Genomic DNA, 115,941 nt, shown 5'->3' on the forward strand with positions numbered 1-115,941 from the left:
TTACTATCATGGGATCCTAGGATATTTACCCAAAGTCCCTTGCCCGAGTTGGTGACCGTCGGGGAAGGAGAAAATGTATCAAAAACTCGACGGAGAGGATGATAGAGCTGCTGAAAATGCAGTGAAGCAAGGTGACGAATTTGATTTGCAAAACCTACAAACCTTCATGCATGTGGGAAAATGTTGGATGGATAGAGAGCTAGAGAGGTGAGAATGTAATGGTAATACATGCATACCTCAAATCCCAGTGCTTGAAGGGGAGATTTGAGGGAGAATGAGAGAGGGAGAGGAGAGCAACAGCTATGCTCTTGCTGCTCAGTTGGGTGAGTGAGGGAGAGAGTGTAAGGAACCGTCTAGATAGTATTCTAATTAATCACTAAGTCGATAATTTGCATAATCATGACTATAATAATTAACCAGAATACCACGTGTTTTGTGTCCAAGATCGTAACACATACCTCTCCAACATATAGTATCATAACACAGTTTAAGAAAGAGTAAGTAATTAAACTTATATTACAAGTTCTTAAGTATTTACCAAGTTACTACAATTTACAACAAAAGAGAGCTAGAAGGAGATAAAAACATACTCAACTCCTAACCAACGCAGCGGAAGACTAAAGACTATACAACAAAAGAAGGTTGGAGCCATATACCCTTAGACTCTATCACAAATGCACGACCTCTAAGTAGTTGCCTACTTATACCCGCCACCACCCTTGGCGGGCATAAAGTAGCCAAAGACCAACTCCTCTTCGCCAGTAGCACCTAAAATAGCAGCATAAGTACGAATGTACTCACAAGACTTAATCCATAATTGGCACTTATAAATAGTCCGACTCTAAGGATTATGCATTGAAATGTTAGCAAGAATACGTCCACATGGTTAAATAAATTCATATGCGAAAGCAAATTTGACAAAAAAAAGTGTGAGCATCTATACGTGATCAAAGTAACAAACTAGCCCATCAACATCAACTGAGCATAATGAAAAAAGAACTATAGAAATAATATCTGTAAAGCACCATCTTAACCCGTCCACGCACATCATCAATATTCAAGCCCAAATGATAACAATTACAAAGGTGTTTGGCTTGTCTTACCATTAGATCGACATGTGGTAAGTACGGTAAGTGCTAGAGCCAACTGTAATAACGATCGGTGCTTAAGCCACACAAGCGGTCTACGGTGTCCAGTTCCTCTCCCGACCTACCCAGGGGAACTCCACATCCAAAGACATTTGTGGGCTAGGGATAAAGGATCTGGATATCTAAAACACCTCTCTTCTGTGTAAGTGGCCTTATAAGTTACTGACAAAAGAGATGCCTTGGCAAGATCTGCTTCAAAACAAATATATAGAGACAAAAACAATTTCACAAGGTAAAGGAAAACTAGATGACTCGTATTTCTATGCTGGTCTAATGAAAGTGAAAAGTATTCTATTTCGATATGGTACTTTTAACATAAAGGACGACTCTTTTGGATTCTGGGAGGACATCTGGCTAGGCAACCCGTCGATGTGAGTCTGATTTCCTTCATTATATAACATCGTGCAAAATAAAAAAAAAAGTCTCGGTAGCTAAGGCAATATAGTCATTCCCCACAAATATCTCTTTCAAGCGGAACCTGACTGGCTCCAAATTGGTGGCGTGGAATATATTGACGACACGCCTTACCAACAACACTTTGACAGGGGACCGAGATGTGTTTAAATGGAGCTTAAACCAATCTGTAAGATTCACGATTAGTTTCTTGTACAGTGCCTAGTGCAACGAAATGAACCAATCCAGAATAGTCAAATGTGAAAATTAAAAATACCTTTGAAAATTAAGATCTTCCTTTGGTATATGAACAGTGGTGCGTTGTTAACAAATGATAACCTAAGTAAAAAACTAGCATGGTGATCAAAAGTATTGCTTTTGCCACAAACCCAAGATAATTAAGCACTTCTTCTTTGATTGCCGCTTCGCACACTCTACATGGTTAATAGTCCAGGTAGCATCGAATCTTTACCAATCACGAATTGTTCAAAATATGTTTGGGAATTCGCTTCGGGGTCTTAGTAAAATTTTGAAAGGCTACTTACTGGCAGCGATGACCACATTTTGTTAGTCTCTATGTTTATATAGGAATGAAATTGTCTTTAATAAGAGGAACTCTTTTTCTCCTTTACAGGTTATTTTTACTTATACATATTGGCTCCATATGTGGTCTGTACTGTATCAGCATGAGCATCGCGAGATGGTTAATACGGCATGTATCAGAGCGGGAGCCAAAGAGCTCTTTAAATTACTCAATTTTGATGATAGTTTAGACTCCGCGTCTAAACCTAAGTAGAATAACTCCAACTGAGGAGATGTAATTCTATCTTGTTAGACATTTGCTTTGTGTGGACCTTATGTATTGGGTTGATATTTGTTAGAACACGATTGTGTGCATCATATTTATGTAGAAATGAAGTAAATTCTTGTATGATTATATCAGTTTGAGTAATAATGAGAGGTAATAAAGCTCCCTTAAAAAAAAAAAGCCTGCGGTCTCTAGGCTGTCACTGTGTCAAACTCTGTCCATTCAGATATGACCAAGGGGGCAGATCCAACACATGCCTCAGTATTCAATTCAAGGTTTTCTGAATCTGAAGTCATGAGCAGACAAGGGGAAGTGTGGGGCAATCCGTGAGAAAATCTGCAGGACCAGTGCTTCAAATCCCAGTTGTAAATTGTGAGTTACAGCCTACAACCAGAAATCTTGGAGCACATACAGTATTAGTATGTTTTCAACGTATTTAAGCCGACGTGCGTTTAAAACATTGACATCGGGCAAATTAAAAGAGAGTGATCATGAAGATGTATCTTTTTCCAATGTTTTCCTGGAAACTGGCTATGAACTCGAACCTTGCAAAACTTCTGGAACTATTCTGGTTCTGGTATCTAAAACCCTAGCCATGACTGATGTTGAAGGACCTAAAAAATAGGACTGGTGATTCATGAAGTCATGACACGAAATCGGAGTAACCGTGTTGCGGTGGTAAGCAAGCTTCGCCTCCTCTGGAGCTGTCATTTCTACCAGGTTGATATGGAGTATGCATCGCAGCGCCCCTAGCTAGGCAGGCATCATATTATTCTGCAAGCATGAGATGCCCTTGCTTTATCTCTGGCAATGCAACCATGCAAAACATCATCGCAACGATCAAACGAACACAAACAACAACCAAATAATTACCAAATTGCAATCAATCAAATGACCAATAAATTATTTATTCCTGCATAAGCCCTAACTACCCTAGCTGTTGTGTCTCTGAACTCTGAAGAAGAGGCCAAACTGTCACACCTACTGTGATTATCCATCCGTCCATCAGTGATGCGCCACGCGAACCCCTCCTCTCTGTCCCGGGGTGACTTGTCACTTACGCGCACAAACTAATCATGCATCGAGGACGAGCCAGGGGGCTCGGTTGGCTAGCGGCTTTCGGTGTTAGCGCTGCTACCCGAGTTCGATTTTTGGATTGAAGTCGGGTCTCATTGGAGTTTATTCTTATAATTAATTAATTTCATTACAGGTTTCTCAAATGTGTAATGTGGACTTATAATAGGATTATGATATATTTCTCTAGAGACGTTATTGTCTCTGTGTGTAGTCTATAAGTTTAGATGTATATGTAGGATGTGTGAGAAAGACGTTATTGTCTCGGTGTATAGTCTATAAATTTAGATGCATACATAGTGTGTGTGAGAAGGTTAGATATGTGTTTATGTGTATGTTCAGATACTATAAGTTATACCTAAATAAGAGATGAAAAAAAAACAATCATGCATCTCAAGGAAAAAAAAAACCTTCATCAATCCATCCATGAGTTGTTCATGGATCAACAGCGCAACAAAAAAACGGAGAAGAGAACGAAAAGCGAAGGCGAATGGCGGCCCGTATGGATTGTTTATGTGTTTGACTTTGAGTGCAATTTGGTGCTCAAATAATTTAGTGTTGGTACTAGCAGTGGTGGCTAATTGTGCGGTTTGGTGAGCAAGTTGGAGTTTTGATTTCTTAGGCAGGTCCCTGTTGGCTAGGCTAATCAGTGAAGTGATGATCGGACAGGAGAAAAACACGTCTACCCTAAAGTGCTCCATATGAACCATGCTTGTCCTAAATAGCTCAGATGCTGATATATAATATATAGGTGATAAAGATCATAAGCCAAAGTAAGTTTCAAATTGATGTCAATGTGTGACTGCAAGGTCAATACCTTTCTAGCTCAGAGCATGATTGAGGAGAGGTGTAGAGAACTCTGAACAATAATGTAGATCAAAGCAGGTTAGCCCCTATTAAGTTACACTGTAATCTTGGCGGGGCTGCAATTGTATAGTCAAACTGTAATCAGATATAGATATATACTACACAAAAGAAGAGAATACATAACCGGGCAGGTATGAGAAGACCAGGAAAGAAGAATCTCGTAATGTTCTGAAGAAACAGGCACCATACTGCCGAGACATTCATGGAGCAGAGCTACCTAAACATCCTCCTCCATTACGTCTAAAAAACTATAATGACATGCACGCAAATGGAACATCATTTAACTCAAAACAGATTAACATATTTACACATTTCATCGCCTGCAACTGGAAGTACACATTACAACGTCCTGAACTCGTAACGGGACTTGAAAAATGTGAAACTAGGGCAGTGCCAATAAGTATGCGAGTTCAAATTGATTGGCAGGGGAGAATAATTACCCAGACTCAGGATCGTGGTAGTGATTTGATATGTATACAGGAAAAACAGTGTAGAAATTTATTCTTCAACTATGTACAATCTGAACAAGGATATATCTATTCGAGTTCGTTCAATCTCTCCTAGGACACAATTTTTTAGGAAAAAAGGATAACTGTGTCCAGATTTGAACCGTGCCTATTAATGTGCACATCTAACATGTGCACAGCCTGATGAAGCGAGTCAAAACTTATTTACATTACAGTCCAACAGGTCCCATCAAGATGATACACTATATAGCATACTATTTTCAACGTAAGGCAAATGATAGCTGATTACACCAGGATCAGAAGTTCCTGAAAATGGAAATGGAAGCGTCAGTTTTCACTAATCATTTCTATAGTTTATACAAGGAACACAACACAAAAAACAACCGACTCACATTAGGCCTCCTTTGGAACTTCCGCGATGAAAACATCCTTCCGAATAGTAAGTACTTAATAAATTATCATTTGAAGTAGGGTAAACTGGGATGCTGCCAAGGCATTTGTAACATATTTACTCCATATAATCAGGTCTAAACTTTGCCTTCCTTTTGTAATCACTAGTTTGGGTGTGGGAACGTTTACATGACCCTTTTCATGGCTTATGAACATTTACTTCACATTCATTGCAGCAGCCATTTTCCTCAACCTTTGAGATATATCAGTGAAGGATGGCCTGTCAGCTGGATCACTGCCCCAACAACTTTCCATCAACCCTTTCCACTCAGGATCACACCACGAAGGGATCTGAGGACGTAGAGAATCGTTTACAATGCCCCCTAGAAAATGGCAAAAATGGCAGATAATTAAATCACTTCAGTGACATATTAACAACAAACATCGATGATACATTTATGACCACAGATTCATAAGAACATAAATCCCCTCTCTGTAGTAAATCAGTACTGAATATCACATGTAGTCATGTAGGACGAGTGCAGAGCTAATATCTTGTCATTGACTAATTAACTTTCACTATTAACAGGGAGACAAAGTCATGCTATCACAGGTAAATTCAAAAGGAATAACAAGATCCGAAAGTGCACCTACACGGCTACACCTAGATGGCTAGATGGTTATATACTTCATGAATATTGCAGTGCAGTTACCACTTCCAGGTTCAGCACCACAAAGTACAAAATGAGACACCAGACCTACATCTAGCCTTTTATTGAGGTCCACCATTTAATTATTATATGTTCCGCCTTTATTACTTGAATACATCCCGAGACTTACGTCTGACTCATTTTCCATTAGTTCGGCCTAAAGAAGTCTTTCAAAACTGCATCCCAACACAGAATAAATTAAAGGAGGAAGAAATTTCATTGAACAGGTCTGAAGTCCACAGGTTATTCGAACTAATATATGTACCAAAAAGGAAGATCTAAACATGGTGGAACGTGTCGTTAGAAATCAAAGCATAGTATTCTATGTTACTATGGAAAACTTTGGACATTACCGATAATTTCGGCAGCACGCATATCAGAGTATGGCTCTTCCCCAGTAAGCAACTCCCACATGACAATACCAAATGAGTAGACATCAATCTACAAAATACATCAAATTAGTTTTTCAGAACACAAAAAGTGTAGCATTGTTTACAGTTCAAACAAATTATGATTTACAAAAGGTGTTTATAGGACAAAGCATTCTTACCTTCTCTGACACCATATTACTTTTCCCACTCAGAAGCTCTGGTGCCATCCATGGTAAGGTTCCTCTGACACCACCAGATACCAAAGTATGCTGTTTAACCTTTGATAGTCCGAGATCACCAATCTGATCAGAAAGTATTGAGGTGGGGAAAAGTCAGGAGAAGATATCCACCATGGCAACGAAAGTTCCCCATAAGGAAAAAAACAGCAAGAAGGAAAGTTGGGGATCAAACCTTGCAGATTGGTCGCTGAGGATCTCTCATGTTCACCAGTAGATTCTCACACTTAAGGTCAAAATGGACTATATTCTTCCCATGCAAATACTCCATGCCAAATGCAGCATCCATGGCTAATATTACTCTCTTGCGACGATCAATTGTCCTGCACAATTGTTTTATTTTAGAATTTGATACTGGAGATATAAGAAATCAAATTATTCTTTTAATAAACAAGAAATACCTGTCTTTTTTCCTCAAGAACTGTTTGAGAGACCCATTGACCATAAACTCAGTAACGGTTGCTAAGCTTCCATCCGGACCATCACGAACTACACCATAAAATGAAACCACATTTGGATGATGAACTGAGCTCAGGATCAGAGCTTCTTTCCAAAAATCCGCAATCTGCAAAATCAGATAACTCTGAACTAGAATCATTTTGCACAGAATCATAAGATCGAACTTACTTTTTCCTTTGTCCAGGATAGCTCAAAATATTGTTCAGAAAATACTGTGAGGGATTGTGAGGAAGGAATACTGTACAAGGTGACTGCAAACATCCAAAAGTACAGATCCTAAAGTAGAAAAAGTGATAAGGAAACATACCAAACGTTCTCTCTCAGATGGTCTTCCAGCAAAGCAACTAGCTTTTATTCTTTTAATGGCGACATCACATCCCCTCCATTTACCATGATAGACCGCCCCATAAGTACCAGAACCCAGCTCTCTAATTTCCTCCAAATCATCATTTTTTATAGTCTGCATGGTAATACACAGTATAAATGGGACATAAGCTAAATTCTGTAAAATGCAAACAGTACTACATAGGAAGAGATAACTAAAAAGACCTGTAGTCCTTTAGACAAAGCTTCAGCTTCAGCAGTAGTAGACTCAATCTTGGAACTTTTCTGCTGATCACCGCTTCCATGCACATCAGAGTTCTGATTTGCATCAGTATTCTGCAGATCAAAAGAGTTTGAGTGGAGAGTATTAAGTAGTTTAGTAGTTAATATGCTCAACCATGAAGCATTACTTACAGCAGCAGTTGCCTCATACAACTTCTTTCCATTATCGTCATCATCCGGAACAGGTGAAACAACAGCATTAGCATTTGGTTGAGCTGTCCGTGTGTCAGCAGCATCTTCCAGTGCAGCCTTTTTAACAGGGGCAATCAACTCAGAAAGGAAATTCAACCTATCCTCTGAAATATCCCCACATTCCTGTAGTGCTGTAGCCCTAGCTTCATGTTGCTTTGTTCTGCGTTCATGTTCTGTTGGCTTCTCCTGCTTAAGATCAACTTCATGTAGAGCTCCAACATGGTGGGGCAAGGTACTTGGTTCATCCACAGCATGTGAAGGAGTTATTTCATTCACATTTCGAGTAAACTTTTCATCCTCTGGACCTTCAAATTTCTTCATTGTGTTAGTATCCAACCTGGATAATTGATCAGCGAGGGGCAATGCAGAAACAGCCACTTTGCCATCAACAGATGACATCATGGGTTCAGCATATGTTCTTTCAGGATGAACCTCCCTCAATGGACCTCCCGGTTGATGCTGGACTGATTCTGGGGCAACGAGAGGCTGAACATACTGAGCAGTAGTTGGATTAGACCTAGGACCAAGAGCACAAGCATTTTCCATGGCAGCAGGAACATCATGTCCAACAACTCTATATGATATGTTGCCATTGGGAGAAGTCCATGGGCTTGGCATTCGATCATATGCAGGTAGACCTGGTATCCTCGGGCTTACATCATCAGTATTTCTGACAAAGTTGGTGTTAATGCCCCCATTTGGTATTGGCAGGTGTGGTGAGTCATATGGTGAGCCAGTGTGAACAGGGCTGTTTGCTCTCCTCCTCAGAGATTGAAGTGGTGGCAAATTCTGCTGCATTTGGTAAAAGGAATCCGCACCATACGTTGAAGAATGCTTGTAATGCTGACCGGTGGATTCTTCAAACCCTGATGGCTGCACATATGGGCCACCACCAACTTGTTGGTTGTGATATGTATCATTTATAAGCTCACTACTGCCATGAAAATAGTGGGGACTTCCATGGCTAGAGCGACCAAGAGATGCTGAATGCATTTCGTACACATTGTTTGGTGCAAACGCAGAATTTACAGAATTGCTATCAACGATGTATGGCTCAATCACTCTACCATTGCCAGGAAGATGCAGCCTTGGATCCTCATATCGCTGATGACTTTGGCTGGTATGAGCATGCCAAGCTCTATCATGAGAATGTGATTCATTATAAAACATGGGAGGGTGAACACCATTTTGCTCTTTGACATAAACACCATTTTCCAGTCTAACATCTTGAACTTTCACATAATGCTCACCAGGGTGGCAGCAATCTGGACAAGAATTAGCAGGGTGACCAGGATACTCATTAGTCATGCTTGATTGGTCGAAATGTTGTTGGACTGGCCGAATCCAACGAGGATCCATATAGCGAGGATCAGTCACTGAACTCTGACCCCTCTGGAACAGTGAACGATCACATACATTGTTTCCATCCAAGAAATTGTTAGAACGGCTCAGATTACCTGGAAACCCTGCATTTTGCTGAATTACAGCACCAGGTGGAAGCCAAACTAAATTATCCATATGCAGTGGCGAATGAGTCTCATAATGCCGGTATTTTGGTGACTGCCTTACAAAGTCATCAGGAATCCTCTCATCAAAATCCTCCGCTCCGACTTGAAACCTTGCAGAAGATGGTGAAATGGGAAAATCTCTAGGATCATGCACTCCATACTGACCAGGTGAGACATAAGCAGGGCTCCAAGGAGAATCCATCTCTCCATACCTCTGACTATGTGATGGACGAGGAACATTCAAATGCCTCAAGCCAGCAATATCAGGAATTCCTGACTCATTGCCGCTGATGCCAAAAAGCTGTTCCACTGATACAGGAGAGGAAGGTGACCTAACGTCACCAAGGCTATTGAGCGCATCTACATACCTTCTCTCTGTTTCCTGCTCGTCCACATTGTAATGCACAGCCGCTGATGCAGCATCATCATCCAAGTGCTGCGAAAATAAGAAGATCCTAAGTCGAGTGAATGCCTCACCTGTAGCAATGACCTTGTCATACTCCTCCATCATGTTCACGACATCATCATCGTTCACAACTGAGACCAGCGCATCTAGATCCTCATCAGGTTGCTGATATTTGATGATATCAGCTTCCTTGTAGAGCTCTCTCATCCGCGCTGCTAGATCAGCATACGATATATCACGTGGCAACATGACGATCCTAGTCTCACCACCGACATAGCGGAGACACCCATCACATGGACGGGGCAGGATACTGCCTCCAAAGCTGCAGAGGAACTTGGCCATGCGTGGTGCCCCCTCAGCCTCAGCGCCGCCTGCAGCAGCAGCTGGGGGCGCCATACTTGCGGAGGTTGTAATCAAGTTGGCGTGATTAGGATCAGCAGTGAAACTAAGTATATCACAGTATCACACGACTCAAGTCCAGCAATTCCTATGCACTGCACCGATCAGCCTCTTCCTGTTGAACAAAAAAAAACGATTATGAATGCATTCAAGAAAGGCGACAAAAAAAAAAGGGTAAATCTTCCATCAGACAGAAAACTGATTTACATAAAATTCCGTCAGAAAATTGCACAATTCCCACAGATTTCGCACGTCCATCCAATAGTATCTTAGGTAATCCTACCACTACGAAACACCCAAGTTTCCAACGTTTTTTTAATAAAAAAAAAAAAAGAACGACCACAGAAGGATTCCAAAAATGCAGAAGTCCTCTGATGTTCAAAAAAAGGAAGGTAGCGCCTTCGATTCACGCAGGGTGAACCCTCACTAATGACCAAATTTCCTAATTCAAATCGAGTAAGAAACAAAGTTGATGCATGCTGAAGTTTTATGAGAAGCACCGGGCTGATGCATGCTGAAATCGACGGCCAAAGGTGTTAGAATGCAAACTCATCAGTATAGCTCCAGCGATTTCCCTTGAGCACCTTGAGCAGAGCAGAAAAACTGCATGCTTCAACAAAGCAAAACGATTCCCCACGAATCTCTCGCCCTCAAAATCTCAACCGCCATCCGTATTAAAAATAACTCCTCCTTTTTTTGCCCCGAAGTAAAGGGAATGATAAGGACGAACAAACACACAAGCAAAATAATTTAAGCAGAAAAAATAATTCAGAGAAACCACGAGAGAGAAAGTGAGGAGCGAGCGGAGAGAGAAAGTCACCTGTCCAGCGATCCGGGGCTACGCAACCGCGAGCAAGCAATCGCGGCCGCCTCGGGGTGCTTCCGGCAGTGCGGGTAGAGAGAGATGGGGGAGAGAGAGAGAGAGAGAGACAGGGAGGGAGGAGTCCAGAAGGATTTGCGGTGGGGAGGCGAGGATTGGGGTGGGCTAGCTGGAGGGGCGATTCGGGGGCGCGCGGATATTCCCCCCACGGGGCTAGGGATCATGTCACGCGGACGCCAAGGCGAGGAAGGCCGCCGCCATTGGGGGCTGAGGCTCGTCGGCGCCGGATGGGTTGGGGCGGGACGGGGCGCGGAGGGAGGCAGGGCCGTGCGCGCGGCTGCGGTGTGCGGCGCCGTACGCGTGCGGCGCGGGTGTGCGGCTCCGGTCCGCGCGCCGGCTCGGGTGGGGTCGAGGGGTGGGAGGCTGGCAGGGAGGGGGCACGCGGCTGCGGGCGGGAGCGGGATGGCCGAGCCGGGCTGTTCTGTTCAGTTGGCTGCACCCGACTCATTTATCTCGCCACTGTCGCTTCCCAACTTGGGTGTTGGGGCTCGTTGCCTGGGCGGCTGGGTACTACAGCACACACGCATGGAACGAGTCACGCACGCCGACGTGCAATTAGGGTGTGTTTGGTTGATTGAACGAAATTTTGTATGGTTGTATCGTATATTTTGGATGAGGGAAGTAAGATGGGGGAGCTGTATTTTAGAAAAGAAGATTGTTTGATTGTTGGATGAGCGAATGCAGGTTAAATTTGAGTTTATATTTGGTAGGCTAAATCTAAGACTGTATGAGGAAGTTTGCTGTCGCTGACGAGTGAGCTCAGCTCTACAGTAGCTGTATCACCGGGCCTGCACAAGAGCTACGACGGTTACCCGTGTAGCTTCCATGCTGCACGAGCGGAGCCAAATGCACCAACGGATGCAAGCGCACGAGACTTATCCTGGCAACCAAACGGTCGTCTCCTGAAGTTTATACGACTGAGTGAATGCAAGCCAAGCGAAACAGTCCAACCAAATACACCTTTAGTGTGCAGTCCATAGCCACAGGGCGTAAGATTTAGGGCACGTTTGGACTATGCCTAGCTTGCCTGGCTAGTCGGTGGCACACCAAATCGTACCTGCAGTTCGCCCAAGTCCGAGCGAGAAAATGAACTATGGGGATTGGGCGAGTTAACATCGGGAACTGGGCGAGCCAACATCAAGGGCTGGACAAGCTAAAACTTGATGTCACTTCGAACAACAAATCAACCGAGCTGAACGAGCCAATTTTTAGAAAGGCAAGCATCGGCTTCCATCTAAACGTGCCATATACCCGTTGTCCGTTGATGAGTAGTCATTGGCTGGCCATTCTTTCGGGTGTGATGGCTTGTCTAATTCTCACGTCCAATCAAAATGTATAAAACTTAAAGAATATCTAAGGAAATATTATAAGTAGTAAAACTGTCTACTTTTCACCTGTTTTTTGTTCACTTTTCTCCAAATACTACTGGTAACAACTAGATGGGCAAACGGATATTGGATATCCTTTTCAACATTCATAATTGGGAAAGTACGCAAGAGAAGTTTGGAGACATATACCACCTAAACTACAGTCCATAAATCACTGCAGCCCGGGCCTCAACAACATCATATGCTCTACATATTCCACACGAAAAATAGGTAAAGGTAAAACCAAATTCTTCCCAATAATGCAAAAGAACAGACAAGCGTCGGTAATATGCCCTAATGAAAGAATTATACCAATGTCTGTCGCTCAAAGTATAGAGTGATAAATGTATGAGAACCAAGCATAGCGTAAAGAATATATATATTCTTCAGGTTTGTTTGGAACAGGCTCACTAGCTAGCGCTCCCACTTCGGTCTGGGTCGAAAAGGGCAAAAGGAATCTATTGTACTTTTGAAAAGAAAATACTGAGATAATGCTCGATCATGAAAAAAACATTATGTCGTACATTCCGTGCCGCCGGAGTATATGTCTTTGAATAAAACTTTGTATGAAATTAACAAGTTGTAGTGGAGCTTGCATGTTTCTGCACGAGTCACTACTCGCTAGTGACATGTTCCTTATCAGGCCGGATAAGATTAGTTGTTTTTCTAACTCGCACTTGCCGGTTTGTTTATCTCGGTTCGTGCATTCTCCATTGTACAATCACAAAATAAGATGTCCAAAAAGATCAGAATGCACTTTCACACGCCTGAAAATATATTTGCACTGTCATTTGTAGATCGTCCTCATTAAAAAACTATTCTAGAAATCTACTGTGCTATTTTTTTCTGCAAACAAGTGGCAAGGGCTGTCCTCGGTCTAATTTTGGTTTCGTGAATGGTGAATAATCCTATAATTGGTGAGAAGCCATCTAGCACTCCGCTTGTAGGCCTTCGGTCAATTTCGCACATCATCGACACGTAGCCCTACATCCCAATCATCCGTGTAACTGTGTAAGGATTTACGGGCACGTACACCAAGGACCGCTGCATCAGCCATCCTAAAAAAATCAGAGCCAATGCCACACAACCATTGGCCATTGCCGAGGCGTCGCTTTTCATGGCGTGGCGCACGACAAAAGAGTTGCATCTCCCGAGCAAATCAAGTCCCAACGGCCGTTCCGCGGGCACGTAGAGGCGAGCTATCCTGCCATACCTCTTTCGGGCGCCAACCAACCGTGTGGTTCTCCCGCTGCGCCTGCCTGCTGCGGCAGCATCCGCGTGCGGCCCCTGTTGCCTTCGCGGAGCCGCAAGGCGGGCAGGCACCAACGGCGCGGCGCACGAGTGATGCATGGGGTTGCGGGGCGACCAGCACGGAGACGTTTCCTGTTCCAACGACCGGCACCACACGCGGCCTGCAGCCTCAGATGCTCGGAACCGGCAAGCCAGGTGCCCAGGCCAGGTGGTGCTCGGCTGCTCGCCGTCCTGGGGCGCGAGCGCGAACGTTCGGGCGAGGCGGAGCATGTGCCGGCACGTGAACGCGGGCCGCCTCGGCGTTCCAGTTCAGGGCTTCAGGCAACCTTGGTGCCGCCGGTCCGTCGCATGGCGTCTCGTTGTCGAATAATAGCCGGGGAAGTCGCGTCACATGATTGGGCGGCTTGGCTGCTTCTGCTCGAGCGCGTCCTTGCTTTCGGTTCCGCGCGCGATGGCGTTGCGATCACCTGTCACACATCACCCTTCCGGTCCTCAGGGCGCCACTCGGTTGAATTCTTCCAAGCTCGACGCCTCCATCGGGTGCGCCGGTCCAGGCGGAGGATGGCAACGGCTGGATGGACGAGGGGATCAAGTGGCTGGGAAGAAAGATGCTCGAATCGACGGCTGGATGGACTCACAGGTCACGAATAGTTGAGTACACAATAATGGCAAGTTGCGTCTTGGATGTTGCCACTACCATCACTTTACAGATCGCCCCTTCCCATGTGATGCAGTAAGTGTCGATGAGCTGATGCACGGTACAGTCACCGCTGCTGTTGGCTCTCGCCATCAGATTGCCGATCAGATGGGCAATATCGCTTACTGCTAGTGTCAGGAAAAGAACCCAAAACGGCGCCATGGCGTTCACGAGTCCACGACAAGAAAGTGGCAAGTGGCGAAGCCCAACAAGTCCACGAGAAAATTGCACAAGCGACGCGGCGACCACTGAGCCCTGACTACTTGCGAAGTAATAGTTGCGAAAACCACCAAACTACTTGCGAAGTAATAGTTCAGGCTTCAAGGCGTCGTGGAGGCTCCGAATTCGGCTTTTCAGGTATTCGCCGTCCGACATCAGTATTGCCCATGTTGACGACTACCATACAGCGCAGGTTGCTTCTGCTTACAATGGCCACGACACGTCAGTGCACAGTGTACTGCATATACATTGCGACAGCAGTAAATATGATAGTGATGGCCAACCATGTATAACTTGTGATAACATGACCTAACATTTCAAGTTTCATACACTGGTGCATCTTGTAAATTTATACATTTGTACGAGCTTGTAACGGATTAGCTAAAATTGTGCAACACAGTGTAGATGAGCGTACAAGACTATCAAAAATTTATACATATGCTTATGTACCTACTGTCAAAGCAAAATAAACTTCCTATTACCGTAGAAACTAGTTCAGAAATGATGAGTTTCCCCTCCAGGGTACAATGTACTAACTTGCCAGAGAACAAGGGAAGACAACCCCATCCGTTGTACGAATTCCACCTGCAGGTTAAGGTATTTCCATTAATTGGCCAAGGTAAGACAGATAGCAGTATGATATGTCAAAATTGCAGCTAAAAGCAACGAGTAATGCATTTGATACTGGGACATGAAATTCCTAGCATTTACAAATGCCACTTTACAAAATATTTCAAGTTTACAAGAATATCAATCAAGAGTTATTTACAGGTAATCAGCTTTAAACACGGTACTAAAGACCAAAAAAACAACTTGTTACACATAATTGGTATATGCTTTACAATGTTAGAGTGCAGCGCATACTTACAGTAAGGCGAAGAATGCACACTAAACTCCGCTGCAACAAACTAATGATACAACAATATGGTGCTTTTTTGTTTCACAGCACAAAAAGCTGCCATAGCCTGTTGGGTATTGCTCTAAGGGGGGAAAACCTGAATAATTCTATTTACATTAGATTCCCCGTGCTTTTCTCCATCTAACCGTATGTGTTCAATTCACACAAGGCTAAACTGCCACATTCAATTTCAATTCGTATCATTTAACATTCATGACAACGGTCCATTTTGCAATGTCAGATCAGAAACAGACAAAAGCTGCTCCTCCAAGACATTAAGAAGATCGAGGTACCCTCTGAATACATCATGCGACTGCAAGTTGATTGCAAGCTTGTTAGAGACACTTAAAAAGTTAATAAACACAACAAAACAAGCACCATTTGGCTGCTAACCTGTAGAGTAATGCTATATGCTTTCCACAATCGCAAATCATGCCGAAAGAGATCCACCAAAACCTAAGGAAACATAAATACAGCAAGGATGAGTACTTTTGCTTAACCAAATAATTGGCAGCAAAAGAAAACCTTCTAAATAATTGCACCTTCAAAAAATAAATAAAACAAATAAAATGCTATTTTCGCATATCAGTGTACCAATGCTATTTTCACATATCAGTGTACCATCCAGACTTATCTGATCACATGAACAATGTCAAGTACATCAATTTGGATTAAGTAGCTTGGCCGTTTTGTAATCATATAGCTGCTTAAAATTTTCCAATTTTGGCAACTTCTAGAACACAAGGACCTTATTTGCAGAAGCTGGCATTTGTCATCTAGAAGCTTGCAGGGGATGCTTTCACATGTCAAAGTGTCCTGCTACAAGTTCTCTCTTTTAAAAAAAATGGCATGTAGATAGTCTGTAATTTGATATCTAATTTTGCTATGCAAGTTCGTTGCATTAGATGAATTATTCAGGGGTTGTTTGGATGAGCGGTATTTCTTTGGGAAAATCTGCTCAAATCCAAACTTTTCCAAAGAAATACCCCTAAATCCCTAATCCAAACAGGGCCGCACTGGTATGAAAAAACCAGCAATCACAATAAAGATAGTGCACAGATAGCATATGATTGGATCAATTTGAAGCAATTCGTAGCACCACAGGCACCAATACTGCCTGCTTCTGCTGCTACCGACCTCCATCAAATTGTCACTCCTGTCTCCACCTCAACCCCAACTCCTCCCCGATTACATCGACTGAATTCTGGTCTTTAGTAACCAAAAAAAAAACTAGTCCAGGTAGAAAAGCCAGCAACAGATTTATTTCATGAATACAACAACAAAGCCTTTTGTCCCAAGCAAGTTGGGGTAGTCCTAAAAAAAAGCAAGTTAGGGTAGGTTTATTTCATGAATAATGTATTAAAAACATTAGCACATGTACAAGAATTGTTAACCATGTAAAAATCATAGAACTATGCAAATTTTACCTCTGCACGTCGCAATAAAGTAGCTAGCACCACGATCCATTCCTTAAACTTGACTGAACACATATGGGCTAGAAGGAACTCAGCATCAAGCCGGCTTTGAAGTGTATCCATTTGGAGCTGTCATCAGAATACCAACATGTAAATGGGAAATCAGATTCAAGAAAAGTAGAGGGAAACCAAAAACAGTTCCTTTTGGTCTGGGGCATGTAAATCCACCAAAGTACAACAAACTTACAATATGCATCTGCCCTCTTTAATAATGTAAGGTAGACAGATTCCTTTTACGGTTCCACGATTTTAAGTGATTAGCTGGAGTAAGCATCTTAGTGTGTAACAAACACACATTCACAAGGACAAAATTTGCTCAGGTTCATATTACATTATGATGTGCACTTAATTCTGTAGATTCAAGCGTTACTAAATAGAGTAGAAACCAGCCCTCTTGGAGTTCACTGGCGTCCGCCTCGCCGAGGAACGCCTGCGCTCGCGGTTCATCAAGGTGGACTGTTGTCGACGCCGACGTGGTGTCGTCGTTCAACGCGCAGACCTACACCATCAGTAGCGCAGGCTCGTAGTCGTCCTCCTGCACGAGGTGCGCCTAACCTCGCTTGGGCTGGTGGCAATCACGAGCCCAGTGACCGATACGTCCGCAATTGCGGCAGACGTCGCGGTCGTTGTTTTGGGCAGCGTTCTTGCCATCAGCCGCGCCCTTTTTGCGCGAGCCACGAGAGCGGTGATTCTTGTCGTCGCCTTTGGCAGGCAGCGACCCCCCCTCGCTAGCTCGCCTTTCCTTCTGACGCGCAAGCCACTGCTCCTCAGTGAGCAGCAGCTTGCCATCGAATGTCGATAGCAGCACCTGGTCCGGGTTGAGGCGGTCCTCCGCCGCCTTGAATCGTCTCGTGACCTCCTCGATCGTCAGCGTTGAGATGTCGAGGAGCGTCTCGGTGGAGAGCGCGATCTGCGCGAACTTGGGCGGGACAACCCGCAGGTATTTGGCCACGACCTTGGCATCGTCGACCAGATCACCGAGTACCTCCAGCTGGTGGACAATCCCGGTGAGGCGCATGGCGAAGTCGTCGATTGACTCGCCGTCGCGGAAGGAGATCGCCTCGTAATCCTTCCTCACCTTCTGGGCAGTTGCCTTGCAAGAGCGCTCGGAGCCGACAGGCATCGTCTTGATCGCGTTCCAGGCCTCCTTCGTCGTCTTCTTCGCAAGGGAGGTGATCATCTGCGGCGGGACTGCGCGAAAGATGGCCTTCATTGCCAACCTGTCGTCGACCCTGTCCACGTCGCCCTTGTCTACGGGCCTCCCAGAGGCCGCGGGCTTCAAGCATCACCTCCATTATCACCGACCACTCGGCGTAGTTGTGCTTGGTGAGCAACAGGTACGCGCCTCCGACATCTCTCACCACGCGCTGTACCACAGGCGCAGGAGCTGTAGAAGGGCCATCTTCACCCGCCATGACACCCTACTGATACCAATTGAAAGGCCTACAGCCTCACAGATAGCCCAGGAACTCACCCAAGACACACGTACACTAGCAGTAGTATTTTTTTGGTGCTGCAATAGCTTACTGCCTTTTCTGTATTTTTCTCTGTTTATACACTGCTGACCACTACAAAAATCTCTGGTTCAAACAGCTAATAACTACATCAATTACTGCTTTAATTGGCCATTATTCTCCCTAATCTATTAGCTGGAAATCCCTGGTTCAAACAGCTAATAACTACAGCCAATACTGTTTTAATTGGCTATTATTCTTCCTAATCTGCTAGCTGAAAATCTACACACATCAAGGCTTATTGCTAACATTAGCGGCTACAGGTTTTATTAGATGACGTTTTAAATGGGATTGTGTTGAGAACTGAGTGTTAGCTCAGTTGGTAGAGCCTCCAGTTGAGAGGTTGCCCACCCGGGCTCGAACCCGGGTGCTCGTAAAAAGTGGGTACCTCCCTGAGAATTGATTTCAATGAGCTTCCTAGCCAGCCAAGGTTCTCCCCTCCTTTAAGACGAAGCCCAGGGGGATGTCTTCTCCCAATAGTAGAGTTTTTCTTTTTAAATGGGATGGTGTTATATGATTATATTACAATGAGATGCAACTGTTCGCAATTAATGTTTCTAATAGATGAAAAAGGCAATACTATACCCTTGATAGCGGATCATCTTCTGCCCAATTCAAACATACAACGGCCACATCGTGTGATTCTATAATTCTTAGCATCTTCCCATTCTGCAATCAGCAATCCCTTCAGTTATAAATGCATAAATCGGTAAATTAAGACAAAAGTAACAAGTAGATTTTGATAACATGAGAGATTATTTTGATTTCAAGAGTAATTGAAAATGGCAAATTGGGCAGAACTCAAAACATAAAATAGGTCCGGTACTCAAACTTGAGCTGCAATATGAAGAATAATAACAATTCTAATTTTGACTTCAATATGATAAACTTGCAATAGACTGCAAATTGGAAACTGTGCTCAATGGAAAAAGGAAACAATGGGAAATATGCCCTTTGTCTGAGTAAAGTGTATTAATCACCTCTATCTCAGAATGTTGCACTAGAAGAAAAAATTTGGGTAAACTTCTCCCAAGTTATTTTTCCGGTACTTTCAGCTTATGACAAGAAAATTATGCACTAGAAGATGGTCACAGAAAACATTAAAAATTACCTAATGACTAATCCTGGATGAGGCAGTAGATTTGTAGATTCCTTTTCAAAATACATTAGTCTTTTAAATAAACACTTTTATCAGCTATAGAATGCCAGAATGGACACCATAACGTACCTAGATTAAAGAGCTTATAGTCGCAAGAAACTAGTAAATATAAAATCCTATACTTTATTATTGACATAGACTATCCCATCCATTAAATCCAGAGGGGATCAGCCTTTAGAGTCAAATAGATTAAATTATAGGCAGCAGGTGGCAGGATGAGAGCAGACCATGCAATCTTCACAGAGGATGCAAAAGACAGAGAGAACATCATGAAAAAAAGGAGTATGTTTCAGGAAAATATAATATATTAAAGGTAAGATCTTGAGAGTCCATATAGATGAAGAAGCAGTAGCTGACACAAGGGCCTCAAGTGTATGCGGCCAGATGAACCAGCTGTTGGAATACACAGTCGGAAATGCCCGCACACAAGTCTGGTGTCTTTAAGGCGTGCTTTCACATGTCTGATGTCTCTATATACAAACATAGTTGGGCCAGTGGTCCATGGAGCATGTGCCCCAATTGTCTCTTAATAGTTCCACTTGTGAAGGCTAGTTAGGGTGAATGTCAAAATGAGAACTGAGGCACTAGCAAATTATTAAGAGAAAATAGGCACTGGATAAGGTTTTTATGAAGTATAACAAATGTTCAACACAGACAACAAAAGGCGTCAAAAATTTGTATTCACCGTCAACATTCACACCTCATGGTCATGCAAAAGAACCAAACCATCTTCTGAGCCAAGGGCTAATATTTTACCATCAGGGCTCCAGCATATAGATGTTATGCACTTCCCTGAAAATTATAAATATTTTAGTTCTCACTGGCATAATTACTTTAGCTACGAAGCAAAATAGTATACATAAAGGTGCACTTAAAACGTACATAATTAGAGAATCGGCAAGACGCACAAGACACATGCTTCTTTGGACAAGCAAAATAAGAAGAAATGTTAACTACTAGCTACTCTTCTACTTTAATCTATATGATAAGGAAAAAAATTGTGACAAATTTACAATGAAAATAGAAACATGTGCAACAAATGTTTCTCTCTTTTGTAATAGGTTCATATTACACCCTTCAAATGATAGATTGGTGGCACGCATAATGTGGCAAAAAAGTTGCCACATCAGGACGCATAGCCAAACTACATCAGGATGTAATTTAACCTGGTTTGGAAGGATCAGGAGGTAAAAAAAACTGGTGTCGTATTTCAGGGGTTTAAGCAGACTAACTGGAAAGTTCCAAGGCGGCAAAATGGACTATTCCTTAAAAAATGAGCATCATGGGGTGGGAGGGTAGCAACCAGGAGAAATAGTCCATAGCCTTTGCCAATTGAAGCGATGGAGGAGAACCTTGGAGTCATCAGTAACCATAGCAAGCAGATCCTTCTCTGGATTCCACTCTGCCATTTTTATCTTCAAGTAGTGAAACATGGGTATGTCAGGGTCGAGTGCCACGTGTAGCATAAATCAAGAAATAGTGACAAAGAAATAATGGAAATATGAATTCTGCTGCATCATTTCTGGAATATAGAAATACACACACAGCGATAAAAAAGTGAAATTCAGTGTCAGCAAATGTCTGATCTGTGCACTTTCTATTTACTTCCCTATTGCTTGAGTGATGACACTGAATATGAACAGGATAAGAAGAGAAATGAGATGGGTTAATCATGACGAAGTGCTAAAAAAGTAGCAATCGCTGAAGCGAATTTGTGAACAACATTTTGCTTCTAAGCTGAAGTCGGTGAACATGATGGTACTTATTTCCGCACATCAGTAAAATGCCACCTCCCCACTCATGCAGAGGTCGCACGAATCAATTTCCGCTAAACCCCAGCAACAACCCTCTCAGCCACTCTCAGCCACACTCATTAGTGACAGTAGGAACCGATCTAGCCCTCCAAGGAATTTCAACGAACGGCTGGCACGCGCACAAGGGGCGGCAACCCCTGACCCGCACGATTCACCGTGAGCCAGCTATTACCCTGGATCAAAGAGCCGGAGCACTACTTCGCAGCCTCAGCGCAGGTTAGATCGATTGGTTAAGCATCGAGACGAGTTCGCGCAGCGTTTGCATGGGCAGAGAGGAGAGAGGCTGGAGAGGGAGCGGAGACAATACATGTAAAGGGATGGCCTTGTCGAACTGGAGCTGGAACGTCGCCGCCGCCGCCGCCGCCTCCATCTGTTCCTCTGCCATGATTGGTGTCTGAGGCCGGTGGGATTTTGGGGAAGTTTTTTGAGCGGGCGCGAAGGGAGAACGAACATACGTTTTTTCAGAATTTTTTTAAGAGTTAGATTTCTACAACTACAACATACTCCTACATTTTTTTAGAATTTATTATGACTATTTTGACAATGTTTTGAATTTTAACAATAATAGAATGTAATGTTTTTTATTTTTTAACCTATCATTTATTAGAAGGACGATACTTTTTTTAAAAAAAAGTGATACCTTACTGCTGCCGCTCTTGTAATAGTAATCTATTTTTACAAATTTTTTAAACGGCCATCTAGTTTTATAATTTTATAATTTTTGAAATATATAAAAAAACATCCCCTCCATGACACATGCAGCTTGGCAACTGCATCGCAAAACTGGCGCTCACACTCTGACGCCGGCCTAGCTGCTTGGTTATTTCATTAACAGCTCAGACAGCTGGCTTAACATCTCCCTCTCCTCTCAAAAGCAGGCTTAACAGCTCAGAGTGCGCACGTAGCAACTTCTATCAGGGAGTCGCATCGACTAGACGCCCGCGCAGTGCAAGAGACGGAAGCACTGTGAATGGCAACAGTGACATACAGCTCAGGGAAATGGCTGGCACCTGGGCTTGATACATTACTGAACGCGCGTGGATCACAAGTGTACAAACAAACCGCCAATCTGCATATTATCGCAGTAATCACGAAATAAATTATTAGCACGCCCATTCAGTCAGATACATTCTCAAGAAAACGGAAGGAAATATCATCTCCGTTTCAGGAATGAGAAAAGGGAGGGATATAAGATGACAAACACTCAACGTACAAAAATATGGCAAAATGCACATTCAGGTTCGAACTCCAGCTCCATATAATGATTCAAGTATTCCAAAACATCAAAACTAGGGAGAACTAAACAGGATTCTCAAATAGACAGTTCAACTTGCTAAATCTTGACCTGAATAGACCCTTACAAGGATTTTCAGAGCTCAAAAAACTCTAGCAGATAAGCACGATCCTTCACACCTTGAAATTATCTGCGTTGGATGAGACATGACATTAGCGATGGATCAAACAGAAAGCTGTGAATTGTTAATCACAAAAAAAAAACTCTGAATGGGGAATTACATTAAATATTTCAGCAACATAACTTATGCACAAAGTATTAATTACGCTGAGAAGTGATCATCAGACTAGTACATCATTCTGAGGCATTCGGACTCTATAGTCTAAAGCAATATTCTATAGCCCTAAAGGAAAAACATACTAACTCTGTTCAGAAAAGCATACTAACTCAGGAACTGGGCTTTGTTCACTACATAGCACAAACAAGGCAAATTGAGTTTTATGATGGAAACAGTACTACCAGAAATATGCCTATGAAATGTTCAAATGACATTACCTACCAAATATTTTGGCCAAATGTGCCAAGAATTTAAGAATTTAGAGAGAATATTGAAAGGGCTCAGATTGATGTCAATTTAATTACAAGCTTACAGCAATCATATTAGCGTTGAAATAGCTGTGAGGTCTCTTTTTCCGAATAGTATGTGTGCCAACATTACAGTTCTATCAATATGCTACGGACAGATTTGCTTCATAAAAGCAAGGTTGGATAACTCAATCAGTGGTGCACACAAGTCCAAAGACGAGCAACAAATCCTTAATTGGTCAGGGCGCGACCACAATAAACAAGTACAGCACTACTAACAAAACAAAGACATTTGTAAACAAGACACTGCTACATGCCATCCAATGGGCATAGGATGGCATTGTATGATTTTGTTTGACAACAAGTTCAACCACACATATGTACAAGGCACAACTGTCAGCCAAAAAAGAAACAATTATCTCATTTCCACCCTTACAACCCCATACAAGTTGAACAAGAATGGCATCCCACACGAGATTGTTTAGATGTTTGATCAACGGATCAAGAATTAGAACATTCAAATATAACCATCTATTAGACCCAAGCTAACCATTGATGAATAACCGACTATTTACTTTAACAGAGAATCCATTCAGCAACAGCCCATTCTGTGACGCTTGGAGGGCAGAAGCAGCATACTCGACAATGCCTAGCAGTACGTTGAGTAGAATGCAATCGATACTAACCTTTAGATGCTGCTGGGGTACATGAAGACCCTGACCTTGCGACCCTGCAACAAATCAAACACCGCAACAGAATTAGCCCGGAACACAGAATGCATGGCACGAACAAGAGGACTGAGACCGTGCTACGAACGGACAAGGCTAGGGCGACCCAGCTTACCATGGACTCTGGCGGCAGGTTGGACTTGAACTTGGTGCGGACGACGCCGGAGTTGCCGTGTGGGCGGGTGACCTTGCCCCAGATGCAGCGGTAGTGTGTGCCGCTGGTCTTGGTCTTGGCCTTGTAGATGTAGGCCATCCGCTTGCCGCAGTACCACGCCACGTCCTCCTTGGTGTTCACCCCCTCGATCTGCACCAGCGACGTGGTTTCGTACTGGTTCGACTTCGACCTGCATCACGCCCAGCACACTCCATTAATCACATCGCACGGAAAAACGACCGAATCTTACCTCCGATCGGCCGGAGAGAGAGCTCACCTCTTGTATCCGAGGATGGTGCCGCGCACGTAGAGCCTCACGCGCTGCCCCGTGCGTCCCTTCACCATCTCGCCGCCGCCGCTGCTCCTGCCGCCGGAGACGAGAGCTCGGAGATGGAGTTCGGAGGAGACGGCGCGACCGGGTAGCGGAGAAACCCTAGCGGGCGGCGCTAGTGGCGATTAAGTATTCCCCTCCTTCGAAAGTGGACGGCCTGGATTGGGTCACTGACATATAGACGGATACGATGGATTTTAGTGGTGCCACTCGTGTCACTGCGGATGCGGTGGGCTAGGGTTTACGTCCATTTTTATAATGGGCTGGATTATTTAGAAGGCTTCGGTGACCACGTCGCTAAGATGGGCCAAGTAGGGCTAGTCGTGTCTAAGTGGGCTCGAATAAGCCATATGCCCCTAAAACGACGATACCTTTAGGCTAGGGTTGTCAAAGAGCTCAGTGGGCTTGTCCGTCAGGCTCGAGTTCAATAAAAGATTAAGTATGAGCTCAGTTTGAGTTCGATAACGGAAGCAACTTTAATAAAGCTTTTAATATGTCTTGTCATCTTTGTTGGTTGTTTTGATATAGTAATCTAGATAGGTTTGAGGATGATTAATCTATTTCGATCTTTGTAATGTCTTTTTAGTAGCTTTAAAGATACCTTAAGATTGTATAGACTAAGTAGAATATTAAATTTAAATAAACATCGTAATAATCATTAACTCGAGCCTTGGCCTAGACTCGAGTTCAACTCTTTTTAAGATCGAGCTGAGATTAAATCAAGCTTAGGACGAGTAGTTAGAACGAGTTGAACTCGGTATTTTTTTTACAGTCCTAGGCCCATGTGTGTGATTAAGATCGGCATTGCTACAGGTCAACTTCTGGATATCTCCTTCCTCGGATCCTGCTCACTTGAGATCTACGCAATAAATTGAAGAGCTCAATCAGCTCCCGAGAAGAAGAATGCAACGATACGAGCTGACCAAATACAGATTCCAGCCCACGCTGTGGTAAAAAAGAAAAAAGCTGTATCGACAGCTTTCAAAGACTTTCGATGTGCACGCAGGACTCAGCATATAGTGAGTCAGGATATATTTTTATTTTTAGTGGATTTTAGTAAACTTAGTTTTTTTTAATAAAGTTGCACAGACTAAATTACTGTTATAGCCCGTTTATTTTTTAAGATGGATCCGCCTCTGTTTAGTGCTGCCGAGTTTATAAATTGACCACACTTAGAACCCCTCTTACTAAGTACGTACATTACCTCCTACTTGAGCAAGTCTAAAAGGCCCGATAAGCTGTGAGCCTACTAGTACCAGCTAATCAGCCCTGCCCTGAGTAACTAGACCACGATGAAGCTTCCATCGTTTCCTTCCTCTCCTAATTCCTTTGCTCGGGTACTCCCATCTCCTAGCATCCCTCTCTTCCTCCTACCCGTGCTCCTCGTCGCGGTCATCTATTTGGTCGTCTTCCCCAACGACTTCAAGATCCAGGAGGTGATGTTTGGGTCATCGTGCAGCAACAGCGGCACCCTGGCGTCGGCCAAACTCGCGGGGGGCTACACTGCGGAGCCGCCCGTTGGCCTGCGCGTGTTACTCGGCGTGCTCACCCGCCCGGACACGTACGAGCGGCGCGCGCTCCTGCGGCTCGCCTACTCCCTCCAGCCGCCGCCCGTCGGCGCGGTCGTCGACGTCCGCTTCGTCTTCTGCAACCTCGACAAGGAGGAGGACCGCGTGCTGGTGGCGCTCGAGATCATCGCCTATGGCGACATCGTCGTGCTCAACTGCACGGAGAACATGGACGGCGGCAAGACCTACGAGTATTTCTCCACCATCCCGCGGCTGTTCGCCGAGGAGCCCTACGACTACGTCGGCAAGACCGACGACGACACCTACTACCGCCTGGCCGCGCTCGCCGACACGCTGCGGACCAAGGCGCGGCGCGACATGTACCACGGCTACCTGTCGCCATGCCACTGGATGCCCGAGAAGCAGTACATGTCCGGCATGGGGTACATCGTGTCGTGGGACATCGCGGAGTGGATCTCGGCGACGGAGGAGCTGCGGAACGACCATGACGGGCCGGAGGACCGCGTGTTCGGGGGGTGGCTGCGGAAGGGAGGCCGGTATAAGAACGTGTACAACGAGGAGCCGAGGATGTACGACTACTGGGACAGGGAGATGCCGGACGAGGTAATCTGCTTCCGGCACGAGCTCATGGCGGACACGGTGGCGGTGCACAAGCTCAAGGACCGCCTCAGGTGGGCGCGCACTCTCAAGTTCTTCAACGCCACCCAGGGGCTCAAGCCTTCCAAGATGTACCACGTAGACTTGCATTCCAATATGTACGACCATGTAGGATTGTAAATGTTGACCCTCGCTACTAGCTATCTCCTGCATGCGTGTCCTTGGCAGAGGCTGCACGTACGTAATTGCTTGTAACCATGGTATGCATCAGCCACTACTTCGAACAGCCTCATTTGTCTATTTCGGAACGAACACAGATAGAACAACTATCATCTGCGTCGATTCTAATTGGAAACTTAACCGGCACAGACGATTTTTCCCCGAGCAATTCGGGGGGAGGGAGTCCCCAACTTATTAATTGAGAACTTTTACAGTACACCTAAATGAGTGCATACCGTCCATTTTTTTAATCCAGTGGCTTAGATTGAGCCAATAATACTCTATCGCCCATCAGTATCATGGGTATCATTAAAGAGTATCATGGGTATCATAAGGGTAGAATTGGAAAAAAAAACTATGATAAATTTGTAAATTATATGTTTAATTAGGGAAGATCAAAATGTTAGTTTATTCTTCGGATAAGCTTTCACTTATTCTGTTCATTTCATTTACTAGGGTTTCCACCCTCTGTCGGTCAGTCGATGATAGGTGACGAAGGTCGGAAGTTCGATCAGTCAATGGCGTAATTACCCATAAGGGTATGAAGATAATTACAATAATATCTACTAAAATAGACGGTTGGATCATAACAATGATACTCTCCATCATCTAGTATCATGGTGTACTGTAAAGGTTCTCTATTAATTTCATTCGAAAGGGTCCACTAGGCGCGAAAGAATACATACACGAGATCGTTGCAGCTCAATTACAAGGTCTTCCCCGCATGCCGGGGGAGAATTACATGGGGAGGGCAGCAAAAACATGATCGCGCTATTGATCTAGATGCAGCTTACCAGTAGCGTCCTTGTACCTGTGACGCCATATATCCATGACGTGCAGTATGGCACGGAGGATGATGGTGCTAGCATCGTCATCCTTCGAATTGAACACCAGTCTGGCATTACAGATACACCATGGGATGACTACAATCACATCCGGCCACACGAACCGCGTCAGGTGCGTACGGAGCCAGGGACTGCTTCGATGAAGCTTCCATGGCACAGACGATTAAATTATCGGTGCCGATTTGAGTCTTAAACCGACATTTACAATATTATCATCTTCCTGGGTGGCATTGTATAAGCAGGCTGAGCGACATCCAGAATAACGCCCAGCATCGAGAGAGCCCGCAAAATTTTCTGCGTGGAGCCGAACTGTGCGAAGTGCGACTTCCAGCATAGAAGGGGCGTGGTAACATTAGTACGATGCACTGTGATCATCAACCGATGAATCCGCCTAGAGCCAATAGTAGCAAGTGCGGGCCTTGCTGCTGGTTGCCTATCCTATGAAGCTGCACCTGCTCGACTGATGGAGCTCGAAGCGCTCCTGTGTTGCATGAGCTGTATGGATGAGATCGTATGCGGACCCGACGACTCGGCCTGCGGCTAGAGCACACTCGCCGAGCATGCTTCAAGTTGGCATGCGGGCTATAAGTTGCGGGGCAGAGTCAAATGGGCTCCTCATTACTCAAGTGACACAGCTAGCCTGCAACTGTCGCCACGGCTCCACGCCTCGCTCCCCGATGGTCCCCGGCTCCACGCCTCCCTCCTCGACGGTCTCCGGCTCCAGCGCAAACGCAGCCAACGGTGATGTTGAGCCCATGCGCGGCATGCAAGATCCCCTGCCACCACCGCATGCTTGCACCTTGATTCCCTCCCACCGTGCCACAAAAGTCCACTACCGCCCATGGCATCCTTGGCTCCAAGAACGTCGTTCGTCAAACTCCTCTAGACTTGTCTGACAATCATGATTCTGCAGACAAGTGAAGTGACATTGTTGTTGTCGTTATCCATCTCGCTGCCGCTGCCACAATCTGTATGCGTGCATGCAAGCATGAGGCCAAAGCCATTGCCGTCTGTTAGACACAGGAATCGTCGGAGGAGCATCGGGTGGATGCGGTGCTCATCACGGTGTACGAGGCAAACTTCGCGCATTCGGGAACTGTCTACAACTGCACTAGCAAAAACAAGCTGGGGTGGTCGGCACTTGAAACAGCAACCACCATGGTTGGTGTTTCAAATACCGACCACTTTTGGTTAGTTCACTGGTATGTAATTCTATTGTACTAAATCTTTTTCATTTCCGTTGCAAATGCAACCAGCGGTGGTGCTGAGCCCATGCACAAGGTGCAAGATCCCCGACGAGGCGCCGCTTCGTGCCTGTGCCTTGATTCCTTCCCACCGTGCCACATAAAGTCCACCATCGCTCACGGTGTCTTCGGCTCCAGGAATGTCATTCATTAAACTCCTCCAATCTTATATGATAATCGTGATTCTACAGACAGGTGAAGTGACATTGTCGCAGTCATTGTCCATCTCGCTGCTGTTGTCGCAATCTATATGCACGCAGGCAAGCATGAGGTTGAAGCCATTGCCATCGACCAGACACAAGAATTGTCGGAGGAGCATCAGGCGAATGCGATGCTCATCACGGTGTACAAGGCAAACTTCGTGCATACGGGAACCGTTTACGGTTGCGCCGACAAAAGCAGGTCAGGGTGGTTGGCATTTGAAACACCGACCACCATCGGTGTTTCAAATACCAGCCACCTTTGATTAGTTCTCTGTTATGCAATTCTACTGCAATACTTAATCTTTTTCATTTCCGCCGCAAATGCAGCCAGTATAGTGCTGAACCCGTGTGTAGCATGCAAGATCTCTCACTGCCACCGTCGCCGCTGCATGCTTGCGCCTTGATTCCCTCTCAGCATGCCACACAAGTCCACCATCGCCCATGGCATCTTTGGCTCCAGGAACGTCGTTCGCCAAACTCTTCCAGACTTGTCTGACAATCGCGATTCTGAAGACAAGTGAAGTGGTGTTGCTGCCATCATTGTCCATCTTGTCGTCGCTACTGCAATCTGTCATCGACCAGACATCGGAATCTTTGAAGGAGCATCGGACGGATGCAATGCTCATCATGGTGTACGAGGCAAACTTCGTGCAACCGAGAAATGTCTACGGCTACACCAGCAGAAGCATGTCAAGGTGGCCGACATTTGAAACACCGACCACCATGGTCGGTGTTTCAAATGTCGACCACCTTTGATTAGTTATCTGTTACGCAATTCTACTATACTACTTAATCTTTTTCATTTCTGCTGCAAACACAACCAGCGGTGGTGCTGAGCCCGTGCGCGACGTGCAAGATCCCCCCCCCCACGCCGTCATTGCGTGCTTGCGCATTGATTCCCTCCCACCTTGCCACACAAGTCCACCATCGCCCACGACGTCTTCGACTATAGGAACGTCGCTCGTCAAACTCCTCCAGACTTGTCCGACAATCGCAATTCTGCAGACAAGTGAAGTGGCACTACTGTCATCGTTGTCCATCTCACCACATGTGAGGAACTGTCCAAATAGTATTCTAATTAAACATTAAGTTGATTATTTATACAATCATGACTACAGTGATTAACCATAATATCATTCTGGTAGTCCTGACATGTGTTTTGTACCCAAGATCAAAACACACGTCTTTCCAATATATACACACAACAAAGTATAGTAAAGAGCAAGTAATTAACATTATATTATAAGTTCTTAAGCATTAATAATTTATAATAATTTACAGCAAAAAAGAGTTAAGAGGGCAATAAAAAGATCAACTCCTAGACATAAAGAAACTACGCAGTGGAAGATAAACTGCCATATTCTAAATACTACTATGTATCTGATGACTATTCTACCATATCAAAATTGTTATTTACAATATACTACAAAATACAGTATATAATACCTTTCTAAACCCTAGGTCGCATATAATATAATTATTGTTATGCCGTTAAACCCTAGATCTAGTGGTGTTTTAATTACTAATAAAAACATAAGTAAAAAAAAATACCGGAAAACGAGATCTAAAATCCGCAGATCAAAAACAGTAGAGCTTCGTCGCGCTGCCTCCCTCTTCTCTTCCTCTCCTCTCCTCTTCCTTTCTTTTTTTTTTCTAGATTAAAATGGATATTTTAGCTTATTTTTGGTCATTTTATAGTGGTGGAAGGGGGTGGGGGGGGGCCGCTAACCGCATTTTGAGAGTGCGGTAAGGGTGGCGGGCGTGGTGTGAGTCCTACCCGCTCTCTGAAAGAGCGTTAAGGGGTGGCGGACGTACAGCACTTTCAGATGACGGTAAATATATATTTCTGTAAATTTTGTCATCAGGAGTCTATTTATTTAAATATCTGTTATAAAAAATATAAAAATAAAAAAGTCGTCTGGTCGTGGGATAAGTGGGTCGTAACAAGCCATGTGTTATGTGACGCTTTTCGGCCCATTTTGGTGATGCATTAGTTCGAGATTAACCGAGCCCAGCCTCCAAAGTAAGTTAAGCTCAGCAGCCCCACACACACAGAGACAAAAAAAAAGCTAACAGTGGGTCAAAGAAATTTCTAACAGCTAAGAAAACCCTCAGCATTGGTGCTGGTCAACTGCTGAACGTTCTCCTCATCAGATCCTGCTCGCTTCCGATCTACGCAGTAAATGCAGTACAAGATCTTACTTAGCTTCCGATAAGAATAACGTCCAATCCTGCTCGCTTCCGATAGCAGTTGCCGGCCAATATGATAATAGAAGTCGGCCTGCCAGCCCACTACTTTCCAAAAGCTAAAATTCAATTATGTGTGTTCTAAAATAGGCCTGCTAGGCCGTATACTGAATCTTATTTTTTTAAAAACTGTATACTATATCGCCCCTCATCAGATCCTGCTCGCTTCCGATCTACGCAGTAAATGCTGTACAAGATCTTACTTAGCTTCCGATAACAATAATACTAATGCAGCCAGACGAGCTGACCCGATTCAGATTTAAGCCATTATAATTTATAAGGGTCGCATGTTGCTGCAAAAAACGCAGTATCAGGACAACCCAAGACTTCGATTTGCAACCCGGGGTAGTTTAATTACAACCAACTGCTGCAAGTTTAAGGATTAACCATTCCACTAAGCACAGTACAAGCCCTACTTAAGCAGTGAGCTTAGCACCAGCTACTCAGTCCTGAGTACCTAGATTAAGCTAGAGAGCTAGCCACGATGGAAACTCCTTCTCCTTCCTTTGCTCGAGTGCTTCCGTCCCGTGCCATCCCTCTGTTCCTCCTCCCCTTCCTCCTTGTAGTCATCTACTTGGTCGTCTTCTCCAACGACTTCAAGCTCCATGAGGTGTTCGGGTCATCAGCATGCAACAACGGCACCACGACGTCGGTCCAGCTTGCCGACGCCTACACCGCGAAGCCGCCCGTTGACCTGCGCGTGTTCCTCGGCGTGGTCACCCGCCCGGACTTTTACGAGCGGCGCGCACTCCTGCGGCTCGCCTACTCCCTCCAGCCGCCGCCCGCCCGCGCGGTCATCGACGTCCGCTTCGTCTTCTGCAACCTCGACAAGGAGGAGGACCGCGTGCTGGTGGCGCTCGAGATCATCGCCCACGATGACATCTTGGTGCTCAACTGCACGGAGAACATGGACGGCGGCAAGACCTACGAGTACTTCTCCACCATCCCACGGCTGTTCGCCGACGAGCCCTACGACTACGTCGGCAAGACCGACGACGATACCTACTACCGCCTGGCCGCGCTCGCCGACACGCTGCGGAACAAACCGCGGCACGACCTGTACCACGGGTTCCTGACGCCGTGCCACCAGAACCTCGCGTGGCAGTACATGTCCGGCATGGGGTACATCGTGTCGTGGGACATCGCGGCGTGGATCTCGGCGACGGAGGAGCTCCGGAACGACCATGACGGGTGGGAGGACGCCGTGTTCGCGGGGTGGCTGCGGAAGGGAGGCAGGTTTAAGAACGTGTACGGCGAGGAGCCGAGGATGTACGACTACTTGGACAGGGAGATGCCGGACGGTGTGATATGCTTCCGGCACGAACTCATGGCGGACACGGTGGCCGTGCACAAGCTCAAGGACCGCCTCAAGTGGGCGCGCACGCTCAAGTTCTTCAACGCCACCCAGGGGTTCAAGCCTTCCAAGATGTACCATGTAGACTTGTACAACTTGTATCGCGTGTAGACTTGTAAATGAAGTTGTACTATTTTCTGCATGCATACATGGCTACGCGGTGGAATTTTATATTTTGACCCTTTTTAAAAATATATTCTACAAATAGACATTTGCAAAAAAAAATATCAAAATGAACCTTTTTATAGGATGTCATGATATCTAGCGCGAGCGCCGTTGTTTAGTAGCATGGTACTATGATAATTACTATCGAGATAGCTGCTACTTATGATCTTCTATGTTAAACTTATAATATCATATGTTGCAGCTAACATAACTCCAATTGCTTACTATTTAACAATAACACTGCACTATTTAATAATAACGTCAACAAAAAAATTTTAGACATTGCTTACTATAGATCCATACGTAGAAAAAGTAAAAAAGACAAAAATCTAAAAATTCCACGGGATGCGCGCATGTCCTTGATGGACACTGCACGTATACTTGCGTAGAGCAAGTTAGCTTGGGTGGTCGTGCGCTAGCTGTTTTTACCATGGTGCATTCGGCAATAGCTAGAGTGTTGTTTTATGTGAAGAGCCTTGAAATGGACGGCAAATCCCGGAGTGTGCTTTTCATACATCACGGGTCGAGCTGCTAGCTCCCGCTTGCCGTTGAATGCGTGATGAGATTCGTGTGCACTGTATATGAGTGCCTTTTGGCTGTGCGCCCATGTGCAGCGCACGAATCTTAGTGCACATCTAATGGCAATAAACATGGGCATGTGCCCTTAAGGGCGGTTTTTATTTCCCTGAAACTTATTTGTATATATACGTGCGTCCATCAAGCATACGCTATGTATCGAGAGGCCAATTAGCAGATGGGAACACTTGCAAGTGATGATGCACAGCGTAGGCATCGCCTCTAGGGAATAAATTAGTTACTCATCTGTCAAAAATGTATTGCCATCTTGTAACGCAAAATGTTACTTCATGTTCTCCACCACACAGTGGACTGATCTGGACCATTCACTCTCCATCGAATGGGTACGGACGACCGATACTGGCTCGACTGGATTGATTGGATGGGCGCATGCAGTCCCGCTTTACGGTAAACTCTAAACTGAGAGAACTTAGCTTCGAGATCGTCGTCAGCTCACCTCGAGGTGAAAGGACAACTAAGGCCAAGGCCCAAGATCAAGGAGGCCCGTGGCGCTCGAGATCATCGTAACTGAGGCCAAGGCCCAAGATCAAGGAGGCACGGCGCGGAAATGTGAAAGAGCATATCGTGGTGCACTGCACGGAGAACATTTTTTAGACGTAGGAAGCTTTATTTCAGTATATAAAATAATATTCTGATCTACTCCCTCTTGTTGCAAATATAGGTCGTTTTAGCCTCCTCAACTATTCTCTAAATATAAGTCATTCTCGAACTTCTATGTATTTTTTTCTCTTTTATTCCCGTCTTGCCATTGTTTAATAAATGCTACCACTCTCACAAATAAATGAGTTATCTTTTCCAATGCAGAATAAATAAAGGGCAACAAGGTCATTTGATCTACTTTCTTAATCCTTGTGCATAAGTCTAAAACGATCTATATTTGCAATCGAAGGGAGTATGTACCAAGTGTATACACGTAGTCAATACAAAAGAAAATTGAAAAAAACCCGTCCCCTCTCCAGCGAGAGGGCAAGATCCCGGTGCCTCTTGTAAAGGTTGGGGCAACCGGACACAAGAAAACACAAAAAATGATCCCGCCATGACAACAGAGGTAAATCTCTTAAGCCAATTACTCCCGAAGAAAATATGATGCTTCCGATGTCAAACTAAGGGTCATCATCAATTGCATTGCAACAATGAGCCGGTATGCTACAAATGTAAAAAGATCGGTCACATGGCAATTGATTGTCAGAATAATAATAGAAAGATTCGGATGTTTGGCTTTGGCGTTGATCATGGATTTTACTCCATTAAAATTGGAACTAACAAGAAACGCATAATCTTTAACTCGGTTCTGATTATGGTGCTTCAAGGAGAAGCGTTTATGGATAAATTGGAAGAGGAGTTGAAGTTTATGATAGACCTCAAATGGGATTGAAATGTTCGGAATTTAGACACAAATGAATTTGTGGCTTTTTTTTTCCAACAAAGAAGCTTTAAAAACCATGGCCATAATGAATTATGTAGAATTGTGAACTTTAGAGGTCAAAATTTTCAAATATGATAGAGACCCGGTTGTGATCAATATGTTGCAAACTGTGTGGATCAAGATATTTGGTGTTCCATCTTATGCTAAGGAGGAGGAGGTGATCAAGGAGATTGCTTCCATTGTAGCTGAACCTTTGGTGGTCGATGAATTGAGCTTAATTAGAGAAGACCATGTCAGAGTTAAAGCAAATTGTCTGGACTCTTACAAAATCAGACACTTTGTTAGAATTTATTTTGATAGGGAAGGTCACGATATCAAGTTTGGGACCGAAGGTCTATATGTGAAAGGTCCCAAGGAGGGACCTAAACCTGATACACCCAAATATGACGATTTAGATGAAGATGAGAGTGAATTTGATGACTCCTCTTTTTGGGAAGGTGATGAAACTAGATTGAACAAGACACTCAAAAAAGCAGACAAGCAAATTGAACACAAACCAAAGGAAAAAAAAAGATAGTCAGGAGGCTATGCAAGTCCTACCTCTTGCTTTATTTGACCCCAAGGTAGGGGTAACTATATCTTGTGCAGAACATGTGTTGCTAAGGGACAAACAACATCCATATCTTGCCACCAAGAAACTTCAAGATCATCAAACACTAGCAACCAAGGGCTGCTTGCAAACCTCTCAGATGATATCTTTAAATCTGATTATTCTCAGCTGTTGCTTGGCTTCAAGGATGAGGAGCTGAAGGATGATCCTTCCTCTGTCCTTATGCAAGAAAAGGAGGGGGGGGGGGGCTAAGCCATGAGGAGTGACATGAAAATATTGTCACTCAAGCTAGCTTGGTTCAGTCAGAAAATGATAACTCACAGGCAAAGGTAAATGACAAGATGGAAATTGAGACTCCTGATGGATACATGTTGGTTCATAGCATTGAGGGGTAGTACTACTTGGAGGCTAGCAAATGGCCTACGCTTATGAGCCCTGGAGATTACACTGAGCGTGGGGAAGATGACAATGCTACTAGCAAGGAGGCTGGTCTAACAATCAATGACAAGGAGAACAACAAGGGGGAGGCCTCCATGGAGGAGACTCTCCTTGATAATTTTGACAAGGGCACTAGTTTGGCCTTGTCATCTGATTCTAAAATGGGAGCTGGAGCAGGGTGGTCTATTTGTAAGGAGCAAGTGAAAAGAAGAGTTAGAGGGGGCAAATCTACTGTCGCAACCAGATTCAGCAAAAGTGTCCCTTGTGATGGAGTTCCCATCCAAGAGAAGGTCGTAACAGATTGAGAGTCAAAAATCTGGTGAAAAAGGTATTTTTTCTAACAACCCTTTATTGTTTTGAATAATACTTCTGATGCTTATGCTATCAATGTCATTAACAAACTTGACTTACAAGTAGAGAATCCTATAGAATTGATTTATACCTTTAGAGCAGAATAAATGGCGAGAGCAGTCATAGCGGAGACTAACTACAAGGAGTATTTAGCTAAGTTAGTAGATAAAACCTCCTCTCATGGTGAGGGAGACAATGCAGTTGAGTCTATGGAGGTTATTGATAACTTTGCTAGAATCACAAAAAATAAAGATATTATTCTGAAACGCAGTTGAGTCATTGAAGGTCAAAGAATCACGAAAGGATAAACAGGCTAAGAAGCCTGTAAAAGGCAAGAGAAAAAATGAAGACATTATTTTTAAATGTTAGAGGTTTGGGCAAACCATCCAGAAGAAACACAAGTTAGAGAATACATCGGTCAAGAAAATTTGGATGTTGTGGGGCTACAAGAAACTATTAAGAGTGACTTCATTAGCAAGGAGCTAGTTGAGATCGGTGGACATAGCTCTTTTACTTGGCAATGGTTGCCGACTAGGGGGCACTCAGGGGGATTCTCATGGGTGTTCGAGATGACATCATAGAGATAGAGGACGTCTATAAGTGGTAATTATTCTATTAAGATGGTCCTGAGAAACAAGGACTCTAACTTTAGGTGGAACCTGGTGACGGTGTATGGGCCAGTGGACCACAGTTGGTCTCAACACTTCCTTCAAGAGCTGAGTTCCTATTGCGAGTGTGAGCCCCTGCATATTGTGATGGGGTGACTTCAACTTAATAAGATCTGCTACAGACAAAAATAATGGGATTGTGAATTATCATTTGATTGAGATCATACTTTTATTGGTAATTGGAAACTAAAGGAAATACACAGAGCTAGGGGTCAATTCACATGGACAAACAAATAGGAAAATCCTGTGATGGCCAACCTAGACAGAATTTTGGTCACCACTGATTGGGAGGAAAGGTTCCCCCTTTGTAGTGCATGGAGCATTACCAGGATCGGTTCTGATCATAGTCTCATCATTCTGGATTCTGGAGAGCAAATTGAGGGGCCCAAAATACTTATATTTTGAGAAGCAATGGATGCTTCAACTAGGGTTCAAATAGCTGTTTGAAGGGAAATGGATTTCCTTCAAAGACAGAATGCCCGAGACAATCTACTCCCTGGACTACTGGCATGGCTGCTTGGTTAGAAACAAAAAATTTCTTGCCGGCCTGAGCAGACAAATAACTGGCTTAAATAAAGCATAGAAGAATCATCTCACCCAGGAGCTGAAAGGTTTAGATGCCAAAGCAGATAGAGATGGCTTAGCCACTGAGGAATGGAAAACCAGATGTCAAATTGAGCAAGAATTAGAAAAAATATATCTCATGGAAGATATGTACTGGCAGAGGAGAGATGGACAAGACTGGATTCTTCATGCTAACTCGAATTCCAAATTTTTCCACCTTTGTGCCAATGAAAGGAAAAGGAAAAATAATATCATGGAGCTACATACAGAAACAGGAGTAGTGAGGAAACAAGGGGACATCATGAAAACATATTGTACTGTTCTACAAACATCTCTTTGGCTCCCATCCGGATAGCAGAATCCACTTAAAACACAACTTGTAGTGTCTGAATGAATAGATTTCCCTTATAGACAAGGAGTCTTTGGAACACCCTTTTGAGAGAGAGGATTTGGATAAGGCAATCCAATCCATGGAGGTTAATTTAGCACTGGCCCTAATAGGTTTAGTGTCATATTTTTCAGAAATTTTGGCACGCTATCAAGGGTGAGATGAATGTCATGCCGAAGGACTTCAATGATGGTAATTTGGATATTAAGAGACTTAACTATGGGGTTATAACTCTGATTCGAAAAATAAAGGAGGCCGACAATATTAAGCAATATAGACCTATATGCCTTCTAAATGTAGACTACAAAGCCTTCATCAAGATGAAGACAGATAGATTGAGCCCGGTCGTGGGCAGGGTGATTGATGAGTGTCAATCGACCTTTATCAAAGGGAGAAATATTTTAGAATGAGTGATCATTGTACATGAAACCCTAAACAAGTTTAGGCACTCTAAAAAGTAGGGACTCCTTCTCAAGATATTCTTTTAAAAGGTCTACAACAAGGTGAGATGGGATTTTCTTAGGGAAGCCATGATTGCAAATGGTTTCCTTCAGAGATGGACAAATTGGGTTATGCAGACTATTCAAGGTGGACAGGTTTGCGTTAATGTAAATGGTCAAAGGGGCCCATACTTCAGAATTTTCCATGGCCTAAGACAAGGAGACCCCCTCTCTCCAATCTTATTCAATATTGTGACAGATGTTTTAGGGTCTATGATGAATAAGGCTAGGGACATAAGCCTTTTTTCAGGATTGATGGGGCATGTTATCCTAGGGGGATTACTCATGTGCAGTATGCTGATGATGCAATGATTATGATGGATTGTTCAGAGGCTACCATTTTGAACTTGAAGATCATCTTATACTGCTTCGATTGGCTGTCAAGTCTCAAAATCAATTTTCACAAAAGCGAGACTTTTATTTTTAGGATAAACCAAGCTACTAAAGATAAATGTGCCAACATGCTCAATTGCAAGTTAGGGGTCCTGCCTATCAAGTATCTGGGAATCCCAATTGATGATTAGTATGTTGGGCTAGACGCTTTTGATCCTTTGGTGTAAAAACTATAGAAGAGACTAGAACCTTGGAAAGAGAAAAATATGTTCTCAGGGGGGAAGGCTTATATTGACCAACACTTGCTTGAGTAGTCTCCCCGTGTACACTATGGGCTTTTACCTCCTGCATGCTGGAACCCATGGTAGGATGGACACGACATGCTCCAAAATTTTCTGGAGAGGGGTTCAGGATAAATTCAGGTATCATATGGTTAGGTGGGAAGCGGCCTGCAGACCAAAAGACCAAGAATGTATGGGTATCATCAATAAACAAATCATGAACCAATGCCTGATGGTAAATGGATATGGAAAATCCTAAGAGATGGGGATTCGCTTTGGTGCAGGCTGCTAAAAGCAAAATACATGAGAGATGTGGATTTCTTTGGTTCTAAGAGCAAAATACATGAGAGATGTGGACTTTGACAAGAGCTACACAAAGTTAAACACTTATTCCAGTGGGGAGCTGTATACATGGTGCATAATGGGAAAAGGACTAGATTTTAGACAGACACCTGGTTACTTGATACCCCCATAAAGATCCAGTTCCATGATCTTTACAAAATATCCTTAGATACAACGGTCAAGGTGGCTAATTGTTTTGAGGATGGCACTTTTAGCATCAGTTTCATAAGAGCTTTGACCCCTATGAATCAGTGAGATATGAGGAGTTTAAGACTCTGTTAAACCCCATTATCTTGGGTAATCAGGACAATGAAGTCCACCGAGCTCTGGAGTGGAGAAGTCTAGGAACTTCACCACTAAATCTCTTCACCGCATTATACTCGATGGTGGGATTAGAAATAAGACCAGTGGGGAAATTTAGAAATGCAAAGTCACGTAGAATATAAAGATTTTCCTTTGGTAGGTGTTTAATGATAGACTCTAAACTGCATCCACTTTAAAGAAGAGAGGTTGGAAGGGCACGGAGTCCTGCTGCCTCTGTGGGAAAAAAGAAGAAAATATAGACCACATCTTTTTTTAATGTATTTTTGCTAACTTCACATGGAGTGTAGCTAGATAATGCTTTGGTTGGTCTGAGCAACTCAGGACCCTTAATGACTTTGCTCCTGGCCGGTTGCTTCAGATTCTAAATCTTCCCGCAAAATTATGTCTCTTCTTTTTTGTAAGACTTAGCTGGGCTACTTGGTGTGTCCATAACAAGATGACGATTGAAAAGACATACCCAACAAGCCAATTGCTTCTCTTCTCAAAAGTCTCTCTTACTTGTAGACTTGAAAAATCTTGCTCAAGGAGGGCGACAGGGAGAAAATTGATCCAGCTCTACAACAGCTCGAGGGGTGATGCTACAACTTCCAGCCAAGCTCTACCTCCATATCTGATATCTTGGAGCTGTAGTCTTTCCTGACGTGTTATCTTAGCTACCATGTCGTTTGTATTTATATCATGACTTATTTCCTTTTCGTTTGTAAGACTCTTGGTACCCTAGTGTATATAACTAATAATTTGGTTTTCATAGAAGCAGAGCTTGTTTCTCCTGTTAAAAAAAGTGAAGAATAAAAGATTAAGGGTATGTTTATTTATGCTTCTACAAATTATTGCTTTTTCAGAAGCCTGCTGCTGATAGAAGCTAACAAAAAACTGTTTCTCACTTTTGTCGCTTTTGTAGTAGTAAAGATTATTTTATCTTCTCAGAAATCACAGTTAGAAATCAGCAAAAATAGACTGTTTATTTGGGCTTCTAAGAGCAGAAGTCGAATAAAACCCAAACAAACAGACCCCAACTCAAGACGCGAAAAAAAATTGAATCACCAAACAAGACCATCACCTCAAAATTACCCTGCACTTTAAGACAATGAAATGCTTGCTAAGCGCTCTACCACCACGGATCAAGAGGATGTTGAAGACACCATAGGATTTAATGTCTGCTCGCTAATAGGAAGCGAAGAAAATAGGCAACTAAAGCTGCTCACAAGCATCCATAGCCAAAATACCCGTTGTCACAAATAAGCTCATAATCCATTCGCATAACCGCACCCTACCAATTGCCACCACAGAACAGAGACAAGCGACCGTTTGATGAGACTAGCACAACATTCGTGCCAACCACAACCACATATGATACTCGTCCACAGAGTCAGCCATCACCCACGAATGGTGACCCCGACTCCCATGGACATGAAGTGCGAGCCTCGATATATAGTAAGATGACTCAATCCGCTAACCCACGAGCATCAGTTGATAATCTTTACTCCAAAAGACCACTGACGATCTAGAGGCCATAAGGAACCTCACCCGACTGCTCCCTGATTTTGCTGACATGAGACCAACAATGACCTTTACAAGGCCGTGCGGAGGTTAAACACCTCCCCGCGTACCGGCGCAGTGCTTTCACTTCATGCTTCTGCCGTTAGGCCCACGTCATGCCATAAGGTCGACGAAGCCTCGCCGAACCGTGCTGAGGTCGACACATCCCTGCACACCGGGTGCGACGTTTTTGCTGCACGAGCAGCGACGTCCAAGGTTTGCGCGACACCCTGGATCAGACGATCGAAGAGCTGCACGGAGAACATGGACAGCGGCAAGATGCGCACCTACATCTCGGCCATCCTTCGGCTGCTCGGCGACGAGCCCTACGGCGCGCGCGCAACCTTGGCAAGACCGACGACGGCACGTACTACCGCCTGCAGACGCGCTCGACGACACGCTCCGCGGCAAGGCGCGCCGCGACATGTAGCGGGTGTCCGGGATGGGGCACGTCGTGCCGTGGGACGTGGCGGCGTGGTTCACTGCGACAGACGAGCCGCGGAACGACCTGAGCGGTAGAGGATAATGGGAAGAGAAGTACGGCGCGGCAACGCGGATGCATGGCTACTGGCATGGGGATGCGAGGAGAGGGGGTGACCTGCTCGCGGCGGACTCACGGGTGCCGTGCACAAGCTCAAGGACCGCCTCGAGTGGGCGCGCACGCTCAAGTTCTTCCATAATGTCACGCACCCGGGGGCCTCCAAGCTGATATTCCAGATACCACAACGCGATCGAGCTTGGCACTGCCACATACTTATACTTCTATAGAGGATGTCCACCTAGCCAGGAGAAGAAATGCTTTATTTGCACTGCCTGGGAAAGCTATATTCCAGCAACGTCACTCCAGTGCCTTGAATTTACCTGCGTGGTCTCTGGGCCATATATCTCCGAGCTCGTGAAATGCATGCTATGGCTTGCACCGTTAACTCTGAACAGTCGATGAGCTCAGTCAGCATACATACATATAGTAGTCAGCTAGCTGCTAGCCCAGCTGTTGACGTTGTGTAGATGCAATGGTTCTGATCGAGGAACACCTCACAAATATTATCCTATTGCGTTGCTGTTATTAGTGGCAACGATGGCTTGAGAAGTTCGAAATCTCCGGAAGTACGTCGCATTGGTTTGTTCCTCACGCAAGGTGCCATCCATTCGTTGACATTATCAGTTCTAGTGTTGACAGATCGGGTAACGTGGTGAATGCGAGCGCGCTAGGAGCGCGTCGGTCGTTTTGACTGGGCGAATGATCAATCGGAAGTTTGACTCTTAGTCTCACATGGGGATTGTTTCTGTAAATAGATTTTCTCTAATAGTCTTGAGCCATTGTGGATCATAATAGGAGCATGTCGTGTTCGTCGCTTATGGAGCCAGATGCTTCATGATATGTACTTTAAAGTGTGTGGGAGTATGAATATAAGATTTGATGTGCATTTGTATCCTAGTATTGAGGCTAAAAAAATACAACATGGTGAAATAACACAGTTGCGATGAGTGAGACTACTGCTGTACCGAGTCTGTGACCATCTAATAATAATTAAATTGGATAGTATTTCTTTTAATCAAAATACAGAGTTTCAGTTAGCTTTGGGATAGAAATTCAGCGGATACTTATCGAGAAACCCATTCTTTTCCACCAAACCCGTCCTTAGCGATTAGTGAGATTATATTCAATAGATTCTCTCATGAGTCCAGTTTTCTTCACGAACGGATTCTCATTTCTTTTAGCATTTCGATAATTTCTCTTTACGGTTCGTAACCGTTACGAACGTTCTCTCTTATTCTCTTCACTTTAGGATTCTCTTTACGAATCTTTTTAAAGAAAAACTGTTAAAAATGAGAAAATAAAAAGAATGAGAACAAAAAGAATATTAGAAAAGGAAATAATAAAATGAAGAAAATATAGTTCTAATAATGGTGCACGTATTTGCATGCATGCATCCGTGCTATGCTCTAGAAACGTTGACTCCACCAGGACGGGTTACGTACGTACGTCCCCCAAGATCCGACCTCGCAGGTCGCGCCTCCCCCTCCAACCTTTACTTGCCAAGCTCCCCACCGCATCGATCGGACCGGAATCTTCACGAGTCGGCATGCCTCCGTGCCGTAGAATCATATCAACCACCACCGGCCACTTGCATAGTTGCATGCATTCCCCGGCTACACGGACTCGATCACTACCTCCTGTGATCGAATAGTTGCCGAATTAAAGATCGTGGTCAAGCAAGAGCTAGCTGCACCGGAGCAGCTCTGCAACGACTCTGTGTTCTCCCTTGCGAATTGCGATGCCGTCGCCGCCGGCGAGAAATCTGCTCAAGTCCATAGGCAACGGTAAGCTTGGAGGCCACCAGCTGAATCCTCAGGCCGCCATGAAGAGGCACGGCTCTTTCCCCAATATGTCGGCCTCCAGCAAGGCGCTGGTCCTGCTGCCCCTCCTGCTCCTGGCGTTCATCTTCTTCTTCGTGTACCCCAAGGAGTTCGAGCTGCAGGCGGTGATGAGCGCGTGCGCCCCTCAGCCGGGGACGTATACGGCGGCGCGCCTCGCGGAGCCGGCTGTGACCCGGAAGCCCGACTTCCGGCTGCTCATCGGCGTGCTCACCCGCGCCGACCTCTACGAGCGGCGGCACCTGCTCCGCATGGTGTACGGGCTCCAGCTCGCGTCCGGCGACCTCACCGCGCACATTGACGTCCGGTACGTCTTCTGCCGGCTGTACAAGGACGACCAGCGCGTGCTCGTCCCGCTGGAGATCCTCGTCCACGACGACGTGATCATCCTCGACGGCTGCGAGGAGAACCTCAACGGCGGCAAGACCTACACCTACCTCTCCACGGTGGCGAAGTTGTACGCCGACGAGCCGTACGACTACGTGATGAAGGCCGACGACGACATCTTCTTCCGGCTGCCGCAGCTGGTGGAGTCGCTGGACGCGATGCCGCGGGAGGACATGTACTACGGCGCCACCATCCCGTGCAACAGCATGGACCCGTTCAGGGGGTACATGGCCGGCATGGGGTACGTGCTGTCGTGGGACCTCGTCGAGTGGATCGCGACCTCCGACGTGGCGCGCAACCACAGCGTCGGGACCGAGGATATGCTCACCGGGGAGTGGCTGCGGATCGGGGGCAAGGGGAAGAACCGGTTCAACGCCAAGCCGGCCATACACGACTACCTGAATCCCGTGCCGGTGGACGAGTGCGAGCACGCGTTCATGCCGAGCACCATTGCCGTGCACCGGCTCAAGAGCAACCCGCGGTGGGCGGAGACGCTCAAGTACTTCAACTTCACCGCCGGGCTCAAGCCGTCCAAGTTCTACAAGATCGACTAGCTCGGGATCGGATGAATTGCATGCCCGCCGGTTAATTTGAGGTGCTTTATACATAAAAAAAGATGTTCCTTTTGTACTTCTCGTTATTTCGAGCAAAATTCCTTCTCTTGTTTTTGCCTGTATCTTGTACCGAACAACCAATTTACAGAGTTGACGTACAACACGTACTTAAATTGAGCAGACAAACGGTAATTGTGGATAAATTGATCGTGTACATGATGAACTGCATATCGAGCTACATACATAACACTAGGACGTTAGGGGGGGGGGGGGGACAGTACCGTGGATATGCATGAGCTTTCATCATTTTCCAATTGGTGGTGTGAGTCGCGACTCTCTTATCCAAAAAGGATGACGGTGATTGTTCTTGTTAGGGTTGGGATTCACCAGATCCGGGGTGGTCACTACCGGAGACGGCTTCTTTGCCGAGTGCCTCAGGATAAAGTGCACTCGGCAAAGCTTTTGCCGAGTGCCCGATAAAGTGCACTCGGCAAAGAGGTCTTTGCCGACAAACTGTTTACCGAGCGTCCTTTGCCGAGTGTAGCACTCGGCAAAGCCTTTGCCGAGTGTATATCGTCCTTTGCCGAGTGCCTGAGAAGCTGTCTCCGGTAGTGGTGGTGCGGTGCGGCAGCAAGGCAACACCTACCTTAATAATTCAGTTCGATGATGAGCAAAGTCGTCATTTATGAACATAGAGGTAGAGTGGTAAATTGGGGTAAGAAATTTAGTGCCGATGAATTGAGTATATGTAAGAATGGGAGGAGGATGTTGAACTAAGCTGACGTTGAGGGATACATATCCCTCATCTTGTGTGTTGGGACAACGGGTTGATCGGTGAGGATTAAAGCGCAAACCGGGCATACTCTAGAATAGTGACTTTTTTTCTTCAGTTAGAACTGTTCATTCCATTATACCAAAGCTGTAGCGAGATCTCCGGCCACCAAAGGCTCAATATAAACGGGGCCCAACGGCGAATCCGCCAGGGGAAAAGGGAGTTCAAGCCCCTATCCAGAGGAGCACTTGGAAGCCTCATTTAATTTTTGGTATGAAAAATGAAGAAGAGGAGGAGAAGAAAAAAAGAAAAGAAAAGAAAAGGAGGTAGAAAATAAAGAGCTTCTAGGCGTATCTGTCAAAAGATGGCACCTCCCACATTCAAGCTGCTCCTTATATGCAAGGTTATGCGCAACTCTGTAATAGGCCCAGGGCAATACTTTATTTTGGACTCAAGTGAAATTACAGAAAGATAAAACACTTTGCTTCTCTAACAACACACATTACTCGAGTAGTTGCAGTTTCAAAGCTTTTTTTTCTTCAGAATTACCGCCTCTGTTTCCAAGATGATACTTCACATTAAAATATTTAAATGGGTCGTGTCTATTAGATCAGCACAGCACGGCACGAGGTCACGGCTCGTGCTTAGGCCGAGCGCGCGGCACGGCGTGCCGGCACACATGGATCTGACTATTTTCTATTTTCTATATATTTAATTTTGTAGCTACTTTTATCTATTTTATATATATATATATTTTAATTTTGTAGCTATTTTTTATTTTATTAGGCCGCTCATAGCGCCATGGCTATCGTGCCCATTGAGACGGCCGTGCCGTCAAACCACAATCGTGCCCGACCGACCCCACACAGTATGGTGGCCGATGGGTCGTGTCGTAGACTAGAGGGAAGGTATGCAGGCCGACACGATACGGTACATTATAGTAGCTGAGTAGTACTGAGTCGGACTCGTACCGGATCAATCCAAGTGGCCCATTTGACATCTCTGTTTCTTATGCTTGAGTTAATGAAAACTATTAGACAAAGATTTGGATAAAATTATTGAAGATAGTATAGGCAACTAGAGGTATTGTAAGGCCATCTCCAACCATATTCCCTTCATTTCGTTTCATTCCTGATTCTCTTTCCCGATTTCATTCCCTTTATTTCTTTTCATCTCCAACGGCTTCCCTTCGAGGGGAACCGCGAAGGGAAAGAAAAGAGAATCCCGTTCTGGAGGGAATCGTAAAGAGAAACTGTTGGAACGCTGAAGGGAACGAAAATCCTGTCGTAAAGGGATTCTGGACACCGAAGAAAAACCGTTGGAGATAGTCTAAGAACCGGAAGAGTTATCAGAAACAAAATGAAATAAAGGGAGTGTAGTTGGGGTGATCTAATGGTCAGTTCTAAGGGTATGTTTGTTTCAGTTTCGGATTATGACTTTCAGTTTTTACAATTCGAAGCTAAAACAAACAGACAGCTTTTGGTTATAGATTTTTAAAATCTGCTGGTTAGATTGTGAGAATCTGAGAAGCTATTTTTTCTCAGCTTTTGATAGATTATGAAAGTCCATTTTTCTAAACTGTCCATTAAATTTTTTTAAATCTACAATCTATTTTTTTTTATAATCCAACTTTTTACAATCCAGTTTCTATAAACTGCTTATCATAATCTTCGGCTGCTCAAAGTTTCTAAGTACGATACGATACCTACCTCCGCGATCAGCATCATACGGCACAGCAGCGTCCCTTGCAAAGGAGGAAAGAAAAATACCAAAAGTCGAGGCACGCCAGACCGAAGGCATCCCCAAGAAAAATTGTTCGCTCCCACGGACCTGAGCCGCCGCCGCCTCGCCTCGCCGCCGTAGAACACGCAGCGCGCGCGGGGGCAGCCATGGCGCCGGAGCCGGAGGACGACATCATGAACGAGAAGAACCCGCGCCCGCTAGACGAGGACGACATCGCGCTCCTCAAGACCTACGTGCGTACCGCGACCCCCGTTTGGATCTCATCTCCCCGATCTCTTGGATCTAGGGTTAATCTTAGTGATTTGGTCACGGATCCTGGGCTTGAGAGCTGGATTGGGTGGGATTTGGGCTTGAGATGGGTTTAGGGTTTTGATTTCCTCGTCGTACTTTAATCAGCTTTTGTTTATTCTCTCTCTCTCTCTGGTCACGGAGAAACCACTGTTTTTTTTTTGCTAATTTTGGTTGGCTGGCTGTTGTTGCAGGGGCTTGGGCCATACTCGACCAGCATTAAAAAGGTCGAGAAGGAGATCAAGGAAATGGCCAAGAAGATCAATGACCTTTGTGGTGAGTGAAAATTTTATTATATATTTCTTGGTTTAGCGCCAGAGATGTAGCCCAACTTGCTGCTAGGTTGGGGTCTTAGGGATCAGTTGGTGACATTTTATTTATTTGCCAGTTTAGATTCAGCTGTTAAATCGAGAACTAGAGTCTATTGGTGTACAAGGATACCATATCTAATTAACCTGGCAACACTTGTTTCAGCTGGCAGTTGACTTACAGCATACTGAGGATACTGCATATTTGACTAATGGTTAAGATGTAGTGATGTACTATTTCTTTATGACACACTTAAAGATTTAAGGTCATTGTTTGTTCTCAATAAAGGGAAAAGATTGTTTGCAATTGTTTCTTTAGTTGATGCCTTGATGGCAGTGGCACAGAACTGCTGCTATATATTGCATACATAATGTATCTCCCAACTTTATTTCTGTTGTAGAAATTTGACCTTTTCTTAATAGCATATTTAGATGAATAAGCTATTACGACCTCATCTCATGTCTGGAGTTTTCTATTATGTTTCATATTCTTGTGCAGTTTATCAGCTTGTTTGGATGTTAGGAGGGTAACACTTTTGAATTAGCTTACCTGAGACATGTGCTCTTCTACTAAATCCCAGGGATAAAGGAGTCCGATACAGGGCTGGCTCCACCTAGTCAGTGGGATTTGGTGTCGGATAAACAGATGATGCAAGAAGAACAACCATTACAGGTATATTAACTGAACCCACTGTTATGTCACTTGCTCCTAGTTTTTGCGGTTTGGGCGCAAACTAGCATGCACGATAGTTAGGCGCTAAACCTTTTCTGTTTCAGTTTTACACGTGCCAGTGTACTAGTACTAATAAGTTATCTTTCTCCCTCTGCAGGTAGCAAGGTGTACAAAGATTATAAGCCCTAACACGGATGATGCCAAATATGTGATCAATGTAAAACAAATTGCAAAGGTATGCCATGCTTATCAGCTTATGCCATTTTATTTTAATTGTATACACATTTTTGCTTATAAATTTCACACATCTTTCTTATGCTTTATTTTGGATCATGTAGTTTGTGGTCGGATTGGGGGATAAGGTTTCTCCAACTGATATTGAGGAAGGGATGAGGGTTGGGTATGTTATCCTGTCTTTTGCTCTTTATCGTATTATAAATCATTATGCCTTTTGGTCTTACTGTATATCATACTCCACTCGTTCAGTTCTACTCAAGCATTTCTTGCCTACTATTTTCACCTGATGCATTTATGTGTAACGTAAAATAATCTATAAGACTGATTCGTTCTTGTGGTGATTGTGTAAGAAATGTTATATGCCATCATGCAAACTGACAAATACTCCCGAAGACAGTGGTTGATATGAGTTGGTAAAGGCTTTAAAAAAGCAATGGCCATTCTTGTGGTGATTATCGTGTCCATGGAAACACATCATGAACTTTACATGTTTGACATAGATGGGAAAACATTGCTTTCTTTAATCCAGTGTACATGTAACTCCTATAAAAGTTGGCAGATGTGTGCAATCATTTTTTTGTTTCCTTGTGTTCTCTGAATAGCGCTATTGAATAGGAAATACTAATTAGTTACAAACATCTTGAATATGAGAACAATATCTTGTCAGCTGGTTGGCTTAGGTACATGTTTTTTCTTTGCTAGTAGAATGCTAGACTATAGAACTTGCTGCCCTACATAATGTTTAGAGATGGCAAAAGTTGATTAAATTTAAACTGATCCTATGCATTTATTTTCTTGATAAAGCATCATTGGGCTATCTAGTCTGTTTCTCTGTGCTTTGTATGCTGTCATTCTTTAATAAATTGAACCTTTGTACCCACTGAGTGAAATTTGTGATCTCACAATTGATGCCTATTGCAGTGTTGATCGTAACAAGTACCAGATTCAAATTCCTTTGCCACCGAAAATTGACCCGAGTGTTACCATGATGACTGTTGAGGAAAAACCGGATGTGACATACAACGATGTCGGTGGATGCAAGGAGCAAATCGAAAAGATGCGTGAAGTATGTGAATCTTTTTCCTTATGTTGCTAGCCTCACGTACTACATCACAGTTAGTTTTCTGCTTATTTTATTTGCTCTTTGCCGAACCATTTTGTAGGTTGTTGAACTTCCTATGCTTCACCCAGAAAAGTTTGTCAAGCTCGGTATTGACCCTCCAAAAGGTGTCCTTTGCTATGGTCCACCTGGTACTGGTAAGACGCTTCTTGCAAGAGCTGTAGCAAATCGAACAGACGCTTGTTTCATCCGTGTGATTGGAAGTGAATTAGTTCAAAAGTATGTTGGGGAAGGTGCTCGGATGGTTAGGGAACTGTTTCAGGTATATTGTGGGTTGCAAATCCAGATATTCATCCAGTTTCTTGCACTCAAGTGTTCTGTTTCATCATGTCTTTCTGAAATGATTTCTTTTATTGTAGATGGCCCGCTCAAAGAAAGCATGCATTGTCTTCTTTGACGAAGTTGATGCTATTGGTGGTGCTCGTTTTGATGACGGGGTTGGTGGCGATAATGAGGTGCAGCGTACAATGTTGGAAATAGTAAACCAACTTGATGGGTTTGATGCGAGAGGGAACATCAAAGTTCTTATGGCCACCAATAGGTATGTTATTTTTTTTCATTCTCCTACTTTGTCATGTGATTCAAGATCCATTCTGTTAGGTGCTTACCTTGTATTCAGTATTCTGAAGATTTATCTGAAGAAATATAGGATTTTAAAAAATGCAAAGATCTGATAAAAAATGTTATTAAGAGACTCAATGTCTTGAACTGACACGGCCAACACATCTTGTCATATGAATTGGTCTGAAAAGCTGACCACATTTTCTTTGTTTTTCCCAGGCCTGATACCTTAGATCCTGCACTTCTGCGTCCTGGTCGTCTGGACAGGAAAGTAGAATTTGGCTTACCTGACCTGGAGGGTCGCACACAAATCTTCAAGATACATACACGCACTATGAATTGTGAGCGGGATATCAGATTTGAACTTCTGGCCCGCCTCTGCCCCAACTCCACTGGTGATTGCTTGATTTGCAAGTTTTTTTCTGAATGACTTCTGCTTAATTCGACTGTTTTTAGGCATCACCTGGAATTCTTTTTGTTAGACAATCTGTTCTCACATCCATGTTATCCCAGGGGCTGATATCAGGAGTGTTTGCACGGAGGCGGGCATGTATGCAATTCGTGCCCGCAGGAAGACCGTTACCGAGAAGGACTTCCTTGATGCCGTTAATAAAGTCATCAAGGGCTATCAAAAGTTCAGTGCTACACCAAAATACATGGTGTATAACTAATAGTGTGTCATAGCTCATGAAATCTGTTGTGTTTAGAATTCTGGATCTTTGTAATGGTTGTATACTTGTATCAGCATGGGATTCTCCGCAAAGAATGTTGTTTTTTTAGAAATCTGGATCTTTGAGGTGACTACAGGATCCTGTACCCTAAGTTTTAAGACAGCCAGGGTTCCTCACTCAGCGATTGATGGTTCATGTCTTACCACTGTGATGTACTTGTGGAAAGATTGAATGAGACTCTGAAGTTCAATGTTGAGAATTGATACGATGCGATCCGGCCCCGACGCAGATTGTCTGATAGCATCGGAGTGCATACTTTTGCATCATAATCGTACAGATTGTCAGACCGATCCGGCAAACCACGACGTGACCGACACTATCAAAGCAGCAAGCACACTGCTTTGCGCATGTATGGTATGCTTGTCTGGTCGGCGCACCACGTAATCCGCAACCAGAAGACGGCGAGGCCGTGGCTGACGCGCACGGGAGGCCGGCCAATGGGCAGCTCGAGGCGGTTATAAAATGTTGATAAAATATGAATTTTTGATTTTTTTTTTGGCTTTTCTCTTATGGACTGACTGGCTCATTGGCCTTTGATGCTGCTCTGCCCATGTGGCTGGGGTACATGTGCTGGTGTTTGGTTCAGCTGTATGGAGAAAAAGAACGAGTCGAGAGGGAGTAGGCGGCGTAACCGCTCTCTCTGTTCCCTTCGGGCGACGGGTGGAGATGGATAGCATCATAGCTCTTATTTGTAGGATTTCTCTACTTTGCTTGTTTATCGGTTTTTTCTTTAAAAAGAATCCCCTCCATGTGCTTGCTCCCTCATTGATTTCTCTTTTGATTTTGGGATTTATCTCCTGAGCTCAACCTGAGAGGAAGCTTGGGCTTTTAGTTTGGTGGTCTTGAACCACAAGAGATTGGTGGAGGTGCTCTGTGTTTGGTGCTTGTCAGAGTTGTGGTTGTCAAGGCTCAGTCCGCACGTGCTGACGTGGTGCGGTGATGCCTTGTATCTTTATCGTCCCTCTCACCGGCATCTGGCAGGTGATTGGATTTCTGGGATAACAGCTATTGAGCCGTATCTTGCCTCGATTACCAACTTGTTCCAATGATTCTCCCTATGAGTTTCCATCTTCTTTTTATCATAAACAATCTAGATGCATGGTTATAATGCTAAGCGATGATTGAATATATTGAAATTGGATTAGATAATTGAGTACAATAGATAAGATCTTGTTGGTTCTCTGATTACTAAAAGGCATAGGCAACAACTGGTGTTTATGCTTTGTTTCTATATGATCGGTTTTGGTATACCGATTTTGAGATTATGTTATTTTCAGTTTACTGTCTAATTGCGTTGAAGGTCTGGACATGAGCTACTGTTATCTATGATTTGGGCTTAATCTGTTATGGTTGGTGTATGAAATAGCAGTAGGTTTGATGGCTCTGTAACTATAGTTACAAGCTCCTGCTGTTCTGTTGCGTTGCTAGTTTCTCGTTATATATGTGCTTATTTCTCTTCTAGTGTTTAATCACTTGATTAGTAACTCTGTCCACTATGTTGTAGTAATTCAAAGAACTGTTTATCAAGATCTTGTCTAGCTGTGATCCTCAGAGAGCAAATTTGACACATATCATGCAGTACTGTTTTTTATACAGGTTGAACGATCTCTTTATTTTTGTGCTGGCAGCTCATTCTTCTATGAACATATATTTTATATATACTATCTTCTGCTCTTGTTACTTGTTATAAAATATAAATATATATACTCTTATTATCGCATATTTTACAACATAAAATACCTAGTGGGGCGCGGACATGGCTGCATCGTAGGTAGCACAGACGGTGGCGTTGCTTGGCCGGTGAGGCAGGCAATCGGGTCGCGTGGAGCCGCGGGTATGCCGAGATAGCCTGTGCGCGCGGTCCCTGCACGCTGGACTGGACACGACCGAGCATCAGACCTGAGAGGCTGAGACGCAATGCCCGCCTTTCATCCGAGCCAGACCCGCGCGCAGTTTGCAGATGCAGGAGGAGCCCCTTGCCGGGAGTCGGTCCCGTCGACCACGCGCCGGCTCACGGCCCATCCGCCGTTTCGCCCGCGGCGCCTGTGCGCCCCGACACCCTCGACCAAGTGCGCGCGGGTGCTGCAGCCATCGGGGCGGCACACGCACGAACCGACGAGTCGGCCGCCTGGACTCCTGGAGTCGCCACCCACACCCCGGCACCGGCTGGAACGCGACAGGGGTACTTGCCCGCGCCCTCGAGCTCGTTGGCAGGGCGCGGCCGGAGCGCGCCGTTGCTTGATGATCAGGCCATGGCACACGGCACGCGCACCGGACGCCTGTGCCGGTGTGCCCTCCGCTATGTTGAGTTAACAGGAAGTGGCCAACGGCATAGCGAGTCGGCGACGGCCCAGGTAAGCCCGACAACGAACCAACTGATTCGGCACCGTTTTATTCATAGGGGATATTTATAGAGAGTCCATTAATTACACAAGGACGAACCGTTGTTCTTCGGGAGCTGTTCTTTGCCCTCGCTTACACCAGCGGCAGCATATAATATGTACAGAAGCTATATGTACACTGCTAGTATATCGCTATAGTATTGCAAAAGGCTGGAACAGTATCCATTTTCTAAAAAATAATATCAATGTAGTATGTAGTAGTTACTTGGAATTCTCAAGTCTCCACCCTCTCCGTCATCTTGATGCCTGATGATTCCAGGATCTCCAGCGCTTCACACATGCAAACACACGATTCAGTACAGTTGCACAGCGTAGTACTTCCATAAGCATAAGAACCATGGTCTGCGTTGCACTCACCCGGAATGTAGATTTCAGGTTCCAGTGGCCTGATCACTCCTTTCCTCTGGACCTTGTTCTGGAGCAAGAGCTGCAATAAGACACGAGTAGATAAATACATGCTTTTGCTTTATCCATTGGCAAGTGAAAGTACTACTGTGGTTAAGTATACTACCAGAGCCCCTACTGCTGCTGGGATCCCGACGGTGAGCGCCATGGCACTATTGGATCTGCCATTTTCAACCTTTCCGAACTCCAGCAGTGTTGCTTTGTGCTTTTCGGTTGGTCGCCCATCTGGGTATTCCACCTCCACTTCATGGTGCAGAAGTACCATGTCCTGATTTACAAGAGCAATATAGGCATTTGCAGTGTTAGTAGTGGTGATTCAAGGAGAGTAAATAATTTGGTTCTCCTTTTCGAGAATGACCAAAAACATTCTATGCGATATGGTGCACAGTGAAAAGCAGAAATTCAGACTGCACATTTATCACTAAATTGGCAATCTACTACAAATCTATAGGCCATCAATGTGTTTTTGCATGTGGATTTCAGCCCTGCCAAGTTCATATTGAATTAAGGCAAGGACGAAGAGTGAAATTATTAGTCCGGACTCCGGATCGTTGCATCTTTTCGCTATCTTCTCTAATTTCTTTTTCTGACAAACATATGTTGAGTCCCATATAGTGATATTGGCAGAAAAAGGATTTACTTTTTGTGACATATTCTGTGCTACACCTAATATAACAGCTAAATGCAATACATGAGATATAAGGTAGACAGGCGGTCAAATAGTAAGTCTCACCTGCTCATTGTCGTCATAGGCCATCCTCTGTTCCATTCGTTGGCAAATCACATCCAATGCACTTGAACAATCCTTAGGAATCTGTGTCTCCTCATGTAGTCCCAGGAACCTAGCCAGCGTATGATTGTGTTTTGTCAGTCGTAGCATACAACTTCAAAATTAATGTTGCTTGTTTCTAACATAAATTCCTATATTTTCATTATTCAGAGGAATATTAAGATATACATATGTCTTGATGGCATTATTTACATGGCACTATAGCTGTAGTTCATAAAAGAGGTGACATTTTGTAGCACAGGATCAGGAACTAACTTGATGGTTTTGACCGTCTTAACAGCTGTTTCGTTCTCTTTGCAATGCCCAAGGATCAACAGTCTGGAGATCAATTCATCATCATGTCCTCCGGAGACTTCAGTATTTACGTTTGTGGTAGTCGTAGAGATACTATCAACATTAAGGAGTTTATCGAGAAAACTCCTATATGTTGGACGATTGATCTCTTGCAACAGTGGATGATTTACAGCATCAAAAAACCCAATTTTTGACAGGGTAGCCATTATATCACTAAATCCTGTACAAGTGCAACCGAACTGTGAATTGAAAATGTAATTTGCAGTGAAAAAGAACGTCTCACTGAAAATAGTACATCGATGCTTTACCTTCATAGCGAAGAGTAGCCCTGTATACAGTAGATGCTTCTTTGGAGATCCCATACAGGTCTCCATATACCAAGGAACTCCGATTTGGCAAGTGTTCCAGAGCAAAAGCTGGAAGCTCTGGTAGTCTGAGCCCCTTTGCAGAGTCATACAATTTATTACCTGTTGAATTGGTAAGGAAATCACTCGACCACTGTATGTGGAATAAACAATTGTTTCAACAGCTTGTTAGATTCCAGGATACTAAAACTTATGCGAAATCTCCACAAATTGTCTATTAGTGGATAGGAAACTAACACATGGGTTAAGTATAAAACTGGTCCTTGAAACTGTCACGTTTCGTTAATAAGACAGGCACATATGTAGGTCTTGTATTGGTGCTATTCTACTCGGTGAGTTTATTTGGGTTGGGTGTTGTAATCTGTACACTCTACTTCGGTCTTTAATGAATAGGCAGAGCTCCTACCATCCATTTTTTTTAAAAAAAAAAGACAGGGCATTGAATATGTGCTCGTTCCTTCCTAGCCATGTGATGAGACATGTAGCTAACTTACCGTCTACATGGATGATCTGTCCAAGAAATTTGTAGACAGCAGGATTTCTCCCAGCTCGGAGGGCACCAGCTGGGTTCCAACTAAAAGAAGAAAAATAATAATTACTATTTCTGGAAAAACATGCTGCATGCAGTATTATATTAACAAACTTCGGATGTAGAAATATCATTATACTACAAGAGATAGTTGAATTATTTAGAAAGATATAACATTTACCTGAACTTATAGGCCAGTGGATTGTTTGCAGCAGCTGGAGATGGAAGTCCACCACAGAAAGATGTAAATGCCTTTATTTTTCCCTTTCGAGCATGTGCTTCATCAATCATCTTCATTGACATCATGTGATCTGCATACAGTAGATACATTTAAGCTTGATCTTACATGAAAATTTAGCCCGCAATGAAAGAACACCTTTTCTCATTTCATAATAGTTTTATTCTAGAATACGCAGGAGACGTGCGTATCATTGCATTAAGAAGGACCCGGAGGAGATAGGTCCGGAGGCCAAAAAAGGAAGTTAAATACAATGGACCCAAGGGACCACGGACGAAAAAAAGAAAGAGAGAAAGAAAGAAAGAAAGAAAGAAAGGAAGAGGGAAGGAAGAAGAACACGGAGGAAAGCAACAGGCAGAAACCAACTACCGCGAGAAGCACAGCTTAATGGATAGACCGAGAGCTACGCAAGTGAGCCAAAAGCGTAGCTAGGTGAACTGCTCCGGCTGCGCACCATTGCTCCGCCGCACTCCAGATGGAAGCCAACAACGAAGCGGTAGAAGAACGACTGTTACTGAACACGATGCTGTTACGCGTCACCCAAATTGTCCAGGCAGCAAGGAGAATAAGAGAGTCCAATCCACGGCGCAGGTCCTTAACAACGCCACCACGCAAGTTGAGCCACCAATCACCGAAAGACGGTTGATCCAAAGGAGGATGAACTCCTAGCAGTCGCCACCAGATTTCCCTCGCCCAGACACAGTGGAGAAGCAAGTGGTCCGTCGTCTCCGGGAGCTGGGAACAGAACGCACAGGAGCCATCCGCCTGCAGCCCGTGGCGCCGCCGTCGATCAGCCGTCCACAACCTCCCGATCAAACTCTGCCAGGCAAAGAATTTCACCTTTCTGGGCGCCCAAGACTTCCAGATCAACTTCGCCCCAACGAAGAACTCGGAACCCTGGAAAAGCATCCTATAGGCGGAGCGGGCCGAGTACTCGCCAGTTGCGGTCCACCTCCACACCGGCCGGTCTACACCAGAAGAGAGATGGACAGAATCCAGCCGAACCCAAAGCCACATGTACTGGGCAAGCATGTCCAGATGGAGCGGCCCTGACAAGTCCCTGGTCCAACGCCGCCCACACAGAGCGTCAGCCACCGTTCTTGAGTTGAGCACCGACGGCGCAACGCAAGGGAGGAGAGCAGGAGCCAGAGAGCGAATAGACTTCCCGTCCAACCAAGCGTCTCGCCAGAACAGCGCTCTTCTACCATTGCCGACCTCCACGGTCGTCGAAGCGTCGAAGAGAGCGAGAACCTGGCGCTCATGCTGCAAAGGAAGAGAGCCCCACGGCCTATCCGGGTCTGTCCTCTGCCACCACAGCCAGCGCAAGCGGAGGGCCACCCCGGCACGTCGGAGATCAAGAATTCCGAGACCACCATAGTCCAGGGGCCGGCAAACCTTGGACCAAGCGACGGCGTTGCAGCCCCCGGAAGAGGTCCTCTCTCCGGCCCATAAGAAGGATTTTCTGATCCTGTCAACCTCCTTAATCGCCCAAAGCGGCACGGTAATGGACAGCATGATGTGCAGGGGCGTAGAGGACAGCACAGAACGCACCAGAGCCGCTCTGCCGGGTCTTGAAATCAGCTTAGCCTGCCAAGTCGGCAACCTGGCCGCCACCCTGTCGATTAAAGGTTGAAGATCACACCTACGGAGGCGGCCGGGAGACAGCGGGACACCCAAGTACTGCAGCGGAAAATCAGAAAGCCCGCAAGGAAGGAGTTCCCGGGCACGGCTGGTCTCCTCTTCAGAGCAGTTAAGCGAGGCCGCCGTGCTTTTGTTCAAATTAGTTCGGAGTCCAGAAGCTTCCCCAAAGAAGCGGAGGACGGCGAGATGGCCCAGAATATCTCGTCGAGACGGCGATAAGAAGAGCACAACAAAGTATTCCCTATCAATTCCATGAACATATATGTACCATATGCAAACAAAGTATTCCCATTTAACTGTACATGATTGACCATTATATCGAGTAAGTACCTATGCCAGGATCCAGGCCCATTTCACAAAGTATAGTTACACCTGCACCCTGAGCAGCCTGGTCCAACTTTGACATGGATTCATCGACATAGCTTGCTGTGACCAAGTGCTTCTTGAGCTGTAATGGATGAACTTGACTAAGTCAGCTGACGAAATCCCTCAGTATGGATATCTCGTCAATAATGGTTGAAAGTCTCAACAGAGCCTCAAGGATTAATACATCAGGGTCAAGTAAGAAGACTACCTCTATGCATACGCTTGCAATGACAGCATGGAAACTAGCAGGTAGCAAGCTAACTACAACTTCAACCTGCAAGAGGAGCTCACATAATCAAATTCGCAATCTTCTGGCCAGTTAGTACAGTAATTAACAAATTTAGGGGTAAAAGTTAAAATATCATTTCCCTCAAAAAAAGTTTAAATATCTGATGAAAAAAAGCACAAATCAATATCCTGAACTGCAAATAATTGGTACCTTTGTTTGGCACGCTTTTTTGTAGCCTCCACTCTTATGTTCATTATAAGATTTCAGATGATATAATATATCAGAATTAAAATTACCTGTGAAACAAGATCTGAAAGACTTTCAATATCAGCAACATCAAGCTGAGTAGCCGTTGCGTTTTTTATTCCATCAACTGTCTGTATGTACAGATACAGAGACATGAGAAACTTAATGGTTGAATCCTACACGGACCGTACACACCAGGGCCGGAATACTGTATTTTGAATTATTGCTCACTGATGTCCATAGAGCATGTCAATAGCTAGTCATGCAGGGAATAAAAAAGTACACAAAAAAGTGTCAAGAGTTAAGGAATGCAACGCTGTGGGAATTACCTCTTCTGAATCTTTTTGATACAAAGATGCCACAATAACATGAATTTGATCTGTGTTATTGTCATTAGCACCATTACTATAGATGTTTGGACGAGACGCTAGAAACTCAGCAGCTGGTCGACAAACTCTTCCAGCTCCAAGAATTAAAACCTTTGGCCCTCCTTTATCCATGCTGTCACCAGTTCCACATTCGTTGACTTCTCCTATCTTCAGAGATAATTCAGTTTTGTCCCTGGCACTATGATCTCCATCATGTGCATTAGCTAGAGAAGTCAAGGAATCAATAATCTTATCCAATGTAGCGGTGTCATCTGCTCCTACCTGAAAAAAGGCATGTATTATTGTTTCAGACACAAATCGAATTATGGTTATATTCGCAACAAAGAAATGCAAGTACACGTTAAGCTAAAAAATAGCGAAACATTGGATATAAGGTATCAAAGATCCAAAACATTTTGAGAGTGTTTTGGCCTGGACTCGACGGCTTCCATGAGACTGTGCTCCAAGCGTGGTCGGCTCCGGTGGCGGCCACTTGCCCGATTCAGCGTCTTGCCTTGAAGTACATCGGTCTTACCCGGAGTCTGCAGGCTTGGAGCCAATGTAAGATCGGAAACATGAACTCTCAGCTTCACCTGGCTCAGGAGCTACTCCACCGGTTGGACATCGCTCAAGATGGCCAGTGCCTGTCACGTTTGGAGGCTTGGCTACGCCATCGTCTCAAGAAACATTGTCTGGCTCTTGCCTCCCTCCAGCACACCATTGCACGTTCTCAGTCGCGAATTTCTTGGCTGCAGGAAGGCGATGCCAACACATCTTTCTTCCATTTGCGCGCCAGATACCACAAGCGGAAGAACTTCGTGGCTAGGCTCAAGGTTGACGATCAAGTACTGACCTCTCAGGAAGACAAGGCGCAGATGGTTTGGAATTTCTACAATGATCTGTTTGGCTCACCGTACCAACGGCATGCTACCTTGAACCTACAATCCTTCCATCCTGCTTCTTTTGAGCTGGGTGAGTTGGAATTACTGTTCGATAAAGATGAAGTGTGGAATACCATGAAGCAGTTGCCGCTTGACAAAGCACCAAGTCCGGACAGGTTCACGAGCAGATTCTGTAAGGAGTGTTGGTCGGTGATCAAAGAGGATATCTTAGCGGTGCTGCATGCGTTGCACGGTGGTGACGGTAGGAAGCTACATCTCTTGAACTCTGCTTTCTTGATTTTAATCCCCAAAGCGTCGGACGCCAAACACGTGCTGGATTTTCGACCAATAAGCTTGGTTCATAGCTTTGCAAAGCTAGTCACTAAACTGTTGGCTAACCGCCTTGCACCAAGACTGCCATTGATGGTATTTGTCAAAGTGCCTTCATCAAAGGTCATTGTATCCATGACAATTTCCTCCTTGTTCAGCAAATGGCCAAGTTTCTTCACAATCAAAAGAAGCCTTAGGTTCTTCTCAAGCTCGACATTATGAAGGCATTCGACTCGGTGTCTTGGTCTTTTCTGCTGGAGGTGCTTGTGCACTTGGGATTTGGACCTCGGTGGAGGAGCATGTTGTGCATGCTGTTGGCATCCTCATTAACTAGAGTCCTTCTCAATGGCTGCCCGGGAGAGGTGATCGAACACCGCCGTGGACTCCGTCAAGGCGATCAGCTGTACCTGATGCTTTGTCATGGATGTTTTGAATGCGTTGTTTGTCAAGGCTGGGCAGGAGGGATTGCTGCAACAGTTGGCAAACAAGGTCATTGGACACCGTCTTTCCATGTACACTGATGACGTTGTGTTGTTCATCCATAAGACGACCCGAGATCTATCAATAACCAAGGCCATCCTTCACTGCTTCGCGTGTGGCGTCGGGCTTGAGAACCAACATGCACAAGAGCTCTATCATTCCAATCCAGTGCTTGGAGAGCAACTTAGACCTTGTCTGTGCGGAGCTACCATGCACGCTCACGAGCTTCCCATGCAAATATTTGGGCTTACCTCTGTCGATCCGCAAACTACGTAGGGCGGACCTGCAGCCGCTCCTCGAAAAAATTGACGATCTGCTACCGCGATGGAAGGCGGGGCTGATGAATACCGCGGGAAGATCCATCCTGCTACGTGTTGTCCTCACAGCGGTCCCTATCTACACGCTCTTGGATCTGGATGTGCTGAAGTGGTTGCTCAGGGCCATTGACAAGAGACGGAGGGCGCTCCTCTGAAAGGGTAGACACAAGGTTCATGGCAGGCATTGTGCTGTGGCCTGGAAGCGTGTGTGTTGGCCGTTGGATCTTGGTGGTCTCGACATCCATAACCTTGAGATTCTCGGTTGGTCCCTTTGGATGCGTTGGCTTTGGTATGTAGAAGACGCAGCTAGATCGTCCATGGGCGACGATTGGCATTGCAATCCATGCCAATGTGCGTGCACTCTTCACGATGTCTATGGTTTCGGTGGTTGGAGATGGTAGATTGACGCTATTTTGGTCCGACCGATGGCTCCTTGGTCGCTCCTTGATGGATTTGGCGCCGGCCTTGCTCCTGTTTGTGGCGAAGAGGACGATTGCTAGGTGAACAATCTTTGAGGCTTTACAGGACTGCGCTTGGATTCTAGACATCAGTAGCGACTTGTCTGTTCCAGTGCTGGTGGACTATCTGCAAGTGTGGAGGCACTGGATGGCGTAGCCCTAAGGGAGGATTGCCCTGACCAGCATCGGTGGACACCAATGGCTTCAGGCACGTTCTCGTCACGCTCGGCATATCGCCGATTCTTCACAGGTGCCATCAGCTTCGAACCTTACAAGAGGATCTGGAAGACGTGGGCGCCGCTGCGTGCTAAGTTCTTCATCTGGTTGGCTACGCTAAATAGATGTTGGACTGCGGACCGTCTTGTGCGTCGGGGCCTTTAGCACCCATAGAGCTGCCCCCTTTGTGACCAGGCAACTGAAATGGTGCAACATCTACTTACGGATTGTGTTTTTGCAAGGGAGGTTCGGCTCTAGGTGCTTCAACATGTAGGACTGCATGAGTTGGCATTGGAGGACTCGACAACGTCTTCCAAATTTGGTGGCAGCAAACTCAGCACAGAGTGTCCAAGGAGGTTCAAAAGGGTCTGGACTCTTTGGTGATCCTTGTGGCCTGATCCATTTAGAAACTTCGTAACCGATGTGTCTTCGACGGCGATCGGCCTATTGTGAGGAGTCTGCTATGGGAGATCAACAAAGAGGCCCGGCTTTGGTGTAAGGGGGGAGCTGTGGGGCTGTGTTTCTTTATTGGGGTGAGTTTGTCGGCCGAGGTCACAATCAAAATTTTGTGGCGCGCTTTAGACTAAAAACTAACCTGGCCGTTGGTACGGTTTGTGTTTGAATGGTTCTTCTCTTAATATAATGACACGCAACTCTCCTGCACGTTCGAAAAAAAAAAGATCCAAAACACACCCAACATCAAAACAATGAAGATCCAGGGTAGCTAAGATAAATAAGGTAAAATCAATCTGTACCTTCTACGATCTACGTTAATTATTTCAGATATGGTACTTCAGGTAGACTTATTATTAAATTAACAGTATGTCTTATACCATCTAATAGAAGATGAGTTCAGGATGTTTTTTTTTAAAAAAAAAAGAAGAGTCAAATTCCAATAAGCTGCTAAAAATAGCTGCCACATTTGAACAACAGAATATTGGATGGAAATCGATAATCCATACATGTGAAGAAGGAAGTTTAAGATCGATGGTAGAGTTCTCAAAAGAAAATTATGCTTGCCGAAACAGGGTATCTCTGTTGAGTTTGTTAAATTGCGAAAATAAATAATAGCTGCGAAGCAAAGCTCCAGAAACTGTCATGCCCAAAATTGTTGTGAGGAACACAGCTCAAAAGAAGAAAGGAAAAGCACAAACTGATCGAAAGCAGTCCATGTTGCCGATCACTCTGAGTTCAAGACGGGCAGAATGTGCTATGCTCAGGAAGTGAAATGGAGATTGAACGACAGAACCTAATCAATGGTTGCATGAAGAGCATTGAAGGGATATCTCTGTCTGCTTTTGCCACGAACATACTGATGGGTTGATCCAAAGGGATACCTCCTCCTTTTGCAGTGGCGCAGCCGTGTAGGGATGGACAGGACTGCACGAGTGGGCCTGGTGCCAGTTCCAATTTCTTTAACTTTTTTTGGATACCTTTTAAGCTCATTATATTAGTTTCTCTTGGAAGAAATCCATTATATCAGTTACCTTCTTAAATTCCTTAGTGGATTAAAAAAAGAGCCCACCAAGCATTACTATATCTCCTTGCCGGTCTACCATGGTAAAAGGAGAATATTATGGTAGATCCATAATTCTGAAAATCTGATTATGTGACACCAACAAGATGAAACATTCTGGTTCTCAAATCACCTAGCTTTCTTGGCAATTATAAAATCTGTCTTTCTGTGCGTCAGCAAAAGAATAAATCTTCTAAAAAAACAAACTAGTAACTACAAACAAAACAAGTGATGACATGCAATATTGATTTTTTTTCCATCCAATTATATATTGAGGGAAAATTTTCATCCTAGATAATTTGTGCATCAATACAAAATTAATTTCTTACTTCAAGCTCTGAGTACGACATATCATCAGTGCTTTGTCCAACGTCACATCGAACCAATCGAAATGAACCTCCATCTGTTTCAATAATGTCCAAAGCTTCATTTATAAGGAATTTATCAAAGAGGTGCCCACTGAGAGATACCTGTTTAATTAATAAAAAGAGAAAACAATAACTGAATAATTGTGTTTCAGTAGACATCATATGCAAGTTCCTGGTTGCATATATAAAAAAAATAGTCAGATATAGATCATAAATGTACTGTAATGATGGAAAATATTATTTTCTAACCAGGGTGCTGTACTTCTTTTGAGGCAATGGATTTGCCTTGGTGGGTGCCAAATCTCTGAAAAGAATATGATATAATTTTCATAAGGACATTGTGGACCATTTAAACATGGCAGATACTGGTAAGAATATCAGGAAACTATGGCTGTAAGATACTAGGGAGATTGGGAGAATGCCAAAAAAAAATTATGCAACACGTGCCGCAATAAAAAAATTGAAAATGATGATGCTCAAATTATCGACATGATAACAGAAGAAGCATGAATAATAGTCTGTGTGTCCATTTCTCAAAAGCTAACTACTGGAAAATGCTAGTTCAAACCTAAAGTGTTTTGTTTTAAGGAGTAGAACTATAGAAGCATAAGACATGAACAGTTTAGAGCTATCTATTTTTTTGGGTGTAAACCAATACTTTTTTTCTGGAGAACGCAGGAGAGCTACGTCATTTGTATTAAGTAAGGAAAGACTAGGATCAAAGATCCCAGGAATAGTTACAGCGGGTCAGAAGCCTGAAACCTTAATTAGTTGTTACATAAGCGAGAGGAGGGGAGTTATACTCCCATGCAGGAGCTAAATGGCCATAGAAAGTGATCCAACTTGGCGCAAATGAACATTTAGTGTTGACAGGTGTGAAGCACCGGCCAGACACCATTGTTCTGCGGACATCCTAATTGTAGCTAGCAGCGCGTCAGTGGAGAAACAGTTGTTGTTGAACACTATGGCGTTTTGAGCTGACCATATTGTCCAAATGGTTAACAAGATGAGAGAATCAACCCCTTGGCGGAGTTCTTTGGCAGCCCGCGCCCGGATGTGTAGCCACCAGTCGCAGAGGGTGGACTGATCCTGCAGTGAATGAATGCCCATGATTCTCCACCAAAGCTCCCTCGCCACAACGCAGTGCAGAAACAAGTGGTCAGCCGTTTCGGGGAGCTGGGCGCAGAAGGAACAGCAATCATCCGACTGAAGACCATGGCGTCGCCGACGGGAAGCCGTCCAAAGTCTACCGTGCAGGCAGAGCCAGGCGAAGAACTTAACTTTTCTCGGCGCCCAGGCCTTCCAGATTACCTTAGCTCCGGCGAAAAATTCAGAGCCTTGGAACAGCATCTGATAGGCTGAGCTAGCGGAGTATACACCTGAGGAAGACCATCTCCAAATAATCCTATCCTCATCTTCGGTGAAGGAGAAGGAATTTAACTGATTCCATAATTGAAGGTATTGTAGAATTGCCGGTAAGGGTAGAGGTCCCGACAGGTCACGAATCCATCTTCGGTCGTCTAAAGCCTCGCGAATTGTTCTGATGCTGACGATCGAAGTAGCGATGCAACGATGAAGATCAGGGGCTATAGAGCGTATGGAACAGCCGTCAATCCAAGCGTCGTTCCAAAATAGCGTGGTCTTCCCATTCCCTACCACAAAGATTGTTGAGGCATTGAAGAGTGCGACCACCTCACGCGCGTGCTGCAGAGGGACTGAGGCGCACGGGTTGTTGAGGTCGCCCCTCTGCCGCCAGAGCCAGCGTAGACTCAACGCCATGGCCACGCGTCAAAGGTCCAGAATGCCTAGGCCGCCGTAAGCCACAGGTCTGCAGACTTTCGCCCAAGCTATGGGCAAAGACCACCTGATATGGTCGCATCACCAGCCCAAAGGAAAGACCTTCTAATCCTGTCGACTTCTTTGATGACCCAAGGTGGAACAGCAATGCAGAGCATCGTATGCAACGGCATGGTTGACAGCACTGAACGAACCAACGTCGCTCTGCCAGGCTTGGAAATGAGCCTTGCTTGCCATCTTGGGAGTTTTGCGGCCACTCGGTCGATGATATGCTGCCAGTGAGCTCTGCGCAACCGACCGATCGCCAGTGGCGCTCCCAGGTAATGTAGAGGAAAATTGGACAACCCACACGGCAGAAGGTCTTGGGCATGTCCGAGTTTTGCATCCGAGCAGTTTATGGCGATTGCCGTGCACTTGCCGAGATTCGTCTTGAGACCTGAAACCTCGCCAAAGAAGCGGAGCAAGGCGAGGTGGCTACGGATGTTACTTGGCGTAAGGGACAGGAAGAGAACCACATCGTCTGCAAATAGCGAGCAGCGGTGCTTGATCGAAGGATGGCCTGCAGGAGCAATAATGCCGGCCTCCCCAGCTCGGTGCAAAAGACGTTCCAATGTGTCCATGACGAGCACGAAGAGGAGGGGCGATAGTGAGTCCCCTTGGTGCAACCCTCTAGCATGGCGCAGGATCAAACCTGGGAAGGAGTTAAGCAGAATACGGGTTGAAGAAGAGCCCAAAAGTCCGGTGATCCAGCTGCACCATTGTTCACCGAATCCGCACGCCCTCAAGACATCCAAGAGGAAAGCCCAACAAACTGAGTCGAAGGCCTTTGAGATATCCAATTTCAACAGAATTTGAGAACGCTTAGATTTCTTCAAAAGTCGTGCAGCGGCGTGCACCATTCTGAAAACCGATACAGGTGCAAACAAACATCTCCCAGGCCCAATTCGGCAATGTATGTACAGAGGAGTGCCAGGGATATATGCAAAGTAGCACCCTATACATGAGACTAAAAGCACAGCATAAGTACGCTCTAACAACCCTCCCCAACTAGGAGAGATACAAGCTATGTTACGCCCTAGCCTGTGCCTTCATGAAGAAGCTGCCAACTGAAGCTCTGAAAGCACATACTATAGAGTAATGAGCATAAGTACACTCTAACGTAAGCCACATATTTTTGACAAGATTAGCTAATTAGCTCCTTATATTTATGGGATCTCATTCTCTCAGGGAACTACCCAGAGGAGTACAATGGTGAATGAAAGAGTAGGAATTTGGGAGAATACTCGACTTGATTATTCTCAGATAGCCCGTAGGCTTATATAGTACATCTGTGCAGGTGTTTAAACTGAGTTAGCAGTCCACCTGTTGCCGGACTCTGTTAAGATTCCAACAGTGAAGATGCAGAGAAGTATTTGAAGCTTACATCAGAGTCTTTCTCATCCTAGGAATATATTCATACAGAGACGTGAGTCTGCCAGCATGTGCAATGCAAGCTCTTCTCAAGTAGGAAGGAAGTTCCACCAGTCCCTTAGCCGAGGCCAAGCTAGCAACAAATTTAGATAATATATCTCCAAAATGTTGGGAGGCCTACATGGTTTACAACTTTAGATACAGTGGAGAAATAGTAATCTCAATGCAACAAATTGGTGCTTATACAAAAGATTTTTTTCTCTATAAGAAATCTCATACCTCTTTAGAAAACTCTGTAGGGAGAATATCAACAGCTAAGCAGATCACACCATCACCATCCATATCATCATGGTATGAATTAGTAGAAGGATCATACCTGCAGTTGTGTATCCAGTAATTAGTTAAAACTATAATTATTACAAGAACTACTAAAAGTAGTAACTACGAAGAAGCAGCCACCAAGTATCTACAGGGTGCTGTAAATAGCAGAGATTTTTCTACTGATCTACAATTACTAGGCAATGACAGACAATCAAAAGCAAATTATGCATCTGTGATGAATATCCAAAAGAATTAGGAAAACAAATGTAAGTAATGACAGCATAGCTTAGGGTATTGTGAGTACTTTTCATGCGTTATTTAGACTTTTTCCAATTTTAAATAAGACGTAACAGAAAAAAAGGAATGCATTACCGGAAGAAAGGCCTTTCTATTGATGTACTCTTGTTCACAAATTCTATGGAACCTCCAACATCACAAGTTATATCAGACACTCCAACCAAAGGGCAACCATTGTTCATCAGCTGTTGTAACTGATCGATGCTTAGTAATCGTGGAAATCTCCTCTCCCAGTACATACAGTTTACTGTAGAAACCATCAATAGATATATATTAGGATATCATGGATAAATGGCTGATCCAGCAAAGTTTTACAACAAGTAGCAGATTTTTAATAACTCCCACCATGTTTACACAAATCACAACCACAGCCTCATCAGATTCATGATCTTATCAAAACCAGCATCAGTTTTTACCCTAGCACTGTTCTATGCTATACAAATAAAAGTTAGACAACGGCTCTCCAATACTGCATTTATTTCTTACAATATTAAAATCATCCAGATGAAGAGAATTGTATGTCTAAGAGTTGTTTTAGAGTTTGTGTCAAAATAGGGAAATATCCCATTATGTCTGGTATCACACGTTCAAGATGGATAAAACCTGTTTTAGTTGGTTCTTGTTGAAGAGCACAACAGAACAATGCCAGATAAAAGCACTCAACCAAGACCATACCAATGACAGATGCATATGGAGCAATCCTTTCATGGAAAACAGGGCTGTAGTGTTCTGGATGAGCATAATAGTCAGCCTGCAGTGCCAATTTAAGATTTCTTAGTGAGGCCATTGGAAAGTAGAACATAACTTTATTAAAAAAAACACACACAAAAGATCACATATGCATAAGAAGATAACCATAAGGAAATGGTCAATGTAATGAAAAACAGAGAGGCATTAAGGACATTATCATAACCAGTAAATGCGAAAAAAGGATTATATTTGGGCATGATAAATTTAAAATGTGGGGTATGTAGTCTAATACATCTACGGTAGTGTAGTTATAACTGAACATTTCCTAGTAGAAACTAGAAATTGCAAACCTACTTGCGGTTCAAGAAATGTGCATTACTTTGTCAAAATGTCTGCCGGGATCCTTGTGAGAGACCATGTCTCTAGATGTCACAACACAGCCATATAGGTGGAATACTCTCTTGGTTGACTGAGATTGTTTAGACAAATTCTTGGCCTGTAAAATTTTAACAATAGAATATAATGAGGTCTGTTAAGAAGCATGGTCACAAATCAAAGAGATAATTCTGCTTCTGCATATAGAAAGGGGTTGGCCAAAATTTGATTCAACATTCAAACAGGACAAAGAGAAACTTACAAAAGAAATTGTTAATTATAACTAGTTAAAGTTGAACTTATGACAAGAACAAATACTACACTTGATCTTAGCCAAAAGGCCGAGAAAGGTATCTTAGCCAGACAGGTATCTTCCTCCTTTTGTACAGAGACCTCTGTTTGTTCTGGTTTTTATTCTAAAAATTATGCTGTGGGGACCTCCCCCACAGTTCTTCCGTCAAAACAAGTTGAACTTAGGACAGAAAAAGGGGTAATAGCGCAATACCGCAGAAATTTCAGGAAGTTTCTCAGCATCAACAAAGGTATGGGGCAATAACTTGAATATCTCTTGCGCACCCTGAGAAACTGTCACATGAAATTATATACATGAGGCGTAAATATTTTTAAGATCAAACCGCATACCTAAGATAATAAATTACAATAAGGTCCAGCATTTCTATTTCTTTTTGTGAAAGTGTGTGTCTGTAGACCTTTTTGGTCTATGCAATGTTATCAATTTTTTTTTTCGAACACGCAGGAGAACTACGTATCTTTGTATTAAAGAGAAGGAGAGAACAAGTACATACGTACTTCTCTGAAAGGGGGCAAAGCCACACACATGCACACCGCCGCACAAAAACACCACTGCACACCCACGCACACTCGCACTCACACAACACACACCACACACATCACAGGCATAGCCTATGGATGGCCATAGAAGGAATGACCAGAGACTAGATTGGCCAAAGAGCCCGAAGCCCCTTCGCCCCTACCATACACCAAAGTTGAGCCTCATCGGAGATTCAGTTTCACATATCTCCCATGGTACTAACAGGCTATTCAGTTTCACATATTATATTTAACCACCACAATTCAAGAAAATGTCAACAAGGTAAGATCACTTCGATCTTCAGCATGAAAGGGTGCGAATAAAATGTCCTTTTCTTTGGGCTTGCACTAAAACAACAGACACGATTATAAGCATGGTCATCAGAAAAATTCTACAAACTACAACATGATAAAGAAGGACTCTTAACTCCTAAGAGCACAAAATCCCTAAAAGACCCCTAAGAGCACAACACATGGTTACTGGTATTTGAATGAGAGGCTTCTATTGATTAAAATAAACAAATGGGAAAGTCTTAATAGCAGAATTACCATTTCCAACTCCAGTGAATACAAACACTATTGGACAAATTCCAGATGGAAGTCCGAATGTTGCTATCTCTTCACCAACGGCAATGACTGCAGCCTTGGCAGCAGCAAGCGTAGGATACATATGAGATTTCCCCAGGGAGAGAAACGGAGTCGAGTATCCAAGGCTCAAATATCCTGAAATTGTATGGGAAACCTTGAGCCGCTTGAATAATCAACAACACCAAACACAGACCTTTACAGTTATAATTTAGTATGAATCAGCAAACAACTTTATTGTAAAAAATTACTTGTAAATGAGCAAATTGCCCTTTGTGATGGAAAAAACTAGTTCCACAGATAATAAGTCTAGATAGAAAACCCAAGCATCGAAGGAATAATATTATCAGGTGAATACAGGAACTGAGAAATAAGGGCCATAGTTCTTACGCTGTCCGAGACCGTGTAAGAAGTCTATCAGCCCAGCTCTACCAGCAAACTTCCCAAATGCTAGCAACCTTTTTCCATCATCTCCAACAATTAGCTCATAATCGAACAAAGATACCCTTTGTTCGAGGATCTGAGAAGATTAGTTAACAATTTTATATTCCACAGGAATAGTAATGATGTTGCCCGAAAACATGAATGTACAAACATATGCTATATACCTTATCTAATAGCAGCATATTCTCTTTCTGAGCTTTGTGGGTGTGTGAAAAGAATGCATATGCTCGATCTGGAAGAATCATCTGTAACTGAGCAAGGGAAGACAACTCCAAACGCTTCAGAACCATGATACTGGTACAGACTACAGAGCACGGTCGAATTGAGTATCTAGCTTAATGAGTAATAAACCTTTGGTTGTTTGATGCCTATAACAAGACCACACTCTGACAGGTCATCTGAAATCTCACATCCAGCGTCCTCGTACTGAGCATCATGATGGATCCTCTTTGTGCTTGGCTGCACAATAATCCGATTTACTCCAGTTCCGCTCTTGCCTCCTCCGAGCAGAAGGCGGGCACAGTGGGAAGGAGTTAACGGTGCCCTCCTTTCCCACATATTAACAGTCTCGGCAAGAATCCCAACAACTCCATTGCCCAGCAAGGTGTCATTGCTCTGTGAGTGAAATGTAATCGACATAGTTAACATCGATATTAGAGAACAAGTTACCATAATCCTCACAGTTTTAACGACAAAAGGATCAAATTACGCACTTCAATTACTGCAGAACCCATATAGGAGTCCAATTAAGGCGCCCACAACTCCTGAAATGAAATGAATTTATGATAATCAGGTCGTTACAAGTTTCCAACGAATGATCATAGTTATTAACATGTCTGTCAGAGGAATAGAGTTCAGAATAAGGACAGGGCTGCATGACAAAGTAGTGTTAAAACTAAAAACTATTTGCTGAAAACTACTCGTTTTACTGGCTAATTGCCGGATGTTGCCTGGCAAAAAATAAAAAGAGTTTAATAATCCAACCAAAGAGCTGTCACAGCGAGTACAGCATCCTATGGTCCACGCTCACTCTCTGCCAGTCAATCAAGCAATCAAAGGGTCCAAATCAAGGTTCCGATCGGAGTCGGACAAAGAGAAGGTAGTACTACTTTACCGATGGGATTGAACTGAAATCTGAAATTGATCGTTTTCACCCCCACCAACTCGGCCCCAAACCTGGCAAAGCTCCAGTGACACGCATGTAGCCAGCCAACCACGGAACCACCTAGGGTGCGTTTGGTATATGACCATTCCTGTTTTTCAGATAAGATAATTCAATTTTTTGTTTAGTTGGATGGATGAGATGAGCCAGTTTTCTATTTAATTGGTGGGATGAGAGTGGATAGGATAAGCTAGTTTTCTGTTTAGTTGGATGAATTGGATGAGCTGAATTGGTTATAAATTAGTACATCACATGAGAAAAATATTAGTGATTTTTTAGACTTTTGGAAATTTATTGGAGGCAATAAAAATTGTTAGAAATTATAAAAGTAGATTTATTTAGAAAATTTTAATTAAATATTAGCTTATATTTTTTTAATCAAACTAATTAAAATAGGTTGTTAATGAGCTCTAGTTTGCCTATAAAAATATTTAGAATTTTTTACCACTTATAATCTAAATAAAATCGAGAGTTAAATAAAAAATATAAAATCACACGTACCAACGCTCAGTAGACGAACGTGGACGAGTCCGTCCGGGTTTTTTTAGGAATAGACTGATCAGGATCTTCAACTAATATTCCTTTCACATGGATGCGTTTCTGACCTTAAACAAACAGCCCGCAGGAGCAAAAAGGTGGATGGAGCGATCCCATCCAGCCCAAGACGATGAACCAAACGCACCCTAGTGAAGTCACTGACGCCCATACTGTCCATGGCTACCTCGTCACGGGCTGCCTGCCGCTGTCTCAGCCGTAAGCCACACACTTGTTTCAGCCATTTGTTCACTGCCTGCCTACAAGCGGCCCTATACTACTACCCAAACTAGCTCCTAAGTGCTGGCAGTGGCAGGCACCTCTCCGGGAGGAAATGCACGTGTACGGCGCCGTCGGCGTCGCGTCGGCCCCGAACGCCGCGAAACCCCATCCTTCCCTCCCGTCCGACTGACCGATCGCCGGCACCAACGCGCCCAACAGCGGCAAAACGCACTGATCGTCGGATCCCAAAAACCTCGACGCCGGAAACCTCGTCGCGAATCCCCAGCAAGAGCTCGCGTCACGGAACAAAGCAAAAAAAAACTAGCTAGATTGGTGACGCAACATCATACCTCGGGTTGCAGCGGAATGGAGAGTGCGGAGTGGAGATGGGCGAGGCGGAGGTGGCGGGTGGAGACGGGTGAGGCTGGCCGGCCCTGGAGATGTTTATCGACAGCTTAAATAGGTGGCGGAGGAGTGGAGGACGAACTGCCCGATTCCGATTTGAACACGCTAACGATTTCGGGTCAATTTTTCTGAGGTTTTGGGAGGGACGGGGACGAGGACGGATGGCGACGCCGGCGATGGGACGGCGTCGAGGAGGAGCAGGAGTTGAGTTGCGCTGTCTCACGTTGGAAGCGCAGGAGAGGAGACGCCGGAACCGGATCCTCTGATTCGAAGAAGAGAAGTCACCGGTAATATTCTGTGAGATGGTGGACAGTGCTGTGATTTACTGCAGCGATTTATTGTACCAAATATAGCGTGAATGAAACTACTGTTACGATTATGCTGTAACAAGGTACTGTATTAGAACTGTAACGATCGATCTCGTTCGTTTATTTCCAATCTGACGGTTCACAGAAGTTAAAGTCATAGATACTGTTTACCCGTGACTTTACTCTCTCACGTGGGAGGATCTCAATCCGGAGACACAGAAGGAACAAAAGGGCCGGAAGGTGAGTACAGCCGTTGGACAGGTTGCATTGCACTGGATGCCGGGCACTCGTCTAATTACGTTGCCATTTGTATCGGCAATATATATAAAAAAATTAATAGATAAATAAATATTCGATGAGAGAAATAGTCGATCAGTGCGTGAGCGAGAGGATACGGAGCTAAATTTTCTCTCGTGGAGCCCCAAATCTATTCAGTCAGCAAGCGATTTCATATTGCCTTTCCTCGACATTTGTGACTAGTTTAGGCTGGAATGCAGAAATTTTCGTACAAAACAATAGATCCTCTTCAAAATTTCCGACAAACTCGGTGCAAACGTTTTGTATCGCTGTTTGTGCTGGCTACGCTGTTGGCATTTCAAATGTGTTTAGTTCTTCTTCTTCTGCATTCCCTTAGGTTCGGACGGTGGCTCGTCACGATCATGCGCACGCACAAGCTGAGCAAAGTCAGTCACTCGATAGCCTTGTCACGTGGTTCATTCCCAAGGATGTATACTGACGAGTAAACCACCTCAGAAAAGAAAACAACGAGCAACCCAGGAAAAGACTTCCATGCGTTGCGGGGCCTCATCCTCCCCCTTCAAGTTTTCCGTTTCGCCAAAAAGAACACGAAAGATACACCAAAAGAAACAGTTTACTTACGTTAAGATTTATATTAAAGAGATAGGTAATAGTTAAGAGAATTAACGAATAGGTAGATATCATAAAGAAAGAATATATGGTTAAGATATACTGTGTATATACAAGAGCAAGAAGAGTTAAATTAAAAAAAACATAAAACAAATAGGTAAGAAAATTAATAAATAGATAAAAGAATTAACGAATAAATAAATATTAACCTAAAAAATATAGGATCAAGATATGTCATCCGTAACAAGGACATACACAATTGGATTTACCAGCTAAAAACACAAAACTAAGAAAGAAAACGAACAGCTCGAGAGCACGATAGGGGTCAAAAAAAGTTAGAAAAAGACGGTGGGCAGTTGCACAGCTCACCAGGACGATGACGCAGACAGGCCGTGGAGTTATTCTCCCTTCTTTCATCGGAGCCGAACGATGGTGCCGACGTGACGGGTATGAATTTTGCGGATAAAACAGACAGAAAGTAAACACGATAGCACGGCGGCAGCACACTAGCGTTACTCAGTAGTTATCACTTATCGCGCCACGTTTTTATTTTCCCGCAGCGTTTCGTCGTGTATACGAAATCCAAGCAGTTTCTTGCGTGTCCAACTGGGAAGAAATTAACAGTGGCTTATCATCAGGTCGACGAGAGAAGAGCCGTGCTTAGGTTGCTTGCTTGCACCACCGTACCCCAACTAAATCGGAGCACACCACACGCAATCTGAGTTCGGCGTTTAGTGTGTTCGCTGGATTGTTGCTTTCATGGCCTCTTCTAGGTACCAAAAAGGAAATGACGACAAAAGGGTTGCTTGCTTGCACCACCGTAGCCTAACTAAATCGGAGCACATCACACGCAATCTGAGTTACAGTCAGTCATGGAACTCCTGAAGACTCATCGTTAATACTGTGAGAAATTTGGTTGTGGTGTTTACAAGTGACAGGAGTGGGAGACAAACTGATGCATGCACTGGGCAGTGAGCATGAGTATTTGGTTTCTCTGACGAGGTTTTCAACCGATATATTGTATAAATAGGTTAACAAAGTGATATTTATTAAAAAGAAGATTTTTTAGTTGATTGTATCTGTCTGGATAGATTAAATTGAGTTTATGTTTGTTTTACTGAGTCTAAAATCATATGAACGGATACAAGAGTTGAGATTGTAATTGGTTTCTTATATGAAAATGATTTTATGACACAGACAAGTTGATCCACTTATATGAGCAGATGCAGAGTCTACATATGCTAGGCCAGGCTGCTCAGTGAAGCTTCACTCTCGAACTAGAATGATGTCGTATATTTGTATCCATCGGACTAGACTGAAACAGTGGATGCGAACAACTAAACATATTTTTCTCTAAGATTATATGTGTTTGGTTGCCTGTATCAAGAGTATCCCGGTTTTGCTCGTACGTATATTCCCACGGAGAAGGTTGTTTCATTGTCTATATACATTGTTTGTTCCTACATCTATAGATGCAATTATACGGTTGGAGGCTAGCTTGGTGAATACATCTGAATCGAGCTTTTCTCTGGAGTCTGATCCGGTGAATGTATTGTATCTGCTATAGTGCTACAACGAGCCCACTTATTAGTCTCAGGTGTAGAGTTATTACATCAGGCAACCAAACACCTTCACAGGATTATTGTATCCGCAGGTGCAAGATTATTATATCTGCTGATGTAAACAACTAAATACTCTTTTTTTTAAGTCTCTGCATCCATTTAACTTACTTTTACTTATCAAGATATACTATACAATTTAAAATCCTATAGACAACTAAACACACACTATACGTATCCACCGATTAAGTTGTGGGAGATTGGGCAACCAAATGCACTCTAGTGACTGATCGATCGATCACACAGGAGACACAGCAAGCACAATGGACATGTGGCAGATAGCATCCACAGCCCAGTTCGGATCCATACCGTCCTATACTGCCGAATCAGCCCGGCCAACGCCGACACAAAGCCCAGTTTGCGAGACAAGAGCAAAACGCCCGAAAAAACGCACCCTCCCCAGCCAACAGCCCACAGACACCATATCATATCAGCCCAGGCGAACGCCACCCAGAAGCACCGGCTCGTCGGCATTCCAATCCATTCGCCGAGCCCGGAACAAAATAATCAGGCGCGCATTTCGGCACGGCCCAAGAGGACCAGCAGCCGAAACCGCCCCACCACTCTGTCCGGCCTCCGCCTGTGCTGCTCCCGGCGCGCCGCAGCAGCAGCCATGCTCCCCCTCGCCCGCGCGCTCCGGAGCCTCTGCCCGGCGGCGGCCGCGCGCGAGGGTCCCCTCCTCGCGTGGCTCTCCTCGAGATCGGCCGCCTCCTCCTCCGCACCGCCGGAGTACGAGATGCCGTCGGTGACGTGGGGCGTGATCCAGGGGCGCAAGGAGCGCCTCGTCTCCCGCGTGCTGGCGCTCGACTTCCTCCGCTCCGCGGGCGTCTCCGACCCCGCCGGCGAGCTCGAGGCCGTAGAGCTCCCTTCCTCACTCGACGTGCTCCAGGAGCGCCTCGACTTCCTCCTCCGCCTTGGCCTCTCCACCGACGACCTCTCCAATTACCCGCTCCTCCTCGCCTGCTCCCTCCGCAAGAACATCATCCCGGTCCTCTCCTACCTCGAGAAGCTCGGCGTCACGCGCGCCCGCCTCGCCGCCTTCGTCCGCGCGTACCCCGCGTGCCTCCACGCCTCCGTAGCCGTCGACCTCTCCCCCGTCGTCAAGGCCCTCCGCGGCCTCGACGTCGACCGCCAGGACCTCCCCCACGTCCTCGAGCGGTTCCCTGACATCCTCGGCCTCAAGCCCGACGGAACCATCAGCACCTCCGTCGCCTACCTCGTTGGCATCGTCGGCGTGGCGCCACGAGACATCGGTCCCATGGTAACGCACTTCCCTTTCTTCCTTGGCATGAGGGTTGGCACTACCATCAAGCCGCTCTGCGACTACATTACCTCTCTCGGGCTGCCCATGCGGATCCTGGCGAGGATCCTCGAGAAGCGACCGTACATTCTCGGCTATGATCTTGAGGAGACGGTCAAACCAAACGTGGAGGCATTGCTCAGCTTCAGCATTAGGAAAGAAGCCCTGCCATTGGTGATTGCACAGTACCCACCTATTCTTGGGCTGCCACTGAAAGCAAAGCTAGCAGCACATCAGTACTTCTTCAACTTGAAGCTCCAAATTGACCCGGATGGGTTTGCCCGTGCTGTTGAGAAGTTGCCACAGCTTGTAAGTTTGAATCAGAATGTGATACTGAAGCCTGTGGAGTTCCTCCGTGGACGGGGGATTTCCAATGAGGATGTTGCACGGATGGTGGTCCGGTGCCCGCAGATTCTATTTCTGCGGATTGAGCTCATGAAGAACAGTTTATACTTCTTCAAGAGTGAGATGAAGAGACCGATAAGCGGATTGTTGGAGTACCCAGAGTATTTTACATACAGCTTGGAGTCAAGGATCAAGCCTAGGTACATGAGAGTTGCAAGTAAGGGGATTAGATGTAGCTTGGATTGGTTCCTGAATTGTAGTGATCAGAGGTTTGAGGAAAGGATGAGAGGGGATTTTATTGAAGGGGATGCACCAGGACCTTCGTTCACAATGGGTGGGAAGCTTCAGATGCCAGGCAGTCAGTTAGTGTCAGATGATGATAATGAGGATAGTGACGATGAGGTGCTATATAGGCGGACAGTCATGCTCTAGTGAGTGTAATTTCTTCTTGTTGCTTTCCTTGGAATAAGGATGTAGCATAGTGGCAATTTGTGAGTATTCTTTTAATTACAAAAAGGGTAATTTTGTCTCAGAATTGGTGGAGGATAATCCAAGTTCTTTCAAGATGTGTTTCCAACAGCATCATATAAGCAAGTAAGTACTAATGTGCTTGTTTTTACATGTCAGAGAGTATCAATCCTAGCCCTGATATAGAAAAGGGGTGGTAATGTATAAATAAACAGTAAGGTAGAAGTGGAGGCCTAAAGCTGGAAACTAGATAACAAATTGGTAATCAGCTGTGGTCAAGTACATAGCAAGCAGTTTTTTTCCCTGAGATGGAAGTAAGCAGTGTTTATTATATGGTTATTGTGAAATGGTGTAGAGAACACGATGAAACATAATGTCTAGTCTGAACGCACTTGACATGCAGTTCTCTCTGTTCTGTTCAGTAGAAATAAAATCACAAATCGAAGTAATTTATAAGCTTTTCGAAGTTAATTCTAGTTGGTTGCTTAATTTTGTTCAAAGCGTCAAGGTAATGTTCACTATTGATCTGTAGCACCATTGTTTGTTCGCATTGGAAACTGAAATTTGTTAACTGTGCAGGCATCCTCACATACTAGATGTGAAGGCTGTGGTGTTTGATGGAACTTTCCTTTGCACCTGCTGAGGTCGTCAGAGTGCTGGCCCAAGCAGCATCTAAACAACGACACCAGAGTTACTTTGAGTACAACCTTTGATCATATGGAAGTAAAATTCTAGGCGACTGAAGTAAATAATTTTGTTAGTAAAGTTTTCTTTAAAGTTAAAAAACATAAGGAAGTACGAGCGTTAAATGGTGAGTACAAAAGCGGCACACCCGTTCCTTCTATGCACTCTTTGATTTGGTGGCGACCCTTTTCCTTTTACGTGTAAAGTGATTTGGCCTTGAAGAAGAGTGCAGTTACTCTACTATTTGCTATGCAGAAGCTTAAATGACCCAAATGGCACAATAAACTACTATTTGCAGTACCGCATACTGTTACAGAACCCCTCTTTGCAGAGGGATTTTAACGCTATCCCAGTCGGTTTAACTTCCGTCTGCCTGAGAGTTTGTGTGATGACCCTATCAATGTCTGCCAATATATTTCACAGACGGTTAGTAGTTAGATCTGTCTGCACTATACGGTGCCCACTCACTGCTTTCCAGATTGGTGTGATCCGCAGACGTCTACATTTGATGACCGTCTGTGATCTATCCGTCGGAATCGGATTTTTGTTGCCGTCTTTGACATGGCGTCACTGATGTGGCGTTTAGTGTCAAAGCGCAAATTTGCAAGCAAGCGAAAGATGCGTTGATTGGATTATTAATTTAATCGTCAGGTGCATACACTTTTCACAGCTTTATTGCCATCGCATTTACATATGCAGTACACTGGCAGCACAATGCATCAATACATGCCTTCACCATCAGAAATGCTATTTGGAGCGCGCCACATGGGGAAGTCACGGCCCACTGACTGTCGTCCGTTTCGGAGTGGGGCACGCGGCCTGCGGGCTGTCAGGGGTGGGCCGCGCGCTAGCGCGTGTGTGTGAGGCTGGCTGGGCCGTATTGGTCCGGGCCGGTTTTAAGTTTTTGGGCTGAAATTTTGTTGAGAAAGTTTGTGTTGGAATTTTTTTTTTGAGAAGTTTGTGCTGAAAAATTTGTCGATAAATTTTTTCGGTAACTTTTTCTTGGTAATTTTTCTCCTTCATAGCTACGCTCCAGTGTGGGTCACGAAGAGCAGATCACACAGAAGAAGGTAGGGGAGAGATATTCGATGTTGTGGCTGCATGTGCATACTAAGGATTAGGTTTGATGATGCCAGCACAACTGCACGTGACCATGTGGTGCGAGATTGGTAATTGAGGAGGAGCTGGTAGCATGGATGGTGGTTGTGATGAATCGGATGTAGATGGCGAGGTCATCTGAATAATGCATGTTTAATCAGGAGCACAAGGAGATGAAGCTGGTACATTGCGCTGCGACATGGAGCTAACAACATCGCAATAATTGGGCGCTGGAGGTGCTTGTGGTGGTAGAGATTGGGCATCAGGTTTGGCAAAAGGAAAAACATGCTCGTCAAAGTAGACGTGGTGAGAGATGTGAATGCGCCGAGTTGAGAGATCAAAACATCTGTATCCCTTGTGATCTGGTGGGTATCCGAGGAAGACACATGCGCTAGATAGAAGTGAGAGCTTATGTGGTGAAATGGCAGTCTTGTTGGCATAGCAAAGACAACAAAAAATGCGCAAATGCTTATAATCGGGAGGGAAACCGTATAGTAGCTCAAACAGAGTGAGAAGGTGGTTTGGTTTACACGGCCGACGGTTGATTAGGAACATGGCTGTGGTTAGAGCTTCAGCCCAGAAATTGTAATGCACGAAAGCTTGAAGCATGAGAGTGCGCATAGAGTCATTGAGGGTTTGAAGGAGCCGTTCTGCCTTGCCATTCTGTTGAGAGCTATAAGGACAAGACAAACTGAAAATGATGTTGTGTGCAGAAAAGAAAGAACGGAGAGTGTTGTTGTCGAATTCTAGGCCATTGTCTAATTGCAAATAGAGTATGGGGCGTGAAAATTGTGTGGTCACATAAGCGTGAAAAGCGATGATAGTGGAGGGTACATATGATTTCTGTCGCACAGGGAATGTTCACACAAAATGGGTATAGTCATCAAGAATAGCTAAATAGTATTGAAAACCAGAGAGACTAAGAATTGGTGATGTCCAAACATCGCAATGAAATAATTTGAAGGGAACAATAGTTCTGAAGAAGAAGCAGAGAAAGTGAGTCGAATTTGTTTGCCTAAACGACATGCATGACATGTACTCGATTCATCTTTATTACATTGGAAATTGAAATAACTCAAAATTTTGGAAAAAGGACTCACACCATGGATGACCAAGTTGCCGATGCCATGTTTCTACAATGAATGCCTAAACCGCTGGAGCAGTGGATGACGTTAGAGGATAGAGATCCCCGTCGCTGTCACAATAGAGAATCACCTCCTTGGTACGAAGATCCTTGATTAAGAAACCAAACAGATCAAATTCCAAGGAGACATTGTTATCACGAGTGAGAGTACAAACTGAAAGGAGATTTTTGAATAAGTGTGGTACAATAAGACTATTTGGGATATGAAGAGCATAGGAAAAAGTAGCAATGGAAGAAGAATCCATATGTGAAACATGGATGAAAGAACCATTGGCAACAACTATGCGAGATGGAGATGTGCAAGGAAAGAAAGAATTGAGGTTATTGTGGTTGGACATGTGGGAGGAGGCTCCGTTGTCGAGGACCTAGTCACTAGTGGTGGCGGCAGTAGGTTGAAGAGACATGGCGTTGAGCGTCTGGATAAGCGCGGTTTGATCCCATGGTGGAAATGTTGTAGCATCTAGGCTCCTAGATAAGTATTAAGTATTTTAGTGATTAATAATAACTATATCATTGTGACTAACAAGTTTGTTTTGAATGATAGTTAAAAGATTAGTTCACAATGTTGTTGGATGATCTTGATCCCTTAATTGAATGTTTGAGTGATCGAATGATGGGAACGATAAGATTAAGGACTTTCTAGCTCTAAGTGTCACAAGGAGATAAATAACACTTAGAGTAGCATAGACTATCTTTTATTCTTTGACCGTACTTATAAAGATGGATTAAGAATAGTAGTTTGATCTAGTTAAGTTTAGATTTGGTTGGATTCAACTCGTGAAATTCTAGCACTAGTTAGCTCAAAGAAACTCATGAATCAGTTGAAGTGAAAATAGGATTTAAAGAAGTTTGAATTGGATAAGTTCGTCTATAATTGCCGGATGGTCCGGTGATGAAGGCGTTATACACGTCGGAGTTTTTATCTCAGCGCTCTTGTACAGCCGGATGATCTAGCGAAGAGAAGTTGACAACGCTAGAAGTATTTTTCAAAAAAGGGATTTTGAGTTGAACACGTCGAATGGTCCGGCATACCATCAGAGGCTTCGCTAGAGTAAAGTCTGAAGGATTTCTTTGTGTTCACGAAAAGACGAACTTAGATACACCGGATGGTCCGGCACATATATTGGAATCGTTGCCGGAATGAAGTCAAGAGGATTTCTTTGTGTTCACTAGAAGGACTTATACACGTCGGATGGTCCGATGCATATATCAGATGCGTCGCCGGAGTAAAGTCCAAATGAATTTTTGTCGGTTCAATGGAAGTTGGACTCATGCACGCAAGATAATCCGGCGTATATATCAGAGACTTCATAGAAGGATTCAATGCTCGAAATGGCCAGTAACATCTAGTTTTGGGTGAAGGATCCACACCAGATGGTCCGGTGTTTAGAGCATGTACATGTCGGATCATCTAGCATTTACGAAAAATATGGGTGATTGGGCGGCGACTAGTTTTGGAACTCTAGCTTATATATACCCTCTCATTTCATCTCATTAGGTAACCTTGCGATTCAGAAGAACTGAAACACTTAGTGTGTGATCAAGACGTAAGGGAGTGCACTGAGTGATTTGTAAAGTTCTTAATTGAAGATTAATGACATTATTAGTGTAAGAAGAGTAGCAAATGTGCATCTAGTTGTAGTCTATGTTTGATTTGGATCAAGTAAAGCTATTGACTTGTTATTTTTGATGATTGACAACAGCTAGTTGATTTTGTTGGTTGGAGATGTCTTAATAAACTCTTAAAATTCTTGTGAGAGCAAAAAAAAAAAGTTTTATGATTGGTTTGAAGCCTACCAATCCGGAGATAAAGAAATCGCTATCACTGGGAACGCCTAGGCAAGGGCCGAGAACGCCGGCAGTGGAGTTCATGAACGGCGCGCGCGGCATGGGCCACGCCTGAAACAGGCCGGTCCATGGGTTAACAGGTGCTGACCAAATGTACCCATGTGGCACCGGCGGACGGTGGAGGTCAACTGGCCAGTGTTGCCCTGAGATTTTTTACTTGTTCTTCTCGCCGGAGTGGCCACCCGATGATGACGGCTGAGGTACAGAACCTGCTGGCGATGCTTGAGCAGCAAGTCCGAGCGGCGCCGGGGCGGGAGCGTCGGGTGGCGCAGATGTACCCGGGGATTGCACCAGCAGACCGCAAAACTGCGCCATCTTCGTGGATTGTTCAATGCGATGCTCCTCATGGAGCAATGATGAACGTACCTCGAGGAAGGAGGGCAGCGTGCAATTCATCGTGATGACGGGGATGACGTTGCTGAGCCGAGGATTGAGGCCGCGCAAAATCGTGAGGACGAGATCAGACTCAGTGACCGGCGATCCAAGGTCACGAAGTTTGTCGGACAGGGATTTGAGCTTGGTGCAGTAGGTCATCACACTCATGTCACCCTGGTAGACGCCGCGGAACTCAGCGCCGACGTAGATAGAACGGGTCGCCTTGTTGTCACGAAAGAGCTTGCGGATGCTGCGCTACAGGGAGAACGTCGTGTCGTCGCGAGATCGGACAATATGCAGAATCTCCAGGGAGATCGTGGCGTAGAACCACGAGACAATGGCGAAGTCGTTTTGCACCCAATCCGAATCACCTTGAGCAGGAGTGGAGCCATTGATATGATCAGCAAGTCCAAATTTCCCGAAGATGACATTGAAGAACTGGCTCCATTGCCCATAGTTGGCTTCAGTGAGATCGAGGGTGATGGGGACATGGGTTTTGATGTTGATCGACTGGATCTGGGATGCAGGCGGTGGGTTGGTCACGACTTGGGCAACGCGCGCCAGAGGTGAGCTCGAACTGCCCGGCGCCGATGGCGAACCAGACGAAGAGGAAGAACACGAGCTCATGGCGTGCAGGTGCGGCCATGAGGAAGCAGCGGAAGGAGATGTGGAGAAGGATAGAGTCTAAATTGATACCATGAACTCATGAAGGAAAGCTAGAAGAGATTGACGCAACACACAAATGCATTGATCGTAGGCAGTGATACATATACACGTACATAGGCCTAACAAACTAGCTAGCAGAATTACCGAGTCAGCTAATTACATGGGGAAGTGCCAAGAGAATCCGGCACAGCCAAGAGAACCAGGCACACAGGTGAACGTTCGCTAACACAAAACATGCTCTTCAAGAATTGCCAATAGCCAGGGAAGAAAATCATGCTTGTAAGTTGTAACTGAGACTCCTAATAATCAATACCAAGCATGTTCCACTGTACAAGTAGTATGTACATTCCCGCAATTCGGCATAATTACACTGTTGGTGAAACCCAAATTTCGTCTTGAGCCTCTGCTCGCCTCTTACGACAAATCACAAGTTACATTGAGAGGTCCTAGTTAATTTACAGTTAGTTTTTTTCCAGAGAGAATATAATCTAACATTGGAAAGCCGTCCAGGTTTACATTTGTAAGTCTCTTCTGCAGCAGGGTTTCAGGCCGCAGCACTTCATACCATCCACTGAAAAATGCACCACCTCCTTATTTACATGTTTTCGAGCCATTCCATCGCCTCTCGGACCAGAAGCCCAAGCAAAATACAGTGACTGTATGGCCTCTTCCGACAAACCGTTCTGACTGAGATCAAGCACCATCAGTTGCTTTGCTGAAATCAGGGCATGCGCGAGTTCTTGGATAATCTGACAACTAGGGTCTTTCTGCGATGAACTTGCACAGCTCCCATGTGGACCAGATACCGCTCGGTGGTTCTCATTGTCTGCTTCATCTTCACTGTCCGCAACCTGCATGTTCTCAAGAGCTATGTTCCCTGGGGATATATCATTGTCTGTTTCAGGGTTGTTACATTGTTTTTGCTCAGTACTTGTTGACACTTCCTGCATGTCTTCGTCGTATTGCATTTTTCTCTCAATTGTCAAGTTTGTGTTCTCAGCCATGTGCAGCTCCTCCAACTGGTCATTTCCTGAAAGTAACAGAAGATTATTAGTTTGATGCAGAGACTGTTGCTTTCAATATAATTGTTCCTCACCTGATAGTACCTGAATAACACGAACAATTCCGGCAAGTCCAAGGTTGCATCTGTCAAGGGTGAGAGATCTAATACTGCATTGGGGATTCACAAGCATTGCCTGAATAGCATCACATCCCTGCATTGTACAGTGTAACTCAACTGATCATGGCGACCGAAATATGGGAATACATATTACCAAAGCATCTGAGAATAGGAATTAAACCTCCAGGTTGATGGAGTTTCCTCCAATATTTAAATCAAGAATATTGATCCGAGAGAGATTTGTACAGATTTGTGTGAAGTCAGGTGTTGTAAGCCCACAATTAGACAACTCCAAGCGCAGCAGTTCTTGAGATGCACAAGATAATGCCTCGGTAAGCCTAATTGTCCCCATCTGTATAAATAGCAGCACGGGTAAGACGACATGTTGCTTGTGTACAGGCTGCAAAGCAAAGATTTTTTTTCTGAAAGAAAAATGGAAAACAAATTTACCGGCCCAATGGAAGTTCCACCTAGCAGAAATCCTGATAGACACGAGGATCGTGCAAGTAGGCACAGCTTATCAACCATTAGCTCATTCAATTTTATACCAGTCAGGCTTAGTTCTGAAAACCTGCAAGGACGAAATGTAAGGCTGGTGTATTATTCGTTGCACCTTAGAATCTATCAACATATATGGAGCAAGTTTCTGCAAACCTCATCAGAGAGGCAAGTCTGGAGAGAAGGTTAAGCATTGCATTGCCAGAAATTGGATTATTCTTTCCTGTCAACGGTATGGAATTTATGAGCGTTTGCACATGAACATTGCTAATAGTCTGAGTTATACAAGATCACAAGAGCATCATGCAACAAAAGTACCTAATGAGAGATGTGAAAGGACCGACCCTTCATGGAGTGCATCAGCCATCTTCTGAACAGTTCTTGATGTGATAGAACACTGCTCAATATTCAAGCTATACAGTGCTGTAACAGAGTGAAAACAGAACATAAATTTTATAAGACAAAAGTAAAAGCCCTTATGACAGTCAAAGAACAAAAAGAAAACCTGGGAAAACCTCAGAAGCCTATATCCTGGCTTCCTCCATTCTCCAAAAGATGCTACATGCGTTTCTTAGTGATATATCGGCCTACCGGGAGTTCCATACCTTTGCACTTTTGCAGGATTGTGAAAAGGTAAGAGCTACATGCATCTGTGAGGCGATTCCCAGATAGATTAAGTACTTCCAATCGATCAATCATAATAGCACACTCGCATATCTGTTCACCAGTAAATAATGAGGCAAAAATGACTCCAGTTTTGTCCTTGAAAGCCATATATGCTGTAAAGCAAGAGAACTTCTTTTGGTGTTCAAGTCTCCATTTGTGTTTAAAATGAATAAATTAAATTTGCTGAGTTCAATGGAAGGTTCCCAATATCCACTATAAACCAATCAAACAGTTCACTCCAGTCAAGGAGTGAGACCACTGGTTTGATCAGAGTATGGAGAAATCCAAATATTCTGAGTTAGCAAGTTTCGACTATCAGTGACACATATGAGGCCACTCCAATTTCAACGCACAACTTAAGTAAATGTTCCAAACAAAGACAATGAAATCAACCAGTTATCAGCTAATATGTCCCTTGCAAGTTGAGGCAAAGAGGATTCTAAAACTTGGCATATAAGAGATGTTAATTTCTTAAATAAAACAAGCAACAAACTAGAAATAACAACAACACCAGAAAAGAAATCTTCAGAAACTAGCTGATTCTACTAGCTTCTGCCAGGAAATGGCTGCTCGTAGTTCAAAAGGTTCTTTGCATCCTGTTCCCTTTGATAAATAGAATAGAATTGGCTCTTAAAACAATGGTTTACATATCAATAAAGCACTATGGATATCTAATCCAATCCAATGCATATCTTGCTTTATTTAACTTCATGGAATATAGTGTAAGATAAGTTTCCATGTTTTTCCTCATCTTCTTTAAAAAAGGACCTATGTCATAAATGTGCAAAAGGTGCATGCAGAATTTCCTACACTAAGCCCACAGTGGATGGTATTGATAAGAGTACCGTATTGTTCCACTTTGGTAGATACTAGATATATTTCTGGGATTGTGAGAAAAAACCTGAAATAAAGCAGTAGGACCGAATCGATTACAATGCAAATCCAGAGTCAAGCCACCATATGTCTGACTTGATGAAGAAAATATATGCTGAAGCCTTTCAATTGTTTGGTTTCCTGCAATTAGTGAACAGAAATGCATAATCAGTCTGATAGGCAACAGCATAAGAGCAAAGTAATGCTTCTACACTCCCACAAATTAAATTGCACAAATCACGAAGTAGAATTATTAGTAATGAAGTAGTGCATGCTTGACAGTAAGAACCTTAACAGGATTTAAAATGTGTTTTTAACTTTTTGGAAGAGCATAGAGCACTACATATAAAGGGATTGATACATTTAGTTGTAACTGGTTTCTGATGGTTCTATCAAAGTATTGATGCACAAGTTAAAGATGCAAAGAAAATAATAGGAGTTACTGGAAAAGGGTACCTAGCAGGTTATGAGAAAGATCCAACACTGCTATCGTTTTATGAGATCTTAGGGCATCAAGAAAGGGTGTAATTGATAGATCCTGCAGTCCACAATCAGAAATAATGACTTCATCTTCAGAGACCTGTCAGAAAATAGAAGACGGGACCATATTTTGCAAAGTTAACTAGACCTGCCCTGTGACATTATCATTCGGATACGAGTCATACATATCTAACAAACTTACCTCAAGATTATATAGTTTTGTCAGCAGCTTCTTATTGGGTGCTTCTGATAACTTCGTGCAGAAATCAACATACAATTTCATCAAGCACTTTGGCACCCAATCTTCATTAGAAATATGGTATGTCAGAAGAGATACGTGGTCAGAAATATGGAAATCGTATTTCACAGTTGTTTGAGCCAGTGTAATACATGCACTAGAAAATTCATAAATAAAGAGGAAGGTTTATTAACTTTGTATGGAAACAATGTGACATCTGACCCAACAAAGAATTAGGCCCAAGTGTAGCCCATGCATGAGGGTGTGGAAGTTTAGTGCCACCTTGCTTGGCAAGCTTAAGATTGACCAACATATAAGCCAAGGTGTTCCATACCACCAACCTTGGGTTAACCCTTTTACGCGAAGCAAGGACAAAAGCGTAAGCGGGTTAGTGAGAGTGTAAGGTCTACTCAACGTGTGAGTGGGCCTAAGCCAATTTAGACCCTAGGGTGCCACAAATGGTATCAGAGCCGACCCACGTGGTTACATAGGTGCGTGCGAGCCAGGGGCGCTGGACACATGTGCTGGACGCATGCGCTGGACGTCATAGCACATGTGCTGGCACTGGACGCATGGACGTGTGGGTATGTTGGGCCGACGAAGACGTCGGGTTCTTTTAGGGGGTGTATGTGACGTCCGGCCCAACAAAGAATTAGGCCCAAGTGTAACCCATGCATGAGGGTGTGGAAGTTTAGTCCCACCTTGCTTGGCTAGCTTGAGATTGACCAACATATAAGTCAAGGTGTTCCATACCACCAACCTCAGGTTAACCTTTTTACGCGAAGCGATGACGAAAGAGTAAGCAGGTTAGTGGGAGTGTAGGGTCTACCCAGTGTGTGAGTGGGCCTAAGCCAATTTGGGCCATAGGGTGTTACAAACAATGTTGCCAAGGATTTTTCCTATTGTCAAGCATAAGATGTTGGAGCAATCAGTAAATTGGTAGTCATTGTAGTAGGTTAGTATGACACAATATACGAATCACATTGTTCTATTGTATTTGTTTATCATACTTGTTTCAATCCTCAAATTGGTTCTTCTTAATCCATATGCTATCTAACAACAAAGACGGGTATGTTTGGTTCCACTGCCAAATCTTGCCCAGCCTTGCTCTTTTTTTTACACAAAACTGTGAGGGAGTTCCCCACAGGCCCAGCCTTGCTCTTGGGCAAGGAAATTTGAATTTGAGAAAGGATTCCCTTTGTTTGGCGAAAGAGGGAAATTGGCTCTTCTTCACTAGCAAGGCTAGGCAAGGGGTACTAAGGGAAACAAACATGCCCAATACGTTCATATGTCCAAGCATCCATGCCAGAATAGTAGTCCTTAGAAAATAGTTGAGAACAAGCCAACCAAGGCATATTCATTCTATCAAAATACAATCAATATACATACCATCAATAACAACATCAACACACTTCTGCTCAGAAGCAACTTGATCAACATAATCTATTGATGTTGTATCATCCAATGCCTTTCCACAGTACTTGAGTTCCCCAATGATAGGCAATAAACCTATAAAGTAAAATAAATGCAAGTTATCCATCCGCAAAGCTATATAATTATCCCAATAATAGGAGAGAAACCTAGCGAATTAAGATAAATGCAAACAAGACAAAGTAAAAGCTAATTGACGAGGAAGTAGAATAAAAAGGAAAACCTTTAGCCCTTTTACCATCAGGAATCTGAAGATAATATACACATGCCACTTCAACTTTGAGAGACTCAATGCTAAAAGCACCTTCGTGTACACAAGCACGTACATCCAAGTAAATCAAATGTTCACCAATTCTGAAGGCCCAGAAATGCTGCACATTTAGAAGCATCCTATTTTATTCAAACCAAACACAGAAAATCCATAGTAGGAGTAATTGTGTAACTTGTACATAATGACTACTGAGGGTCTGAGGCTAAGAACCATGTAAAGATCCTTTAAAGGTTAACTCTGATACAGATAGTAATGTGAAGACGAACCATGTGCTGATCCTGTGTAGGCTTGAATATGGTTTGCTCCCAAAAAACTCGTGAAATGCATTCTAACATCTAACCGACTAACCGTACATCCACAAAGGTGGTAAACTGGCAAAGTGGTATAGATTGGTGGTAGTAAAAGTAACCTTCGAGGATAGGTCCACATGTCTACATCAGTGTCTTCGTAGCAGCTCAAGCCTAAGTTCAATTTACTCCGATCTATGCAACAACCAAAATGAAAAACACAAATGGATGCCTTCCCAAAGTTAAATGTTAGATCATAGAAGATGCCTTCCCAAAGTTAAATGTTAGATCATAGAATACTATGTGTCTGGTTTAGAATGAGGATCTCTTATAGTACATTAGCGCATTTGTGGACCTACTCGAGTAATTAGCTGGATTAGACATAACATATTCTCACAGAAATTTTCCAAAAGTTAAACTGTGCCATTTGTGTATTCTTCTCAATTGCTGACATTCTCAAGAAATTATAGTTTGGTGAGCATGGGAAGATAGGATTAACAATTATACTTACATGAGCAGCTTCTGTGGATTGAAGACCAAAAACATTTTGGTTTTCATGCTGACTGTTTGAAGCAGGAGTGCTAAACTTGGAACCACTTACTGCTGATTTGGATGCTGATCCCTTTCCTACACTGGAAGCACCTAATTCACCTTCAAAAGCATGACCAATAGGGCTACTTGATTTGAACGAACAGATACTCTCCTCAGCAGGGCAGGATGCATCCCTGGTTTCATTAGGGTGTAAAGCATCCTGCAGATGGATACTAGCTCTCAATATCTGGGACTTTCCGAAAAGCATTATAAGAAGTCAACAACTGACTTTTAAATTCTCAACAACATCTGATGGAACCGAAGAGAACCAGCAGACGCCGTGAACAACATATATCTCAATTTCCTACCACAAAAATAAGTCCAAAGCCATCAGGTGCGTTGTATTACCTGATATCTGTTGCTGTTTGCTCTGTAATCTGTTGGTAATGAAAAGGAGGTGTCAATATAACTAGGAGATAAATGTCAGTCATTCCAACATCTGAGTATACAATGCAAATAAACCCTGTACCTGAGACAGACATTCTATCTGCTTGACTAGTTGATGTCTTTCTGTATTGAACACTTTCAGGACTCTCTTCAGTCTCATCATCTGATAAGACCACACGGACACGCTTTCTACCTACCAAGTGATTAGTACATGATCTATTTAAAACTGTCCTAGTGCCTCCAGCCATATCACATAATTCATCAACCTGCTTAGAAGGACTATGTTTCTTGGGTGCCTTGATCTTGGATGAGCTCCTACTTTTATGAACAAGTGAAGCAAGAGTAACATCATCACCAGGTTCCATGGAATATTTATTCTCAACCTGCCCATTGTCATCCTCAGGATCAAGCATATTATCAGATACATTACCACCTTCAGTGTCAGTTTCTGAGCAATAGTCACTAACAGTATCCCTTGCTTCATGTTGATTCAATATTTGCTTCAGGCTGTCTATTTTTTGTTGCAGTTTCCTGAAGAGGAAAAGTTTCTTTAGTAACAGGATCACATAACATCCTTTTGTGCAATATCTGTTCTTAGTAACTTACTTGGCTTCTGCAATATTATCAAATCTGACCATGTGACTGTAATGCATGTTCTCAAGGGCAGAAAGTTGCACATTAGGTATGTCTCCTTCCATAGCAATCCTGAATATGATGCAATTATCAGAATCTAAAGGTAGAAACAATATGCCATTAAGGACAAGAGCAATTATAGCACACTCGGAACTACTACGAGATAGACTACACAGACAGACATAACACAATAATATGACACAAAAACTAAAACAGCGATATGAGATTCAAAAACTAAACTTTAGTACCAACCCAGTAGTACAAATGTTAAAAGTATCAAGTGTCGGATGTTTAGCATAGCTTCGATCCCCTTGACATATGCCATTGTTTTATTAGAAGATTAGTGCAACCAAGAACTAAAGATGCAGCTGTCCTCAAAATATTGGCACTCCAAATTTCTCATATCCAAAATTTTCATACATTCAAGAAATGGGTGCTCGAGTGCATAAAAGAACATGTAAGTGGGTGAGTCTCCCATGTCATGTCCTGTTTGCCTTTACTTTAATTTGATGTATATCTAAAACATGACAGCATGCAAGCAGACTTAATATCTTTTCACTTTTGGACAGGAAAGCATCAAAAAAATTGCCTGTAGCCTTCTTCAAAAGCTTGCAATGCACCAGCCCAGTCACCACAAGAATCGAGTACATTCCCAATGTTCACTTTTGCTAATGCTTGCCCCTGAAATTACACATATCCAAGGTGAGCGTGATTTGAAACTTGAAGTATCATGTGTAAAGGAGTACAACTGAAAGGTGGTCCTACTAAGTAAGGCCATGTCAGCATATTCACAATACAAATGAGGACATGTAGACTCACCTCCAAGTTTCCAATCGACCGATATATGTTCCAACTTTTCATGTACCATTTACGAGCTTTACTGAAGTTTCTAAGCTTTTGGTACGATTCTCCTATGGACAGAAGAGAGTCACTCTGCTTTTCCTTATCACAAAGTTCATTGGCTACTCTTTTTTTCCCTTTCGAAAATTCCTTGTGCTGGAGAACAAAAAGTTTACATGAATGAGCCATGAGCTTATTATAACGCACCTCAGTGCCTTGTTGATGTTATAGGGATGAGCATATGTACATTTGGCCTATTCTGTGTATCACTTTGACTATTTCAGTTCTGGAAGTTGAAAGGTTCATAAATCGATCAATAATTCATTTTCCAAACCAAATATAGCAAACAGAATTATGCATGACGTGTTTTATCAGGCACCCACATTTATCGAAGCTGATAAATTTCAAATTGCTGGTGCAATTTGAAAACAAAGATTATCCTGCTGTGTGTATCTTCTGATTAATGAGTTTGGCCACACAAAGATGATGTACCAAACCATTTCCCTTAACAACGATCCAACATTAGAACATAAAAAACAGTTCCATCAAAATCGAGTTACTTTTCTTTATATTGCTCAGAAATGTTCCAGGTTAAAAGAACAATTTAATATATTGTATCATTGGCTATCTCAGCTTTCTAACAAAACACAAATCCACACCCATTCATGGTAGTAGTTAGTACAACACAAAGGCAGGAAACAATTGATGTGTAGTTCAAAACAGGTGCCTAAACCATTAAACGGTTCGATAGTGCAAATATGGGCACTTAGGGCAGAAGTTACAATCTCATCCTATATGTGTAAACAAGAGGTTCCAAACAAAAAGTCGATATTTCTGACTGCCAGAAAACGTTGCAAAGAGACACTATTTCCTATCTTAGTAAAGTTTTTGTTCAGTTCATCAATTGTCTTTTGGAGAGATCATATACAGTTTCAAGACTGCAACTCAAAAGCTAGAACCAAGCATAATATTGCATGCTACTTCTTTTAGAGAAGTCAGAATACTAACCTAGAGACTGCTATTCATGCACATGCATAAACTAGCGAAAAAAAATGCAATACAGTTCTTTTAGTGAACAAGACCTAAAAAGGAATAAATTAAGTTCACAGATGGAAATGGTGATTAAAGATTACACCTAATATTAGGTGTCTAAAGATCACATAGTTAGTTACCATTCAGTTCACCTACTTTTTGCCATGCACATATCATCCTCGCCTTCTCAATAAGATTATCCAACCGTGTGTGCTGTTCAAGAAGGAATTTTCTCTCTTTAGATGTTCCACGAGCACTAGAAGTGTCTCTGACAAGTTTTTTCAGTTTCTGCTCATCTTTCTTCAACTCTTCAAGTACTTCAGCTGCTTTTGTAACAGTTTCAATATTCTGGTGAATTTGCTCAATTAGTGCATCCTCATCTTCCAAGCATTTAGCTATTTGAAGAGCTTCATTGTAACAAAGTTTTGCATCTTCATATTTTTGAACCCGAGAATGCAACTCCCCAAGATTTATGAACCCCTTTGCCTCACCTTGAGGATGGCGTATTTTTCTACATATCTCTATGTCCTTCTCAATGTGGCCCTTGGCTTTATTCCAGTTGCGTAATTCAGTATAAACATTCCCTAGATTATGATGGAGCCTGGTGCGAGCATCGTCATATTGATTTACCTCTTCATCATCGCATATCTTCAGACCCTGCATGAGTAGTTTCTCGGCTTCTTCAAAATTATCAAGTTCCAGCTCAAGCATGCCCATATTATTGTATGCATCAATAAGCTCCTTCAAAAAGGAGGACTTTTGAGATGGGGATTTCTCCTTTAGAGTCCTTGCCATCTTCATTGAAGATTTAAAATACTTCTTGGCATTCCTTATGGCACAGTGATCATTTTCAGATCTTAGAAGAATTTCATGGTATGTTCTCCCAAGCTGTGTGCTAGCTCGCTGCTGCTCAACAAGGTCATCAGACTCCTTTGCGAGCTGTAGGTGCTTCTTCTGTCAAGCCAGCAAGCATCAAGGAAAAGGAAGCATGAGATCATGTAGTAAAAATATGAATTGAAAATAATTTAGCATTTAATACCACAAGGGCAGTGAGCAAATAAAAAAATGATCATATTTTGATAGATGTACCGTAACAGACCAGGTACAACCAATTCATACCAACGAAAAGGGTAACCCAATTGGTATAAAAGGTTTACCCCCAGGCTTATTAGCATCGCAAACAACTAAACCACCCATGTGTGCCGAATGCCCAAAACACACCACTACCAGCTGGAGTATAGGCCGAACTGGGGTGGGGTGTTACATGTACATCACCAATATCACTTAACATTTCAAATACATTACCAGCTCAAAATTTGATGTACACATGCACCACCAGATAGACAACACCACAGTGGGTACCAGGATGAGCAAGAGACCCTTGATACGTTGGTTTTAACAGCCAAACCTAATAATACATGGTACTGCACAGTACAAATACATGCACAGTTGGCCAGATCATATGGTACCGAATGGTCCAAAAGACAATGAAAGTTAGTACAAGTGCACAACCGTACCCATAATTTCGCCCCCAAACAATTCCATCCTAAAATTCAGTACCGAAATTTCTAATGCGCCCAACTCCTAAGCTAAACATCTGAAAGTACGGTCACTTAGCAATGAGAACTGAGAACGGTGGCGAGTGAGGAGTGACCTGGTATGCGAGGGCCTCGGAGAAGCGGCCGAGTCGGAGGTAGACCTCGCCGAGCGACTGGCAGGAGGGGAGGAGGTGGCGCTGGGGGAGGTGCTTGACGGAGACCTCGTAGTCGGTCCGCAGCCAGCGGAGCGCCTCGACGTACTCGCCGCGGCGCTTGTGGATGTCGCCGATGACGTTGGCCCAGCGCGCCTCCTCCTCCCGATTCCCCTCCGCCAGCGCCTCCTTGTACCCCCGCTTCGCCGCCCGCAGCTCCTCCTCGTCGTCCTTCTTCGACCGCCCGCCGCCGCCGCGCCCCATCGCAGCCGCTAGGGTTCCGGCTTGCTTTTTTTTCCTCCGCCAAAATTTTCCGTATGGGTTTTGGGGATCTCGGAGGGAGGAAATGACCAAATGGAGGGGATTCTCCCGCCAAAATATTCGGGGGCTCTCCTAAATTTTTTATTAATTTCTGGGCTGGTTTCTTGTGGGCCTAGGAGAAAGCACATAATATGGGCCTTGAAGATATGACAGGCCCAGTAATGGCAACGTACAGTTGGGCCCACTTCAAGTTCCATGAGAGGCCGGGCTTATCTTTTCTGGTTTCAAATTCGAAGCCCGGCCCGAGTACATTTGAATTTGGACGAAAATCAGATGGATTTTTTTACACCGGCCCCTTCCTGAAGCCTTCGTTGGAGTCTTTTTGACACGACGTGCAAGACCGGGTGCTCGAGCTCCTGATCAGCTCCCTCCACAGGTTTGTTATTGGGCTACAAGCCTGTTCGTAAAATCAGCTGGATTGGAATGTCTTGATGGTACTTTAATCCGAACTAATCTGCCATTCACAAGTTGGTCCCAATCCTATGAATGGACACAGTAAAATAGTAGAAGTCCACAAGATCTTCGCACATTCCAGGTTGCCTACCCAATCAAAACGGCGAGTCATTCTGTTTTTTCATGCCCATGCCCCGTATGCTGACTGGTGCTTAGTCTGTCTGCCTTTGTTTATTGGGGGGGGGGGGGGGGGTGGGTAAAGAAGAGTCTAGGTTCAGCTCGGCAACAGCAGTCGCTGGACTGGACTGGACAAAGCCAAAGCCAAACGGGCTAGCAGCCGGCCGGCCGTGCTCCCCAGTCCCCAGCCCTCCGCGCACGCGCGGAGGCAGAGGCAGATCCAACTTATCTCTTCATACGTGCATACAACACCGATTAAATTTTTATTTTTTAAATCATCTTATATAGTAAAACATGTGATACCCATTTACTTAAAAAATAAGATATCTAGACTCCTAACACATCAAACTAGTATACCAATTATTTTTATTTAGGTCTGCCATTACACCCCATCCGACAATACCAAGATGTATGGTCAACATAACATGTGTAGCACAGCAGCTATATTGGTGTCACACATGATGCGCACATACGATGCTGTGGCACGATAACCTACCGGTGAAGTCGTCATACATGTCGAGGGCAGCAACGGTAAATGACAGTACGGATAAAGGTGGAGCGATTCACCTATCCATTTTAGAATAATTTAAGCACCTAAGTAGTTATTTTAACTAATTAAAATAACTAATTGTTTAATTAAATTGTACTGCCGTAGATCTATATATATTGGTGTTTTACATTCATCCCTAACAATTGGCACCAAAGATAGCTTATGCACCAAATAGCCAATAAAATAAGCAGCTCCTACTCTACTAAAGAACTCCAACTGGTGTTCGTACTTCACATAGGTACTTGCACCAAATTGCCTGTCAAAAATGGAGGGCCCGACGATGTCCACGGCACCGATTGCCAACCTCCGGCTTACTACGTAGCAAGAACAACAAAAAAAAAGGCTATAAATGTTCTGTCGACCTACCTGTCCTCTACGAATGACTGTCCCGTTTGATCAGGACCGATTGGCTTGCCGGTCAAAACTAATTAGGTGAGGCAGTAATTAACTGGGAAAAACAACAAGTTGCACCCAGTAGCTAGTTTCTTATTACGGACGGTCACGGGTAAATTAGACAGCGCTCCATCTTTTAATCTCACCTCTCGAGAGACCGCAGATGCTAAGCACCTACCGTTGAAGTTTTGACAAAATCGTGTCGCGAAAACCACGTAAGTGTCAGAGGCTTGGAAACGGTACAGTAAAAAACGTGTCGTGGGTAAGTTACGTAGAAATCGAAAATAATAGCTTATACGGTATCGTTCGATAAATCTATTTTTATAAAAAAAATATGCCTCCCTTACGACATCTCGTCGCATGTACAACACAAGAAAGAAAGAACGAGCGAGCGGTGACCGATGGTGTCGGTGTTGCTAGAAAAATTAGAGTTTTATAATTTAATGTGGATATATCTCGATTTTTTGAAAGATTTGATTTTATTTATTATGAGATTTTAACACTATATATATATATGATAACACTCCTCATTTTAAACACATATTAATAAAAAAATAGATAGCATTTTCTTTATATTGTGTCTCTCTTTTACAATCGTTATCTCATAGAATCACAGGACTACGCTCGGTAACAGTAGTTTCTCAACACATTATTGGCATAAGACTCTACCCAAAGACAAGCTAGGGAATCGGATCGTCTCACTCGTAAGGATTGAAAGGAACGAGATCGATCGGTATATTTTCTCGATGCTATTGTTTTTGCGACTAAATAGATCTGTGAATCATATAGCCCATAGTAATGAACAGTATAAAACAGATCTATAGCATCGTGTATGCATGAATAGTACCCAAGTATGCAATGAACAGTAGCTAGCGATAACGATCTGCATAGCAAAGGCATCACGACGAGATGGTGCGGCTCGCAGCTTTCGACCACCACACCATCGGCCATCAAACCAGCAGCCAAACCCCCTGCACAGATCGAAAAAGGAAGAGGCATGACACCTCATTGGACGGACTCGGCGACCATCCTACGCACCGAATGCGGTGGCTCGATGGCCGCCGCAACAAAATCGAAAGAAGGAAAGAAAAAAGGGAAAGTACACCACCCGCATGAAACTGGCGACCTTTTGAAGCTCCGCCACGCCGCACGCGCCGCCGGACCGTGTGTCACTGCAACCCCCACAATCCATGCCAGCACTGCCCCCGCATGGGCACTGGCCCTGCTCGTTCCAAACACCATCCGCACCGCCGAATCACTGCCTGAAGCGCATATGCCACCCCTCGACCGCCTGTAACACGCTGCCTCCTCCCTTGCCTTGACGCGCTCGGCCGTCGTTGCTTGAAGCTGGCCGCCCACCATCGCACCGAACTGCCAAGCCTCCCGGATTCGGCGACTCCCTCGCCTTGCCGTGCTAGGCCCCGCCGCTCCCGCACGAGCATTGTCACACACCGCGTCGTCAGCCACTGGCCCCACCACTCCCACACGAGTTCTGCCACGCGCCATGACGCCTGGCTTTGACCCCGCCACTCCTACACGAGCGCTACTACGTGCCGCGCCTCGACGCACCCTGGCGCTAACCCCACCGCTCCCGCACAAGCGTCGCTGCCCGCCGTCAGCCCCGCCACTCTCGCAAGAACGCCACCGCACGTCATGCCTCGCCGATCGCCGTCGGACCAAGTGGCGGCTAGGGTTTGAAAACCCTAGACGCCCCATCTTTAGTAGATGCGGATGGGCCGGTTTGGGTCGACCAGATCCAAATGCAAAGAAGGCCGGCCCAACAAAGGGAGAAAGATAAGGAAAAGAAGGAAAAAAAAAACACCCAAATTATGCTTCTAGCCTCCTAGTTTTTCCAGTATTTGAGCGTAATTCTAGAAATTTTACGTTTAGGCCCCAATTAGTTCTGAAAATTATCCAGAAGCCCTGTTTTTGCATAGAAGTACCCTGGAATTTGATTTTGTATTTGTTTTAGTATTTATGCAGTACTTAATTCTGTTATTATTGTTTCTATGCTGTTAATTATTGTTTTTACTATTTAAATTGCCTGTTATGAGTTTAAATTCAGTAAAATTTGAATAATAGCATAGAAAATATCAAAAAAATTGCATTAATCCAATTTAGCAATATGATGCAACTTTATTGTAGTAATTCTTGCGTTATTAAATATGTAGATGGTTGACATCACAAACAAGGAGTTCGTTGAGCTTAGTGTTTATGCCGCAACTATCTCACTTGGGCATTGGATGTCTGAATTGTATTGGGAGCGAAAAGACTTTGCGCTGCAATTGACCTAGGAACAAGTAGTGCAATGGTTCCTATAGAAGATGAGAATGATCAGGCACTTCATTTTCTCCATCGTCATCTCTCTCCCACTTTGAAGGATGAGTACATGGCAATTACTAGCGCTAGGGCACTATGGGACGCACTATAGAAGCATTTTGAGCGCCTTAAGTACATCATCAAGCCTCTCGCAGAGCAAGAATGGGTCCGGCTCCATTTTTGTGACTTCAAGTATGTCAAAGAGTACAACTCTGCGCTGCACCGCATTTGCATAATATTGTGTCTTTGTGGGAAAGAGATCACAGAGGAGGAGAAAATTGAGAAGACTCTCTCCACTTTCCACTCGAATGCGACAGCATCCGCACGCAATCACCGTCAATCGAATTATAAGAAGTATTCTAAATTAATTGATATGTTGCAACTCCATAAAATTCATGATGAAGTCATAAATAAGAACTTCTTATTCCACCCGCAAAGAAATAGCAGTGGCTTAAAAGTCAATCACAACTCTTTCAAAGCGCGCAAGAACCACACTAAGAAACGGGGGAAGGGAGGGAAAAAAATGGTGATAGATAAAGTCAAGACTGGTGATGATAACGACAAAACAAATAAAGAAGTCAAGCCATATGGAGCAGAATCGGATATGCTATAAGTGCGATGTTTGGGGTTATTGGTCCCGAATCTGCAAAGCACCAAAGCATGTTGTAGAAGCATACCAGAAGAAGAAAAGGAAGCCAGAAGCACATCTCACCATTGCAGTGGGGATGAAAGTGGACAAAACAATAGTAGTTGAAATGGAAGCATCTCATATGGAAGTTGATGACGCTCACGCACTGGTAGTGAAAGATCTCCCGATGAAAGATACGGAGGCCTCTACTTTGCCCTTCTCCACTGCCATAGATGATGCTGAAATGGATGAAGCGGAAAAGAAAGCCATTGAAGATGAAGTGGTCGGTTATTTTGTAGACTCTATCTAAAATTAGAATAATTTGATATTTACTTAGTTGCTGAATTTAGAATGATTGAGTGAATAAATGTAAGCTCTAGAAAAGGAATCTCAGCTGCAAATAATTTTTTCGATAGTTACTAAAGCATTTAGTCTTGTTGCTACTTTCTCTCATGTGAATAATCGAATGTTTTATTTATAGAATATGTGTGACACCCGTATGGAGGAAGTTTGTATTATGGATAGTGGAACCACAAACACCATCTTAAAAGAAAATGTGTATTTTCAGTCTATTAGAAATAGCTTTGGAAAAAATTATTATTATCACTAGTAGTGATAAATGTATAGTAGGTTCTGAAAAAATCACAATCATACTACATATATGAACTACTTTGCACATTAAAGAGGCATTGTTGTATTCTGAATCTACAAGGATCTTTTAAGTTTTAAAAACATTCGCGCTAACAGTTTTCATGTAGAAATTTGTGAAGAAGATGGTAGGTAGTACATGTACATCACTAAGCGTGATAGTGAAGTGAGAATACTAGAAAAACTTCCCTACATGAGCAATGACTTATACTACACTCGCATTAGGGCACATGAAGTGTTTACTACCTTGAAGACTATGTTTCGTAGATTATTCTCCCAATGGCATGATAGATTAGGTCACCTTAGTCTTAAAATGATGATAAATATAATTACTAACTCACAACATCATGACATAAATGTGAAGAGTTTTTTGAATCATGAAGATTTTGTATACCCTGCATGTGCTACCGAAAACTTAATAATAAGACCATCTACTTTGAAGTTACAAGATGAAATCTCTGCATTCCTGGACCGAATCCAGGAGGATATATATGGTCCTATTCAACCGTTTTTTTTGCCCGTTTTGGTACTTTATAGTATTAATAGACGCATCCTTGAAATGATCGCATGCATGTCTATTATCTACCCGCAACCACACATTTGCAAAGTTGATCTCACATATCATACGAATCAGGAATAATTTTATGAATCATCGAGTGAAGTCCATTAGAATGCACGACGCTGGAGAATTTACTTCTAAAACGTTCAGTGTGATACCATGATACGGTCTTGGCAAATCTGAGTCCATCTCACTATCTCCAAGTCCATCTCACTACCTTTGAGTCAAATTGTCATCGCACATTTCTAAGGGGGTTGCGCGTGATACTGTCAGTGTGATACCATGATACGATCTTGGCAAATCTTACCATTTATGAATGAAGATGGTAGCACGCTACTTGCAATGTAGCAAAGATCTAAGACTATCCTACAGAAAAAAATGATGACTTAAGTCTATTTGGATACACAGATGCTAGGTACCCGTGAGACCCGCATACAACGAAATCACAGACTGACTATATTTCCTATGTAGTGGAACTGCAATTTCTTGAAAATCGTCAAAACAAAGTGTTGTATCTACTTTGACGAACCGCTTGAAAATAATAGCTTTATATGAAGCTACACGAGAATGCGCCTCAGAAATAATAGCTTTATATGAAACCGCACGGGAATACGCATGACTTAGAAGAGTGATCGATCATATTCAATAATCATGTGGTTTAAATACTACTAACACTCTTACTATTATCTATGAAGATAATATTGTATGTGTCGTACATGTGCAATCAAGATATGTGAAAAACAACTTAACAAAGCATATCAACCTCAAGTTCTTTTATGCTAATGAATTGCATGAGATGAATGAAATAAAGACAATGCATACCAAGTTATGTGAAAATCTTGCAAATTTATTCACTAAATCTCTTTCTGCATCTAGTTTTGACAAAGATATTAGGATGATGAGACTTAGAGAGTTGCACATTTCAGGGGAGAATTTTCAGATAATACCAATATGAAGAATTAATCTTAGTCAAGAAGATGAAGTACCCAAAATTAATCATAAAGATTATATAAAATATTTTTTGGTGAATTGTACTCCTTTTCACTTAGATGAGTTTTTCTGAAGTTTATAATGTTAAGGTTTTTAATAAAGTAATTCGTGTGATCATGTCACGAGCTATGTATTTTTTTTTCAATTTTTTTTACTAGGTTTTTGAGGAATTTTGATAAGACATATATTTCACAGGAAGTGATCAAAGAGATTGTTATAAAATCTAGAGTTTCACAATGGAATCATAACCGAATGTGAGTCTATCTTGATCTTTTAAAATATTCAATTTTATATTTTAATTTTTTTACACTGTATATAACAAACACCATCTCTCATTATAAACACAAATTAATAAAGAATAGATAGTATTTTTTAATACATTATATCTCTTTTGCAATCATTCTATTACGGAATCACCGAATACTCTCGATAGTAATTGTCAACATGCGTCCCCTTTGGCCGCCGATCGGCGATCAATTCGGCACGGGTTGCTTTCGACACGACAGCACAGGAGACGACGACGGTGACTGCGGGCAGAAAGAAACGTGGGGGGAATCGACGGGAAATAGTCAAGGACGCTGTGGATTCTCGTGAGATATTTGTGATCTCGACTTGTCGCTCGCTCCCAATTGCACCTACTACTGGCGATTTTTCATTTCGTCGAGGAGCAGAGTCGCAGGCGTTGACCACACCGTACGGCATGACCTGGCAAATCCATGACCCGGTTGTGATTAATGAGTAGTTGTGTAGTGCCACCAAGAAACTCGAGGGCGCTTTGCAGACAGGGGCGACGAAAAAAATCGGCCGAGTATGATTTGTGAAATCTGATAATATCAATTTGTTCTTAGGAATATAAGAGCTTTATTACTCACCAACATATTACAATCTACAGTAATTATATCTATAATATAATCTAGAAAACTATAAAAGAAAACATTCGTGCATCTATCTTCGTTAACAAAATAGCTAATAAATCTACTGTCTTGTTGTAGTGACAACTAATCTTCGCAAGTTAAGCTCTCGATGTCTTGAAATCGATATCTCCACTCCCCTAATGAGATGGGCAGTTTTTGATTTGTCCATCTCACTACCTCTGAGTGCTAATTGTCATCGCACATTTCTAAGAGGTTGCGCGTGATACTGTTAGTGCGATACCGTGATACGGTCTTAGTAAATCTTACCATTTACGAATGAAGATGGTAGCATGTGCCCTCGTGACTTGTACGGTTTTAAGAATTAAGATCAGGCTAAATCTTTCAATTAACAAGAGGATACTGTTTTTCCAAGGATCACCGATTTAATTATTGCACGAGATCATGCTAATTATTGCACGATCATGCTAACTCATTCATTAGCTATCCAAAGGCTCACATCCTAGCACTGCTTTAAGGGGTAGATTCGTAAATATATCTCTATAGGAAAAACGTGCTAATTTCCCCAAAGGTTACCAGAGTACTGTAACTTATGTACCTTTTCCGTTTCTACCCTCGTCTCTTCCCGTGCATGCGTCCACTGGCCGACGTCGAGACCCCACCACGCGTCCCCCCACCTACGCGCCCACACCCACCGCTCCAGCCAATATATAGGGCCCACCCCACGCCAACCCACCCGCGGCCTACATCGTTTTGCCTAGGTTTAACTCGTTTACCATTTCGCCGTCGCAAGCCACAGCTTTGTTCCGGCGCGAGGCGGCGGAGCTCCCGACGACGACTGAGCCATGTGCGGCGGCGCGATCCTCGCCGACTTCACCAAGCAGCGGGGGCCACGGCGGCTGACGGAGGGGGCCCTGTGGCCCGAGAAGAAGAAGCCCAGGAGGGGTGGCGGCGGAGGGAGGCGGTACCCCGCGGGGTTCGTGGAGGAGGACGATGAGGACTTCGAGGCCGACTTCGATGAGTTCGAGGTGGACTCCGGGGTGTCGGATTTGGAGCTCGGGGAGGACGACGACGACATCGTGGAGATCAAGCCACTCGCCGGCGTCAAGAGGGCCTACTCCAGAGGTATTGGCGTAGCTCGGGACGGCCTAGTTTTTGTACTTGTCTGCGCTTTTTGTGTTTGATTGATGTAGATGATTATAATCTAGAGTTTGATTGGGGAATTTTGGGGGTTGGGGGTGTAGGTGCGGGTTTGAGAGGCGGCTTGGTGGTTGGATTGGGGACGAAGAGGGAAAAATTTAGGGGGTTGGTGTTAAGAGGTTGGATGGAGTTTAGGTATTTCGTCCTCAGTCGTGTTTGGATTCTGAAATGTTGAGCAGCACAGGCTGTCTGGGGTTCTACCACCTGGGGTTCGAGGGAAGAAAACTTGGTTATTTGATTGTTAGATCTGGGGATTTCTACCTTTTCTGGGCTTGTATGGTGACGTTTATGGTTAATTACATTAGATGCGAACTTTCCTTTTGTTGTTTATTGTGCCATAGATTTGAGCTCCTGGTATCTCTTGATATGGTTGTAGATTTGCGTGGGGATTGTTCTGGACTTTGTTCAACTCTTAGTCTACAGGGTTTATATTGTTGAATATACAAGTATATATTTCACATGGCTCCACGAATGCTTGTATTGCTTGCGAGTTTGATCGAGCGATGCAGTAGAGTCACCGTCCCAGATTAATTACCTAAATGGTTACTATCAGGTAATCAGGAGTCAAGCTGCAGATCCTTGTTGCAACTTTTTGGAAGTCAGCTTTCTGATCCCTTGACTTCAAATAAGTTCATTGTGTTGATGTTGCATTAGCCTGAATGTTGATTTTACAGCTATCCTTTTATGTGAGAATGAAATTATCTCTTATGCTGCATCATCTATAGTGAGTTTTAGATGTGATAGCATAATTATGATGCAGTCTATAGCACTAGGGATGTTCTTAAGATCCTGGACCTTTCTGTTTAATTGTGCTTGCAAATATGAAGGCGTTATGTTCATGATGAATCCTAATTTTGGTTGTGACCTCTTTGATGTATATCTCGATATATATAATGATTGAAATAGTCAATGTTACTAAGATAAGTTGCACTCCCCTTTGCAGATGGCTTAAGCACCATGACTACTGCTGGTTTTGATGGCCCTGCATCAAGGTCAGCGAAAAGGAAGAGAAAGAATCAATACAGGGGTATCCGCCAGCGCCCTTGGGGTAAGTGGGCTGCTGAGATCAGAGATCCTCAGAAGGGTGTTCGTGTCTGGCTTGGTACTTTCAATAGTCCCGAGGAAGCTGCAAGAGCTTATGATGCTGAAGCACGCAGGATTCGTGGCAAGAAGGCCAAGGTTAACTTCCCTGACACACCAACAGTTGCTCAGAAGCGCCGTACTCGCCCGACTGCTGCTAAAGCACCCAAGTCAATTGTGGAACAGAAGCATAATGTCAAACCACCAGTGAACAACCTTGCCAACACAAACACGTCCTTCTACCCATCTGCTGACTACACCTCAAACAAGCCATTTGTTCAGCCTGATAATATGTCATTTCTTCCTGCAATGAACCCTGCTGCCCCTATTGAGGATCCTATCATTAATCTGCACTCTGACCAGGGAAGCAACTCCTTTGGCTGCTCAGACTTGGGGTGGGAGAATGATACCAAGACTCCAGATATAACATCCCTTGCTCCCATTTCCACCATAGCTGAAGATGATGAATCTGCATTGGTCAACAGCAATTCAAACAGCTCACTGGTGCCTCCTGTTACGGGGAACAATAGTGTTGATCTCACTGATGGACTGACAGATATAGAACCTTACATGAGGTTTCTTCTGGATGGTGGTGCGACTGAATCGTTTGATAGCCTTCTGAACCTTGATGGATCAGAGGATGTAGTCAGCGACATGGACCTCTGGAGCTTTGATGATATGCTCATCTCTGACGATTTCTATTGAAGAATCTGAAGCCTGGCAATAGGAGTATGTACATAGGGACAAGGGGTACACTTTGTTATTTTAAATATTTATCTGAAGACTGGTGCAATTTTCATTGCTCAGACTTTTATTCTCTGTTTCAGGAATAAAGACTATGGGAGATTGGGAAGCACCTGCTTGGCACTTGGGCTAGCATATGCTTGTGTTTAACTCAGATGCAAAAGTTGTATTCTGAACTCGTTGGTTATGGACCTGTACCCTATTTAACCGTGTTTGTATGACAGGCGTTTATGAAACTGAAAACTGTTTTGTCCACCTTCCTGTTATTGCTACCGTATATGGCTTAAAACATCAGGAATTTGTGGCCTCTTATTCACTTGATTGCCTGTTTCTCTAATTCTTGGAGTCTTAGTTTCTTGTTGCGGTACTGCCAAAAAAACACCATACCTTATGATTTGTTCATATGTTGAATTTGAGTTTAACTAGTTATCTGTAGAACTCTAAATACACATGTAAAGCAAAAAAAGAAAAATTCGATATTTTATCCTTGCATCAGGCAGGAGACTAAATTTGGTGATCTTCGGTGCACAGGCTGATTCAGGATCTTGCTGCGCGTGATCATACAGGGTCAGAATCAACGATGTAATGCTTTTCTGCTCCATTTCTCTTGGCGTGAAAAGGACTTGTAGTCGCTCTGTAAGCTGGAAATGTTCCACAAAAAATTGCTGCAGTTTTGGTTAAATTAGGAATTTTGGAAAAGCAGACGTAGTCCAAGCAAAGACCAGCAAAGCTTCTGAATCGTCTGTCTCTGTTTCTCACTTCACTATTCTAGATGGTCTCAATGAGAATCAAATAAGTTCTCTTCCCGTGTTGTTTCGGTAAATGTGATTACAGTCTTACCAATTCCAGTTGCTTACTGGTCGTTGGTTACTCGATTCGATGTAGACCTGGTGCATATCACCACCTCGATTTAAATACCCTTATATGTCCACCTGTAATAATCATGCAGTATTTGTGAAGAAATGTGCTTGTGAGATCGTGTGCCGTGCAAAATTACGAAGAATAAGACAGCTCTATCACTTGGTTCTAGAACCGTGCATGTTTCTTCGCCTCCGAAGATTTGCGACCGTGAATGAAGACACGACACCAACCTTGACACAACTCACCCTTATCCCTGCTCAAGCAGATTTGCACTTGCCAGTACTAAGAGCATCTCTAATCGATTTTCTAAATTCTACTTTCTATTTTTTTTAATAGAGAGTCTCTTTAAAAAATACATTCTCTATTTCTTAACATGTTCCAACCAACTTTTTAAATCTCGCTCTCTAAATTTTATTCACCTATATTTTATTAGTATCCTATAAATAAAAAATATTTGCAGTGGTTAAATTTTATATATGTTTGAATTCAAATTGAATTAAAAGAAGAATATCACAAGAAATTATAAAAATGTATATAAATAGAGTATTATAAAGAAACTTACTTTTTCACCATATAACCTAGAGCTAGAAATAATTTTAGAAATTAGTCCATCACATAAGAAGAATATTAGTAATTTTTCCATATTTTTCAGAATTTATTTGAGACCCTAACAATTGTTACAAGTTATAAAAGTAGACTTTTTAAAGAATTTAAATTTAAATTCTACATAGACTGTTTAAGTAAATACAATTAAAATGAGTTGCATATATATTATAGAACATGTAAAAAAATCATAAATTTTTGGAGCAATAGAAGTCCAATATTTTGAATAGAGCATATGAGAAGGAATAGTAGAGCTGATGAGTACTGCACACGCGGGTACACAGGCCATCCGCTTAGTTCTGAAGATAGCAAGTCTTTATTGGCTCCCCAACAGTGACGAGCGAACCGGGCTAGATAGCGAGCATCAAAATAACAAGGCTCGTTTGAAGAGTTGGTTAGGGGTGGATTTTTTTGCCAACTAGCCAAATATGTCTAATGAACCCTCTTCACCTGCGAAAGCTGGAAATGGGAGGAACCATGTTCTGACACAGTTGTGTGTTGTGATTTTGGACCCATGTCGTGCACGTACTAACCCTCCAGCAGCCGGCAATCGAAGTTTCGTGGATGTGAGACTGCAGGCTACTGACACTATCCATGGGACACATCTAGCTGCTGCTTCGGTGAAGGTTTTGAAGGTTTTCCGGATGCGTCCCAGTCCTAGAATGTACTTACTCCATAAGGTTTGTGCTTTGCAGATTTTTTGTTCCGCTCTACTACTGCTCTCAGAGACGATAAACACTAGAAGTTGTATGTTGTCCAATTCTCGCAGAACTCACTAACTTGGTGAAACGAATTGGTTGGGTTTGGTGCAATATATAGCCACACACATGTTCCTTCTAACCGACCCCCATTCAATGTAACCTACAGTCACCCTCCAAAGTTTTTTTTTTTTGACTCTTCACCACTGAATACAGCTGTAGTATCTGAATATGAACGCGTGCACTCACCCTCCACACACACGCACCCATCCCACACACACCTAACGCACGCACATGCTAGCCCTACAACTACACACAGCTTGAAGAAAGCGTCCATCCAAATATCACCAGAATCCAAGAGAATCCCGTAGACGACGAGCACGTCGTAATCCCTTCTGTAGCGCCACGCTGGAGAAACTGGAAAAATCCAAAATAAATCGGAACTCCCCGTGCGTCACCCGGACTTGAAGCCCGGGTGGGCTCGGCTCAACCCCGGAGCCTTACCACCGTGCTGAAGGCACGTTCGCCTCCAAAGTTAATATAGCGAGGACACAGAGAATCGTGGGCTATTAAAAATTATGACATATTGCATAGTCATAGCTATGCATCGCAGTTCCCACATGTCACCTTGCAGCGAGTGGCATGACGTTGATGAGCACCGCATAGTTTGAGAAATCAAGTGAAATATGTCTCGATTACTTGAGTTTGGTTTAAGTATTTTGATTATATATTAAGCTGCAGTTAGAGAAATATATTTATTTATCTTATATATATATGTGACGGATATAACTCATCGTAGTTTCCACATGTCACCCTTGCAGCGAGTGGCATGATGTTGATGAGCACCGCATAATTTGAGAAATCAAGTGAAATATGTCTCGATTACTTTAGTTTGGTTTAAGCATTTTGATTATATATTAACTGAAGCTGCAGTTAGAGAAATATATTTGTTTGTCTTATATATATGTGACGGATATAACTCATCGCGGTTCCCACATGTCACCCTTGCAGCGAGTGGCATGATGTTGATGAGCACCGCATAATTTGAGAAATCAAGTGAAATGTGTCTCGATTACTTGGGTTTGGTTTAAGCATTTTGATCGTGGTTTAACTGAAGTTGTAGTTGGAGAAATATATTTGTTTGTCTTATATATATGTGACGGATATAACTTGACGGTCGACGACGGGTGATCGAGGCTAAACGGGTGCTTAATGTCGGACGATCAAGGAGGCCAGACGAAGTTAAAAATGATTCTAGTTGTACACGTGAAGGTCAAACAAAAGCATGAAACGAATGATGAAGACGGTGTGTTGACAAAGTCAAGCGAAAGGAATGCCGATACAAGTGACAAGGTGATTCAAGGGATCGGGAGCGGGAGAGACTTGTCGGCGGTCAGAATCGTAAGACGGGGTACATATGTTGACATCATAATATTTGATTAAGTTATAAGTAAGTGGTGAGTCACGCTTTGAGAAGTGTGCAGAGGGTTTCACGATTGTGCTTAAAATCATAGGAGGATTGGAGGAGTATATAGCACCATTGCGAAACTTGCGTCGAGACAAAGTTAAATCATGAAGACGTTATGGCAGTTCAATGGACGGAGCAAGAAATAGACCAAAATACCTTTGGTGGTAGGTAAGAGTGCAGCATAAGAGAGAAGTATTTTAGTAACAAGCTATGAAATTTAGAGCTCAAATTTTGTATGCCTATAAATAGAGGGGTAGGACTATGAGAGAGTTTAAACCAGTCACTTTAGCTTCTTGTGTCACCTATTTGAGAGTCTATTGCTATGGTTTTAAAGGAGAAAAAGATAAATGCTTAGCCTATGTAATGTAGTATAGTTTTTTAAGAGAAAAATCTTTGAAATCTACCTAAAATAAGGCAGATCTCTTTGATTAGTAATTTTTTGTTTTGCATATGCTTAAATTCTCCTTCTTCTGGTGTCTTTCTATTGGTTTTCTTGCAAGTTTGTAATTTTTTTTTGTGATTTTCCTTTTTTCGTGAGCTACAATTTTTTAACCTTAGGAAGTTGTTTTTCTTGTTGATAGAGATATAAATGTTCATATACTCATGTATTTGAGAGAATCTTGAATCCCTTTATCTCTAGACCATTAACTTTAATAGTTGCTTCTTTCGGTGATTATTATTTTTATTTATTCTTCGTTCAAGCTTCAAGCTTTTGTGTTTAAAGACATATATAATGTTTTTGAATAGAGTCTATATTTCATATTCTATTTGTAAAGTCATGTTGTCTTGAATTTTTTTCTTACTTTATCTTCTAAAATTTATATTTTTGTTTATATATTTTTCAAGTGTTAGTTAAACAAGAAATACATCATCTATTTTATAAAAAAATTATAAGACGCGTGTTCACCCGTTCTTAGTTACCGTTCACGATCCTATATAATTTCTTTAGAATTCAAATGCAAATTACTGCATGCTAACTTGACAAATTCGGGCAAGTAGTCGCCTGTGTTTTCCAAATTGATGCCTCGATGGCCCCTCGACATGTTGCGCAAACAGCCTCTACATGTGCAAAACATATAGATGACGCGTTCTCGAGCAAAAATATATATAGTGGACGTATAGAGTCCCGAACAATTACAGCTGTTACACATTGCACGTCAGTGGTATATTCAAGTGGGAAATACTATATGTTAATTTGCCAAATTTCGTCAAGCATTCTTTTTTTTTTGGAACGTGTCTGACCATGTTTTTCATTAAGAGGAAGAGAGTTTATAAGCGACCGGAACACCACGTAGGCTAGCTTGAGTGGCTGATTAACTGTTACATGTGACTATACGGAAAGGGGAAAGTAATTAATTGAGGACCTACAGAACTTAACTGACAACAAAACAACTACTGAAGTCTCGATCTGTTCCAAATTGAAGTTTCGATGACATTCAGTGGCCGTACACTACACACGTGCCATTTCTTACAGAGTTGTCGGATTTGGTTGATTTTGAGCGTGGCAAATAACATTACATATGTTGCTGCAGATGGGAGTTAACATACTCAGCATCAAATCTTCTGCTGCCACAGTCAATGGAGCTGGGTTGGAGAACCAATGCACTTGTTATGAAAGTGCATTCGAAGAAGGATAGTAAATAGAGCTACGAAATGGAAGACATCCCGGCGAACAGGGGAGAAGGGTAGGAAATGGCGGCTTACGGTGGCGGGATGCATGCGGAGGCGGAGGCGGAGGCTGATGCCGGATCTCTAATCGGCTTGGCATCTACAGCGTTGGAGCATTGGATTTCGCACACGGTCACGATGCCTCCAACTCCCAAATCGATACCATGTGTCTCACTGCTCTCACTGGCTTGAGCATCACGTCAGACTATTGTGCGCTAGACATTTTTTATTAGTAGTAAATTTTATAAAATTTTATCTTACGAAAGGCTCTATTTACTGTAATGATATGTATTTACTCTTTCTTTTTCAGTTCAATTATTAGATTATAAAATAAATAGCATAAATAAATTCTTACGAAGATCTTTATAGATAAGTTGGTATAGAATTTAATCGGTCCTCCCTATTTAACAAAGAGAAATTGAATAGGATTTGGTGCAACCATCTTCCGCTGTACTCTAAATAGATGCGCCAATGTGGGTAGGCCGGAGTAGGTCCTGTACATATGACATAACTCTATGTTCCACTAGGTACACTCCTCCCTCTCGACAGGTAGACAGTTGTAATCAATATTGAGATAGAAATCACATGTACAAAACGCTCCACATGGAATAAATAATGCCAAAGCAGTACGAGCAGGAGAGTTGGTACTGGAACAAAATGCATCGGTTGTATAAACTTAATGTAAATTGACGATCACAAACAGTCCATGAATTGCATAGACAGATGCTTTTAAAACGGAAAACAGCGAGGGAAAGATGCATAGACAGATGCCTCCACTGGCAGAGATTTTATTAAAAAGAAAGAAAAGAGAATCCCGAAAGCAATAGAATATACACCCGGGAGAAAAGAAAGAGATAGAAAAAGAAAGAGGGGAAGAAGAAAAGAAAAGAAGTCAACTATCCAATGCATTTCTTTGCGGGAGATATGCCCACGCATGCACGCATGGCGGTGGTGCAGTGCTTTTTTTACCCGGAGACCAAATCAGGATGTGGACATCCGAGAATGAACCTGGGTGAGCGGTGGTGCAGTGGTTGCAGCGCCGTGGATCCAATTTGCCAAGTATTTACGCCGGCCCGTTGCTCTCATACCACGCGGCAACGTCGGCGCCTCTTTGCCCGTCCGCGGCAGATCGGCCACGCAACGTCGACGTGCACGTGTCGTCGCCGGGACGCGAGGGCTCATGGCAATCGTGTTTCTCAGCAAGGATTTAGAGAGGAAGGGTGCAAATGGTATTCAAACATAATGCAAGGAGCATTATGCACTGGACTTCATCGGAGAAGAAGAAAAAGAAGAACCGAACAGATTCAAACATAATGCGAGGGGCTCTCGTTCAGCAGCAGCAGCTGCTACTTCTTTTTGAAAACTGAATCGTTGTTCTTGTCCAATTTCGATCTGTTCTATTTGATTATACTATGTTCCACTTCTGAGGAAAGAAGATGAAAGAAGGAATGAGACCTTTATTCAAGATTATCGTGCTTAAGAAAGAAGGAATGAGAATTTTATCCAAGAGTACCGTGCTTTTAGCTACTCTTCTGTCAACAATTGCACAAAGGTATGGTAGAAATTATCCCCATTAGTTTGCGCACGTGTATGGGTTATGCAACATGCTCCTGGTGAATACAAGCAGGGGCGAAGCCAGCGTCTGAGAGAGGGGTGTATGATTCTTTACTGTTTATCAGAGCTATAGTATTTTATTATTTATCAAAGCTAATTTTAATAGCATTTTTGAATAGAAGGAGGTATATGTGCACCACACTTCATAACCTAGCTCCGCCCCTGAATACAAGTACAGCTTTGCCAATTCGGTCTATACTCACTCATCTCAGTTATCAATTCTTGCAAAGCTACCAAGTTAACTATCCAGCCCCAAATATTCCTAGCGTCAGAGCACGGAAATAAAGAGCGTGGAATAAACTATCAAGCACTTACACGCTCATCCTGTCATCCAGTCTTGGTTTCTCATGCCCTCGGAGCTTCATGCTTTCTACCGCCGTCAGGCGCATGAAGAGGAACAGGAGCCTCATTGCTTCACAAGGCCTCCCAATCCGATAGCGTGATTCACTTGCTTGTCTCACCAGCTCCAACGATTGAGCACATCACTGTTCCACCTCAGTTTCCAAATGATGAATGGTTTCTTCGTACCGATGTGACTGGCAACCTGTCCACCCTATTTAACAGGGACATGGATCCAGTCTGGTGCAACAAGCCAACAACCGTGGAGGTAAAAGTTATCCCACAGCCGACAGGACACGGATACTCGGCACTAAGACCAGTCTCATTCTTCCCTTTTAGAGATATATTTTCGTCGTGAAAGAATTTTTATTTTTTTAACGCTCTAACAGTTTTTTTTAATTTTTTTCACTACAGGATTTACAGAATTATTTCTTTTAGACAAGATTTTCTCTCCTTTTACTTTACGATTTTTCTCAAAGTGAAGCTGTAGAGATAAAAAAATAAAGAAAATAAGAATGATAAAGAAAATCAAAAAAAAATGAAATAAAAATATATGATTAGGTATGGTCTAATACAATAATGAATCGTTCTCTGTATTAGCTCAGAGCTGCTGGTTTAGTGATGGGATGGATGTGATCTGTTACTATAATACAATGCTACAGTACCAAAAGTACTGTATAGTTTGGTAAAATACTGTTACCATAGTACCAGAGTGCTGTACAGTTTGGTCGATCGATTAATGCACTTATTTTACTATATGGACAATGAACCCTCTATATTAATTATCATTAATACAGAGGACCATTTCTCATCCGACAATGCTCGCTCCATCACAATAATGTACTTTATGGTCACATACACTCATTTTTTAGGATACAGTGATAGGTATATTATGGAATAAAATTTTGTTGAAATTTAGGTGAAATTTTACAAATTTTGGAAGGATGAAATATTTAATTTAAGAATTTTATTTCACTTATACGTGAGATTCACATGGTAGAGGATAAAAGATGACTAAAATTTTAGTGAGATTCCATAAATTTCAATCATTTCACTGATAAATAAAAAAATTATAAAACGAAATTGAAATCTATAGATACACGGGAACAATATCTTCATCGAGCGCCGCTGCCGCAGAGGCAGACGAGAAGCCAGTGGACGCTCGCCCGCCGAGCGCCGCTGCTGCAGCATGCCAACGCCTGGTCTCGTTGCCTCGCCTCGCCGAACCCTTGACTATGGAGTGTCCTGCCGCACGATGGGTAAAGAACGTTCCTGTAGCGAGCAACTCACAAGTCACAACAAGTTACTGACGTGTCGAGTCTGAGTACGCAGGTCGTCCTCGTGACTCGTGAGGGATCCGGCTCCTCTTAGGCGCTGAAGGTAAGTCATGCATAAATAGCGCTACGAACACTAGTCTGTGTCTAGATGAATAGTAATTTGCAGTATGCGTAGAACACTGTAGCAAAAATGTTATGTATGTTGTTACTATTTTGCAGCACTGTGACAGATTGTTGTAGCTATTGTCCCTGTATTGTAGCAGAGAAAAGTTACTGTCGCTGTTTTACTTCGGTACGTCGGAGGAGCTAGATCCCCTCGTGAGATACTTGTCACACCATGAACTCGGTCGCCGTGCAGATCATTGTGATCTTGTGGTTGTGCTGTGTTTGAAGTAAGTAACAATTCATACTTGAGCTCTAGTTAACTCTCAACTGTGCTAAAGATTCCAATTGTATTTCCTGCTAAGCTTTAATATCTGTTTGGTACAACTTCAGTTTTGAGATTTATGTTAGATTTAAAGTTTATACGATAAAATAAAGTAATTTAAATTTAAAATAAAATTAGATGGCTTAAGATAGTGTTTGGTTGTCGAGCAAGGTGACATGAAATGATTCCATTCATATATCTGAGGATAAGATGATTCTATTTATATATTCATGTTTGTTTAGTGGGTAAGATGTAACAAGTTTATTTTATACTTTAGGTCTACCGTTAGTGTTACTTTATCTCAAAACTAAATAGATCCACTCTGTTTCATTCCGTCACACGAACCAAATACTACCTAACTAACTACCCTCAATCCATCAACAACTTCGAATCCAATATTTTTTTGAGTTATGTTTAACCAGCTAAAAAAAATCTTAGATCTCAGACTATGAAAAACAGGACCTACGGGTTCCAGCCACAGAGTTAGTGGCACCGAAACAAGCGAGCTCAAACGGCGGGGGTAACTGTGTGGTTTACTAGCGATGAACATTAATCACCCTGCTTGGACTCTTGGGTGCAAATAATGTCTCGAGAGAACAGGAGGAATCCAAGTGAGACGCTCAAAACTCGCGCATTCCTAAAGAAATTCTTGACACTTAGGAACATTAGCCGACACAAGCTGCAGGTTTACCGTGAGATTATGTGCTGAAAATTTGGCAAAAAAAAAAAAAACCTACAGCTTTGTACCTTATACGTACCGTTCATGTTTGTCTGTGTACGCGACAACGTCGATCGAGTGCCCCGGAGACTATACATAGGGCACATCTAGCGAAAGTTGAGTTGAACATTTTTAAGGTATTCCGAATGCCTGCCAATCCCAAAATTTGCTCCGCTAGGTTCTAAAGGCTTGCTTTCCAGGTTTTGGTTTCCATCTGTCACTACACTTGATGTACAACACATACTAGTTTTTACGTGGTTTTGTTCAATTCTTGCAGCAGACACCAACTTTTTGTGGGCGAAAGCACTCACTAACCTGATCTTTCGGCCATTTGAATTGAGTTGGTTCGGTTTGGTGCAATATATAGCCACGTAGATGGTCTGACAACAAACAGCCGTCTGGACAACACTCATTAAATCTGAATCTGCGATCAGCCACTCGCCCTGCCAAATTAATATGTCGAGGATACGTAGAATCTCGGGTACTTACAGCTAAGGCACACTGACCAGTCTCTGTTACATTGCCATTCCAGCAAAAATTCGTCTCTGTGTTCCAAGTTGATGCATCGATGACCCTTTGACATTTTGCGGGGGCAGCTTCTGGTCGTGCAAAACACAAAGCTGAAACTGAGTGATCATACGCTGCAACGCTGCAGAGTCTAAAATTTTGTAAACTAATCTTCAAATTTTGAAATGGAGTCACACGTCTACGTACGGAATTGTTACGTTCTTTAGCAGACGTAACTGAACCAACCCTTTCCTAAATAGACTATGCTCCTATGCTTCCTTTCTTCCCTAGAACTATTGAGTATACACTGTACAGGTTCTCAGGTCCTGCTGCCACTGCTAGTAGGTCGCCGTCGGTGAATGATTCTCCGACAACTGTAGAGTGTACGGTGTCCAAGTCTCCCGGCGAAGTGACAGGATGTAACGGCGGCGATGAGGGAAAGAAACGAGGGCTACGGCCGCGGAGATGTCAATGTGGACGCGCACGGTGCATAGAGACGAGTGCTCTGCATCCATTTGGTTCGTCTTTAACATGTACACACGAGAGAAGGGCCATAGTGAGATATTAATCATAATCCACATGGTAGGGACTCGTAAGGAAATAATGGTGAATGAAGAAGTCATGCATCAAGGCACACGGCACACCTATGATTGGCGTACATGCATGGATTGTATCAATGTATGGGCACCATGTATGGCTGCCCTGCTGAACTCACAAGCACCTGATTAGCCGACTAGTATGCATGCGTGCACTAGTTTGAATGGCAAGTACATACTTGTATACACCCTCCCTAGAATATACGCGTGTATGTACAAAGAT

At 43.6% G+C, this 115,941-nt stretch overlaps 10 protein-coding genes and 2 pseudogenes across 13 annotated transcripts; 6 read left to right on the plus strand and 6 right to left on the minus strand.

Moving 5' to 3' along the window:
* Nucleotides 1-4,745: 4,745 nt before the first annotated feature.
* LOC133921058 (serine/threonine-protein kinase CLA4-like) lies at nucleotides 4,746-11,306 on the minus strand. Its single transcript, XM_062365772.1, has 10 exons — nucleotides 10,855-11,306; nucleotides 7,662-10,149; nucleotides 7,473-7,583; nucleotides 7,231-7,383; nucleotides 6,866-7,029; nucleotides 6,640-6,787; nucleotides 6,408-6,530; nucleotides 6,211-6,298; nucleotides 5,150-5,530; nucleotides 4,746-5,063 (listed from the first exon to the last, which is right to left on the minus strand). Exons 2-9 carry the CDS (start codon nucleotides 10,029-10,031, stop codon nucleotides 5,364-5,366), a joined length of 3,324 nt encoding a protein of 1,107 aa, XP_062221756.1. The 5' UTR covers nucleotides 10,032-10,149; nucleotides 10,855-11,306; the 3' UTR covers nucleotides 4,746-5,063; nucleotides 5,150-5,363.
* Nucleotides 11,307-14,738: 3,432 nt separating this feature from the next.
* Nucleotides 14,739-21,800, minus strand: LOC133921059 (anaphase-promoting complex subunit 4-like). 2 transcript variants are annotated; one of them, XM_062365774.1, is made up of 7 exons: nucleotides 21,616-21,800; nucleotides 20,798-20,909; nucleotides 20,195-20,286; nucleotides 18,921-19,004; nucleotides 16,774-16,890; nucleotides 15,740-15,802; nucleotides 14,739-15,033 (listed from the first exon to the last, which is right to left on the minus strand). In XM_062365774.1, exons 1-7 carry the CDS (start codon nucleotides 21,691-21,693, stop codon nucleotides 14,944-14,946), a joined length of 636 nt encoding a protein of 211 aa, XP_062221758.1. In that variant the 5' UTR covers nucleotides 21,694-21,800; the 3' UTR covers nucleotides 14,739-14,943. The 2 variants fall into 2 exon arrangements, with proteins under 2 accessions (XP_062221758.1, XP_062221757.1); XM_062365773.1 differs by lacking the exon at nucleotides 14,739-15,033 and adding an exon at nucleotides 15,243-15,659.
* A 742-nt stretch (nucleotides 21,801-22,542) lies between these two features.
* LOC133921060 (large ribosomal subunit protein eL33w-like) lies at nucleotides 22,543-24,447 on the minus strand. The gene is made up of 4 exons (XM_062365776.1): nucleotides 24,287-24,447; nucleotides 23,971-24,199; nucleotides 23,814-23,857; nucleotides 22,543-22,732 (listed from the first exon to the last, which is right to left on the minus strand). Exons 1-3 carry the CDS (start codon nucleotides 24,352-24,354, stop codon nucleotides 23,816-23,818), a joined length of 339 nt encoding a protein of 112 aa, XP_062221760.1. The 5' UTR covers nucleotides 24,355-24,447; the 3' UTR covers nucleotides 22,543-22,732; nucleotides 23,814-23,815.
* A 1,118-nt stretch (nucleotides 24,448-25,565) lies between these two features.
* LOC133920342 (beta-1,3-galactosyltransferase pvg3-like) lies at nucleotides 25,566-26,744 on the plus strand. Its single transcript, XM_062364955.1, has one exon. It carries the CDS (start codon nucleotides 25,633-25,635, stop codon nucleotides 26,644-26,646), a length of 1,014 nt encoding a protein of 337 aa, XP_062220939.1. The 5' UTR covers nucleotides 25,566-25,632; the 3' UTR covers nucleotides 26,647-26,744.
* A 4,945-nt stretch (nucleotides 26,745-31,689) lies between these two features.
* Nucleotides 31,690-32,689, plus strand: LOC133920343 (uncharacterized). Its single transcript, XM_062364956.1, has one exon. It carries the CDS (start codon nucleotides 31,709-31,711, stop codon nucleotides 32,687-32,689), a length of 981 nt encoding a protein of 326 aa, XP_062220940.1. The 5' UTR covers nucleotides 31,690-31,708.
* Nucleotides 32,690-43,323: 10,634 nt separating this feature from the next.
* On the plus strand, nucleotides 43,324-44,364 carry LOC133920344 (beta-1,3-galactosyltransferase pvg3-like). Its single transcript, XM_062364958.1, has one exon. The coding sequence runs from the start codon at nucleotides 43,324-43,326 to the stop codon at nucleotides 44,362-44,364; it is 1,041 nt and encodes a 346-aa protein (XP_062220942.1).
* A 2,547-nt stretch (nucleotides 44,365-46,911) lies between these two features.
* On the plus strand, nucleotides 46,912-50,917 carry LOC133921061 (26S proteasome regulatory subunit 7A). Its single transcript, XM_062365777.1, has 10 exons — nucleotides 46,912-47,112; nucleotides 47,362-47,443; nucleotides 48,057-48,148; nucleotides 48,306-48,383; nucleotides 48,487-48,548; nucleotides 49,307-49,451; nucleotides 49,549-49,767; nucleotides 49,865-50,046; nucleotides 50,286-50,461; nucleotides 50,580-50,917. The coding sequence occupies exons 1-10, from the start codon at nucleotides 47,026-47,028 to the stop codon at nucleotides 50,735-50,737; spliced, it is 1,281 nt and encodes a 426-aa protein (XP_062221761.1). The 5' UTR covers nucleotides 46,912-47,025; the 3' UTR covers nucleotides 50,738-50,917.
* A 2,235-nt stretch (nucleotides 50,918-53,152) lies between these two features.
* LOC133921062 (alpha-aminoadipic semialdehyde synthase-like) lies at nucleotides 53,153-72,397 on the minus strand. 3 transcript variants are annotated; one of them, XM_062365779.1, is made up of 26 exons: nucleotides 72,255-72,397; nucleotides 70,700-70,750; nucleotides 70,338-70,601; nucleotides 70,151-70,231; nucleotides 69,933-70,062; nucleotides 69,507-69,680; nucleotides 68,632-68,711; nucleotides 68,131-68,247; nucleotides 67,737-67,812; nucleotides 67,137-67,308; nucleotides 66,723-66,819; nucleotides 66,457-66,620; nucleotides 63,486-63,540; nucleotides 63,198-63,338; nucleotides 58,632-58,952; nucleotides 58,353-58,433; nucleotides 58,036-58,101; nucleotides 57,792-57,909; nucleotides 55,764-55,893; nucleotides 55,548-55,627; nucleotides 54,997-55,155; nucleotides 54,650-54,908; nucleotides 54,338-54,446; nucleotides 53,711-53,872; nucleotides 53,557-53,626; nucleotides 53,153-53,469 (listed from the first exon to the last, which is right to left on the minus strand). In XM_062365779.1, the coding sequence occupies exons 2-26, from the start codon at nucleotides 70,718-70,720 to the stop codon at nucleotides 53,414-53,416; spliced, it is 3,183 nt and encodes a 1,060-aa protein (XP_062221763.1). In that variant the 5' UTR covers nucleotides 70,721-70,750; nucleotides 72,255-72,397; the 3' UTR covers nucleotides 53,153-53,413. The 3 variants fall into 3 exon arrangements, with proteins under 3 accessions (XP_062221763.1, XP_062221762.1, XP_062221764.1); XM_062365778.1 differs by having other exon boundaries at nucleotides 70,151-70,237; XM_062365780.1 differs by lacking the exons at nucleotides 66,723-66,819; nucleotides 67,137-67,308; nucleotides 67,737-67,812; ... (6 more) ...; nucleotides 70,700-70,750; nucleotides 72,255-72,397 and having other exon boundaries at nucleotides 63,198-63,408; nucleotides 66,457-66,540.
* LOC133923292 (U2 spliceosomal RNA) lies at nucleotides 68,335-68,480 on the minus strand (annotated as a pseudogene).
* Nucleotides 72,398-75,599: 3,202 nt separating the features above from the next.
* On the plus strand, nucleotides 75,600-77,275 carry LOC133921063 (transcription termination factor MTERF4, chloroplastic-like). The gene has a single exon (XM_062365781.1). The coding sequence runs from the start codon at nucleotides 75,717-75,719 to the stop codon at nucleotides 77,178-77,180; it is 1,464 nt and encodes a 487-aa protein (XP_062221765.1). The 5' UTR covers nucleotides 75,600-75,716; the 3' UTR covers nucleotides 77,181-77,275.
* Nucleotides 77,276-83,321: 6,046 nt separating this feature from the next.
* On the minus strand, nucleotides 83,322-94,399 carry LOC133921064 (protein TONSOKU-like). The gene is made up of 20 exons (XM_062365782.1): nucleotides 94,033-94,399; nucleotides 92,535-93,332; nucleotides 91,326-91,502; nucleotides 91,096-91,187; nucleotides 90,480-90,578; nucleotides 89,956-90,404; nucleotides 89,835-89,863; nucleotides 89,407-89,646; nucleotides 88,561-88,708; nucleotides 88,296-88,415; nucleotides 86,871-86,971; nucleotides 86,645-86,768; nucleotides 86,217-86,329; nucleotides 85,255-85,366; nucleotides 84,968-85,072; nucleotides 84,806-84,872; nucleotides 84,602-84,722; nucleotides 84,333-84,503; nucleotides 84,128-84,245; nucleotides 83,322-84,061 (listed from the first exon to the last, which is right to left on the minus strand). Exons 1-20 carry the CDS (start codon nucleotides 94,330-94,332, stop codon nucleotides 83,544-83,546), a joined length of 4,002 nt encoding a protein of 1,333 aa, XP_062221766.1. The 5' UTR covers nucleotides 94,333-94,399; the 3' UTR covers nucleotides 83,322-83,543.
* An 8,241-nt stretch (nucleotides 94,400-102,640) lies between these two features.
* On the plus strand, nucleotides 102,641-105,258 carry LOC133921066 (ethylene-responsive transcription factor 1-like; annotated as a pseudogene).
* Nucleotides 105,259-115,941: the final 10,683 nt, after the last annotated feature.

The sequence above is a fragment of the Phragmites australis genome, chromosome 6, assembly GCF_958298935.1.
Source record: "Phragmites australis chromosome 6, lpPhrAust1.1, whole genome shotgun sequence".
Classification (NCBI taxonomy): domain Eukaryota; kingdom Viridiplantae; phylum Streptophyta; class Magnoliopsida; order Poales; family Poaceae; genus Phragmites; species Phragmites australis.

Bases quoted from the DNA above. Each gene is read 5' to 3' on its own strand.
- LOC133921058 (XM_062365772.1), bottom strand. From the start codon at position 10,031: ATGGCGCCCCCAGCTGCTGCTGCAGGCGGCGCTGAGGCTGAGGGGGCA. The intron at 7,384-7,472 runs GTCTTTTTAGTT...ATTACCATGCAG, and splicing joins CTTTGTCTAAAGGACTACAG to ACTATAAAAAATGATGATTT. The intron at 6,531-6,639 runs GTTTGATCCCCA...CTTTCTGATCAG, and splicing joins CTCAGCGACCAATCTGCAAG to ATTGGTGATCTCGGACTATC.
- LOC133921059 (XM_062365773.1), bottom strand. From the start codon at position 21,693: ATGGCAGAGGAACAGATGGAGGCGGCGGCGGCGGCGGCGACGTTCCAG. The intron at 19,005-20,194 runs GTGTGAATGTTG...TGCTGATTGCAG, and splicing joins TTCTTTTGCATGACCATGAG to AATGGGAAGATGCTAAGAAT. The intron at 16,891-18,920 runs GTATAGTATTGC...TTCTGATGACAG, and splicing joins AAGATGATCCGCTATCAAGG to CTCCAAATGGATACACTTCA.
- LOC133921060 (XM_062365776.1), bottom strand. From the start codon at position 24,354: ATGGTGAAGGGACGCACGGGGCAGCGCGTGAGGCTCTACGTGCGCGGC. The intron at 24,200-24,286 runs GTGAGCTCTCTC...GGCGTGATGCAG, and splicing joins ACCATCCTCGGATACAAGAG to GTCGAAGTCGAACCAGTACG. The intron at 23,858-23,970 runs GTAAGCTGGGTC...GATTTGTTGCAG, and splicing joins ACCTGCCGCCAGAGTCCATG to GGTCGCAAGGTCAGGGTCTT.
- LOC133920342 (XM_062364955.1), top strand. From the start codon at position 25,633: ATGAAGCTTCCATCGTTTCCTTCCTCTCCTAATTCCTTTGCTCGGGTA.
- LOC133920343 (XM_062364956.1), top strand. From the start codon at position 31,709: ATGGAAACTCCTTCTCCTTCCTTTGCTCGAGTGCTTCCGTCCCGTGCC.
- LOC133920344 (XM_062364958.1), top strand. From the start codon at position 43,324: ATGCCGTCGCCGCCGGCGAGAAATCTGCTCAAGTCCATAGGCAACGGT.
- LOC133921061 (XM_062365777.1), top strand. From the start codon at position 47,026: ATGGCGCCGGAGCCGGAGGACGACATCATGAACGAGAAGAACCCGCGC. The intron at 47,444-48,056 runs GTGAGTGAAAAT...ACTAAATCCCAG, and splicing joins GAAGATCAATGACCTTTGTG to GGATAAAGGAGTCCGATACA. The intron at 48,384-48,486 runs GTATGCCATGCT...TGGATCATGTAG, and splicing joins ATGTAAAACAAATTGCAAAG to TTTGTGGTCGGATTGGGGGA.
- LOC133921062 (XM_062365778.1), bottom strand. From the start codon at position 70,720: ATGGGTTCTGCAGTAATTGAA. The intron at 69,681-69,932 runs GTAAGAACTATG...ATACAATTTCAG, and splicing joins CTTACACGGTCTCGGACAGC to GATATTTGAGCCTTGGATAC. The intron at 67,813-68,130 runs GTAATGCACATT...TTGGCACTGCAG, and splicing joins CCGGCAGACATTTTGACAAA to GCTGACTATTATGCTCATCC.
- LOC133921063 (XM_062365781.1), top strand. From the start codon at position 75,717: ATGCTCCCCCTCGCCCGCGCGCTCCGGAGCCTCTGCCCGGCGGCGGCC.
- LOC133921064 (XM_062365782.1), bottom strand. From the start codon at position 94,332: ATGGGGCGCGGCGGCGGCGGGCGGTCGAAGAAGGACGACGAGGAGGAG. The intron at 86,769-86,870 runs GTAAGTTTGTTA...ATTTTCTGACAG, and splicing joins CAAAACTATATAATCTTGAG to GTCTCTGAAGATGAAGTCAT. The intron at 84,062-84,127 runs GTGAGGAACAAT...TGTTACTTTCAG, and splicing joins TGTTATTCAGGTACTATCAG to GAAATGACCAGTTGGAGGAG.